We start from the raw sequence: 120,432 nt of genomic DNA, 5'->3' as shown, positions 1-120,432 counted from the left end.
TTTATGGTTGGGAAGAGTTTCGAATTCCCAGAAGAACTCATCGAGAATTTGCTTGTATTTGTCGGGTGTTTCCGGCGGATTTTCAGGTTTTTTCGCTTTACCAAACGGATATGAACCACTAATGAAAGCAAAATTTGGTGCACTAGTTGTCTTGACTCTTGAGGAAGAGAGAATTGTTGAAAGAGGCAAAGCTGATTTGAGGAACTGGGTTTTGGGGTTTCTGAAACCAGTTCTCGAACCAACCAAAATTTACAGACGCCATTGATGACTGTTACGGCTGCTCGATAGAGTTTGGAACCCTAGAAAGTGCAAACATTTGGTGTCTGGGGACCTGACAAACAAATCCAAATTGAATCGCTGACCTTGTATGCAAGAAATATCAAGGAAGGATACTGAGAAAAAAACAAGAGATTTTATTCTGTTACAAAGACGTTGAGGGTGGAATAAAGGAAGGGGAAGAAAGAAGAAAGGGTTGGGGCAAGGTTTATCCGGTGGGTGTTGTAAGAGCTACCAAAAGGAATCACGATTCTGGAAGGAATTTTTCATGGGAGAATGACTGTAGTTAAGAATTTTTTTTTTTAGGTCCACCGTACAGGGATGAATCCTGACCGTGAATTGATGCCGGGGGGCTACTAATAGACTATTGGAGGCTGTCATTTGGTATTCTGCATTGGGCGTATTTAACCCATTTTTCATCCTGTTTCCAACGAGAATCCATCATCTTTTTGAACCAAACGTGATTCTCATCCCAAGAATCAAAAGAATTGCTAGAATCACTCCCGAGGAATGATGCCAAACAGGGCCTATAGTAGTTCCAAAAGTTCCAGCCTTTTTTGTTCAAAGTTCCGGACTTCATGTGCTTTGCCTTTCCAACACACCCCAATAACGAGATCACTTGTAGCATTTTATTTATATCAAATTATACTGAATTCTAAAACATACAAAACTAGTGTATGATTAATTAATGTGATAATCCATTGAAGAAAGTCACAAAACTCAACTCTTGCTCATTTTCGGCTATTCTTTAATGAAGATTTCCCTTACCAAAAAAACAAAAGCTCTTACTCATTTTCAGGTTATCATGCCACAAAACAAGCTTCGGAAATCTGAGAAAAAATTTAAACCCAAACCTACCGGCATATCTCATAAGGCGTAACACATAAACCATCTAAGAAAAAATTAGATTAATAGCCATTTCCAAGTGCATTAAAGAAAAAGTACACTGCTACACTGGGGAGGGGAAAAGAAAAGCAAAAAGAAAAAAAACATAGCGGCATAGCCTATCCCTCTGCCGGAGTTACCGCACTAGCAACTATATAGGACTCAACGAGCTGGTCAATCACAAATCTGCCATAAGAAAAATTCTTTTAGTAAGTCCAATCTTCTATAGATTAAAAGGTCCTGTCAGAACCCAATAATAAGAGTTAACATATGTAACCTGTTACTCCTCGCTGACTTCAAGATGTTTAAGCTTTGATTCCAATTCATCCCCATTTTCATCACCCTCCTCTTTAGGATCTTCATCATTCTCTTCCTCTTCTTCATTTTCTTCTCCTTCCTCATCATTCTCATCAAGGGGCCCCAGCATTTCAGGGGATTTCTTGAATATCTCCCTTACCTCCTCAATACCTTCATCAGAAATGCAATTCCCATTGATGTTCAGCAACTTAAACTCAGGTTTATTCACCACAGCTTGTGCCAAGAGTCTGGCCCCAGCCCTTCTTATTGAATTGGTGCTGAAATCAACTTCTTTTAAGAGGCCATGGCCCTCTTCAAGCGCCTTGCCAATCACAATGGCACCCTTGTCTTTCAGTTCATTCTCAGCCAAGTTCAGCTTGGTAAGGAACTGCTTTGCTGCTATACAAGCAGCTAAGGAAGGAGCAGCTTCAGCAGTGATGTCATTTCCGGCCATCTCCAATACTTCAAGCGAAGGAGCAGATTCCTTTAAAGCATTGGCAAGGGCAGTTGCTCCTTCATCTTCCAAGTTTAGATAGCTAAGGTAAACCTCAGTAAGGCCCACATGTCTAGAAAGTGATTTACTCAAAGCAATTCCAGCATCCACACCAAACATGTTGTCCCGCAGATCAAGTTTTTTCAAATGAGTGAATGTACCTAAAGCCTCAGCCAAGGCAATCCCACCTTCAGAGTCAACTCTTGTAGAGGAGCATCTAAAATCCTCTAATGCAGGGGAATGCTTAATGACCTCGGAAATTGCAATTGCACCCTCATCTCCAGTCATATTATTATGAAAATGAAGAACCCTAAGCTTCTCTGTGGAAGGAATCAACTCGCTTACTGCTTGAGCAGCTTCCTTGGAGATGCCATCATTCATTAAATAGAGCTCTTCCAAGTAATTCTGGGATTTCAAGAGTGCCTCAAATGCCCTGACTCCCTTCTCACCCATTGCATTGTTTGAGAGGTTTAGAGACTTCAAAACACAGCCTTCCAGGGCTGATGAGAATATTTTCATCACTTCAAGGGCTTCTGCTTCTGGCCTTCCCGCAACAAAATCTGACAGGTCTACATCAGTCAATTGACCCTTGAGGGACACCAAGATGGGCTCTGCAACACGGGCTGCATCAATTCCAAAGCTCCTATTACTGAAGCATATTTTAGCGTATGCATTCCCTGGCTCTGTTAGTGGCCTTAGAAGCTCCTCGGCCTCCTCTTGCTCAATAAAGGCCCTACGACCTCCAGATATATCAAAAAATGTTTCACAAGGTCCAGCAACTTTGTCAGATATCTGCACACTTCCATCCTCCTTGAGTTGTGGACCTTTTTTAAGAACCTCCAGCATAAGCCTACTTGATTCCTTTGCATAAAGTTGCACTGCAGAACTTCCATCACCATCTGGTTCCTTTTCAAAGTGTTGGTTTGCTGTAGCAAAGGCCACTTCTTCAATTTGTTTGGCGCTCTCCTCAGCCTCTTCTTTGCTCAGGAGACCATGCTTCCTGGAAAATATGGATGGAGTTGAAAGATTCTTGGTCATTCGCTCTACAAGCATCAGCCTTGTGCTCTGGCTAGGGGGCCACAGCTTAATTGAAAATGGGCAATTTTGGAACGTCTCCATCTGACAAAAGAAATGCTGCAATGATGTGTTGGAACAACATATTAGGAAAACATAACCAAGGCAAGTAAATTTTCAGGTGAAAAAGCTCCAAAAGATATGGATGAATCACTTGTCACACCTAAGCTACATTACAGTTCCATAAAGTGACTGGTTAATTTTTAATTGTAGTACTCACAAGCAATCCATTACGACAAAATTAATGCTAGTGACGAACTTTTGTAGTTTCTAGAACCAAAATTTCAAATAACAGCTCATCCAATAAACTGATCAAATTGAAAGAATGTATTAATATCACCAGTGAATTGGCACAGTACATATGACAGGAGACAAATTCCAAGTTGCAGGACCAAAGCATCACTACTGCATTATGCAAGCATTCTTTTTTATGTTACCAGATCAAAGAACTTTGTTAATGGAAAAGATGAGAAATATACAATCATATCATCTAGCTCCTCTAGAACCAGATCAAAACAAGGCTAACTACAACATAAAATGCACAAAATACATTAACAACCTCCAAGCATCTATCAGCACTGCATTTTCTGGTACAGAGAGATTCCAATACAATTAGGATCTCCCCACACCTCTAGCTAAGTTGTCTGCTAGGGAGTTGCCCATTTCCATGCACATGTCAATGAAGTGTTCACTCTAGTATATCCGACCTAATGTTTAAACTGCCATGGCTTGTTTCTTTCTTTGAGGAATAGTTAAGTATATTAAATAATAAGAAGTTGTTTCAAAAACTGAATAGAGGAACACCAGACATGGGATTTTTGTTGTAATACTCTAAGGTAAGCTGTACTGTAAGTTCATGCTAATTGTACTCTCTTCTTTCCCTATTTTTCCCCATCCTTACGTCTATCTACAATTCTACATGCATTGATCCTTTTGTCATTGGAACAAATTGGAAATTCTAAAAGTTAAATTTCTTTGCTGGTTTAACCAATACTCTCATAAATATGATGTACCAGACTTTGAACTTTCAAGGAAAGGTGCTCAAATAAGAAACTTGATCTTTCCAAAAACTAGCAGCCTCCAAATCACCTCAGGTGGAATTAATATTTTCATGGTCGCAATTTTAGATTCCATATAACAGGGAAAAAATTATCTTCACATCTCCCACTAAATAAGAACTTATTACTCGTTTCAATAAATTGTCTACAAAATAACCAAACCTCAGTTTTCTCAGGACAAGCTGTAGCAAAATACATGACATGAGAACATAATTGCATCAAGAGGGAGCAACAACATAAAACTGCTACAACCAACATAGTAACAAACTGGCAAAAAATAATGAGAAAAGTAGCTAGAGCAAGTTTCACGAGGCAGGGTGCTCAAATAAGAAGCTCAATCTTTCCAAAAACTAGCAGCCTCCAAATCACCTCAGGTGGAATTAATATTTTCATGGTCACAATTTTAGAATCCGTATAACAGGAAAAAAAAATATTTATCTTCACATCTTCCAGTAAATAAGAACTTATTATTTGTTTCAATAAATTGTCCACAAAATAAACAAACCACAACTTTCTCAGGACAAGCTGTAGCAAAATGCATACCATAAGAACGGAATTACATCAGGGAACAATGACATAATACTGCTACAACCAACATAGTAACAACATGGAAAAGAATAATGAGCAAAGTAGCTAGAGTGGGTTGTGACCACGTTGAAACTCTTGCAAAAACTCTCGTCCCCCCACAAAAAAAAAAAAAATGTCAACACAAGTACAAATGTTGAGGCTAAAAAGGATAGGATCAAAAAACGAACGTATTCAAAGGAACATGAAATTAGCTCCTATGGGTGACAAAACTAGGGAAAGTATAGCAAGAATAAGTTTTCTGTTACAAGTTGAAATGTTTAGAATAGCTACAAACAGACCAAAAAGGAGATGGGTTGAGGTAGCGAGAAATGATTTAACAGCCATGATTTAAATAGAGTGGAACGGCTGAAGAGGATTCATTGTAGTCAACCCTACCAAAAATAAATTAATTCCATAGAAGCTACAAATCCCTAAAATAAGGTATAAAATAAATTTCCGAGCGAGTAGAGAGACGACTCATCAACATTATTCCATCAATTTATAGAAGAAATATCCAGATCCGGTCGCTAATTCCAGCAAAAAAAAAAAAAAACTATTAACCTGATTGTTTTACAATGCATTACTTAAAGTACCAAAGGATGGTTTCAACCTAAGTGCAGCGAATTCAGCGAAAAAAAAAAAAGAAACTTTGAACAGAAAACGAAGAGAAAGAACACAGCCATTACAGGCAATATTAGAAACATTTTGTAACAATAGAAACAATGGAAACAAAATGGTTCAAAACCCATAAATGGAGATAGCCGGAACAAATATATAGGAAAAACAAAAGCCCTAGCATGAGAGCAAACCTGAAAACCCTAGAAAAGCGGCAGGAAAGGGCAAAATTAACTTTCGAAAACAAAAAAGGTAAAATGAGCCCTAAAAGAGAGACTGTGAGAGCAATGTGAAGAGACGAGAAGTACCTCTCTCTCTCTGCCCCTTTCGTGTCGCCGATCTCTGCCTGCGCTCTCTTCCGCTATCTAATCAGTAATCTGTAATCATCAAAATAAGTTACGTTTACGAATATGTGTATCGGTGCGTGTGCGTGTACTGGACAAATGGAGGGAAAACAACAACTAAACTGAAAATAAAGGAGCGAACGGCAGAATTCGGAATTCATTTTTTGGAAAATTACACAAACCCCCCTGTAGTATGGGGTGCGTAACAAAGACCGACCCCTGCACTTTTTTTTCGATAAAGACCTCTTGAACTTTTTACGTTGCGACAAATACAACCTCGGTTGTGAAGTCACTCGTCAGATGACATAACAGAAGGCGTTAAATTACCGAAATATCTGACTAAACTTTCTTTATTTTCTTTTTCCTACCTATTTTCTCTTGAAACCTAACTGACCATAGATGATCCAGTTCCAGTATGTAATAACAAGTTTCTCTTCTACCCCTAATTGCAAAAGATTACTAACCAGTGAAATAGCTTGTTTGTTGTTGGCAATGCATTGGTCTCTCTTTTCAGAAGCCCAGAAAACATCTGACTTTGTTGACATGTAGAGTCCAGGATTAACAATCAATGGCATTTCTAACCAAATGCAAAGTTAATCACTCCTTAAATCTTAATTGAGGGAGAAAGTGAACAACAACAAACTAAACTCACTCTTTCCACCCTAGCTGACTTGTATGCTCTATGAAAATTCAGGTTTCTGTCCAAAGTAGAACATGTGTGCAGAATATATGCATCCCAACAAATCTGACCACCTAAAGATGCTTGAATCAGAATATTTTCTCATCCATCACCCAATAAAATAATGAGTTTGCATGCATATAGACGATAACTAAAAAGATTGAACTCAGGAAAAAAAAGCGGATCAAAAAACAAACTATCCTGTGTTACAAGAGGATAATCTGAAGCATTGAGGTTTATCGACCAATCCCATTCCTTATTTTCCTTTAGAAGAATGAAGAGTATTATCAACCATATTAGCTTTTGTAATCATGCCGATTGTGAAAGCTTTTTTTGATCCAGAGCTTCTCCAAATCACCTTTTGATCCAGAAACGAGGTAAGCTAGCCGAGGAATGGGAGGGGCAATGGGTGGGGGTGCTAATTAATTGTGAAAGCTTTGATTCAAAATAAACAGACTTTGTTTGGTTTAAAGAGATCGATGCGCAGTGGAAGGATGGAGAAGAATGAGTTGATTTTGTGTGATGAAGATATAAGACCCATGTTGAAGGATGTAGTAATGAGGAAGATGAAGATTAGAGAGGTCACAACAAGCGGGAACACCCATTTCTTCTCTGTGTAATAGGCTCCCATTACAGAACTATATCATGTGCTCTGCTCAGTACTGTTAACTTCTGAGCTGACACCTCAAGCTTCTAACAAACTATAAATCAAACCACCAAGCACCAAAATGAATCTTCAGGTCATCCAGCCACTGAGGGAAGATGATGAAACAGAAGTTAAAAACAAAAAAAGAAATGAAATTCTTAAAAGAACTCAAATAAACACTAAGAGAGTTGAAGCCTTTCTAGGTCTTTACTGTAGCGTTTTGGTGAACTTCCGTGGAAAAGACAATGAATAGTAGAAAGTGTAAAGAAAAGGGCAGTTTAGGCATTTAAAAAACTTTAAATATTCAGATGAAAACTTTTTCAAAGTTAACTGATGGAACATTAACGGAGGGGGTCTTTGTCTAATGGCCAAAGTACAAGAAAGTTTTTGTCACAAAAAAAAATGCAAGGGGTCTTTGCCATAAACCTCATAGTACAGGGAGGTCCATATAATTTACCATTCATAATCATTTTTTAACTACAAAGACTAAAAGGCCCCTCATTCTTGTAACTTGAGCCGAGTTGGCATTAGGCAATTTTGGTTGAGTTGGATCAGGTCAAATGTATATGCATGTATTTATGTATCTACGAATGAATGCAATTATGAAATGAAATCATGAATACATGCGATTAAATAAGTTTAATGACAAAGAAACCCTCGAGTTAGGTCTCATTTGTTTATTGGTATTTAACTTGGTTAAACATGCCACAATCCATGTATTAGTAAATATTGAGTCCCATAGTAATTTAAGATATTGGAGAGTATAAGTTACTACTTGATAGGGTAAGTATTGTACAAGAATGCTTGAACCTCATTTATCCAGATAAACGTATTTTTCCACATAAGTGAAAACAAATGGGACCATTATAATCATCCCATCTTGACATTTAAAATTTGTTCTTGGCTTGACAAAGCATATGTTTGATGGGGTGAATTATTTCTTTTTTTGGTAAACAATGATATTAAACTCCATAAACAAAGTAGAACCCAAGGCCAATACACCAAAGTTCATCAAACACAGGGCTAGCCAAGAGGGGGAGAACCCAAGGAGAAACCATTCCCCTCTAACACAATATTGAGACGCTGCTGAGCTATACCGTCTAACCCAAGGTTCAAAGTATCGATATGTATTAGATGATACGTATTGTTTTGGGATCTCCTCGATACACTCCTACAATGGGTGTATCGGGGTTTTGACCGGTTCAGGGGTGGAGTCTTAAATCGCCCCCCCCCCCCCCCCCCCCGGAACTGGTTTTGAAAAAAAAAAAGTAGTATTGATATCGTCCAATACGCCCCTACCAGAATATCGGGCATATCGATATTTTGAACCTTGGTTCAACCTACTTTCAACCCTTGTATTGGTTTTCCTATCTTTCCCTTCCTTTCCCTATCTTTTCCTTCAAACCAAACATAGCATAAGGGACCATTCTACAAGACGATTTTTTTTTTCTTGTTGCTATTCCAAAACTAAATAAAAAATTTCAAAACAAAAAAAAAAACATAAAAAAAATGTTCTTGGTTATATATGGAGTTTATGTTTTCAAAACTAAAACAAAAAACTTGCTCTTGAATTTCTGGTTTCAAAAAACATGTTTTCATCTAATTATTTAATATTATGTTCCACAAATATAATTTTTATACTATAAAATAGTTTTATTTTAAAAACCATTATTTTGATTGTTCAAAAAACATAATATTGTTTCTTTTAAGATAAAGCCAACTTATTTTTCTCTTTGAAAACAAAGTAATAGAATTCAGAAAACATGTTTTATGTTTTTTGCTAACATGGACATTCCAAAAACAAATAAAGCGTCTATTTGGCATCGATGTCGTTGCTCCAAAAAACGGCGAAGCATTAGCGTCATGTTGGAAAAAACAGTGCTCTAGGAAACGCTTATTTGTTTGGAACTATTTTTTTCATAAAAAATGGTGCTCCAAGCCAAGCATTGGAAATCGGGAAGGCATGACTTGGAGTAACGCTGAACTTGGCATTTCTTGGAGATGCAGCTTGTTGCTACCAATAGGGACATGAGGTGGCAGTGACAGGGACATGATGTGGCACTGGATAATAGGTATCAGTGCTGAAAACTTTTCCTGGAGCATTGGTACCAAACAGAAAACATTGCTATTGCTTCAGGAACGTCCTCCCTGGCAGTAACATTTCCAAACAAGAAGAAGACACCATTTTCTCAGAAAAATGGTACTTAAAACGGTGTTGCATCTGCAACGTCGATGCCAAACATGTGCAAAAACAAAAACATTAAAAGGCGGCCAAAATCAAGCTGAAAAATCTCAAGCACTAGACCATATTTCAGCGGGAGGAGACGAGAACTCATCAAGCACTAGACCACCGTGGAACAATCACAGTAAATCCTTAAAAGCTTTTAACTCTAATTTTCTATCTAAATGCAGGCATGCAAGCAAAGCCTCGAGAGTTCATATAAAGATGGAGGATCTCTCATGTGCAGAAATTTGAGTCATCCTTCAACCAGTCCAAAAGCAAATGAAAAGATTTTCATCAACCACTGTTGCATTCAACCCTTGCAATTGCCCAAACGTGGAGTGGAGTGTGGAGACAATCTCCCATTCTATTTTGATTTTTTGAATTCAAAGCACTAGCATTAGCATATATCTGTCACAGCTGATCACAACTTTTATGGCCAAAACAGAAAAAAAAAAAATGAAATTGCGCATCCGGGGAATCGAACCCCGGTCAGTACCGTGGGAGGGTACTATGATACCACTACACCAGATGCGCTTTTGATGTCTAAATGTACTTGTGCTGGAATTTTTACACAATTTAAGACATTAATCATTTGGAGTCGAGAAGAATTGCCACATCCACAGTAGGTCCCACATTTCCACTAGTTGCAAGTTGCAACTTAGCAATTAAGGCTAATCATGCTCTCACAAGTAGGGTAACAGATTCATGTAGAGGGTGTTTTGGTCTTTAACACCATTTGTAAAAAGAAACAAACAAACATCTCACTCACATGGGGATGGGATCTACTCGATTGTAAATTAGCATTCCTTTGGTTCCCACTTCCCATCATTCTCTTCTACTTCTCTATTGTTTGTTATTGAAGAAAGATTGGCATTTCATCAGTCTTCATGGAATATGCATGCATGTCTGGGATTTCTTTTTCTACAAGAAAGACACCATTAATTAATAATTACCCATGAGAAAAGTAAATTAATATTCCGCCTGTTAGCTGTTAGTTTAAAAATTAAGGGGAGAGCGAGCTTCTTCAATCAATCTATCAATGGTGTTGCCTAGGATCCTTAACCTTGATCTTCCAGTGCCCATCGGGGAAACTAGCATTCTTCGCCCGTTCTCTCCACTTGTTTATCCTTGCATCCATTTTCTTAGTGAGGCTGCAGTAAGGTCTCAACCTCTTCGGCATTGCGTCGAACACTTGCCACCACTTTCTGTGAGCCGAGTCACTCGCAAATATACGACGTTTCCTCATATCCCAGTTACAGTCGTAGTCCCTGTAACACATCCATGGCTTCAACCCCAAATAATGAATCGCGTACAGCGACTCCGGCAGCTTCTCTCTTTCACTACTTTTGGTCTCTTCGAAAACTTTTAGATAATTCAGAGTCGACGGCCACCGGTGCCACCACGTAAACACTTCATTCAGAAAGCCCTGGTCTCCTCCATTGTACGAAACCACATTTTGCTTCCTCTCCATCAGCTTCCTGAACGTGCACTCCGACGGCTCAATCAACATGATCCCAGAATTGAAGAGAACCTGGTCGTTTCCTACGGCCGATAACTGGGGGTACCGGAAAAATTCATCGATGTTCCTGAGTGCGACCAAATCAGAGTCTATGAAGATGATCTTGTCATACTCGGTAAGCTGCCATATCCTCAGCTTACTATAGTTCCACTCGTTGTAGGCGTTTCTCCTGGCGTTGGGGCTTCGGATGCGCTTGATTTGCTTGATCTTCCATCCGGCAGTCATGAGGGCCCGCCGGCTTGTCTTGGTTATGGTTTCATCGGCAAGTAGGACCAAATCTTTGGTGGAGTTGGACTGAATTATGCTCTGGGCCAAGATTATTGCACCACAGACGTAAGCTTCTGAAGAATGGAGGACTGTCACGTAGGCTTGTCTTGACTTGATATTTTCCTCACCTGCTCCCATTTCATTCAAACCCATTAACCATAACAAAAGAATTAACCCAACAAACAGAAAAAATCAAACATATCAATCGTGTGAAAGGTGAGCGTCAATATTATAATGCATGTGATCTTATCCAATTCACCTATAAAGTGATGACCCATGCAACAATGACAGTCTATCTAGACTCTTGCACAAAAAAATTAGAAAAAAAAAAAAAAATGATGCAATTGGAAATTGGTTGTTCGTAACCATCATACCTAAAAAGAGCTAAGAGCATGTGACTAGTAACTGAGATCATTGAATTTGTACCACACAAGCGTGCTTGAAATAATGCTATCAATAGGTAGGTCGGGTCTATCTGATAGAACCCAACCAAACTGAACTGAACCGATTATACTGGTTCTGGTTCTGTGCTTTGTGTTTCAATTATAATTGGGTTGGAACCAGGCTTTTACTATATATTCTCAACCAATTAAGACCTGAGCCGATTATGTCATTAATAATATATAAAGTTTTCTTCGTTTAATTTTCTTGTAATTTTAATTTGTTATATTTTATATTGAAAAGTGTAAATTTATAATTTTGGTTAAAAAAACACTTGTTTTATATATCAGCATACAAACAATTGGCTACTTTTGTTATATTATTTATATGTAATTTATAAATGTTAAGTATAATATAGCAGGGTCTAATTGGGTCAGACCCTATTATCCCAGCTTATAATTGGTTCTATTCTGGTTCTAAGTTTTATGTCCCAATTATATTTCGATAAGGACCGGTTCAGTTGCACCCTGTCCCGGGCCCACCTGAAAAAGAGAATACAAAAGCATCATAATGAGTCGATCTTAGAGATTTTCTAACTGGAATAACAGATAGGAAATCGCATGGGCTCCCCACATAAACATCCAGCCGTAAATTGGGAATAATATTCTTAATGCACGCTGAGATGCGCATGTGGAGCGCGCTCCGTGGGGAGCCAATCAGAAGTTGATCAGGATTCAGGAACAGCAAATTAAAACAACAGGAAATAGGGTCTCAAACATTATATTGCTTCTTCACCTGCCCTTCACAAAATCAATGCATTATTTCTTGGACCAACTTTCTAACACCCACCAATATTAATTAATTTTTGGATAATCACGCCATTAAACACCTTCAAACAAAACCAACCCCAATCAACCATGGGAACCATGCATTCAACCTCTTGAATTCCTGAGCGTCAATAGCTTAATTTCTATTCTGAAACTTCATGGTCAATCCAAGTAATTAGAGAGGTTAGTCAAGCAGCTGACCTCATAGCCAGCAAAAGGATGGGTAGACTTCAAAGTGGGTCGATCCTGAGCGTCAATAGCTTAATTTCTATTCTGAAACTTCATGGTCAATCCAAGTAATTAGAGAGGTTAATCAAGCAGCTGACCTCATAACCAGCAAAAGGATGGGTAGACTTCAAAGTGGGTCGATCCTGAGCGTCAATAGCTTAATTTCTATTCTGAAACTTCATGGTCAATCCAAGTAATTAGAGAGGTTAATCAAGCAGCTGACCTCATAGCCAGCAAAAGGATGCGTAGACTTCAAAGTGGGTCGATCCAGAGAAATGCAGTAGTTCCTTCTGATGTTGTTCTGGCTGATTATGGCACAGAATTACCAGAATACAGAAATTGACAAAATATGTGGATCCCTACTGCTTTATGTGTAATGTATCGATCAAATGGTGTTGCGAAAGAATTGGAAATGAAACAGGTATTATCACAAAGTGACAGAAACCTAAAAATATCCATGCAGTTCAAAATTTAGACGCTATAGCTTCATATTTTTGTATCTTTTGTTTCCATATTTGTAAGCCATGAAAGACAAAACAGAAACAAGGCAAGAATAAGATCACAATAAATGTATAAAGGAGAGAGAGAGAGAGAGAGAGAGACCTTGGTTGACAAGAGGCGGAGCAAGTTGGCAAGAACCAACTGGCATAAGAACGTTCTGTTTCAGTCTCCTCAAATCAGGTTTGTAAATCCAAAAGTTGTCTCCTTGCATCACGAGATCATCACACCGGAAGATCTCCAACATTGGCTCGCACGACCCAATAAACACAGCGAACACTGCCCGATCGCCGCCGTCGTCGTTATTTTTTAGACCACTCCTCACCACCAAATTAGCAACCACCAGATTGACCTGTAGCCTGAACACATCTCTGGCCCCTTCTCTGCCCATGCCGTTTCCACATGGGACGCTCGAGACCACGATATCGAACTGATCATCATACACTCCGAATACGGGCATAGGAATTTCAGGGCATGTGGGCGACCCCCATTTCTCCTTTTCATCAATCCACTCAGGGAAGAATTCTTCCCACCGCCGTTGTTCCGGCACTCGGTCGAAATATACTAAACTCGTTTCACCCAACGCTTCCCATTCTTCTCCTTCATCTGTGTTTACTAGACCGATCTTGGTCTCTATTCTTCCTTTGAATTCTTTTGCAAGGAATTCGACCGGCGTGGAGTGCCGTTTCTTTCGTCGTTCGACGGGGATTTTAATAACCCAATTCGATTTTCCTACGGGAGACGCATTCTGAATGCTGCGAGTGAAACTCGGGTGATCTTTTAGCTGGAGAGTTGAGGTTAGCACCAGGATGGATAGAGATAGAGAGAGGGAGATGAGAGCAATGGTGAAGAAAACAAGCCTGAGATCATAAAGCTTGGACGACATTTCAACTGCCCACTTCTAACGTTTCTCTCATTCTCTGATGAAGGTTATTATTTATATGGAGTAGGAGAGACTAGAGAGCGTGTGCTGTGTGCATGGGCGGGCGCACAGTCTACATTTATGCTGAGGAAGTCCAAATCCAAATGTATGCCAACCCAAACCGGGTTCAAGAACCCTAATTAAGCCAAGTCGAACCCGGCCGAAGAAGAAGAAGTTGGAGGGTCTGAAGTCTGATCTGCTAAGAACGGACCAAGCCATAGATGTTGGATTAAGATAAGCTTTAAATTAGGAATAATGCATGCAAAGCTGTCAAGTTTTAATTTATAATCGAGAAGTTTGGTGTTGAAAAATGTAAAATATAAATGGGCTCAACTGCCCAATTAAATTAGTGGGGCACCTCTTGATGAGTTGACTAATTGCAAATTCAGATGCCAATCTGATGGTTGTGATTGTATTTTGCCAGATTAACATTTCATGGTAGAGAGGAGGAAGAAGAAAACTAATGGAAGTTCAGTTCCTACTCCTTTAAAATGGCATGCATGACTTTTTTTTTGGATAGTCAAAGAAACTATTATATTAATTATGCAAAAAAAAATCATTATACACAGTTTGTAACAACCAGATAAGAGAACTTCCCTCCACAATACATTAAAAAAAAAAAAAAAAAAAAAAAAAACAAATTTGGGCGTTTGATGCGTCCAGTTCAAATGAATTAGAACAACCCATAAAATGCCAATTCACATGCTTTCCTTAATTAAAAGTTTAAAAACAATCTCTTCTTCCTTTTCTTTTTTTCTTTTTCCTTACGATATCTCTGTCTCTCTCTCTCATGCACAGTTTGGATCTTGTACATAAACTTATTCTTCATGTCCTTTCCTACCAACCCAATAACGAAACTACACCAATCTGATTTCCAAATGGTTGTAAGTTGTAAGTTGTAACATCCCTCACTCATGAGAAAATTTGTTAGTTTCATCCACCCACCAACAGCTTTCCAAAATTTGATGTTTTAATTCGTTTTAGCATTTAAATATAACAAGTGCATGTTGATGGTTAGTTTCTTCTCATGGTCAGAATTGATAAAATTGACCTTACTTAGCAGAGACACATTCTCCCACGTTGACACTTGATAGAGAGAGGATGGGCTTTCTGGTTTACTCTATTTCTTGTTTTGGGTTCGCACTGAAATATGGGATGGGGCGCTCTATGTAGTGGGTACTGGGCTTGCCGTGCATATGGGTTGGGCCTGATTTTAGACCAAGTGAACTAATCAACAGAAAATAGGAATAGCCCAGCCTTTCACTTAAAGGTGTTTATTCAGATAACTATGCGGAAAATAAGAAGAAGAAGGGAAAAAAAATACAAAAAAAAAACAAAATTAGGACTCTTTTCATGGAGGCATTAGATTCTAACCGTAAAGGAGTCCACTTGAGAAGGACAGCGGAACTGCCTGGTCACATTGATAAGATGATAAAGCAGAATAAAAACATGCGCTCAAGAAACACATACAGGTTCTAGGGAAATCATTTTGATTATTTTTTCTGTTTTTTGGTAGTAGAGATTAAGGGTGTCAATGGACCGGTTTTGGATTGGACCCCATCCAGTCTAAAATCAATTTGGATGGATTGGACGGACCAAGAAGACACATTGGATTGGACCAATAATATTTATTATATAGATTGGATTGGACCTGGTCTGTCCACAACAAATTTATATTAGATTGGGTTGGATTAAAGCAATATCTGGTCCATTGATATAAGACAAGAATATATGTGTCAATAGATCGGGTTTGGATTAAAACCAATGTAAATCAAAATGAATTTGAACAGATTGAACAATCCAGACATTGAATTGGACCGGTCCAAATTGATTCAAAACATTCATTGAATTGGATTGGACCTGGCCCATTTATAATGGACTTACATTGGATTGGATCATATCGGACCAAATCCAGTCCAATTGACACCCCTAGAATAGATCAGTAAAACCCATAAATGATTTTAGTTTTTAGGCTTTTATTCATCCATTTTCCCATGTATTTCTAATTTTGCATTGATTCTTGTTACTGTTGAGATGAGGAAATTGAAAGACGTAGGGCTCTAATAACTTATTAAGCACAAAAAACGTCAGAGGCGCCATAGTGTTAACGGGGTGGATACTTTGATGCTTACATAAAGTTAGGAGGGAAGAGCAAACTAGAAAGAGAGAATTAGACCTTCACAGTGAGAAGTTGTGAAAGTGAATTATACCTTGGGTCGAGTGCTTTTATTATATAAAGGAGTCTAAAGCAATAGATGACTATTTCAGCCCAGCAAGTTTGCTTGTGTGGGTCAGTTTCCACGACAATCAAGTAAGTGTTTGGCATCGGTGGTGGGAACATCGCGTGTACCTCTCTATTCAAAGGATGCCTGACAAGAGTTTTTTGTTCATGTAAGACAAAACCAAGCAAAATTGGGATTTTAAGAAACTTAAACCACACATGATGTCATATGCTAACAGAAATGGGGTGGGAGGTTTTTGTCTGTGTGTTGATGTCATGTAACAGCGGAGGTCTAAGTCCAATATGAAAATTTAGGAGATGTTTCGTTATTTAGGTGAAATATCAGAGGAGCTTGGTCTTGTACCCTAAAATAACAAGCAATTTTTTTTTTATTATATTTTCAATTTAAAACTCTTTGCATTTATACTTTTTGTTTATTTTTGAATCACAAAAAAAGGATAGAATCCCAAACAAAGAAACCTGAATTTGCCAACGAATTTGCATTCCTCTCCAAAAACATATATTTTGAAGTTGCCAAGAAACAACCAACTAAAAACCTTTAAGGAAGGCCACTCAATATTGATGATAGAATCATAGAATAATAGGATAAGCTCTTAATTGAGCCCTCAATTTGTTTTGGCTCAATTTAGAAGGAGCACAAATATAAATATGTATAATATAAATACATACAGAACAAATACAAAATACAAATTTTTGCACTGTGCATATAAAATAATATGTTTTAAACTATACATATTTGTATTTTGTTCTACTTTCAATTTTCAAACTGAACCTTACCAAAATCATGGTGATTATATGCACGAACAACGAGATGATTTTTCTAGTCTCACATCAAACAGTGGTCCACCACTCCACGCCACACTAAGAATTAAACTTGATCTAAACATTAAAGACTAACAGAGTCCCTAAAAAAAACCGAGGTCGGATCTCTTGCCCACAAGAACTCTGTTCATGTCTATTCACATAACATCGCGGCCATACATAGAGAATATCTTATCCTCCTGCATAATATTATGTATTGGAGATATTCGCAATGTACGGGAATAGTGTGATGTAGATAGATTTCTTGTGGGCAGGAGATCCGAAGTCAAATCAACCTAGATGTCTGCTTTAATCTTGATTTTTCTTTTTTCTTTTTTTTTTCCAAAGTTAAGTCCCATCTTAATCTTTTGATCATGGGATCATTTTATTGGTTGGTGTGAGGAAACACTCGTACAAGTGTTTCAACCGTTTGGGTCGAATAGTTTGACCCATGGCATGATAAATTAATTAAAAATAAAAAATATTTACAAATAAATTGCATTTTGAGAAGTGATTGGAATTATTAATAGGGATGCAAATGGATCAGATCGGATTTGAATCAAGATATATTCAAATCCGATCCAACATTGTTTCTGTCAGATCCGAAGATCCTATCGGATCTGATAGGACTCGATTTTAACCTATTGATAAACCGGATCTTCAGATTTGATCCAATCTAACTTGTTTTCTTTAAAAATTAATAAATTATTAAAAGAAAAATAAAATATAATAATTTAAATAAAGTAAAAAATACAAGTATTTTTTAATTATTTTCATCATATATATACATGTTTTTTCTAAAAAATAAATAATATAACAAACTTATAAAAATATAATATAAAAACTATATTTATAAATAAATAGCATATATATACATATATATGTATTATATATATATATATATTTTTATATTTATAAATATATAATATATCGGATCGGATAGGGGGTGATCTAAATCCAATCCAGTTTCTGATCAGATCCTATAATCCGATCCAAATAGGGGTGTCCGAATTCGACCAAATATGATCAGATCCTAGATCAAATCAAATCATGATCTGATCCATTTGCACCCCTATGAATTAATTTAAGCAAATCAAAGCCTATGAACTATGAAGCATTTTATACTTTCATGGTTTCATTGTGTCGGCAATGGGGGTGTGACGATGTTGGGCTCACAAAGTGGGGAAATCGCCACTGGTGGATTGTAGTTTGGTCGTTGGTGATTGCCGCTACAACTCCAATTGAGGAGCAGAAAGATAGAATTATTTGCCGCTGCAAATCCTACACCGTAGGTCACCATAGATGAAGCCTCAATCGCCACCACCGTACTTCACCATAGGTCATGGCCACCGCTAGGGGTGCAAATGGATCGCATCATGATCTGATCTGAGATCCAATCCTATTTGGTCGAATTTGGATCACCCCTTATCCAATCCGAGAAGATCCAATCCAATATATATATACTTATAAATATAAATATATATAATACATATATATGTTATTTATTTATTTATAAATATATTTTTATATTATCTTTTATAAATTTGTTATATTATTTATTTATTTTTACAAAAAACATGTATATATGATGAAAATAAGTAAAAAATATTTGTACTTTTGTTTTTACTTTATTTAAATTAGTATATTTTATTTTTCTTTTAATAATTTATTATTTTTTAAAGAAAACAAGTCAGATCGGATTAGATCCAAAGATCCAACTTACCGATAGGATTCGAATTCGATTTGAGTCCTATCAAATAGAATCGGATTGGATCTGACATGAACAGTGTTGGATTGCATTTGAATATGATCTGATCCGTTTGCATCCCTAGCAGTCACAGGTCATCGGAGGTTACCAAGTGGCTGAGAGCTAGGAAGGGAACAACAAAGACGATTTTTGTTCAAACCCTAGCCCTAATGATTTTGTTTGGGAGTCGGGACTCAGGTGGATTTTTTGTTTTTATTTTTTAAATACAAGGAAAATAAAAAAATGTAACTTGCGAACTACTGCCCATGTCGAATGGTTTAACAGTTTGACCGCCCAAGTCAATGGTTCTTTGACCTTTTCAATTGGGTTTTGAAAACTTTCGATTTACAATATAACCAGAACCAGAGACCTGACTGGTTCCTGGTTTTTTCGATCCGGCCGTTCAATCAGGTCCAGTTTTGAAAACATTGCGTGCAAGGGTAGGAACCAAAGTGAATTCATTTCAGTCGAGTGGTCTTTTTTAAGTTCCAACCAATATAATCCAATCCGATGATTGATTTGGATTATTGTAGAATCTGGACTAGTCCAATTCAACGTATAGACTGTTCAATCTGTTTAAATTGTTTTTCTTTAGATTGGGTCCAGTCTAAATCTGGTTCACTGACACTCATAATCTTACCTTCGGTCAATGGATCAAATATTGGTTCAATCTCGCCCAATCCAATATAAATTCGTTATAAATGAATAAGTCCAATCCAATCATATAAATATTTTGGACCATTAAATTAAGACTGGTTCAATTCTATATGCCTTATTGACACCCCAGGCCTAGAAGCTCAACTGAGCAATTTGTCCTATAAAAACAACCAAAATTGTAAAACAATAACCCAATGAGTTTGTCTGTCACCAGTTCACTGGTTTGACCAAAAACACTGCATTTAAACTAAGAAGAGATTGGATAGAGGTGGCAATCTAACCTGCCCAGTTGGCGGAAACCCTAAACTCTGATGACCAAGGATGGAGTAAGGGTGTTATTTGTCCACCCCGCCCCTTAACCTAGCCCTAATAACTTGCCCGATGAGTAGTATATTATTTTATATTATGTTTTATATTTTATATATAAATATTATATAATATATAGAGGTGATCCAAATACAAACCATATTGGATCAGATCTCGGATTAAATCGATCATGCCATTTGCACCCTTAACCTCTCCCTGCCGAAGTGATGATTTCCATAAAAGGTGACTACTTTTTTCATGGCCGTCTCTTTTCTTTTGGATAGAATGGACCATTTAGCATATTCGTTCAATAAACGAGCATATGATCCCAAGACATTCCGAAAATCGGGAATTAGATTCTCCTCTTTCTTCCTTTTCTCAGTATTGGGTTTGAGAATTGAGATGATAAAGGAATCTCGTAGTGCTTGAAGAAAACTTGAAATGGATCGATTGGACACGTTTTAAACCACTAAAGATCTTATAAAGGAAAATATTAAAAGTGTAAATCCTTGCTTCCTCACCGACGAAAAGGATTCCTGTAGCCATCTGATATAGGGTTCCAAATGATCAAAAAACCTTGCGTCCATGCGTGCTGGTCCGGACAGGGAGTTCCAATTGCTATCATAGTTTTGAGTTGAGCTGCTATTGCTAGGGCCAAATTCATTCAAAAGCTAATTTCTTGGATTTTGAATTTCATGGGCAAGGTATCATTTGAAACCCACGAATTTGGTCCAAATTCCTTTTCCACTTCTTGCCATTGTTATGGTCTCTATCGAAAAACCATCAGGCTTGAAACAAAGGAAAAAACAAGTGTATATAAATTTGATTGGACAATAAATATAAAATATGGAATTTAAGTGGATGGAGAGAAAGGCATTTATTTATCTGAAGATCTCTTCACAATTTATAAGTGGTCAAATTGAAACTGATTTAATTTAGTCGGATTGAAAAATGGTTAAACCAAAGTTAATAAGAAATATTAGAAAATTGACCAATTTAGGTCGAATTCGACCGAATTAATTATTAAAAATTAGAATATAAAATTATTATATATTCTTATGTATTTGTATTATTTAACTTTTACTTAACAAAACTTGTACATAGTATGGGTCCCTGCTAATAAGTTATATACTACTGATCAAGGCTTTTTTATAAGGTATATTCTCTCTCTATGGTTGGACTGGACCGAAAGTGACAAATAATGTATCATGAATAGATAGGTGGATAGCTGACATAGACATTCGCTCCTCCACTTAGTAAAGAGGCCACCACCAAGTTATGAGACCAAATCTTCTCCTCACACGCACATCCTATCATGTATTGGGAACCTCTCCCATACTTATTTATTATTATTCACGGGAGATGTTCCATGCACGGTGGATGTACATGTGAGGCGCCCATTTGTGAGGAGCAGATCCCGTCACCCAAGTTACAACAAGGCAACAGCTCTTTTGTACCCACCAATTATGAGTCCCCGACAAAATCCAAATTGCTTTATTTCCTTTTGACGTCGGTGAAGCTTCACCTGCTATCTATGTCACCAAACAAGCCGCTGAGGTACTAAGGTAGATCAACCATACATACATTAATTGTATCTCATTTTAGTATGATGATTTGTGCTCGGGCTGATTTGATTAGAAAACTTAATCTCTTTTTATAACGAGGGAAGTGATTCAATGAGATTAATGGCCCTCACTTCTGTCTGCCTACCATTGGATTAGAATCATGAAATTGAAAATTCCAATTTATCAAGAGAAATGATTTGGGCACGTTCCAACTTTGATAAAAGACACAGAGGGTTTTTCTGTCTTTTTAATTAGGATATTCCCGGAATATAAAAATGAGATGCGCCCAAATAACGCAATAGATTCTCATTGATTCTTTTAGTAGAAGGGTCCACTAGAAACATCAAATATACAAAAGGAGGCCCCTTTCACAGAATTGAGAGGATGATCTTAAGGGGGGTGGTTTCGAATAAAAAATTAAGTTCTATTTATATTCGCTTTCTTAGCTATATCATGTGCCTTAGGCTGTGTTTGGTTGCAGTGCAAATGAATTTGTAACAATACAAATAATTTGAGTATAAATTCTGATTTATTTTTGTTTCAAGTTTTAGCTTATTTTGTTTGATTGTAGTACAAATTTAATAAATCAAGACATAAAACAGAATAAAGTAAAATCCAAAACAAAATTAAATAAGAATTTGCATTCTCATGCATTTATACAAGTTCAAATAAATTTGTATTACAACCAAACACAGCCTCAGTAACATCATTCCTACAGGCATATAGCAGATTTATGTCTTAAAAAGAGGGGGGAGATAATCCATATGATCCAGGAGTGCATGGCCATTCCATCTAATGCTTCTTGTGGCTTCTTTTAACTGCATCAAAATGTCTTTAGCATAAGAAGTTAGAGTTGCTTTACGAATCCCCAAAAGAGCTAGTTTCCTTGAGCCTCTACTCTAATGATTGCCCACAGACCAGAGTTCAGCTTCTAAGGCTTCATTGGCATGACATTGTGTAGTCCTTCTGCAATGCAAACATTGTGTGTATAACATAATAGATAAAGTCCTGTAGAAACTGTGCGGGTGTCAGTGTTCCAAGAGCCATCCACTACAACTAGTGAATGAGAAGAGAAAGAAAACCAGTAATCAGAGAGAGTGAGATCAGTTGCACTCTCTAACAAAGTGACATTTAGCTGAGAAGGCTCAACTTGCAGAACATATCCATCAGCTTTTAAAATTACTGTGAGAGAATCTGGTCTTTTCCCTCTAAAGACCACATTGTTCCTAAAGTTTTTCTTAGACCAGCAGTCCAGAAAATCCAAGGATCCTGAAGAGATAAATTCATCAAGATTAAAGCCAACTTGAGCTTCTAACCAGACAACTCTTGCTAGACTACATTCAAAGAATAGGTGAGCTTGTGTTTCAGGAGCATAATTGCAAAAGGAGCAATGTATATCTCTAGTCTGTCTTGAATACCAGGTTGCTTGTTTTGTTTTTACTTTGTTCATCAGAATCTTCCACCCAAACATTTGACATTTATAAGGAGCTCTCACCATCCAAAGAATGAGGGATGTTTGAGGTTCCCTCTCCATCATCTAGATTAAAGCTTTTGTAAGTAGAACGGACTGTGTAAACTCCATTCTTTGATCCTTTCCATAGCATGGTGTCTTCGGTCTAATGAGGAGAGGTAGGGATATTGCAAATTGCTTCCACCGTACTAGGTTCAAAGAGTTGATGCAGGATTTGAGTATCCCATTCCCAATTTTCTGTAATGAGGTCTTTTACAGCCCAAGTCCGATGTTCTTGACCAGCTAGAAGAGGGGTTTTTATTTGGCAGCCATAGGATCCAAGGGTCCATAAGAGGGTTGATGTTATCTCTTTTTCCTATCTTCCAACATAGGTGCGAGGATATTTGATCTCTTTCTTTTAGGATATTTCTCCACCACCTCGAATGGAACTATTTTGCTTTAACCTCAAAAAGACTTTTGTTTTTCAAATATTTTGGTCTTAATTGTCTTTGCCAAATTGCTTTCCCTTCTTCAAACATTTTTCCAGAGCTACTTTGCAAAAAACGCTTAATTCATGGGTTCCATTAATTTCAGTCCCAAACCACCTATGTTTTTTGGCCTACAAATTTTTCTCCATGAAATGTTGTGGCCCAAACTTTTCTCTTTATCTCCTTGCCACCAAAAGTTCCTCTGCATTTCTTCAAGTTTCTGTAGAACTTTCTTAGGTAGTATACTTGTGAGCACCAAATAGGCTGGAATACTTTGAATTACTGGCTATAACATTGTGTCTGGCTAGCTTGTGATAGCACCTTGGCTTTCCAAGTTTCAAGTTTGTTCTCCACTTTTGTAAGAACTTCTTTGTAAGGCTTACTTTTGTTTCTTTCTTCATCAATCCAAGAGCCTTGTACTTTCCACTAAAGTTCATGATCTTCATGCCCATAAATCTGTAAAGAATCTTTTGGTGGGTTCTGTGAACATTCTTGCTGAAGATAAGCTAGATTTATTGTAGTTGATCTATTGACTAGCAATGTTCTTGAAAAGAGTTGGTGCCTGCTTGACTGCCTGAAGAGAATCTAGAGACACCTTGCAAACTAGGAAACAGCCATCTGCAAATAACAAGTGAGTGAGGGGCTGAGAATTTCTGGCAAGTTTAATCCCTTGAAATCTACCTTCAAATTCTTCTCTTTTAAGAAGTTTGGAGAGAACCTGCATTTCTATAATGAAAAGAGTTGCCATTTAGTTTAATTGAGAAAGAAGCTGTAGAAATACATCAACTTATTAAGTTACACCATTTTTTCAAAAAGCCCAGTTTTCTGAGAGTTTCAATTAAAAAGCTCCACCCCATCCTATTAAAGGCCATTGTCATTATCAATTTTTAACACAGTCCATTTCTGTTTCCCTTTCTGATGCTTCAATTTATGGATTAACATTATTAAAAATGTTTCCTCCTTTTTTATGTATGCTGCCCTAATTTGGAGAGATTGATTTTGGCAAGAGAGGCTTCAACTTATTTGCCAGGACTTTAGCAATTATCATGTAGATGACATTACAAAATCTAATAGGACGGTAATGATCTACAGATTCAGCTCCCACCTTTTTTAGGAGTGAATACCAAATAAGTATGATTCAATTCCTTGAGCAAGAATTCACTGTTGAAAAAGTTGTGAATTAATCTTGTACGATCTACACCAAAGATTTGCCAGTATTTCTAAAAGAAGTAAGGGGCGAATCCATCTGGTTCTAGAAATTTATGGGGGTTGGTTTCAAAGAGGGCTGCTTTCACTTCAATTTCATCAAGCACTAGCATAGATTTGCTTTTTCTTCATCAGAGATGAGGGGAGAGATTAAGCCCTCCAAGAGATTAGGGTTAAATTCCTCCTCTTGGCCATTGATTAGTAAAGTGTGATTTCTAAGGATTTGTAACCATTGTTTCATCTTTTCTGTGATTGATTTGAAGGTAAAAAATCTCGTGTTTCTATTTCCATCTTTTGACCGAAACTACTAATATGATGTGTGATCTACAATCCAGGCCGAGGATAAATCAGTAATTTCATGAGATTAAGAAGGGCATTATTGAAACCGGGAATTTTAATTAAAAATAATGAGTGAAATTCTGGCCCCCCAATCATTGTCCAACTGGAACCGAGCACCAAACAGACAATAGAGAGCACCACCCGTGAGGTGAGTATGAGGTGGCTTCCGATTTTTTGTCTTTGCACTCGTGATACGTACTTAACTTACGGCGTAGGTCGGGGGTTCTATGAGGAGCAATGCGCTAGAGTACGCCGTGAGTGCTCAGTCTACGAAGTACACCTGAGTCTGAGGCGCAAAATCAGTGAGGTCTGTGAAGCTGAGTAGTTGAGTATGCACTCTCTCTCTCTCTCTGTGCAGCAGCAGCTGTGTAGGTCCCGCCTTCTCCGAAAGATGAAAAGGTTTGTTTAATTGCTTCACCTATTTTAACAAACAGATGGATGGAACCGCCGACACCAGCTTCCGTGTGAAACAAATCAACCCTCTTCTAACCAGAGTTTTTAACTTTTTAAAAACGCAGAAACGAATAAAGTGAGATGTTGAGAACTCTGTGTTTTTTTGTGGGTCAAAAGCTCTCTCCCCCCTTTCTCTCTTCTTTGTCTCTGACCCTCATGTAGAGAAACAGAGGTTTTAGAGATCTCTCAAGAAGCTGTAAGACCTTCTCTTTCACGTTTTCTTTGCAATGCGGTTGAAATCTTTGGATTTGATATCTTTTTGGTATTAGGGGTTTTGGATTTGTTTCCTAATTTGATAATTTCCCACCTCTGGACTGTGGTTATGTTCTGTTCCATGTGTGGGCTGTGCTCTGATCTGTTTTTCTTCTTCCTTTTACATTGATGTGCTTGCGTTGAGATTGGAGTTGCCTTTTGTTAGCTGAAATGCTTGCTGTTTATATGTTTCAGTGGACTTTTATTATTTGCTCATTTCTATATCCTTTCCTACCATCGTATTTTTTCTGGGCGATTCTGTTTTTCCATTGTTCTTAATTGTTTATTTGTTTAATTACCTTGTTTAGCGCTGGAGCTTAAACTGTCATTGCTCCACGTTTTTTACTTATGGAAACTTGTTGCAATAGTATGTTTTCTTTCTGGAAATTGTCTTTTAGGCTTTAATGGATATGCAGGATTTCTTGGAACGACCATGAATTAGCTTCAATTTGGAAATAAGTTTATTAGCAAAAAGTTCAACAGTCCGCACATGGAATTGTGCGGTTGGTTTATAGATTTTCTTTTTTCACTTTTTTCCGTTTCTAAGAAGTAAAGCAAGTAGCATCAGATCAGAATTGAACAGAAGTACAAATAACAGAGCTGAAGAAATGTATAAACAACCAATTAATGAAAGTAAGGATGGGAAAAGAAAAGATTTGTGGTGCCAATGGTAAAACAAGCCTTCCAAATTTCCAACGCTAGGAAGTTTGGTTTCTCTGCCGAACGTTCAAGATTCTGCTACTCCCTGTTGTTTTACTTCACTAAACATAGACTACCCAGTAGATGTTCTTTTACTCGTAATTTCCATCTGGTGCTTCTATCCTTGCTAGTTTAGTGAATACCATGCAAGATTAAATTGAAAAGGGGATCTTCTTCGGGTCTCCAATTATCCCAGAGAATTTTTCTGTCAATGTATCTGTGTGCTTGCTAAATAACCACCAAAAGTCACATGAGCCATTTGGCCCATGGCCTATAGGAGGCGTCTCTGCCTTGCATATTACAGCTATCTTGAGATAAAGAAAATTCCTTTTAACCTGTAACATTTGCTGCTTTAGATTTCAAGCTCTCTTAACCTTCTTTTTGGTTGAACTTACCACAAATACTTCTTTTTTCATGTTATCAAAACATCAGAATGCTATCTGAATTACTACTGTATAATGAGGAATATCTCATCACATCTTTCTTGTCTCCTTTCTTTCTAACATTTCTTCCTCAAACCCATTGTTTTCTCTCAAGTAACAACTGCTTGCCCCCGGCGACAATGTGTGGTTCTGCTTCCAGAATAATTTATAGATTTTTTTAGGGCAGGCCAGGGTCTCCTGCCAATGTGGGGTCTGGGGAGGCTGTTTCCAAGTCTAGAATAAGTTATAGATGGAGATAAAAAAAAAAAGAGAAAATCCTAAAAAACAAAACAAAAGGTTTTGGAAATTCTAGTCTTCTGTACTTCTAGTGGATGGACATTGCGACCAGACTGGATTTTCATTTTGTTAATGTTTTCTACATATTATAAAAGATTCCCTTTTCTCCTTGATATTATCAATATAATTTTTTATTAGTTCTTTTATTCATAATTATCTTTCTTTTTTATCTTATACACTTAGCTTTTGTCTTTGTCAATGCAATATGAAACTCCAGGAGGGCTTTGTTCAGTGACAACTCATAAACCAATAAATTATAGCAAGCAAATAAATATTCATGCCCTATCTAGACAGAGTTCTGTTTCACTCTAAAATTACATGTGCAAGATCCATGGTTAAATTATCTGAAAGAAAGAGTAGAGTTGATTGTTACTTTCCCTTATAATAATAATTAAAAAATAAAGTAAATCCATGGTTGTAACTGAAATTGAGTGAAGTAGGAGACATTATTTTGACTTCAAACCTGAAATCATCATCATTACTCTTTCATGATAGGTTTTAATACTCAAGTAGTTTCAATGGGATTTATTCTAATGTTGTCTTTTTTTCATGAATAATTCAATATAATCAGCAGTTTATTTCTTTGTATCTATTGCGGTGCAGTTTTGACATGGAAAAGTTAACACTTGGTTCTGAGACTGTAGACTCAGAGCTCTATTTAGCTCTGGGTGTGACTGAATCGGGCAAAGGAGTTACAGGAACCCACCGATTATTGTCTCTCCTGTCTTCACTTCTTGAGAGATCCGTTCAAAAGAATGAAAAGTTATTGGATTCCATGAAAAAGAAAGATGTGGTTACAGTTTTTCATGGCTTAAGAGCACCCACCCTGAGTATTCATCAATACATTGATCGCATCTTCAAGTACTCAAGCTGCAGCCCATCCTGTTTTGTTGTTGCATATATATACATGGATAGATTTCTCCAACGCACAGATATTTATCTCACTTCCCTCAATGTTCACCGGCTTCTAATCACTAGTGTAATGGTGGCAGCAAAATTCCTTGATGATGCGTAAGTAGTAATGCTCTCACTAGACAGACAGATACCCCCTCCCCCACCAGCTAACTATTTTGTAGTTGAATTGTCATACACATGGACCAAATAGGGGAAAAGAAAAACAAATGATGTGACACATGCATATTTGTCCTCGAAGGATCCTACTGTAATATGTAGAAACTTTCTGGAGGACTTTAATTGGATATAACCCAAAAAATGGGTTATGGGTTGAAGGACCACAGAGTTCATAATCTTGGGATCTATTAAGGCCTATGATTAAGAACTTGGTGACTGGAAGAAAATAAAGTTTCACTCTCGGCCTGTGCCCCAATAAAGCAGTGATAGATGATTTAATTTGTCTGTATCATAAGATTCATAACTGGAGTTAGTGATCCTATAAAATACAGAGGTGTCCAGAAATCAGTGTCATACATGGGTAGAGGTGTCAGGAACCTGGAAAACCAATGTGGTTGTACTGTTTGATTCGACATGTCAGCAAATATGTAATTCTGTCTCAGTTTGGAGGCAGTACAAATACAAACTTGTAGAGTGCAAAACCTTGTATTTTGTATTATTTTGTATGTATTTACACTGTACGCATTAGTATTTGTACTCCTTCCAAACTAAGCTTCTAGAAATAGATATGATAGGGTTATGTAGTAAAGCTGAATACTAAATATATGATACCATCATCTGTGTTATCACTTATCAGTGCAACTCAATATACAGAGAGTACAAGTTAATACCTTCTCCTACTTAGTTTGTTGACAATGTGCCATTTTTCCCTTGTATTAGAGTTGCTTTGCTTCATGGTCACAGCCCATAAATGTGATAGTCAGCTTCATTGAGTATTATAGGTCTATAAATTCCCATTGGACCTTATGAAATTTGTGCCATTGTTTGTGGTTGGTTAAAATTTTTCAAATACCCATTGCATCAGCTCAAGATAATTTGTACAAGGGAAGACAAATTGAAAGGTTTTTTCATTTTGATGCTGTTGATTCCTTAAAGTGGCATGTAAAATCATTGCCATGACTTCAATTAGGATGCATTCCGAGGGTCTCCAGCAATTTTAAATTCTAAGTAGCTTTGATTTTCTATTGCATTTGTATGGCACTCATTTAATTTTTAATTGGTTTTGGATGGGTAAACTAATTTGTTCGTTCATAAAAGGTGTTGATCAGTAGTATAATATCTGCTATTCAGCATATGTAGGATAGATTCTGTTAAAAACAAACTTTTGGAATGTTAAAACCTTAAAATTCTGTCATTAGTATGGCAGTGAATGCTAATAGAGAATAATACTCATAAAAAAAAATGCTAATAGAGAATACTTAAATGTCTCTTGGAGATACAGGTTAGCCATTCAATTAAAATTTATCCAAAATGCATCATCCATTCCAGAGCCTAAGCTTCAAAAATATGTCTCCAATTTGTGGAATGAGAAATCAGTGAAATTTCTCGATAGGTTCTCATCAAGACACTTTTGGGATCAAATAGTATGAATTTCAGACCAGATGCAACTGTCTTCTCATCCAGAAATTAAATTTATAGATGTTAAAACTCTATATCCTTCTTTGTATTTCCAAGTAATATAATATACATCATGGGCATTACATTGCAGAACACAGAATTCTCAAATATTGCAAATGGTCGAGAAAAGAAGACCTTGATCAGGAAGAATAAGCTTCAACCTCGAAAATATTCTGTTCATTGGTTGTCTATACTGTACTGCATAGAATATTTTATTAGGGATAGCCGGATAGGAGGTTTTCTGTGGTTAGCTGATATATGGCATCAGTAGGGTTTTTACTTCTGAAGCAGTGGTTAATCTGTAAAAGGCCTCTTGTCCTGGGATTTAGTGGGACAATGTTTGCAAATTTAAAGTATCAGAATCTAGTTTTGTAAAACTACTTGTTAGAGAGTCCTTTATGTTGGTTTTGGTTTTCCTTTGGTCTGAACCATAGCATACCATTGCGGAAACTGCAGATTCTTCAACAATGCCTATTATGCCAAAGTGGGAGGAGTAAGTCTTGCAGAGATGAACAGGTTGGAGATGAAGTTCCTATTTACTTTGGATTTCAGACTCCACGTTACAGTGGAGACTTTCAAGTCTTACTGTTTGTTATTGGAGAAAGAAGCTGCTGGAGGGTATAAGATCGAGCGGCCGATCCAGGTCTGCAGGTTGAAGGAAAGCTGGCCAAAGAAGGATGAGCCGAAACATGCAACCACGATTGCGAGATACAGTTGTTAGTCATATGTAATACAGATTCTGTATGTCAACTTTATTTTGTTTATCATTTGTGTTAGAAGTCAAGTAACGATGTCAAATATGCTTACATTTGTAGTCATATGTAACAGGTTACTACAGTCAGAGCAATTGACTGCAGACTTGATTGCATCTTTTGGTGCGCTCTCTCTCTCTCTCTCTCTGTTAACCTGACCTCATTGGTCATGTCCGACTTCGAGTGGGTCATAGACATGGTTTAATACAAGGTTTTAAACCGAACCAGACAGGGAACCATTCTGGGTCCGGCTCCTGGGTTAAACGGTCCAATCATCCTGTCCGAATGGGTGACCTGCTCTGACAAAAAAATAAAGAAAAAAAAAGAAAAATGGCCAAAAACTGTTCCCAGGTCGAACAGTTTGATGGTTCAACCACCTGGGTCAGTGGTTTACTGACTTAAATCAACAGTTTTTTGCTAAATAGCAGTTTTAGGGTAAAACAGAACCGGTCAGGTGATTGGTTCCCGGTACAGCAACAGGAGCCACAAAACTCTTTGATGAATTCAGATATGGGATGTGTAATTTATTTTTACAGCTAATTATACACATCCTGCATAAAGGCTTAAACCGTGCAAGTTGCAATTCTGTGGAAACGGAACCTTGCTTCCTCAAAACTTGCCACTCGGCTGTGGCAAATTATCGGAGCTGGAGGTGCCGGTGTCAAAACCAAATTTGAAGTTCGATGGTATACGAGTTTCATGAATGGGATAATTGGTTTGATTCAGGTCATTTGGCTCCCTCCCGTATGCCCGCTTTGGTTGCAGCTTGCTAAAGCACAGGAGGACAAAGTTGCTTGTTTCTTCAAGTTCACTCTCGGAGTCTCGGGTGGATTGGTGGAGGTCAGAGTCAGACGATTGTCAAAACCACATCTCCGACACCACTTGGCCCGAATTGTTTACAACTTTGGTGTCGTCTCCTCTCTGGGACTTGGGACTTGGTCTTTGGGAGGCCTTTGTTCGAATTCACCATCCAAACAGCAAGAATTTCCCAATGGCAGGAAAATAATTAAATAATAACATTTATATGTGTTTGATTCCATTTATATTTATTGAATAAACATTTATAAAATCGAGAAATGCAATAATTATAATCATTTATGACAACTAAATACCACTAGACACCATTAGGTGCCACATCATCATAACAGTGAATAAACGCCTGGCTGTTTGTGAAAGCTTTAAAAAATAACTTTCACAAACGACTGGTATGCATAAAAACCAAAATTCACTTTTTACATCTTAGATGCATGCAGAAGAGCAAAAGAAAAAATGCTGAAATGGCACCAATGTGGCACCACCAATAAACATTTACTGAACAAATGTAACGGAAACCAAACACCCTCCTTATTAAGGATAAACTCCATAAATCCCCTCGGACCAGAAAAATGGAGATTCGGCAGTTAGGTGAAACGCCCCCCATAGGTCATAATTTACCTTGTTATTAAACGATACATTTGTGGGTACAATTATACAAATGATACTCTGAAGTCTAAATTTATATCTTTGAATTATTTCTGCCGATTTTTATTTGGGTTTTTGGTTCCTAACTTGGTAACTTCCTATGTATCCCCATGCCCATCTGAAATTTCAACCAACAAGCCAATAAGAAAATAGCATCATTTCAAGAGATGATGGTTGTTAAAGAATACATAAATGAAATCATTCCAGAATTCCAAAAATCATACCCACTTATCAAAAAATCCAGTTTCAACTTTCTAAGCTCGAACTCGAACGGGTCATTTTTGCCAAACTGCCATTATGATCTAATTTGAACCTTACGGACAAGAATCCATCCGACAATCTCTACCCTTTCTTCATCAATTGACGCATAATTAGACTTTCTAAAGGATATGATCTGGAGTGACTACATTGAAGAATGTCATTTTAAGGCAGATGTATTCTCTATTTCTCATTGCCGAGGGGACTGGAATATATTTACAAATATGAAAGCTGATTTGTTGAACATCATTAACATCAAAATAATGATCTCACAAAAACAACGGATACAAGAAAAATCCCATGTTGTATAGTCAGAACAATCAGAAAAACAAAATGAAACGTACATTCACGATGTGATTTAGCAAACATGAGAGCATTTTCTTGAAAAAACAGGAATAATTCGTCCCAATAATCGATTACAAACGACAAGCAACAGATACATAGAAAGGGGCAAGGACGAAAGATACAACATCTCATGCCAAAGAGCAATGGTTTGGGGAATGGGGCAACCAAAGCCATTCTCAAAATGAACAAAGCTCAAAGACACTATTAGGCGGTAGCTGATTTACAGCTTATAGATAAAAATCATTCAAGACACTATATGCTAAATATATCATCACTCAGGTAGGTAGTTCCAACCAGGGACTCAGAGTCTCAAATCAAAAGGAGAGGAGAACAAGAATGTGGTGAAGTTTTCCATTGCTTTGGTGGGGGTGTAGCTCATGGTTTTGGGTAATGACTAATGAGAAATCGAGGAGATAGACAACTAGAAACAAAGAAGGGTCGTGATATCCAGGAAACGAAATAATCCTGTAGATTGGACCTAGCAGTCTGCAAATCAATTCAATTCTTAGAGAGGTTGGTCAATCACATAGATGGTTGTCTTTCATAATCAGATACCTTGATTTCCAAAGGAATAAAAGAATCTAGGTCGTTCGATCCAATATAGACGCATTCAAGCGTTGATTGTTACGCGTATAGTCAAGCTAGGATTTTACTTGTCCCAAAACTAGTGAGCTCGATAGTAGAAATTCTAAACCTAATCATTTCTTTTAGATTCTAAACCCTAAACTCTCAGAAACTCAAGAACCAGATCAGATTTAATCCAGAGGACATAATATATCTGCAATTTCCCTAAATCATACTTATACTCATTCGATCTAATGTAGATGCATTATAGGGTTGATAGCTACCGTACAGTCAAGATATGAATTTCCATGTCTCAAAACTAGTGACCTCGAAAGCAGAAACCCTAAACTAATCATTTACGGTTAGATTCTAAACCCTAAAGTCTCAGAAACACAAAACCACCAGATCAGGCTTAACCAAAACAGGAGGATATCACATATCTGCAACTTCCTCTAATCACAATGATACTCATCCACGAGAAACATTCAGAGAAGAATTAGTAGAATACTCAACTACCACTGCAAGTAAACATAAATAGCAATGAAACAAAACATCACTTTGATACGGAATTCTAAACTCTAACATTGCATAATTAAAGTACTATACCATCCAATGTTCAAAAATTTCAAACTCAAACAAACTCCATAGCATAATGTCACTGGATCGTTCCTTAAAGAAGCCCTAACCGATACGAACCAAAAAGAGTGAACCAACGATTCGACTCCAGTAAAGTCTCAGAAACACAAAACCCCCAGATCAGGCTTAACCAAAACAGGAGGATATCACATATCTGCAACTTCCTTTAATCACAATGATACTCATCCACGAGAAACATTCAGATAAGAGTTAGTAGAATACTCAACTACAACTGCAAGTAAACATAAATAGCAATGAAACAAAACATCACTTTGATACGGAATTCTAAACTCTAACATTGCATAATTAAAGCACTATACCATCCAATGTTCAAAAATTTCAAACTCAAACAAACTCCATAGCATAATGTCACTGGATCGCTCCTTAAAGAAGCCCTAACCGATACGAACCAAAAAGAGTGAGCCAACGATTCGACTCCAGAAAGAGAAGTCTCTCCAACAGCAAACCTCGTTCCTCAACGGTATGATTTCTGGAACCTCGCACGAGCACCCCGCCCACCGAATTTCTTGGGCTCGCAACGCCGAGGATCCGCAACAAGCAGTGTTCGGTCGTACCTCACCAGAATGTCTTTGATCTCCTTCTTCGACTGTTCGTCTACGTACTTCTGGTAGTACGCAACCAACGCCTTGGCGATGCTCTGTCGAATTGCATATATCTGCGAGGTGTGCCCACCACCTCTTACTCGGATTCGCATATCGACGCCGGAGAACCGGTGCCTACCGAGCAGAAGAATAGGCTCGAAAGCTTTATAACGGAGGATCTCCGGCTCCACCAACTCGATCGGACAGCCGTTAATCTTGATCAGACCCCTCCCGCGCTTGCAGTAGGTAACGGCGACGGCCGTTTTCTTTCGACCAAAACATTGAACGGACTCTATCGGCGTCGCCATGGATGTACTCCTTCCCTCTTCTCCGCCTCTCTCTCTTAGCTATGCTCCTTCCCTCTTCTCCGCCTCTCTCTCTTAGCTATGCTCCTTCCTCTCCTTTCTAAACCCTAACCCTAAAATACAACAATCATGAGTGATGATATATATAGTATCCGAACTGGGATTTGCTCCTTACAGAGCGCTCTGCATATCGACATCACAGCCACATGTTACCGTCTATTGGTAACATCTTCGATATTTAATAAAATACAAATACGAAGATGTTCTCGATGTGCGGTTGGAACATGTTCTGAAATCGGTGTGAGTAGATCTGGATTCATAGTATCCGACTCTTACAAGCGAGATTTCGATTTACAGGATTTGGTTATTTTTTTGGATAGGGGGCGGCCAGGCGGGTTCAGACTTGGTTTACAAAATTTGGAATGAAAACGGATCGGATCGGATTCAATACTGTTTATGATGGATCCGATTGGATCTGATATGACTCAATCTGAATTCGAAACCTATTGGATTGATTTGATTCAATTTGTTTTTTTAATTAATAAACTATTAAAAATAAAATAAAGTATACTAATTTAAATAAAGAAAAAACAAAAGATACAAGTATTTTTTAATTATTTTCACCATATATATATGTTTTTTATAAAAAAATAAATAATATAACAAATTTATAAAAATACAATATAAATAATATATTTATAAATAAATAAATAACATATATATATATATGTATATATATATATTTATAAATATATAACACATCAGATTGGATAAGGCATAGGGGTGATCCGAATCTGACCCTTAGGATTTGATCCAATCCAAAGATTCAACCGGGGGGATCTGAATTCAACCATATATATTTATATATATATTCTCCATTTTTATGCCATATCGGTTTGAAGGAAATGGTAAAAAAAGGTGGGGAAATCTATATAAAATAGGGCTGCAACGGATGGGGACGAATGGGATCATATCTACCAAATATCTAGTGGATTCAAATTGAATTCTGATTATAATCGAATATTAAATAGTACAAATAAATTAGACTAAAAATGACCAAAATATTATATATTATTAATAAGATGAGTAAAAATGACTTTAATAATATATTTTATGAACAAAATGAATTAAAAATTACTTGTATAAAACTTTAACATTTAGTGAAAAATATAACATTAAGCCCAACTTCAATGATATAATATAATTTTTAAGTATATATAAGTGAATATATTTAAATCAAATCGAATCGAATTATATCAGATCAGGTAGAGATATATCCAAAGGGAGCGTTTGGAAATGCTGAGTTAAAGATTCAGCTAAGCTGATTTTATTGTTTTTTTTTTTTTTTTATAATCCAAAGTTGATTTATCTGCTTTAAAACGCTCCCAATAAATTATTTAAAAAAGTTGAAGAAGACAACCTTCAAATAACCAACTGATAATTGATTTGGGCTCTTCCGAATTTTCACTTATTAGATGTCAGGTTTTGGCTTTGTTTGATGAAAAGTCTAAAAAACCCAAAAGAGTACAGGCTCAAATAAAAATTCGCAAATATTATAATTCATGTGAATTGAGCATGTCCAAATGCTCAAAATAATAATTCATGCAATTTCAATTCATAACTCCCCTCCCTTCAATTACAACAATCCAATACACCTAAGGTTGTGTTTGGTTTGATAGAAAATAAAAGAGAAATAAAAAATTAAGAATTTTGTGAATTTACTTTTAAAAAGAAAAACTTTCCTTCATATTTTTGTTATTTTATATCAAACCAAACATAGCTTAAAAGGATTCTAGTTTTCAGTTATGATGTACTCCAAATTATGGGATTACTTTTTGGTGTAATGGTAAAATCTCATGGCTGACAGGCTTGAGAATGTATGTCATACAAACACCGAGTCCCATTGCTGTGTTGTAATGAAGGCTGCAACTTTGGCGGGTCTGGAATGAACATTCATCAAAATCTTTGATGGGCCAAATTGGGTGCCCAATTTGTTTCTATTTTCCATAATTTAAACATTTTTTTTATAGATGGAGAAATCAATTAAAAAGGGGAATGATGCTTGGAGAAAGAAAAAAAGAAACAAAACAAACTAGAGTTAGAAACATCCATCACATGACCCAAGCTTGCCAACCTGCCTGCTACGGAGTTCCCTTCTTTGAATGCATCCACAGAGGCTGTTGATGATGATATTTGAAATTTTGAATCGCCCTCTATGATGACAATGCTTCCAACACGACCCATGCTTCAGCTTCATTTATCGAACATTCGCCCAACCCATGAGAGGGCCTATCACATTTCAGATCACACTAATTGGATAGAAATTCTTAGATTTAATTTCCACTCCTTGAGAGTTCTGGCTATGGAAGACCAGAGTTGGTGCTAATACATGCAATACTAATCAAAGGATATTGGAGTTCCACAGTGAGCAGTCAACATCAATTTTTGAAGTGCACAAACAGTTCAATATCAGGTCTCCTCATTTGGGGAGATTGATGATATATTTTCCTTCTTTTTGAGAAAAGAGTTTATATTTGATTAATTAGTTTCAATTACGAGGAAAAAAAAAATAGAATGGGTCCAGCTCCCTCAGAGATTTCAGATGCCATTTGATGAAGGTAGATTTGGCCCGACCCCTTGGCTGTGCGACACATGAAAGTAACCGGGTATGACCTAATAGGAGCGTTAGCTCGACACAGCGACATAGCCATATCCCAAGAAGAGGCCCGAGCTCCCCAAGGAGAGGCCCCGAGCTCCCCAAAAGGAACCCACACTTCCCAAGAGGTAGAACCCGAGCTTTCCCTAGAAATCCCGAGCCTTACAAGGAACCCCGCGAAAGGCGAAGCTCGAGGTGACCCACCTCGGGTCAGTCCGGGCCACACCCCGGCACCTCGGGTCAGTCCGAACCCATCTCCTACCCGAACTCAAGACTTCACCTCGTGCACCACCCCAACACTTCGGCTCCAGGTCGCAAGACTGAATAACTGTACCTGACAAAGAAGTTCGTAATCTGAGGCGGTGCACCTGACTGATCAGGGATTTAACAAATGACAACCGCACTCCAACGGCCACCTGCTACCGCCATCTCAATTGTTACAGAGACGGCCCTAACAAAGAAGATAGTGGCGGTTATGCCTGCCCCTCCCACAAAGACAGTTACACCTGATCTAGCAGAGGCTTGGGAGTGAGTGCACTAGGGTAGTTATACCTTTTGATGAATTAGGACAGGCGTGGGTCTTTCCGTGTCCAGATATGCTTTCGGTTGTTGGCCCGAACCATTTTTTTCAAATTTCAATAGCCAATGGCCCAATGGGTGACTCTAAATTTCTATGGAAGGGCATTAACTAATTTGTACCCTTGGTAGGTTTATCAACCCGTGCCTGGGCTCAACCCATATCCAAATGACCAAACTCTATAGAAACATTGTTTGCTTTAATTGGGTGTGTCAATGGGTTCGGGTCCTTTGGGTCAGGTAACTGAACCATCGCATCAAATGACCGGTGGAAATCTGTTAATGAAAAGGAGAAAGAACAGATCTGTAGATAGACATACTATAGAGGAGAGGGTATACAAGTATGCAACGAATATAACTAACTACTAAAACCCACATACTAATCAGAATAGCTCGATTGGCATGTTAGCTGGGTAGTCCTAGCAGAGACGTGGATTAGGGTTTAGTCTGTAGGCCTAAAAGCCAGGATGCCCAGCATGGGCTTATTTAAGAACGGGCCTACGCCTGCAATTTCAGTTCCAACAAGTGCATCGGGCCAAAACTGAATTTACACAGATGTCCTAAACCATGTGCTATGCCCAAAAAGCAAAAAAACATTTGAAGTAGCATTTTTCAGATAAACGTTTATCTAAAAAAACACCTCTCAGGAAAATCCCACGGAACCAAACATACGCTAAATGTGTATGGATTTTAATTTCCATTGAAATATGTATAGGAGATGAAGAGTTTTTGGATGGGCGGCAAACCACTAAGGAGTCATTTTACAACACGAATTGTTTTTCTTGTTACTGGTTCTAAAATCAAGTCAAAACAATTTCATTTGAAAAGATATTGTTTCTTAAAATAAAAACACAAAAAACATGTTCTTGGTTGTGTATATTTTTTGTTTTTAAAACTAAATTCAAAAACATGTTCTTGAATCTGGCTTCAAATACATGTTTTGATCTGATTATTCAATACCATGTTACAAATGCAAATATGTACAGTATAAATACAAATGCAAATAATACAAAATAATACAAATGCAAACAAAATAATACAAACAATTTGCATTTGTACAAATGCTAGTTGCATTTTTGAACCAAAGGCTTAGTTGCATTTTTTGAACCAAATGCAAATATGTACAGTATAAATACAATGCAAATAATACAAATGCAAACAAAATAATACAAACAATTTGCATTTGTACAAATGCTACCGAACACCCCCTCCCCTTAAAGGAGCAATTTTTGAACCAAAGGCTTAGTTTGGAAGGAGTACAAATGCAAATATGTACAGTATAAATACAAACAAAATAATACAAAATACAAGGTTTTGCACTCTACATATTCGCATTTGCACTCCTTCCAAACTGAGCCAAAGAGACAGGAAAACAAAAAAGAGTCTCATGACAAGAGTAGGTTAGAGTATCCGATTAACAACTACACTGCATAACAAGAATTACAACAGTTAAGCATGGGCCTGTCTTGAACAGCCAGCCCTGCAACCGAACATGATCTATACGGAGATAAAAGTTAAATATGGCATTTTCCTTTCACCAAAGTTGAATTTGGTGTTTTCCAAAGAACACATGAACCATAACATGCTAGTTGTTGGTGGCATAATAAACAGATTAAAAATCTTGTAACTGTCCACAACTTTCCACCTCTTTGTAATTTTCAGAGTAAAAGTAAAAGAACATGCCAATTATCATACTTTAAAAGCTACGTTTTTTTTTTTTTTGGTAGTGGAAAGTTCAACACTAAAGGTAATAAAGAGTATATGGAAATTACAAAAAATAGGTATTTTAGCATATTTCATATGAGTAATTTACAGAGGCATTTCCTTGAATTTCTTGGAAAATTTGGTAAAAATCTCAGGCTGAAGCATGAGAACATAGGTTGGAGTATAAAAGTGGCCACTTTGTGTGGAGGACAAAAAAAAAGGTCAGGTCAATATGTAGTCCATACCCCAGATAACTGGGAACAACATTGGATAATGCCCTTATTTCTTTCAATTTCTATTTGTATTTTCGAGCATCACCAAGTGTTTTTCCTTTTCCTAACCAGCAAAAAATCTTGTGAAGATGTCAACACATGCATTAGGAAACAAGAAAAGGAATCAATTCCTGGAACCAAAGCCAGAGTAAGAAAAGGGGCATAGGTACCACACCTTACCATTAGGTCCATTACCATTGAATTTGTCCAAGGCAACATTAGGTAGTTAGCATCTATCTATACTCCATCTAGATTGTGGTATCACTAGCTAAAGAACAACTTCAAATATATACCAGGAAATGACCGTTGACAATTAATCATCAAAACCAATCTACATGTTGTGTGGAAGCTTTTGGTTGCTTCTTGGGTTTCTGATACCTGTTGTTCTCAAATTGAGCTTTAGTAATGAGAGAATAAAGCAAGTCTGCCTCCGCCGAACTGTTATAAGTCATGCACAAGATACTGCAACAATGAAAATAAACAAAGAAAATGAGAACAAGAATTTTAAAACAATATACATCATAAGTTGAAATGCTCAAGAATTCATAAAAAAGTGTGGCAAAAATAAAATACAACCTTTCAAGTAGCTCCTCAAGAATAATTCTTTGAGAAGGTGTGACATAATGAATACAACTTCTTGGGCACTGGCTAACTGCAACCTGGACTTGGTAATCTTCATCATGACCTGCTAAAAATATAAATTGTTGTTACTGAAATGAAACAACTGCTGGAGGAAGGTAACTATGAGTTAAAATAAAATACAACTGCAACCCTGAAATAGAAAATCATGTATTTCAATTCAAGATAGTGAGCCTGTCCAAGCTAGAGGGTTCCACCACATTTCCCTTACCTCTTCCAAATTAATTAGCATACAGGATGGCCACCCTCATCATATGTATGCTCATCGGCTCATCCTTGATAACTTAATATAGTTCAATGCAGTTCTCATGAGTCTAAGGCAGTAGTGTGGCCATTTTTCTGAAGATAGATGCCTGACTTTCTATCCTGCTTTCCTCGTTAGGGCATCTTTGAGATCTTCAAATGGGTAATTCTAACATTCAGGTGTTAAATATCTTCACATAACCTTTTCCAGCATAAAGGGGGATTATCCCCTTTGTAATTCAACTTGATTTAAACTACCCCTTCATGCTTGTTCCTTGACATAGTGCAAAGCATGTATTCTACAGGCATACATGAAGAACACTATATAGTGCACGTGTAAAGAGCTATCCATGAAATAGAAACTTAGAAAGGATGAAGTCCGACCTTGAGAAGTTACACGTGCAGTACCAGTTGAAGACATGAATGAGAAGGCATGAGGTGCTGTTTTTACGCAAGAATAAGGGCATCCTGCAAAAAGTAGATAAAAGGGAAGAGTGAAAATATTTAAGCACCAAGCAATGGATGTGATTAACTTTTTAACCAATAATGTCAGCCCTCTATGTAGACAAAGAATCAACCAATGGAAATGATTCTTCACTATGTGAGATGTACTGCAGTTATTCCTTCAAAGTTGTATGAAGGAGCTGTATGACAAATTAAACAGGAAAAAACAGAAATAGAATGAAGCATTTGATACCTTTCCCAAGACAAATAGACTCATTGACAAATAGATCCAATGCCTCACATTCTGGCTCATCAAAAGGATCCAAACTCTCCCTGCATGTGCATCCAGTGGTCAGAGCAATGTATAAACTGACTCAAAATGAAACAACGAAAACTAATCCAAAATTCTATATTGAATGGTTGAAAGGATTAGATAAGAAAAAGAAATCTCGATGAGCATAAAAATGGACCAAGCATAACAGAACAATATTAGTAGACCTTAACATACAATCACAGAAACCACCAACTTTTCCTTTGCAATGCGGTGGGGAAATGGTTAAAAACAATTCAGGAAGGCCGAAAACCTGTTAGTAGAACTCGGGCACTGATCCTGAGCCGACATTATAAAGAGGCCTCCCCTTGCCACTCATCCAATGAGAGCGTTTGGATATAAAAGAAAGAACCCAAAGCAGAATCGTGTATATAGCACGAAAGATTCAAAAATTTAAGCACAATCAACAGTTATTTGCTAAAATCAAGGATCAAAAGGAGGTTTAACATTCGCACATTCTCCAATTTACTAATCAAACTCGATACCCAATTTACCTCAAAGTAGTCTCAGATTGGTGGTATTTCGACAACATCTGCACCCATAATTAAACAGTAGTATTTTGTGAATCATTTCAATCACTTTGCTTTTAATAGAAGAGTACTGAAACCTACCAAGGAAACAACTAGAAATCAAGCAAAACATTTGAGACCCATCCATCTTGTTCTAAACAACGCTTGATGTGTTGTTACAATCAGTAATCAGCAATACCTCGTATGCCTGAATCACCCGTCGGATCATTGTATCCGAGTCCCTAGCATCTTTGCAAACGTCGGGATGAAACTGCTTTACCTGAGTTTTACCAATAATAATAGAAACCAATCATGGAAACTTGCTTTCTAGCTTTTCAAAAACTGAAAGGAAAGGGAGGGGATTAAGGAATTATTAGAATAGTACACGTACTTTGGTTCGGAAAGCAGCTTTGATGTCAGCCGGCGAGCAGTCTCGGTCGACCCCGAGAACGTCGTAGGGGGAGGTGGTAGAGAGCCAATCATCTTCACCTACACTCGCTTTGCAGTTGACAGTGAATCGAGATATTGAAGAAGAAGGGAAGAAAGTTGGTTTTTGGGCTCCCTGTGCAGGGCAAGGAAACTGAAAAAGAGAAGGGAAACGAAGGCCGTGTCTGGTGCTGGTAACGGCTTTTGAGAAGGGAACTAGCTGAGCGCTTGTACCTGAGAGGAACATCCCCTTCTCTCTCTCTTTCTCTCTCTCTCGCTCTCGGCTCGCCCGCCCTTGTATGGTTGGTGGCATATGTGTAAATGAGCAGACAGCCAAAAAAAGTATGTGGTCTACGTGCGTGCATCAAAAAATACAGACCACATTCGAATCCTCTACTGGCCCACTGAGGCTTTGCCGATTCAACTGGCTCATAGAATATCATAAATCCTCAGAAAACAGAATATATTACATCTACATAATAACAGTTAACAGAGCTCGCTCGTGTTCTATGAACCCTGAATCCTCTTCAGAATATATTCACCCTCTTCAACAAGCATCCCACCGGAATCAAGGTAGCGCTGCTGCAATTCCCCTCCCTCTCTCTCCTTTTTATTCTTCATTTCTTTCGGTCTTCTCGCTCTTTGGTCTCCCCTGCTACAACGGAGACGGAGTCTTTCCCAAATCACCATTGGCTGTGCATCCCCTTCCTCTCTCTTCTTGCCCTTCTAATCATTAACCACTTCCCACTAGTCATTCCCTCTTCTCTTCATAATCATAACCACACAGAAATCTCAAGTCAATCATGCGCATCTTAATTTTCGTAATGACAAAATAAGCACTAAGAAAACGCAAAACAATCTATTTAACCTTTCCTATTACGGTTGGTTTGTTGCTGTTAAAATCTCCTTTCATATCTTCAACACCTTCACCCACCACAAAACGATTAAGAACGCAATGTCTAGTCTATAAAACAAACAGAGCATATTCTCAAATTCTGAGTTGAAAACCCCAATAGTCTAAGCAGGGTTGGAAAGACGAAACCCAAATAACCGAATTCAATCGATAAAATCAAAGGAAATTTTGCATTAAACCTGAGAGGGATGGGGAAGAGCCATGTAAAATCCACAATTAAACAAAAAAAAAAACAATTAAAAATGACGAATCAGACTGCTGCTTTTTTCTTTTTCTTTTCTTTTTTCACAGTAGAATGATATGCTGGAATGACTTTACCCTTACGAGCAAAGCAAGCAAAAAGATGGGCCATTGGATTTAAATGTCTATTTACATCAATAAGCAAGAAGGATTGAAAACTAAGCAGCAGCCTCCGGATGTGAGCCCAATGCATCTGTTCTACCCATGAACTTGGTTTGGTGTGAATTGTGAAGAGATTAACTAGTTTTTGACAATCAGAATATATTGTTATATCAACTATATTGGCTGTTGAAGCTGCTTCTAGACCACTAGCTAAGGCACGAAGCTCTGCATCATAACTTTCTACGGCCCAACAACTTCTTCCTTCAGCTATTGTGAAGTTTCTATTGGTGTCTTCTTGTCCTGCAGCACCTGTGTTTGGGTTAAATGAGCCATCTATGTGAAGAGTAGCACAATCCCCTACACTGATCATGTTAATGCATTGTTCTTGCACACCCCTTGCCAATAGATTGCTATCACCAGAGATGTAGTATTTGGCTTTGCTTATTATATCAAAAGGCACCATCTCAAATCCATCAAATATTTTCTTGTTGTGTGCTTGCCATATTAGATATACCATCACACAAAATTTCCCAAAGTAAGAAGAGATTTCTTGCTTGGTCATTTGAAGTTGCAAAGACCTAAGCCACTCTTCAACTAAGAGTTGCAGAGGTTGCATCACCATTGCGTCTGGATTAATCCCAATCTATGCTTCACACCAAATAGCCCTAGCATAAGAGCACGTGAAGAAGAGATGATGAAAAGTTTCTTGTTGTTGTAAACAAAAACAACAAATTTGATCATGTGGAGATAGCCATTTAGCACACTTGTCCTTTGTTAATACACCATCCCATAACGCTTTCCAGACAAAACCTTGGCATCTATAAGAGATCTTAAGCTTCCAAAGCAGATTCCAATTGAAGTGAGGGGCTGAAGGAGAAGGCAATAATGAGAGAAAACTTTTATACACAGATTTAACTGCAAAAACCCCAGAATTGGTTCTTTTCCAAATCATTTGGTCCCTTACTAGATCTGTCTGAGGTCTTATTCGTGTGATGTGACTCATTGTAGCCTCATCAAAGAAATGTTGTAGCACTCTTAGATCCCATGTATATTCCCCACTTAAAAGGTCTGCTACCTTCGGCTTCAAGGTGTGTGACTCACATGTAGGACTTGCTATCGGTACTCCACTTGGAATAGTTGGTACCCAAGGATCATCAAAAGCTGATATAGATGAGCCATCTTTTACAATCCATAGTAGATTTGGCTTTAAATCAACTAATCAACTATGAGCTTGTTTCCACCATTTAGAGCTTTGCTGCCCTTTCTTTGCCATGAAGGGATTACATTTAGGAAAATATTTTTCCTTAACTAGTCGGCGCCATATACTGCTCTGTTGTGTAAACAACCTCCATATCTGTTTGTTGAACATAGTTTTATTCATTAATAGGCTCTTCTTGAATCCTAATCCTCCGGCTGCTTTAGGAAGACATAATTTTTGCCATGAGATTGTGTGCTTAACACTATGTGATTCAGCTTGCCACCAAAAGTCCCTTGTGAGCTTATCATATTGGGTATGAAATGTATTAGGAAGAATCATAAATGCCATTGAATAATTTGGAATGGATTGTATGACTGACTTCACTAATGTGGTTCTTCCCGGTTGAGAAAGTAACTTTGAGCTCCATGAATTAATTCTAGAGTGTATGCGGTCCAACAATTCTTTATTGGAAATCTGATTTTTGGCATTTATTTCCACTCTAGAACCTAGATATTTAGTGCCCCACATGCATTTACTCACCTTGATAACTTTGGAGAAGAACTTTTGATGCTGACGTGGTACATTTCTGCTAAACATCAAGTTTGGTTTCCCATAATTGATTCTCTGGCCTGATGTCTTCTCAAAGTTGTGAAGTATTTGTCTGAGGGCCTTGATTTGCGGTAGATCAGCTTTACAAAAAAGCATGCTGTCAAGAAAAGAGGGAGAAGTACCAATCAGCCCAGATCAAAATTTATTAGGCCCAAAGTACAGGGAGAATGCATCTGACTGTGAAGGCAGGATGTGGTTTATAGGGGGGAGAGGGCTAGTTGTAGGGGGGGGCGGCTGGAATTCAGAATTCTGCATTGTGTGCTTCCGTACTTTTCCCAAGAAAAGATGTGTGATAGGTGTGCCATCATGACATAATTTGGTACCTTCTATGAGACCTGAATTAGGCGCATTGTTTAGAAATTAGGTGAGAACCTCCATGCCAATAATAAATAAATAAGGCAAGAATAGGTCTCCTTGATGAAGGCCTCCTTTTGAGATGAAAGTAGCCATGGGCTTCCCCTCCTAATTTGATGGGAAAAGAGGGAGTGGAGATGCACTGATGTATTAGATTGTACCATTTACTGGGAAAATTCATTTTATGTAGAGTCTCTTGTAAAAATTCCCACTCCAGTCTATCAAATGCTTTCAACATGTCAAATTTGAGGGCTATGTATCCCTTACCTCTTTTCTGAGCTTTCATCATATGTGCAACTTCCCTTCCCTTACTAGAAGATTGTTGTCAACAATTTGCCTCTCCTTTAAAAACTTGTCTTAAATGGTGAGATAATCTCCTGCAGCATTGGTTGTAATCTCATGACTAGCCATTTGGAAATGATCTTGTAGAGCACGTTGCAAACGCTAATTGGCCTGTAACTGGCTGCATCCATTGGTTGGTTGTTCTTTGGAACAAAAACCAAATTAGTATTATTTATCTCCTTAGGTAAAAGCTCAAAATTGAAGAAATGACCACCATGTTATAGATATCGTTTCCTATTGTATTCCAGTATTGTTGGTAGAAGAAAGCTATAAATCCATCTGGGCCTAGGGCTTTACGAGGGTGCAGCTACCGAGACTTCTTCATAAGTTGGTGGTTGCATCAATGAGATCACATGGTTGTTTTGAAGCTGAGGGAGAGAGAGTGTCTAATGATGAGGGATCAAAATTTTCATCCACTCCTCCAACTTCCAAAATGATATTCTTGAAGATTTTTGCTATTTCAACCTTGTTGGAAGTCCAGGTATCGTATGCTTTTTTTTATCCATTCTATATTATTTTTTATATTCTTGCTGAAAGAATTTGATGTTCTTGCCTCCATCCCTTAGCCAGAGAGCTCCCTTGAGTTCAACCTCTATAATTGCTCATCTTTTCCTAAGCTAGTAGTAGTATTCTTGTACAAGGAGGTTTAATTGGTTTGAGTCTGCGTCGGAGCCTATGCTCATTTGGAGACTAGAGATGTGACTTGAGAGCCTTTGGAGTTGGTCTTGTGTGAGACCAAATTTTTTTTGTTGTTTACATTGTTTCAATTTTGAAATGATTTGAAAAGCTGGGGTACCACTCATATAATTTTCCCATATGTCAGAGATGGTCTTTAAACAATCTGGATGCTCAGACCAAAAGGGGAGGAAATGAAATTGAGACCTAGTCGATGGACATATGTCTGTGGAGAACTGGTTGAGGGAAAAGGTGTGTCCAGCTTGTGGTTGCTAGAGCTCAGTCTAATCTCTTCCATTAAATGATTTTGGATAATCTTGGAGTTGAATGACGAAATTTTTTTTTTGATCATGATGAAGATAAATGCCACTCATGCCACCCAAAAAAGCCACGGAAGAGTATTGCAAGTGCAATAAATATTTTCATATTTCTTTCCGCTGCTATGTTTGTGGATGGCCATAGAACAAGAGTAACTGGCAAGGGTGATGAGGGGAGTTTTCAACCTGTATTGTTATAAGGTTTATTTGCACTTACAGTGCTGTTGTTCTAGCAACATAACAGTCCACCTAATAGACCTTCTGCTTCTTTACAAATATGTCTATCGAACCTCAACCTCTTCGTAAGCTTAAGACAGTATAATCATAGTTGTGAACAGACACCAGTATATGATGTACATAATGAATTAAGAGGGAATGAGTGACCTGTCAACAAATTAAAGAAACTGCTGCCACCTAGAGTAATAAATGTTAGACAGACACGTGTTGTGTTATGTTGTGTTGTGGCGTGTAATGCATACTAGATACGTGGATTATAAGATGTCAGTACCCGAGTTAGATGAGTCAACTCGCTCGTACCTTGTTGGATTATAATCTCTGTCCCATGGCGTCCATGTTGCTGCTGTTAACCCAAACTCAGAGTCTTAAGACTTTTGTCTTGTTGCGCAGAAGGTTGAAATACAGGCTTGATGGCGACAAGTTTAAGTATAATGGATTCCAAAACAGGGAACCAAATTCAGAAATTAAAAAATCGATGCCGGAAAAAACCTTACTTGGATGATGACGATGACATTAATTCTACCCGTGAAATCTTAAGTGTAAAAAGATGGAGAAATTTACAGGCTTGATGCCGGAAACCTTACCTGAAAATTATCGAAATCAGAATCCATTGGCGCCTCCCAGACCGCACAGGAGTACTCGTATGAATATGTTGCAGCGGCGACCAAAGCAACTGAATCTTCTTACGTCCATGCCGATTTGGTTGGATGTAGGAGAAAGTCATTCCTCTCTGCTTAACATTAATATCTATAGTTAAAAATTTGAAGAAATTCCCAGAAACATTGTGAAAAAAGTTGCAAATGCCACATTTAACATTAATCAGAATAAGACAAAAGAGATTTTCTATGAATATTGCTCTCACTAGTGAAGAACCATTCTATTTGGCATCGGAAACATGCTCCACCAACAGTTTGCAGGAAATGGGTGGGGTGAGACTTGAGAGAGGGAGAGAAAGGATTCTAGAATGCGAGGGATGAGCGAGAAGGGTTTTTGGAGAGTCATTATTATTATTGGATGGATTTTTTAGAAAAGATAATTTTATTTTACTTTTTGTTTTTTCACAACCAAAAAGTCATATTAAACTTTTTTCAAGGGAAAATTCCCGATATTGAGGTCGGGTGCCGATTTAGCACCCAAACTTTAAAATTACCCTAAGATCAGGTTCCGAGAACCCAAATCTCTTTATGGAGGTGAAGCCTCCATCCACTATCAACCAGACGTTCTTTGTCGCATCGAAGAATGCTTGCAGTAATGGCTGAGTGTGCAGGTGGTTCCCTGTTGCCTTAGCAACTTACACCATATACTTTGACATCGATCTCAACCACACTGACATTGCTAGGTACCCAAGCTTGGCCTCTCAATGGATCTGGCTGACTAGCTCTTTTCCACCTCAACTCCAACCGTTTCTGCAGCATCTTCCCATATACCATTTTTGCGGATCTGGCTCTTTGATAAGGACTTGAACAACTGCTTCCAATTTGGCATTTTGAACAACCTCGGAAACTCCCCCATCTCCGTCATCGTGTTGTCCAACAACAACCTCGGCGGTTACATCCCCAAGGCCTACTTCTGCCCACCTATGGGTAGATGAAGAGCTTGGAGCAGTTCGACGTGGCTTACAATATGTTTATTGGGGTTGTACTGGCGGTAGTGTTTTAGCTATCGAGATTGGGATTAAGATGATAGTGATCGACAAGGGTGGTGGTGGTGGAGGAGCAGTGGACAACATAGGGGAGGGGATGCAATGCAGCGACCATCCTTACAGAAAGAATCCAGGTGGCATCTGCGGCTTCTACTTACAAGAGAAGCTGGGTGAGCTACTGTCCTCAATCCGCTGTAGAGGCTTGTTCTCTCCGATAACAAACAAATTCAACACATCGATCCCAGCTGATCTCAGCGATTTGAAATCACTTCCAAATTCCTACTTACTCCCATGTTCATTGGTTACATAAGGCAACTTGGACCAGGCTTCTGGTGGTGGTGATGGTGGTTGGGAAGCATGACTTGGTGGCAAAGGAGGTGATTCTATGACGCACCCAAATGGAGGTGAGAGAGAGATAGAAACATGTGGTGGCATAGCACTGGTTGGAGGTGGGTAGAATTCTTCTGCGAGTGGAGGCGTTGTATAATGATGGATTGGTGGCGGCACCCCAATATGTGGTGGAGGTGGCAATGGTTGTGTATAAAGGTGATGGGTTCGAGGAGAAGGAAGATAGGGAGGAGGTGAGGTGAGGCATAACCAGAATAATGAGTTGGTGGTGGTGGTGATGCGTAAGGATAATGATGGATTGGTGGTGATGGCAGGTAATTTCTAATAGGAGGTTTCTGCTTAGTCTGGTTAGTTGGATGCAGAGATGGAGGTTGTGGTATAATAGGCTGCTTTGTCTTCAGTGGTGCTTCTTTCAACATGGTTGACTATGGCGGAGGAGGCTTGAAGAATCTGGGCGAGTGGACCGAACTTGGCAGTGGGGGTTGCAGCATGGGAATCATTGCTCCCAGTGCAGAGAAAGAAGTAGCACCACCCTTGCTGCCACTACCACCGCCAGAGATCAGCGTAGTACACTCCAGTGCTTCATTGGTGAAGTAGTTAAACAAGTATGTAATTGTGGAAGGTTGGGAGTTTACACTTGAAGGGTATTTTTGTCTTTTTGCATGCTATTTGACGGTTAATTAACATAGCGTACTAGATTGCCGCAAAATGAAAGTTCGGGTACTAGATTGTCGCGTTTTAAAGTTCAGGTACTAAATTGGCACTCGGCCTAAAGTACAAGGTACTTATCAGGAATTTTCCGCCAACTTTACTCCAACGTTTGGCAGTGAATACATGTCACACATAAAGAGATAAATCAAAAAGCCTAGGCTGTTTTCTGCAAACAGCCAAAGTATTCCCTGGATGGTGAGTTTTGGAAAACAAAATCTCCCTCACATTAACATGGGTTTCCGAGATGTTTTGAAATGTTGGGTGCTCAAAAACTCATGACGAGTTTTAGACAATTTCCCTTACAATACAATTAAACGCTTGTCTTGACCTCTACCCCAAATTGGTTAGAGACAAAATCATGCACCTTGGGGTGGGCAACTTATCACAAGTGAACACGTTAGAGTACAAAGCACTACCGTGTTCACTTGTGATAAGTTGCCCAGCCCGCTATGCACTATGTGCAGTTTTTAGCCTCACATCCAAATCATAGTTTTTACTTTGGGAAAATTATAGTATGTGCCAACTCAACATTTAAAATTATGCTGCAAGTTGGTTCAAAAATCAATAAAGCTTTGACAATCAGCTCTATATTTCAAATTATAAAATCCCCTGTCATATCATTGAAGGCTTATCTTGTTGTTTCCAACATGGAACTCTCAACTCTTGTTGGACACAGTAAAAAGCATATACCTGATGAGGGCAGATTTGGTCATCTAATGTAATTGTGACACATGGCATCCCTAAACAGTTGGACGCCACCTAGGTGATAATTTGGAGTCCCAAATCGTAGTTCGTCTTCGCCCCCACCTAGCGACCTGCCTTTACCGCCAACCTAGAGACTTCGACCACAACTTAGGCCGGCTAGGAGCACCTCGTCTAGGGCCGACCTGTAGCATCTCGTCACTGGCCGATGTGACCTCGACGTGAGGAGCGACCTCCCTCGAGGGCTTACCAACCTGACTGAGGTCCAAGAGGCAACTTATGAGTTGTGCTCGCCAACAAATTCGGTATGCATATCCCGACACTCCCAAGTTTCTCAGAAGTTGGTCCACGTACCGAGTGTTCCGAGAGGATGACCAATGTGTGTGGCGATTACCTCCGGAAATATCAGACCAGTTAGGCAACCTCCCGAAAATCTCAGATGCGGTGCGTGAAGCCCACGCCAAACAAAGCCTATATATGGGCACTAACCCCAATGACACGAAGGGGTACGCGCGGTTACTTACATCCAAGCTCTCTAGGATACAAACTTTTAGCTCGCACAACCCAGTACTGACTTAAGCATCGGAGCGACCGTGCCGAGAAATTCACCCCGGGTCCTCTAACATTGTTTCCTTGCAGGTCTCTTCGAAGAGCTACCCATCTCGGCACCCAAGTAGCCTCTTAATTCAATCCAGTCAGTTCAACATCCAAGCCTTTATCCAGCAGAAATACTCCAGCTCGACCTCTGAGTCATCAGACACCGGGAAGTAGTCAGAACAACAAGGTGTTGCCAAAAAACCCTTCATCAATTGGTGCCATCTGTGGGAAATGCTACAAGAAGCTAAGTTCTCACCTTCTAAAAGGCTAAGTTCTCATCTTCTAGAAAACTAAAGATCTCACCTTTTAGAAATTAAAGTTTTCACTTTCTAATTTCCATTTTTATGAACTCAAAGGCACTTTTGAGCAGCATCAACACCCATAACGAATACCGATTACTAGGGGGCAAAAACATTTATGATGAACCTAGAGAACCCCCCTGTGACAATAAACAAGTGCAAACCGAACTCAGCATCCCTAGTACCCCAGATAAATACCCTGCTACCGCATGTGAACGCCCATCTCCCCGCGGTAGAGCCATCAGCAGTTCCCACTGGGATTGAAGCACGGCAATTCCATGAGATGAAGCATGAATTTCCAGATGTGAGCACGGGAGCAGCTCGACGTATTCATGTTGATGCAAAATAGGCAATAGCAGAACAACCTTAACAACTAGCAGTCTAGCAACAGGCACCTCGGAGTAAGGCTGCCCCTACAAGTCAAGCCAATCATGGTTCCTGTAGGAAGTTGATGGCCAACAGAATAAGCAACTCTACCGACTTTATTTCAGCCCGAATAAGCCTCATTAGTCCTCTCCGCGAGGTCTCCCCTACAGATTGAACCCTTCGCGGCTCCTGCGTGAGTTAGCGGCTTATGAACTATGTGAATGCCCTTACGGGTCAAGCCCCTCAAGGCTCCCGAGCAAGTCGGCGACCTACAGTCAGTAGAGCTGCCTCCGCAGGTCAAGCTCCCTATGGTTTCTCGTAGGAGTGGACGACCGGTGTCATTACGAGGCTGATGCAGCACAGCCATGGCCCTGAACTGCTGATTCGCACCAACAACAACATTATGCCCTCACAAGGGGGGGGGGGGGGGCAGAACATGTACGTCGTGGTCTCGCAAGCACTCACCTAGGAAGATAATCCCACGGGATGATGTAGAAGCATCCATATGAGAACCACGTAGGCGGAAATGTCAGGCCGCACATCTGCCAAATAATATTAAGGAGAGTGGACTACAAAGTCGCTCTTAGAGCCAAGGGTTAAAGTGTCGAGCTGATAAAAGACCTTGGCACCACATGAGACCCAATTGCCTCTTCGGCATGGGCAAAGATCAAGGATAAGGAGAGTGGACCGCGAGTCGCTCCCAGAGCCTAAGGGCTAAGGTGCCGAGTTGATAAAAGACCTTGACACCACATAAGACCCAATCGCCTCTTTTTCATGGGCAAAATAAAAAGCAGTTCGCATTCAATACAAGAAAGAGAACAAAGAAAAGACTAGTTCGCTTTCAACACCATGATAGATGTAAACTTAGTCGATCTCTTCACAATAGACCTCCACCTCGGTTTCAGGCTCCACATCGAACTCACTGGCTACTCTTTTGAGAACCAATTCGAAGGACGCTACGTCGAAGTCTACCTATGTGGAGCGACCTAATAAAGCAGTCACATAGAATCCCCTCTTGAGGATGGCATGATAAACTTCACTCTTGAGGTAATAGTCGGATTGTAGAACCCCTTGACGGTTCCATCCCTAATAAGGTAAATGTCCTCAGGGTATCTGCTCCACCTCTCCTCGAATAGATGAATTCGCTCTCGTGCCCCGATAACCAAGACGACAAGGTCCTGCATAAGGCTACAAACACTTGGACTCTTCTAACTTGAGAAGCAAATTGGACCGACACTTACGACTACGAGCTTATCGAATTAGTCATTCCATGCCAAAAGGAGAGATCTACTCCCTTTGCCGATCTACTTTCAGCTCGGGAGTGGGGGGCATTTGATGAGGGCGGATTTGTCCCTCCAATGACATTGTGACACACATCCCGAAACAACTAGACGACACCCAGACACCACCTAGGCAATAATTTGGAGTCCCAGATCGTAGTTCGTCTTCGCCCCCACCTGGCGACTTGCCTTTACCGCCAACCTAGCGACTTCGACCACAACTTAGGCCGACTAGGAGCACCTCGTCTAGGGCTGACCTGTAGCATCTCGTCACTGACCGATGTGGCCTCGACACGAGAAGCAACCTCCCTCGAGGGCTTGCCGACCTGATTAAGGTCCAAGAAGTGACATGCGAGTTGTGCTTGCCGACAAATTCGGTATGCATATCCTGACACTCCCAAGTTTCTCGAAAGTTAGCCCACGTACCGAGTGTTCCGAGATGATGGCCAATGTGCGTGACGATTACCTCCAGGTATATCGGACCGGTTAGGCAACCTCCCGAAAATCTCAGATGCAGTGCATGAAGCCCTCACCAAACAAAGCCTATATAAGGGCACAAACCCCAATGACACGAAGGAGTACACACGATTACTTACATCCAAGCTCTCTAACATACAAACATTTAGCTCGCACAACCCAATACCGACTTAAGCATCGGAACGATCTTATCGGATTAACCACCCTAGGTTCTCTAATCCTCTGTCTTATAGCTTGGTCCAACTTGCTACACAATTAAAGTACAGGTCATCTTCCAGCTAGGAGCTTCCAGATTGCGCATCATCAATACTGAAATTGCCTTAATGTTGAACTGGCTAAGAGTATAATTTTCTCTTTTACTTTTTATTGCTCTGTTTTTGTGTTTAGTCTTGTCTTCACTCTTAGATGTTGTCGTTGTTATTGGTTTGGTTAGTGTCATCTGTAATTCATTTGTTTTTACCATAAACAAAAACCTCACAACTTACGATACCAAGTTGGCAAGTATAATTCCTTTGTTTTCTCCTATAGGAGGGGAAAATGTATAATGCATGAACAGCACAATTAAACAAGAACACTTTGATCCATTGATAAAGCAACACAAACAGTTGAATTTTAATTTCCAAGTTTAAGTCTTTAATGGCTTGTACACCTTGTAAAACTTAACCAATGAATGAAAAATGAATAGGAGGTCATAACTGGATAACTGAAACTCTTTATAGGAGGTCAAACGAGATTGTAATCGAATCTGGAAAGTGATTCAAACGAGAGCACTTCTCAAATGCCGCACTCATTTACCAATTATCCCAAGCGATATCCGCTTCCCCAACCCCCAAGGCCAAGGGCATGAGAACAGCTGGTAGTCTAGCAAAAGTAGGAATGACAATTACACTTGATAATAAAACTACAGAAAAATGTTAACAGGGGAAGGCACTCTGAATCAAAGAGACGGTGCACTACATTCTGTCAACATTTTGCTCAACACAATAATTCCATTGAAGACAACGAAAAGATTCTCCACTGTACAATCTTCAGCATCCATCTCTGCCTTGTTAGTTGACATTGGTCAGCAATGAACCTCTACTCGGATGTTATGTTGTTGGTTAGGCTCGGTAAGTGCTCTGGAAAAGTAGTTGCGGATCTCTGGAATTATGCGCTGTATCAGTTCAGAATACCTGCCAGTTTACCCACCAATAAATCCATCACTACGGTAAGAAATATCTTGAGAGACTAGAAACCGTCCAAACCATGAGCATGAAAAACATGGTTCTATTACAGAGTTTGAACTTATTATGAAAAAAAAATGGAAGTATAATAACAATTATTGACTCTTAATCTTTTATACGTGTTTCACTTTTATATGAACTGTGTACACATCATAAAATTATAATTCGATCATGAACTCAGCTAGTGTCAAGACTTTCACTATTCAGTTGTTTGCTGGTATTCGGTAATGTTACAATGGAAAGGGTTACCAAATGGCACCTTTGGGCTCCTTTTCTACACAGCTAACCTACTACCATGTGAACAAATGATGTGGCAAATCCTGCATCAGAAAGGAGACGCATAGGTATAGGATTGACCAGGGTTCCACTCCCCCAGTCTGCATATGCTCTGGTTCAGTGTCAAAAATAGAATATCGTATCAAAGATGCAGAGGCCACTAAAATTTCTCCAAATGAATTGACTGGAGAACCTGGCCATATTTTAGACTACTCGAACAAAGCATCAAAAAAGGTGACTATTTTTCCCCAATTCTCTCAATTCAATAAAAGACTTGGCCCAACTATATGAGATTGGTTACATGCATCAATTCTATCATTCCGATCTGCTCAGTGTCGTGTCTTTTGTTAAATTATAAGCCCTCAAACCATTTTTGACTACTTGGACATGTGCCCATTTTGGTCAGCCACTACTTCTAGATCTTCAAATTTGCAACATATCACTTGGCAGTTTTGTAGATATTACTTGTAGTAACAAAACCATCTTAGCCCATTCCCTCAGTTCATTACCTATCAGGGTTACACTCATATGCCCCCATAAATATACTCATTTATAATCCTATCTTTTCTAATTTTACTATTAATCTATCTCAACATCCACATCTCTACCATCTCATTTGTTTTGGACAAGTTAATTATTGACTGCCCAACGCCCTGCTCCATATGACATTACTTGCTTAATAGCTATTTTATAAAAGTTTCCTTTTAGCCTGAGTGCCACTCTCATCACACAAACTCCATATGCACCCCTCCATTTCTCCCCTCTCTATATTTCTTTATTTATTAAATGTAACTTCCTGATGAAAATTAAAGTCATGTTTAAGGTATTTGAACATCCTTGTAGAATAATTATTAGTATATTGCCCCTTCGTGACAGATCATTATAATGTTCCCCGGCTTCTTCTCATTTAGTACTCACCATAAAAATAACCAAATTATCCTTCCAAGGAGAAGCTAGGATTGAACTTGCAACCTCATGGCTGCCATTATGTCAAAAATCATATAATGAGTTCAAGGCCATTGTGTTCTGCTTGACCAGATCAACTTTAATCACTGGTCATGTCTACTAAAAATTTTGAAAGGTTTTGGAATTTTGAGAAACTACTCAACAAAAGATGCAAAATTGTTATAGTTGCAGCTCATCTCGGGTGATTTCAGTACTGTCAGACCCAAACCAGACTGAATAATCAAACCAGTGAGATGGTGACCAATTCAGCTTTCCCATTCCCAGTTTTTGACAATTTTTATGGGCTGAACAATTCAATCACCAGTTAAACCAGTGACCAGATGAGATCTGAACACTGGATGGCATTCATCACATGGTTGAGAGAGAGAGGTATAATGAACGTACCCTGGCCTAGCACTCAATTTATCAAACTGCTCCAAAATAAACAAGATGCATGTATGCCTTAATGAAATAGCATGAAAAGCCTCTGAAAGTTCATACATGCTTGAAACATTCTCCAAAGATACATCCTGAATCAGAAGTGAGGAAAACACAAGAAAAGAGGTCATACAGAAATCTAACCTCAACTAAAGAAAATACAGAAAAATAAAGTGAAAACTGAAAACTAAGCCTTTTTTGAGGATAGAAATTTGGTAAAAACTATCAATAGAGAAACTACCAAGATTTTCTGACTTACCTGTGCAATTGCATACTCACATAGACGCTTGAGTCCCTCCAGGAGATACTGATCTGCAGCTCTAAGGAGATCCTGTGCAATGTCTAATGTAACATCCACTGATCCCGTGTATATAAATCTGTTTATTACCCCACCCCCCATTATGAAATAGAAACAGAAGATTACATCAAACATTACTTACTGCAAGTGTCCAAAAAAGCAGGGGAAACATGAGATAAAACAACCAACCTCATCATCAATTCAAAAACATCCCATCGTATATTAGGGATCTCTATATCTCTTGCATCCTTCTCCTGCAGGCCACAGATGTAAGTTTGCCTTCTAGAACAAGCCATCCACATGTACCAACTTAAGTTCCATAGAAATACACATTTGAAGCAAGAGACGGAGCATTAAGTATATACTAAAAAAAGAAAAGAGAGAGAGAGAGAGAGAGAGAGAGAGAACTTCTAAGGTTAACCATTCTCAATTTCTCACCCTATAGCCACCATCAAACATCGCACGGAATGCATCCGAAGAAGCAAGTAGAGCAATTCTGTGAGCATAAAACCGTCTCCCTGAGAAGAAACGGACAGAGAACAGTTTAGCCCATAACTACCTTCATTACAAAAATGGAAAATCTAAGACCTTTTATTCCTTGAAATAACACACTTTGAGCTTCATCTTAAACACACAAGATATGGAATCACAGTATCACACACACAAACAAAAATTAAATACAAAAAAGAATTGAACTTATCCAGGCAAAGAATGATTAACCTTCAACTAGAAAGGTGACATCGGAAAGTGTAGCATTATTTACATATTGCTCACCCAAATAGACCTGCAACAAGAATTACTTGTAGTCTTAGGCACCCAATATTCAGATTGGAAAAAGGTTTTTTATGGAAGAGTGAGTAAAATAAACCAAAATGAAAGAGAACAATGATGGACAGTGATGACATTTCAAAAACCAAAGCTTAAAATGAAAGAAAATAAACCTACAAGTCATTTAAAGCACAAAGTTTTAGACTAAATGAAAGAAGTATGAAAACATACTAGTGCCAGACAGTCCCAGTTTTCCAACCACCATAGAGGAAATGAAACAGCAACATACTAGTGCTTCCATGTATCCTATTCAGGTATAATGCCCATCTCTCCAAGCAAATATGGTTGGGTAGACCAACAATCTAGGTTGTTACCGAACTAACAATGCCTAAGGGCACTTATAAGAAGCAGCATTCAGTGATGGATTTGCTCAACACAAAAGACCATACAGTTTAGAAAACTAGCATCTTCACCTAATCAGTTAATCTCATCCAATCCCCTAGTTTTCTACCAATAACATAGTAAATTTTTTTTCCAGAAACACTGATACAAATGAACCTAGGATTTTTTTAGTTCCATATCCTGGCAAGCGATCATAACCCACCACCAAAGGAGTGGAAAATGCAGGGGTGTCAACATGAAGAATAAGAGTAAACTGGCAAAGGTTCCCACTAAGTTTTTTCCATACTGTCCATTACATATATCATTAATTTTATGTTTCATTACCACTGAATGCTACAGGGTAAAATGACAATGGGGATTTCCTAATTTAAGCTACTGAGATAAAGTATATTACTAGCAATCAATGTTTTTTAAATCGTATGACTTGCAATTCAAATCGTATGATTGATATTGAATCGTCTATAGAATGATATGAATCGCATAGATAAATCGTTTTTCACAAAAATCGTATGGCTTGTATATGAATCATTAATTTGAATTGTGAATTGTGATTTATATGAGAATCAAATTATTAATCTTTAACATTGATTTTGAGAGAAAATAGACCATTTAGTCCTCACGTTAAATTTTCATGTATATAAAGGGTATTTATGTCATTTTCAAATATAAAACTTAAATAACACTACTAGACTCGAGTGTCAATCAAACGAAAAGGTTTACTGTGGGAGAAAAACCCTTTCCATGCATGAAAAACTCCAAAGTTGGTCTGCATGAAAGGTATGTTTTTCTATTTTTTTTTCAATTGTTTTTGATTGCCGGTCTGCTGGTCTGCGAGCAAAACCCCTCTTCTGGTATGTTTTGGACACAAAATATGTGTTCTGCCCCATTCTTCCTCTGATACTGAAACCAAAACAGGGTCTCCGCCCCTTTTTTCTTTCTTCCACCTTCTGTTTCTGATGCAAAAACAGGGGCTCCACCTCTAATTTTGACACCAAACAGGGTTTCTGCCCCATTTTTCTTTGTTCCCCTTATGTTTCTAATGCAATTCATCTTCTTCTTTCCCCTCAGTCTTTGATGCCAAAATAGGGGTTCTGCCCCACTTCTTCTTGGCACCCTCTTTTTTTACTTTATTATATGGGTTTGGTAGTTGAGGAAGACCTAATTACAATTTATATTATTTGTTATTGTGTTAATTCTGAATTTGGTAGTTGAGTAGTACTGGTGGACCTTGACTGCTCCATGCATACAATGAATTCCTTTCATTTTTGTTTTCTATATAGGTTATTTGGTTTAGACTTTAGTTTCTTACATTGTATATAAAATTTATTTGAATGTCTCAATATGCAACTTGAAAATTGAATTATTTCATTCTTGATTTTTGAATGATGAAATTGAGTATGTATAGACCTATGGCTTATGCAACCTAGCAGTTGTGTTATGCATGTCTCTTATTTTAGTATTTTTTCTTGAATCATTAATATGCATGTCTAAGTTTGGCTTTAACAAGTGAACAAAGAAATAGAGACTATAAAACTTTGTAATTCTTTTTTTTAACTTGGGGATAAGGATAACTAAAGGAAAATGGTCCTTGTCCTTTTCTTTCTAGGATATGATAATAGCCAGAACTGACCACCTTAATTCCTTAATTCAACAAGGAAAAAAAAAACTAAAGCATATGTTTTTTTTCATCAATAAGCATATATTTTGGTATACCAATATGTCCAATTATTAAGGGACTACACGTTAAAAATTTTAAGCCTAATCACCCATTCTGAAGCCCTAAAAATACAAAAATTCCAATGTATATGTATGTACACTACATTATCCTTTTTGTTATAATTGAGCACTACATTATCCAAATTATATAGTAATAATTTGCTTAAGGCCAACTAGATCAAGTTAGAATCGGAAATTTTGAATGCATTGCATCCTGAAGTCATAATTGATAAATCTTTGACTAAATCATTTCTCCACAAGAGGCTTGGGGTAAAGGGGATTATCTCTTGAAGAACCAAGATAGCCAAAAAGGAATCATGCCTGTGGTGTTGGAGATGGAGGAGCTGCATCCATAGGGCAGAGAGTTGCAGCTTTTTTGGCTAACTTGTAGAGGGCCACCGAACTATCTTGTTGTTGCTTTGGGCTTGTAGACCCAAGAAGCTCCAAAAGCAACTCCAAACCTACATCCATTTAACATGGCTTAGACAAACTCAAATGCAGTTAAAAATGGTAAAAGCATTTCTGAAACAAAGAAATGAAGAAGCAGAATTGTCTTGAAAACAAGGTCATACCATTATTATCAATGAATATTGTTCTTTGATCATCAGGGGAACAAAGATGAGCAAGAGATAAAGCAACTCGTCTCTGAAAAACCTTTTCTCCCACGCGCATCAGATATAATAGATGGTTCAATACCTATCACAAGAAAATCATTTTGTAAGTATAATGGGGTAGAAAGAGAAAAGGGGGAAGGAGAAGCAGAGAGAAAACTAACTCGTCCGTGGATCTTCTCCTCTAATCTTTTCAAAGTCTTTGCTATACAATCTTTGGTAGCCTGTAAGTACATTACAACATCCAAGTTGCATAAATTTACCAAATTGCTAATGATATTTCTGATCATTAACAAAATCAAACCCAATGCTATACCGCTTAAACTCTAAGAAATACCAGCTACTTATTTTATTTCTTTAATTAATAATTAAAGAAAATTCATACTTGGACAATAAACTCTCCATCTTGCAGCTTTTGAACACCTCCAATCTTGATAAAATCAGAAACATTGTCCTACATGAAGGAAAAGGTTTAGGTTCTAAGAGTTCTATTAAGTTTATAATAAAATCTTAGATAAGTAAATGAAGGATTGCAATCATGCACAATGATATACACTTGAAAAGATTTGACAAACCATACCTCATTGTCTGCAAGGCCATAAAGAGCAAAAGCAGCATTATGTTGCAGAGATCCATTCCTTGAGTCTAGAAGCTTCAGCAATGGCACAAGACCACCATTATGAGCTATACCAGCTTGATTGTGTGTATCCTGGAAAAAACAGAGAAATGCATGCACCAACTATAATTCAGTGCCAAGCATACATACCAACTAGAAGGAACTGTACAATTGACTAACTTGAAGTGGCTAGAAGTACTACGATACTACCCACTACCCAGACAAAACAAAGATTTACTACAGAAAACCAAATAAGCTTGCCAAAAGTACAACTATTAAGAAAAAGAAAACCAATCTATGAGTAGAAAACAGGCACTAAATGCTGGGCCCAAGCCCAATGTATTTAAAATTCTTCAAAGTGGGTTACCCAATCACCCCTACTGCCAATGGCCTTGCCAGCTCTTTAGCAAGGGCAAGGGTAACAAAAGAACAGTTGGAATGGTGGATGCCGGGCTCTGAGGTAATTGAGTAGTTAATTCCATTTTAAAAGGAGTATGTCATTCTTCAGGTTGTGCATCTCTCTTTAATCTCATCTTTTGAAAATCCTTGGAGAGTTGGGATTTTCCTTTATTACTGAAATCTTATTTTACAGTTACTGATCAAAATCATAAAGCTTCCTTTTTCCTGACGTGTGAAGTTATTTATCAAACAAAACATCATAGACAAGATGCATTAAGAATACAAAAAGCTGGAAATATACATCCATGGAGCATAAATCAAACTCAAGGACCCACAACTAGAATCAACCAATAATGTGTTTAGGCCAAGTTTGGGAGTGCTTAAAAAATTAGTGCTTATTCGAATAAACACTTATTTTAGGCCGGGACCACACCATTAAGCACTTATAGGTGTTTGGAAAATAAGCCCAAAATAAGTGCTTATTGGAGAAGCCCAAAATTCCAGCTTTTTTTAAATTCAAGTTTTTTCTTTCAAAATTTTACCCATTTAGTTTTTGAAATTCCATTTATGCCCTTCAGATGTAAAAAAGTAGGGTTTGTCCAATCAATCCTTTCTTCTCTACTGTCTTCTCCAACCAGCGGCGGAACTTTTTCCACAGAACAATCAGAACCGAACCTAGGATTTGTAACCCAGTTGGTTCTACATGACTACCTACGAATATTCAACATATGGTAAGATGGTTGCCGAGAGGTTTGCCTTGGAGCTGGCACTCTACAGCAATGAAAGATCTAAGGGAGAAAGCAGGTCATCCTTCACTTGAATGAAATCAGGTTTCAGCGAGCCAAGAAGTGTTGCTCAGGCCGGAGTTGCTAACCTTCCCCCATGGAGGATAACCAATCTGATGAAAGAAGAACAGGGAACCACTGTTGCTGGAAAGCCATCTAGTATGAGTTGACACAGGTGAAATCGAGCTGCCAATAATGGGAGCAATGGGAATTTGTATTATCTTGAAGCTAGTCACATTGGCAAACACCAGAAGCCGTCACAACCTTAGATTCCTGCCGGTTATAGAAGTTAACAAGCAACAAGGGAGAGCCACTGGTTCTAAGTGCAGAGACAATGAAATAGTGAAGCCCTCCTCTGTTCAGCATCACTGATGGGATTGCTATGACGAGTTCGGAGCCGGGGTGGAGAAGACAACAATTGGTCTTTGTCTGCAGCTCTCAGAGATGATACAAAATAGAGGTGTGCCTCTCACAGGATTATAAGGAGAAGATGCCGGTGCTGGTATATAAAACGATGCCGCAGGCTGAACAGGTGATGTGCCAATGAAGGAAGATGCTGAAACAGGGGCATAGTGATCGGTGAAGGTAGGCAGTTCGGTGGTGTTAAGAAGAAAACAGGAGAGTGGGGAAACAAGATGGAAGTGGAAGAGAGGGATCCAGGAGAGAGAGAGAGAGAGAGGATACAGGAAGAGAGAAATAGAAGGAGATTGCCAGCACTGTGGGTTGGGGAGCTCTGTTTGCCACCGCTGGTTCTCCAATGAAAAAGGCGATGAATAGCATTTTTTCAATCTTCTGGTTTGGTGGCAAAACAGGGAGGTCAGAGATGAGAATGGGCTAAGGTTGTCTTTTTGAAAAAATAGGTGCTTATTGGATAAAAAGACCACCAAATGCCCCATATGAAAAAGAGCTTATCTTTTAAAATAAGCACTTGAAAAAGCTAGGTGCCAAATGTAAATAAGTGCTTATTTGAATAAACACTTTTAAGCACTTATTTTTAAAATAAGCACTCCCAAACTTGACCTTAATGCCACTAAACCAACAAAAAACCTATCAAAAAAGTACGAGATTGAATACGCATAAATCGCAATTACAAGATTTAAAAGATAAATTTGCTGACAAAAAAAAAGGATTTAAAAGGTAAATAACAAGAGAGCATGCATTAATTTTGTTGAAAAAAGAAATAGGATACACTGATACGCACAAAAGCCAAGGCATAAAATATGCAAGAACGGATGCACAAACATTAACATAGAATCTTCAGGAGTATATCACAAAACACAAAAGGAAATTTAACACTCCCCCCAATCCCTAAATATTTCTCTTTTCTGGTAACAAAAAGAAACTGTATAAATGTAACAAAAAGAGCCAATGGAAACTGATCCTTCCCATGCATAAAATGCAGTAACACCATTACATTGACATTTTACTATCCTTCCCATGCATAAAAAGTATCATCCATATATACTACATTTCATTTAATCCACCTTTGACAGCTTATAATCAAAATGCAGTAACAAGACCTTTGACAAGGAGTAAGTTCTTCTGGACATGAAACCACAAATTGCATGAGCATGCATCGGAAAATAATGAGATGAGAAAAGCCATATTTAACTGATCAAGATGTCCAAGCAAAAGTAAATGATTCAACTTAGACATCTCCATGCCCTTGTACTCAAATAAATATCCAGAATAAAAATCTGCTTTCTTTCCAGTTTCCATTATCTAGTTGGTAACAGGCTGCATGTTTGTTAATGCATACTTTTTTCATGTGGAAACATGTAGACTTCAAGTCAAATAGCTACCAGCTCCAATGAGACCTATTCAATATCATGATATCAATATGTAAACATGTCAGACAACATTATCTATTGATGTCACAGAAAGATGGTAGACAACAGAATAAAAAGTAACATTGATTATTCTTCATTTTTATAAGTATACTAAGCAATCATCATCCTTCATGACAATGTACCAGGAACTGAGGAACCAAGATACTAGAAAGATATAAACAGGTTCCCATGTTCCAAGTTTTAAAATCATTTTGAAGGGGTAAACTAGTATCACAACCCAAATTTTAGATACGATGCCAAGAATTCAACAATAAATTAATATGGGAATGATCTTTCCTCAAAAAAAGTATGAATAATCATGCCTTAAAAATGAAATCATTCACCGATATGATTGATGCAAAATTTAAAGAAAAAAAAAAACAAACAAACAACTTTCAAATTCTAGCTACAATCACCTGATTAGAATAGATCCAAGAATACTAGAGAAGTAAATAACCTGTGCCAACCTCCCCAGTGCAAAGGCTGACATTTCCCTAAGCTGTATATCAGGGGACTGAAGCATCTCAATTAAAGGACGAACAGCACCCCTTTGTACAATGTGAACCTGCAAGAACATAGATTTTGAGAAAATAACATACAAAATGATATTCATGCTTTAAAGGTGGACAGAATCAAGACAAAAAAGGGAATTTTTTTTGGAGGGGGGAGGCATTTTTGACATGGGAAATTAGAGCCATGTTTGGTTTTCTGCTCTGGGCCTCATTCTTTTAATTCTTGCTCAATCTAGGCAAGAATGGGCAAGAATGAATATCATTAGAGTGTTTGTTACAAAATTCTTGCCATGATCCTCATTCATTTCAGAATGAAAAATCAGCCCATAGCACAAATATTGAGGAAGCCTGCAACATGAAAAATAATCATGCCCCATCTTGCTCATTTTCATTCTTTAAGAAACTCTATGTCGGCAGTCATAAACAGCTGACCTAGATCTACAAAACCACTGCCATGGATGTTTACTACCGGATTGTCGTGGAAAGTGGAAACTTATTATGCCGACAGACATTGACTGCTGCCCATCCGCCAATAAACATCTATGCCAATGGTTTTGGAGACTTGGGCTGGCAGTTTATGACCACCAGCACAAAGTTTGTTTTTTTTTTTTTTTGAAGAATGAAAATGAGAAACATAAGGCACTTACAATTTGAAAAGAATTCATATTTTTTTTGGAAAAAAGAATTTGGTTCATAGCAATATTTTCTCATTCTGCCCATCTTCCCCATTCTTGTCCATTTTAGAATTCCATCTTGGGTAAGAATGAGAGTTAAACCAAACATAGCCTAGGAATCCCAGGACAAGTTCCTCACTTCAATTCAAAAAGAATAAAAGAGGCCACTGGAAACCAACCTTGCAATCTGAATCTGTTGCAGCAAATTGCCCAAGTAATAAAGCCGCCTCTCTTTGGCTCTCCGAACAGCACGAACTGAAATTCAACATATTGACTTTCAATATGCCCAAAAACTAATGTCTATTTTCAATGTCAAAATAGCTAAACATCAAAAAACATCAGAACAAAGTTTTCACTTAAACAAAAGGGAGAGAGAAAAAAGAGTTGCAAGGATGATTATATAGGAGTCCAAATCTTGGTGATACCTGAGTAATCCAATAACAGGTTGTAAAGCTCCAGCAAGGAGAACCTCCTTCTTTATGTTTGGGGATGAGTGCACCAAATTTCCAATGACACCAACCTGATAGATACATGAAAAGTCAACAAGTGCTAAGATGCAATCATGTGATATGAAGTATAAATACCAGATTTATTAGCTAACCACAAAGTGTCAGATAAGAACCTACCGCCTCATAATGTATAGCAGCATCCTCAGACCGAAGCATTAGAATGAGGGTTGGAAGAGCATTGCACTCTACAATCTGAAAGAGTACAGAACTATTGACATCAAAATAACTGCATAGCGGATCTTTCTCAGAGAACTTTCTTTTTTTTTCTAACTGAAAACTACCTGATTCTTGTTCTCATCATTTTTAAATGCTAGGGTTCGTAGTGCTCCAGCTGCCGCTCTTTGCACCTTTGTATCCGTAAACTCAAGAAGCTCAACAAGAGGTGGAATTCCCCCTTCAATTCTGATAATACATTCTAAAGTATGAAAAATAGATATAATTGTTAAACTCAAAACATGAGGCAAAAGAAATAAGCAAGCAAGTAGACCTGACACGGGTTTTAATGCTGCTATTTTCATGAGCAAGGTTAGTGATTGCATCAGCAGCCCTGCGAATAACACTGTTGACTGCTCGAGAGCTACAACCATCCCTGTGCCTCTTTAACAGGTCCACAAGATGAGACAAAGCACCAGCATCAACTATGAGCTGTTGGTGCTCAGGCTGTTAAAAGGAGAAATAACAAGAACATGGGTAACATTAGAAACAAATTTTGCAATCCCTACCCACAATTTCCCATTTAAGCAGTCCTAGAGTATCTGTCAAAAGAAGTCTAAAACATATAGCAAACATTGGCAATGCACCACCAGAGCATCCAAACCATCAATATTTTAGTTTTTTTTTTATCAACAACACTTTCATTAATTCATCAATAGAAAATTTACAAGTGGAAGACAAACGCACTTATCTTCCAAGAGTCACAAAGAGATTCAAGAAAGGAAAAAAGAAAAAGACAAAGACACTAACGTTACAGCTTAGCCCAAAACAGTGAATCCCTTTCTGCCCCTTGTTTAGCTAAACCGTCAACTAGGGAATTAGCCGATCTTTTAATCCAACATGTCTTAACTTCCATCTTCCGCACCAGCCACTTGAATTTCCTCTTCTCATTATTGTACTTCCATAAATCATTTTGATCTTTAGTCAGCCACCCTATCACCACCTCTGAATCCCCTTCAATTATGAGTTTCTTGATGTTCAATTCCTTAGCTTTCCGGACTCCTTCCAAAACTGAATCCCCTTCAATTTTGATCTTTAGTCTGCTGCTCCTCTCTGAGTTTCTAAGAATATCCTGGAGTTTCTTTCTTCCCACAGTGTCCAACATATTGCAGCCCTTAGTCCTCTCCACATTGTCCTTCCCACAGTGTCCAACAAACCATCAATTTTGGAGAATATTCACAAAAAAAGTGCAAACTTTGTACAATAAATAGAAAATTAAGGATGTGTTTGATAACATGGTTGGTTTTGTCTTTGAAAATAAAAACAACTGCCACATCAGCAAAAGCAATGTAATTTTGCTATTGGGGCAGTTTTTGTTTTCAAAAACAAAATCAACCATGTTGTTGAACACCCAGTAATCTATTTTGACCATATAAAAATTAGAAAAAAGGAATAATACCAAAAATTTCAAACTCTTTTCCTATTCTTTTCAGGTTGAGTGATGTGGGCATAATCCCATATTTATGAAAGGAATGCTAACATTATGTGTAATAAATGAACATAGTACACACGCATACATCTCCAATACTGGGTTTTTTGATCAATTTCTCCAACATCTAGAATATTGTGAGGCTCCAACATGGTCCAATGTGACTCATTGATTGCTGTAATTAACCACAGTATGCCATATGAATCAGTGAAAAAGCACCCATGGATGCTATATGCATTTGTTATACAAAGCAACAGCATTCCAACTTTGATGAAGAGGGCACACCTGACACCCCTAATCATCATTAATTGGGCTGTAGGTGGGACTCAGCTACATTCGATTCAGATCCAATTATTGAAATTTCAAACCCAATCCTATCAAAATTGAATATTTCAGGTTTCAGATTGGATCTGGATTTGATACGACTCTGCTGAATTAACATTAAAATAAAGAAAATTTACAAAAAAAAAATTAACATATACATATACAAAAATGTATATAAATATAGAATATTATATAATATCCATCTATATAATACATTATTATATTACATATAGCTTGGATTTTTATCAGATCAGATGGGGTCAAATCCAATTACCAAACAGATGCAGGTTTTAACATCCAAATCTGAGTAAACGGATCGGATGTTGGGTCAGGTCTCAGATTTTAAGAGCCCGTTGACAACCCTAATCATTATTTAAAAACTAAAATTTATAAAAGACGAATACAACCCAATGTGTTCCTTGCTATCATTAGAGGGGTTACATCCTAATTTCAATAAGGATGTGCTTGGCAGCTTAAAATAACAGGATTTGCCCAAATCAGTCCTCTTTTGAATTTGTAAAGTGAAACAGAAAAATGTAAGAGTATTGGAAAGCAGAATATTTAATTAAACAGGGATATGCTCAGTTTATCAACAATGACCAATGGGTTGTGCCCAATCAATCACCTTTTGAATTTGTAAGGTCAAACAAAAGAAACAAAAGTTTGGGAAACATAACATTCTTTATTAAATTCTATTCCAAATTTAGAAGAATCTCTTCTTACAAATGACTAAACAATAAATACACAAAATGAGTATACTATTTCTTTTCTTTATAACTAAGCCAACAAAAGGATTTATTCATAATTTCAATGGTAAAACACCCCTGAAGAACAGATCAAGGGAGACCAGTACAAACAACAGAATAAAAACATAGAGAGCAGAAACAAGGAGTAATGCAGAAATCAGCCCTAGGGCCCGGAACCCTCCAAAGAGAGCAGACCTTAGGATCCCATCCCAGCTAGAGCATCAACTTGCTCATCGACAAATCTAGGCAACCATCTAAATGAACCGTTCAACTTAGATACCAGAGCCTTGTATTCTCTAATAAAGTGTCAAAGGAGCCAAGGGGACTATGAAGATCTGGTCAGCCATCCAAACACCAATTAACACACACCCTCCACCTGAATATCAGACCAACCATAGGAACAGGTCAGTTTAAGTCCTTGTAAAAGTAACAACAGCTTATATCTCAAAGAAATCCATTCTACCTTAGGGCCCAAAATGAATAGCTTAGAATGATGTTTCCATAGAAATCCCTTAAGATACCCCTGCACCTTAAGGCCCTGGGCTTCCAATTGAGAAGCCATTGGAATTGGCTAATTATTTTTGTCATTAATTGTTAGTTATCTTTTTTTCTGTATGTAATTCTTGGCTACCACACTAAGGTGGTGTTTGGTAAATCTGAAGTCTGAAAAACCAAAAAAAAAAAAAACCTCTGAAAAACCTCTAAAAGCATTCAGTGAAAATTTTACTTTTCTGATTTTGCAGATATCTTAATGTGTCGAGTTGTTCAGTAATCTGAATGTTGTGACGTCTGAAAAATGTGAATTTTACACATTTATCCCTCAAATTATTATTTAAATAACAATAAATTAAAATGATTAAAATACTATGCTATTATAGTAAATATTATAACATAATAAAAAATACTATAAAATATAAACAATTTTAAAAATCAATAAAAAATAAAAAATAATATTAATAAAAAAATTTAAAAATATAGTTAAAATGATCATATAAAAATATTAAAAATAATATAAAAATCTATAAACAGATTAAAAATATCATATAATTATCTGTGTGACTATTATATAAAAACAAATTATATAATCTATTATATATCCCCCACTCTTTTAACATGGAAATAGATTTTAAAGCTCAAGAGATGACTCGTATAAACTCAAACCCAAAAACGAAAATGGTAACCTTCCCCAATTACTTGTCAAATGCATAAACACAGTGAAGACATCTATTAGGAAGAAAAATTTGAAAAGAAAATAAAAAAAATACAAATACAATAATGTACTTTTAAAGATGGGTTCGTTTTAGGTGATTAATCTTGTCGGACCACCAAACATAGTGAAGTTGTAGAGCTTGAGACCACCAATGTGCCGTCAAACAAGGAGAAGATGGAAAACAGGTCTAGATTTGGTGATTGAGGCTTTATGAGTGTGGGGCATTTATGGGAATATAAAAACTTTTGAAGGGACATACTTGGCATAGAAAGGTCATCTGCTACCCCTGAGCGCATTCAAAGGTAGCTTGAGCACTGGAAACTTCAGAGGCAATTTCAACGTTCAGATGGTTGATTTGGGGATGCAACTGAACGACCACCAGGCGCTGAGAAATCAACTTTTTCAGCATTCGGTGGTTGATTTGGTGCTACCAAATGCCACCTAAGACAATTCATTAATAAAAAACCATGCCAAGACAATTTTACTAAATTAGCCATTATATATGTTAATTTTCAACTTTATACTTGATATAATAAAAATATCACATATATTTTATGATGAATGAACTAGCACCTCACAACTGCCGGTTTGGAGTATGAATTGCAGTTTACAAAGAAAATGAACTCAAAAAATCATTTAAGCCTAATCACTTGTGCAGATTCTGAATTCACTCTTAGTGGTTCAACCGCTCGTCACAGTATCTTATTTTTATTAGGCTAAAATATAAAAACCTCCCCTGACTTTTATGACAATCGTATAAACCTTCCCTGGATTTTGATTTTAATAAAAACCTTCCTTCACTTTTGAAAGAAATATGTAAAGAGCTCCCTTCTCTTACTTTTTCTGACAGAAAACGTTGACATGCCGCATTTAATTTTTAAAATGGCACTTATGCCTATGATTAACTTTGTTGGGATGCACCTTTAATTTATTAAATTACCTTAAATAAAATCTCAATATTACTTCAACCTCAATACCGAAAGATGTAGAACCTCTGTAGAAACTTCATCAGGCAATGTTGGACCAAATCAGCTGTAAAACATCCGTACTTCCGTAGAATACTATGATAAATAGGTCGACCCGGCTTCACGCCAAGAAGACTGAGAACAAAGCATTTTTGAACCTCATCCCCTTGTTGGTGGGAAATGGGGTCTTATTTTCACGAAGGGAGATTTGAAGGAAGCGTTTGAGAAAGTGGCTAAATACAAGGTTGGAGCTCCTATCCATGTTGGTTTGATTGCTCCAATTGATGTTGTTGTGCCTCCTAGAAATATTGGATTGGACCCATCTCAAACTTCCTTCTTCCAGGTTCTCAACATTCCCACCAAGAAGGATAAACAGGCGATCAGATGCTGGAAAAGTTAACTAAAAAAATGAGATAGCTTAAAAACAGATGCCCATGATTAACTTTGTTGCTTTGCCAATTCACAACTCTCACACATCTGTTGGAGCTTTTTCCATCTAATACATACCCAGGAAGCCATCTAAGTTGACTGAAAGAGATTAGAAAGAAGAGACAGATGGATCTAGGGTGGCCGTGAAGTATTTTACAATATCTTTAGTGGCAGCCATATATCCAAGCAGCAAAGAATAATGAGATGGCTTAAAAAGACAATGGCGTTTTTCATTGTAAACTGAAAAAAGAAAGAAAGATAGTGTATGATGTGTGTGACGCGGGAGGTGAATAAGACAGTGAATAAAACATTGGATCTAAGTAATGTTTTAAAACGCGGAGGTGTGGCGCGAGGCATTCCACTACCTAGAGGCATGAGGCGTAGTTCAGAACACAAGAGGCGTAAGCCTCCCGAACACAAGGAAGCGTAAGCCTCCTTAAGAGCAGGGGGATTAGGAAGAGGAAGGGGGGATCTCAGTTTTTCTTTATTTTTAATAAAAATCATTTATATTAAGAAGAATAAAGATGTATAACATTAATTGAAGGGGGGGTCTTGTCGAAGGGGTAGGGGCAAACCACTTTCTTTCCCCTTGTCCTTTCTTCCCTTCCCTTTCCTTTTATCTTTTTTTCTTCTCTTTCTTTTGCTTTCCCTTTCTTTTCCTGTCCTTTCCTTTCCTTTTTTTTTCTTTTTTCTTTTTTTTTCTGTCTTTTTATATAAGATGTGCATGAGGCACATGAGGCATATGCCTCTTGTACCTGATGCGTACGCCTCAAAGGTAACAGCACCTCTGGCATACGCCTCGGCGTTTTGGGAGCGCCTCACCTGGAGGCACGCCTCCAGGCATACGCCTCCCACGCCTTTTAAAACACTGGATCCAACAGCAAAAAGAACATTGACAAAGTGCAAATTGTAGTCAAAATGTTTGAGGCATATGCAAATGACTAAAAAATGTCCACTCTTAACCTAATCTTGACTGACAATGCAGAAGCTCTCTGCAAACTTTCTCCGTCTCCATTTCTTGCCATCTTAGACAGGAATCTTCGTTTGGAAGAAGACATTAGAATACTATAAGAATATAGGAAAATCTATTATAAGCATTTCTCATTGAAGTTTCTGTGGAGATTTAAGTTTACCACAAATTTTGGCTGGCATTCGCTCAATGAGGTTGAAGTATATTGGAAATTTCTTTAAAAAAATTTAAGTACTATATTGAAAATTTTATTTTTCAAGGTAATTCAATCTTTGGGCAAAAGTGGCATTTAAAAAAGAATGCTTCTCGTAAGCCGTTTTTGTCAGAAAAAAGTGGAAAAGGGATGCCTTTGTATATATCTTTGGAAAGTGAAGGGAGGTTTTTTTTATAATTAGTGAAGGAGGTTATTGTTAGAATCAGAACTCAGGGAAGGGTTTTATGTTTCACCCTTAATATTGGTACGTCTATAGTGATGTTACATACTAAGTTCATTATTATTCTGTAATTTGTACACTGTAGCATTCCAGAACATAACTAAAGTTTGGAAGTTCAACAAATTCTTCACCAGAAGTTCTGCTAGTCTAGTAAACAATTGAACAGGAAAGTGTAATCAAAGATTTTCCTAAGACATTAAATCATACTTACACAAATAGGGGTACGCAGATCCCACACAAATCAGATGTCAAAGAAAGAAAGAACTTGGAACAAGAACAAATTGATTAGTAAAAGACACAAGAGAGGCATGTAGTATAACCTTCACAGCGAGGAAGCCAAGAGCGAAAGCACTCCCCTTCTCCACCTCGTGTTCGAACGGCTTCGGACCTGCGTCACCTTCTATCGAATGTGGTGGCGACTGAAGATGCTTCACCAGAGCCGGGACCGCACCACCATCGACAATAACATTCACAACTTCCTCTGCAGAAATCCAACAGATCAACAGAGAAAACCTTAATTCTTGGGTAAACAAGATATTCAAAGATAAAAAGAGTGCATAAACCCTATTTGTGTAACTATGAAGATCAATATGAATGCTGGTTTTTTTTCTCCTAATAAGGGCTCTTTTGTCGTCATTGCGAGAGATAACGGAGGTATTTTCTGGTGGGCTGGGTTTGGCTGTTTTGAAGCTTCCTCTCCCCTTGTTGCAGAGGCTCTCGCTCTTTTTGAATCACTAAATTGGATAAAAAAGAAAGGGATGCCCAATGTTTTGATTGAGCTTGACTGTCTGCATTTGATCAAGCTCATAACTGATCCGAGTAATTTCTGCCACCAAGATATCCTTTTTCTCAGAGATGACATTCTGAAGTTGAATGAAGAAATCTCAGCTAGTTTCAGCTGGATCCCTCGAGAGGCTAATTCGGCAGCTCATAACCTGGCCAAGTTGGGCTTTTCTACAAGCAGCTGGTTTGAGTCTTCTTTTTTCCTTTTTGGTTTTCTGCTCTAGTGTTAGGTGGTTAAGTCTGTGTGCCCTTCAGTTTGGGTTTGAGTCTTTTTTTCCTTTCTTTTCTGTTTCTGTTGCTCTGTCCTTCAGTCTTGGATGTTTCGTGTCCTGGGCTTTGCCCTTGTTTCACTTAAATTGAATTTCTGGATTACCAAAAAAAAAACGAAAGAAAGAAAGAAACGACGACGCACAGAAATCAAAAACAAACAAATCGTCACAAAACTAATGGAGACGATGAAAATGAAAGAGAAAAAAAAATTAAAATGGAACATCGATGTGGTCTGTCTGTGTCTAAATTACCATTCTTGGCGAGCTCAGCGAGGATGTGAGTGGCACGCTTAGCGGCGGCTCGATCGGCTTCCTTCCAAGAGAAGGTGGTGTTAAGGATATTAACCTGCGCACTCACCTCGGCCGCCAACGCCTGGTGAGCGTCGGGAGAGATGAGAGAGATCTCTCGTTCTTCTTCGATTTCTTCCTCCAGCTTGCGCTTCTGCCCTTTCCTCTCGGGGAGCTTCTGCTGTTGTTCTTGGTGCTTCTGCTGCTCCATGGAGAGACACACAGGAGAGGAGCGAGAGGAAGGAGTTGGAGAGAGATGGGTTTTGAAGACCTGAGAAAGGGCATATTGGGAAATTAAAAAATGGCGTTAATATTTTCTTTCTCTTTTTTTTTAATGTTTGTTTTCTTTTCAGTAACGAGGAGGGGGGCTTTTGCCTTTCGGCTTTCGTGAGATGCGTCTGTGGTTTTGTACCGGCCGTATAATTTTCCGGTCATAAATTCCCCGCCCTTTTTCTCATCCCAAACGAAATTACTAACCTGCGCTCCCGCCTGATCTAACTTGCGCCCACTGAGATGGACTGAACTCCTTTGATCAGATGGTTGCGATTATTTCAATCGCGTGGGCCCATGAACTGGTTTGACTTCTCTTGTTGCGGACTTTTGATGTCATCAGCATGATAAAGAGATAAGGACGTGGGGTGGGGACCTGTGTGGCCCTGGCCCACCAAAGGTGAAGAGGATAACCTTGCTAAAAATAAATGGATGACGGATACAGATGGACCCAGAAAAATTTGACTCTACCAGGTACCAACCAAGAGAGAAGCACCACCGTGCACGATGCCACGATGAACATCTCTTGATTCTTTTGTTGGACACGTGTCCAAATAATAGGCGATCGAGGGGAATCATCAGCAAGGTGTACGGAACTGATGAACTGAAACCGTCCGATCAATTACAGATGCTTCAAGAAGCACGCAACCGATCGCTTCAAGTTGTGCACTTGTGCCAAGGAAACAGCTTCGGCCTTCAGTCACGGCTTCACCGAGTTCACATCTGCGCCCCATTAGGGGACGCCCCACATCTTTAGTACTTGTTATCGAGAAATGTTTCGAATAGAAGATGGGGATGTGCTGTGGGGCATTGTGCGACGCTCCTTCCCGCAGATGTGAATTCGGCTTCATACAGGAGCTGGACTAGAACTAAAAGTCCTAAATCTACTGCTAATTACCAACTTTATAATAAAACAAGAATTATCACAAAAATATAAAAGATAAAGAAAAAAGGTAGTGTTGATAAAGTATAAATACATATAAAATAATACAAAATATAAGGTTTTACATTTTATATAATTGTATTTGTACATCTTCCAAACTGAATCTTAAGAATACGGGAAACGGGACAGTAGTTTCAATCAGCAATGTATCATTGTTTGTTTCTTTTTGCAAACTTTGATTATTTTTGCTTTGGGGTTTACTTTATTTTACTTTGTTTGCACAATAAGAATTTAAGAAATCGAACAAAGTAAAACGTGTACACAATTTGGATTCAATTCATTTGCACCAATGCAGAATGAAAATGCACTACAAATAAACAAAGCCTAAGGTAAGGATGCTGGCTGCCTTTGCCTCTCAGTAAAATTTTCGGAGAAGTAAGGAAAGGCCTGATGCAGAATTCTGAATTCCAGCCCCCCCCCCCCCTTCTATTAGCCTTTTCCCCCTATAAATCACATCCTATCCGTGAATTCGGTATCAATTCACAGTTAGAATTTATTCCCCCTGTACTATGGGGCTATAAAATTCTGATATGCGCTGATTGATCATTCTTCCTAAAATTTTTCACATCATGATATTTTCAATCATTATTTTCTGCTTTTATGATGAATTTTTTACATCCCTTCTAATTTGTTTGCAGTGCAGTTTTTTTATGAGAATTTTCAGAAGAAGATTCTCCAATATCATGCTAAAAATGATGAGAATCATTTTTCCTTTTTGATTTGTGTTTTATTTTACTTTACTTCAGGTTTTATTTTACTTCATTTGCAATGCAAACAATCAAAATAAGGCAACAATTGAAGCAACAAAAAAAACATTAAAATTTGCACTCCACTCTTTTCCAATAATGCATATGAGATTTGTATTGCAAACAAACCAAATAACATGAAATCATAAAAATGGTTTTTAGCGTGGAAACAATTTTAATTTTTCTGTTTGAAAATAAATAAGGCATCTTGTAAGTAAGTGGATGTTTGGAACCATGGCCATTTTTCAAAAAAATGGTGCTACATCGGATTCACATAGTCGTTTCAACAAATGCCTATGTATCTCATTGTTTGGTTCAGCCAATTATTAAAAAATTGGGCATACCTCGAAAATTGGGACTCATCGATGCATGAAACGCATCGGTGAACCGTTTCCCCCAACGGTTAACGGATGTATATCCTATGTGGTGTTTACCTGTTAGCACATACATGAAAAATGGTGATGAAAATCACATCTTACTAACCAGCATAATATTTGTTCACCGACTACGTGACAAACATTTTTTTATGAAAAATGGGTCTTAAAAGTATGGACGTTTTTTTCTTGAAAATCATTCCCAAAAAATGATCACGCTTCCAAACACCATCTAAGTTTTGCTTAGTATTTGGCCCTATTCCATTTACTGTTGGGATCGCAGTTGGCTAGCCACGTGACTACTTATTGTGATTAAAGGACCAACAGTACAAAGGTTTCAGAGTTGGAACAAAGCAGCGCCAGTGGACAGTGCGAGTTGATCAGTTGAATTTCAAAATAGCATCACCAAAAGGGTATTTCTGTAAATGTCGCGTGATAAATTCCAGATTTTTCCTGTTCTTTTTATTTAAAGAAAACAAGATCACATCACACATTTAATTGCCAACGGACTAGTGCATTTAAGAACAGGTGCCGTTAGACATCTCTCAGCTTGTGATTCCAGGATCAGCGCCACACAAAAACACATGACTCTCACATCTCACCTAGTGCAGTCAATAGGCCGGTTTTACCGGTTTTGGGTTGGATCTCTCTAAATCAAAATTAATTTGGTCGGTATATAAATATATATAAACCATTAATTTGGTTCATTAATAGAAAATAAGAATAAAGTGTCAATAGATCAGGTTCGGTTAGAACCAATCTAAATTAAAATCACTTTGAACAAACTGGACAGTTTATACCATGGTTTTCAAAATCAGATCGCATCGGATGGTCGTACTAGAAAAGCCGGTGAGTGGTTCCATTTTACCCCACTGTTATTTCCTCAAAAACCATTGATTTAGTCAGTAAATTGTTGACCCAAGCATTTGAACCGTTTAATGATTTGACTGATTTTTTTGTTAGAATGGGCCATTTGTTTGGTTTGAACAATTAGACTGTTTAACCCAAGAATCGGACCCCTAACCAGTTCATTGTCTGGGTTCGGTTTTAAAAATCTTGGTTTATACATTGAACTGGACCGGTCTAAAATGGTCCAAAGTATTCATATGATTGGATTGACACTCCTACTCACATCAATCCAAGCTCTTACTTGATTAGAGGACATGTTTTTCACTAAAGCCATTTTATACTTAATTTTAGGATTTAAGATTTGAGTTTCAAGGGCCAGGTTTAGGTTTTAGGGTTTAGATATAAAAGCAATAAGTGGTCCGAAACTTTCATTTGACCATAGTATAACAATCAAGTATTATTGTCCATCCGATGTCGAATTGGTTGTAAGCATGGTTTTGAAAACCATATTGTACTAATTAACCTGGGAACTCGCCAGACAATTGGTTTCATTTAGAGGTGTAAATCGGGTCATGCTACCCGTAGCCCGGCCTGACATGGTACGACAGTCCATGGGCCGTGCCAGGCCCGGCACGACCCATATATACTATTTATATATATACATATACATACATAATATTTATATATATAATATATAATATATAATAATATATAGTATATAATACATTAATAAAATAAACATTTTTTTTCAATTTTATTATATTAATTTATTTAATTATTGTATATATAAACAATTGTATACATCAAAATTCATTTAAAATTTAAATTTTAAGTTTTTTTTTTCAAAATTTTTAAATAAATAGGCAAAAATAGCTTTGGCCAGGTCCATGGCCCGATTTGAGCCAAGGCTTGGCCCATGGACCAACCTGGCCCACGGCACGGCGGCGGGCCTAGGTCGTGGGCTGTGGGCCGTGTCGGGCAGACCCCCAAAATTTCCGCCTGTGAGTCGTGCCATACCGGCCCGTCATGGCCCACTTTACACCTCTAGTTCCATTTTACCTTTAAACTGCTCCTAAGCCAAAAACCGGTGATTTGGTCAATGACCCACTGACCTGGCTAATTGATCCAACAACCTATTAACCCAACACTAGTTTTTGGCCTTTTTATTTTAATTATTTTTTAAACTTTTTATTTAAAAAAAATCATAATGAACCATCCATTTGAACCGAATGATCGGATTGTTCGACTCAATAACAAGTCTCTAAAACGGTTCCGTGTCCGGTATGATTTTTCAAAACCTCGGTCGTAAGGCATCTCTCCTAACGATAAGCTTGGGTTTAAACTTTAAACTGTATAAAGTAGACTCTCCACCTCACTTGCCAAATTGGCACAGTATTACACCTGCATCACTAACGCCCAAAAAACAAAACAAGAAAGAAAAAGAAACTAACTTACGAATGTGGACATGTCAGCTTGCTTAGGCCAAAAATTAAGCCATCAGAAGTTGCTGCATAAATAGAGAAATGCTGGTAAACAAGAAGTTAAAGCAACTCTTTGGATACCTCTCGGTGGCCCCCATGAAAATACACATTCAAAAAATAATAATAGACATTGATTTCATCACGTCATAAGGTGAGGTATCCAAGAATTGCATGAACTAGTTGTTTACTAGTATTATATGACTAGAAGTATGTGATAATGTCACACAACTTGATCTGCCCTTGAATTGGTAGGTTTCAATCCTCGTGGGGCCCAGTTTTCTGGACCCATCTGATCGGCTGGTCCAACTACCTCAGAGACAACACAAAGAAAAATAAGAATTGAGGGATTGAATATCGTTAATGTATCATTTTCTGTCTTAATCAAGGAAGCTTTTCATTTTTATATAAACTTAGAAGAGACCCATACAGTGTGTATACTGGTGCACTAACGAATACGGGTGCCAATTGGATCAGATTTGCACCGATATGAGTTCAATATAAATGGATTATGTTCAATCCAATCCAATAAATATTTTGGAGTGGTCAAATTCTATTGGTTTTAATCTAGATTTTTGTTTCGATCCAAACCTAGTTCATAGACACCTATATATATTCTTATCTTTTCATCTATGGACTGGATATTGGTTCAATCTGACTGAATCCAAATATAAATCTATTATAGGTGGATCAGGTCTAATTCAATTCAATAAATACTTTGGACCATTAAGTCTAGACTGGTTCAGTTCAATATATTTTGTTGATCCATTCAATCCATTCAAATTGATTTTGATTTGAATGGGTCCAATCCAGAACAGTCCATTGACAACCCTACTAACGGTAAGGGTGCAATTTGTGTTGGCACAAGTTACCATTTTACACTGTTTTGAATTTAGGTTTCAGGCTAAGATCATTTAAATTTTGACCAAAAAAAAAAAAAAAGCCAAATTTGATATAGCTCAAGTTTAACCCTTAGCTAACCAGAGCCATTATTTTCCAGTTTTTGCGAGAAAAAAAAAAAAGTGAGATTGAATTGGTGGTTGAGCTTAAATAGTCCAATGTTTAATGTTTTTTAAGATAAAAACCAATTTTAATTTATAAGTATCAACATATATAGAGCTTAAAGGAGTTGTGTGTGTAGCAACAATTCTAAGCAACAACAACCTTGGGAAATGGTACTGTTATTTTGCAATAAAATTTGAAAACTTCATTATTTTTTATGAATGCTAGTGTAAGAGCATGTGCAAATAAGTGTAAACCATATACATATATATATGATATGTGGTGTTTGGAATTACCTTTTATTACCGCACACAATACAAAGCAAGTATCTAAAGCTTTGATAATCTTCATTCTCCCAAATCCATAGTCTTTTGTGTAGCACTGACCTTTGAAATTTGATATATATCATATTTGATATTTTGATAATTTCTATTAATAAAACATTCATCCTTGTGGATTTTTGTATACATCAAATTAAGTTAACACCCTATCATGAGTGAATCTAGCATGTGCCAGTGATATTAACAGACGTTTCAAACAAAAAACATTAGATTTTAAATCAAACAAAAAACATGGATTAAAGGTTTATTCTTCTCCTCTTTTGTCAAATCTTTCTCCAACTAACTAAATGGACCATGACCATTGAGACATCAGCTGGTTCACTAATGGCGAGTGATTGCAAGTTAAACTCAATTAGTCGTCAAGCGTCTTAATAAAACATAGTACAAGAGAGATAGAAAAAGATTAGAGCCTAGAATAAAATTTAATCTAGTGAGAAAAAGAGCACTCACAGTGAATTGCATTGCTAAGGTTTAAATACAAGAAAGAGGAAGAGTTTGAATGAAACTCTCCTTATTTAGGATAAAGGCAAAAATAGAGGAATATCGGAAAACTAATTTTAATACAATTCAAATTCTACCCAACCTAGATTTTAGGTAAGCCTTATCTTTCCTTATCTAATATCACCCCTCAAATCATATATGGACATTGCACGTTTAACTTGGACCGAAGAAAGGAGAAACGATTGAAGGTAAGAAAGAGCCTTGGTAAGGCCATCTGCAATCTGATCGGCAGGTGAAACATGCTAAACAATGAGCTACTTTTTGGCAACAAAATCACACACAAAATAATGTTGAAGCTGACTGAAGAGAAAATCCAATTTCGTGTAGTAAAGAGCAAATCTATAAAGTTTTAGCAGCAGCAAAAGCGAGGCTCCTATATTCATTCTCAGTATTGGATATGGAAACAATTGTTTGTTTCTTAGAGGACCAAGAAACCAATTTGCTACCTAGGTAGATACAGAACCCACTTTGGGACTTGCGATCCACTGAATCTCCTGCCTAATCAACATCCGAAAAAGGTGAATACAACACCAATTAATGATGGAGTTACACAGAACCCATAATGCATGGTGGCCTTTAGATAGCGAAGGAGGCGTTTTCGCATCAGTCCAATGAGCAATGGTGGGGTTATGAATATGTTGACAGAGAAAGCTATGCCTGGTCTGGTCAATGAGAGATACTAAAAAGCTCCCACAATTTGTCAATACTGAGTGACATAAAAAAAATGGTTCATTGGTCTTAGTACACAACATAGAAGCGGAGGAGAATGATGTACGAGCTGGTTTGGCATCAAACATGCTAGCACTTGTGAGCAAAACAATAATGTATTTATGTTGTGTAAGAAAAAGACCACTTGGAAGATGAGTTGCTTTTACACCCAAAAAATAATGAATGTCACCAAGATCTTTGACAACAAATTGAGGGATCAAGGAGGAAATAAAAGATGAGACAAGAGCAATGTTAGTCCCTATGATGAGAATGTCATCAACGTAAACAAGTATAAAAAGAGAGTTGTAATCAGCATGTTTATAAAACAATGAGTGATCAGCTCGAGAGTAGGCGAATCCACATGTGTGTAAAAAATCTGCAAGCTTGTTGTACCAAAGCCCGTGGGGCTTGTTTCAATCCATAGAGAAAACACTTTAACAAGCAAATATGGTTGGGATTTGCAGCATCTTTAAAGCCTAAAGGTTGTTCCATATAGATAGTTTCAATTAGATCTCCATGTAAAAATGCATTTTGCACATCAACTTGATGGATGGGCCAACCTTTGGAGACAACAATAGAAAGTAAGAGTCTAATTGTGGGGGGCTTAACAACAGGACTAAATGTCTCATAATAATCTACTCCTTCTTGTCGTGAAAACCCCTTGGCTACAAGATGAGCTTTGTACCGTTGTATGTTGCCATCAGGACCACGTTTCAAATGGAAAACTCATTTGGATCCAATGACATTATGGTTAGTGGGATGATTTAAAAGAATCCAAGTGTGGCTACATTGCAAAGCTTCAAATTATTCTTTCATGACCAAGCACCAATTCTAGTCTTGGAGGGCTTGTTTGACGGTGGAAGGTTCAAAAATGGGCTTAATAGGTGGGTATGTGGGGGCAAGATATAGTTTAGGCTTGAAGATACCACTTTTAGCACGATTGGTTATAGGATGAACATTGGTTAGTGGTGGCTCTGTATGAATGGTTGAAGAGGAAGATGGTTGGTGATGGAGGGAGATTTGGCCCGACCCCTTGGCCGCGCGACACGTGGAAGCAACCGGGTATGACTTGGCAAAAGCGTCAGCTCGGCACAGCGACATAGCCATAGCCCAAGAAGAGGCCCGAGATCTCCAAAAGAGAACCCACGCTTCCTGGGAGGTAGAACCCGAGCTTTCCTTAGAAATCCCGAGCCCTGTAAGGAACACCACGAAAGGCAAAGCCCAGACTAATCCACCTCGGGTAAGTTCGGGCCACGCTCTTGTCCAAGCTCAAGACTTCACCTCGTGCACCACTCCGGTACCTCACCACCAAGTCGCATGACTGAACGACCGTACCTGACACAAAAGAAGTCCGTACTCTGAGGCGGTGCACTTGACTGATCAGGGATCTGACACATGATAGCCGCACTCCAACGGCCACCTGCTACCGCCATCTCAGTCGTTGTAGAGACGGCTCCGACAGGGAAGGCAGTGGCAGTTATGTCTGCCCCCCACAGAGGAGGTTACACTTGATCTGGCAGAGCCTTGGGAGTGAGTGCACCAGGGCAGTTATAAAAGGCCCTCTTCCCCCCAAAGTAAAAGTAAGTGATACTTTGCGCCTTCTGGTCTAAGAGAATTTTCCATCTTCCTTGCTTTCTCAAGAGTGCTAACTTGAGTGTCGGAGCATTCCCATCGGGTTCCTCCCCCGGGAATCTCTTGTTTCCTCCCTATTTCAGGCATCTTCGGCTCCGTCAGAGGCAAGGTTACCGTCAACTAGGACCAACTAGATCGTGCATCATCATTTGGCGCCATCTGTGGGAAACGCTTCAAAAATCCTCCCTCAACCTCTAGCTCTTTCCTAAAGAAAGAAAACATAGCATTCATGGCTTCCTCCGGCAGTGATAGACGTAATGCCGACCTGAATGCCGTCGGGGAACACCCTCAACCCCCCACTGTCTACATCGGGTAGTTCACCATCCCCCTCTCGGTGGACGGAGTCCCTAGCCTGAATGTGCCACGAATAGTGGCGCCTGTGAATGTTCCCCTTCCCCTCTCTGTTGAGACAACCATCGCTGAACCAACCGTTGTCCCTCTGGCGACCAGCCAGAACCAACTCGATGATTTGATGCAATGCATGCAGGCCATGCAAGCCCAAATGCAGCAACTTCAGCAACACCAACTCTACCAGCAGCAGGTGCTACATCATGTCTCTCAGTACCACTACCAACAGCAGTTCCCCCAACTACCTCAGAGCCAACCACAACTCACACCTCGGCACCCTGTTGTCAAGCCCTCTCCTCAGGGCGGGCGCCCTCACCGGGGAGAAGCTTCCCATGCTCAGAACCCCTCCAGAAGCCAAGCCTCAACCCCTGGCAGGAGGGAGAGACCAACTACCCCCACTTCGCAGCACACTGGTAGATCGGGGACCTCCCAGCCTATGAAGTCAGCATCACCTCGGCGCTCTCAATTCGGGCTCCCGCTCGCGGAAAACCAGTTTGGCACCTTAGCCGCGGACTACCACCAGTAGTCCAGGCCCATTGAGCTCGGCAACACTGAAGCGAGCAGTGCCAACACTGGGCCTTCCAAGCAGTCGCGGAGGCACCGACGAGCTCGCCGAACTACCACCCACGTCCTACCCGAGCTCAAAGGTAAAGAGGAAGCGAGCTCGGACGAGGTAAAGGTTACTCCTATTCTTTCAGTCCCTTCCCCCCTGTCATCAAAACTCCTCGTTGTCCCCATGCAAAAGGATTTCAAACTCCCTCCGCTAGACAAATATGATGGTTCCTTTGACCCGAGTGATCATGTTGATGCTTTTCAGTCCCAGATGCACCTGTCGAGGGCCAACGAATCCTGCATGTGTGTGGCCTTCACTACCACCTTTAGGGGAGTGGCCCGCACCTGGTATAGGAACCTGGCCCCCGGGTCGATAAGGAGCTGGACCCAGTTCGTGCAAGTCTTCACTGCCCACTTCGTCACCAGCAAGCGGTTCCCCCGAACTAAGGAGAGCCTCCTCAGTATAGTCTAGAAGGAAGGGGAGTGCATCCGGAGCTATATCAAGTGATTCAACGACGCGTGCTTACAGATACCACGCCTAGACCTCGCAGTACAGCTCGCAGCGGCCAAGAGGGGTGTGACGCACAAGGAATTCAAATGGCACATGGTGGTCAACCAGCCCGCAACCATAGCTGAGTTCCTCAAGCTCGTAGACAGGTTCAAAAGAACGGAGGAGGAGATCAATCAAAGAGTTGAGGGCGGGTTTGAAAAAAGAAAGAGGGAAAGTGAACCTTCCAACCAAGAGGACAGGAGGAAAAAAGACTCAGCACGGGGGGCAAAGCCAAGTCAGCTGTTTCGAGCTCCCGCGGCAGATCGGGCAGACTACACACCCTTGAACGCGAAGCGGGCTGAGATCCTGATGGTGATCAAAGATGCCCCGTACATAAAGTGGCCACCCCGTCTGAGAGGGAACCCGAATGAAAGGAATAAAAATTTATATTGCAGCTTTCACAGAGACCACAGTCATAATATCGAGCACTGTAAGAATCTCCACGACGAGATAGATGAACTCATTCGTCGCGGATACCTAAGGAATTTTGTAAAGAATAATGGTAATAATAATAACAATAAGGCAGGCCGGTAGGGGGAGCACAGTAGGGATGCCCCCGAATCCAGCAACAGGCCAGCAGAGCAGTCGCAAAAGCAACCCCCGGACGAAAGGCTAGTTCGGGGAACGATTCATGTGATCGTTGGAGGGTCAATTTTAGCAGGTTGCACCTCGGCAGCAGCTCGGGCATCAACCCGTGAGGCCGCCAAAGAAGAGTAGAATCCCCCGAAGCGGCCAAGGACAGAAGACCTCATACTCTTCACTGAGAACGACGTGCACGGTGTTCACTACCCCCACGATGACGCGCTCATCATAAAGGTAAAGATCAATGATTTTGAAGTCCGGCGCGTCCTCGTCGATTCAGGCAGTTTGGCAGATATCCTTTTCAAAGCGGCTTTCGACCAACTCCAGGTTCCAAGAGAGTGACTTGAAGCCCGTGAACACCCTACTGGTCGGCTTCAACGGAGAGGAAGTAAGGCCCCTGGGAAAGGTTACAGTACCTGTGGAAGTCGGCACGTGGCCTAGCACGGTGAGGCTCAAACACGACTTCTTGGTGGTTGCGACCCCCTCCTCATACAATGCCATAGTAGGTCGGCCAATCACCCACGCTTTAAGAGTTGTGGTGTCCACCTACTATTTAGCCATGAAGTTCCCCACGGACTTTGGCATTGGGGTAGAGCGGGGCGACCAACTTGAGTCCCGCAAATGCTACGTCGCCGCCCTCAAGGGAAAAGCGAAGGTGGCCACGGAGGAGACTGTTCCCATCCTTGTCTCGACAGAGGATCCAGCCCGAACACTTTAGATCGGCGCTTCCCTAGAGGAGCCCTTGCGATCCGAACTGGTATGCTTCTTACTCAGTAACTTAGATGTTTTTGCTTGGTCCACGGCAGAAATGCCCGACATAGACCCTAACCTCATAACTCACAAACTCAATACTGACCCGATAGTTAGGCCCATTAGATAGAAGAAACGCAGCATAGCCCCAGAGCGATGGAGGACAGTCGACGAGGAGGTCGGGAAGCTCCTCGCAGCAGACTTCATAAGGGAAGTTCATTACCCGAGCTGGGTGGCCAACCCCGTTCTGGTGAAAAATGCTAACGGCAAGTGGCGCATGTGCGTCGACTACACTAACCTGAACCAAACTTGCCCGAGAGATTGCTTCCCCCTCCCCAGGATCGACCGCCTAGTGGACGCGACCTTGGGGCGTGAGTTGCTAAGCTTCCTGGATGCCTACTCGGGTTATAATCCGATCAAGATCGACCCGGTCGACGAGAAAAATATCGCCTTCATAACCGAGTTCGGCCTGTACTGCTACAAGGTTATGCCCTTCGGACTGAAAAATGCTGGGGCAACCTTTCAAAGGCTTGTGAATAAGCTATTTAAACCCTTAATTGGCACTAAGATAGAATGTTATGTAGACAACATGGTCGTCAAAACCCAATTTTCACATGAGTTAATACAAGATTTACATTCTGTCTTTCAAATTCTGCGCCAATTTAACATAAAGTTAAACCCAAACAAGTGTGTCTTCGGTGTCACCTCGGGTAAATTCCTAGGGTACATCGTCAACCGGCGCGGTATTGAGGCCAACCCGAACAAAATAAAGGCCATCCTAGATATGAGACCACCCCGAAAAGTAAAAGAGATTCAGAGGTTGAACGACAGAATAGCCGCTCTGAGTCATTTTATGTCCAAGTCGGCAGACCGCGGCCTGCATTTCTTTAAGGCAATGAAAAGCAAAGGGTATGGACCCCAGGTTGCCAGTTCGCGTTTGACGAGATCAAAAGATACCTCGCCAGTATCCCAGTTTTGACCCGGCCCGAAGAGGGCGATGTCCTAGAGCTGTATCTCTCAGCAAGTGACGAATTGGTCAGCTCGGTACTAATAAAGGTAGTAGATCGGGTCCAACGACCCATCTACTAATAAAGGTAGTATCTCTCAGCAAGTAGCCTACGCATTGGTCATTGCAGCCTGCAAGCTCCGCCTGTACTTCCAAGCCCATACCATTATCGTCCTCACTGACAAACCTCTAAGGCAAGTGCTACTCAGGCCTGAGATTTCTGGTCTGACGAAGTGGGCCATCGAGCTCAGTGAGTACGACCTCCAGTACAAGCCGCGAACTGCTATCAAGGCCCAAGCCTTGGCGGATTTTGTTGCAGAGTGCACATTCATCTCCGAAGTCCCTAGCCCGATTGAGTCCGAAGCCCCCAGTTTGGGCGAGCTCGGTGCTCTCAGGCCGGTTGAGTTCGAGCACCGTGGGGTCGCACCCAGTTCGGTATCTCTCTTGGTTAGGCCAAGCGCGAACTGGGATGAAGAGCCCTGGATCCTTCACGTAGATGGCTCCTCGAATCAGTAGGGCAGTGGAGCTGGAATAGTTATGCACAGTCCGAGTGGCACAGAACTGGAGTACGCACTACGCTTCGAGTTCGCAGCATCCAACAACGAGGCGGAGTACGAAGCGTTGATAGCCGGGCTAGCTCTGGCCCAACAAGTAAGAGATAAACACATCGTCGTCTGTAGCGACTCCTAGCTCGTGGTCAATTAGGTTACAGACGAATACGAAGCCCGCAAACCGACTATGATCGCCAGTTAGCCAAAGTAAAGGAGGCTCTGCTTAACTTCCAGTCACACTTCATCTGGCAAATCCCGAGGTCGGAGAATGCTGAGGCCGATGCCCTATCCCGGTTAGCCAGCACCAGTGATAACACCCTGAGGACCGTGTACATAGAAGATTTACCTCGGCCTAGAATTCTCGGGGGGGCAGAGGAGGTAGCTCCTGTCGTCCAACCAGAGCCGAGCTGGATCGATCCACTCGCGAGCTTCCTGCTACATGGGACCCTCCCCGTAGACCGCCAGGTAGCCAAATACGTAATAATACACAGGCGATTGTACCAAAGATCCTAAATGCTCCCCTACCTGCGCTGCTTGCGGCCTCCCGAAGCCGAGCTTGTACTCCACGACATTCATGAGGGCCTGTGCGGCGGATACCTGGGGGCAGGGCCCTCGCTCAAAAAGCACTACGACAAGGGTACTATTGGCCAACAATGAAAGCATACGCCGTTGAGTTAGTCAGAAAATGCGATAAGTGTCAGAAGCATGCCAATATCCACCATCAGCCCACCGCTGATCTCAAGTATCTCACCAGTCCATGGCCCTTTGCGCAATGGGGCATCGACCTACTTGGGCCATTACCGTCAGCAACAGGTGGGAGGAAGTTCCTAGTAGTGGCGGTAGATTACTTCACAAAGTGGGTAGAAGCTGAACCTCTCGTGACAATCACAGCTCGAAACGTCTAGAACTTCTTTTGGAAGAACATAGTGTGCCGCTTCGGGTTACCTCGGGTACTGATTTCCGACAATGGCAAGCAGTTCGAGGATATCAAATTCCTGAAAATGGTGCCAAGACATGGGGATTCGGTAGAACTTCACGTCGGTCGCGTACCCGCAAGAAAACGGTCAAGCAGAAGTCACGAACAGAGCTATCCTCCGCGGACTGAAGGCCAGGCTAGACCGAGCTAAAGGACTATGGGCGGACAAGCTACCCAGCATCCTATGGGCCTACTGAACTATAGAGAAGACCGCCACCGAGGAAACTCCCTTCAACCTCACCTACGGCACGGAGGCAGTCATCCCAGCCGAAATCGAAATCCCCTCATTACGACTGGAAGCGTACGGTGACAAGACCAATGAAAATGAGCTGTGTACCAACCTCGACCTACTCGATGAGGTGAGGGACTGCGCCTACATCAGGACCGCAACGTACCAACAAAGGGTAGATCGGTACTACAATGCCAGAGTCAAGAAGCGAAACTTCCGAGTCGGCGACCTGGTTCTCTGTAATGTCATGGTACCTGAGCCCGGCGTTGGCAAATTCGGACCGGACTGGGAAGGACCCTACCGAGTAAAGAGAGCGCTCGGAGGAGCGTACGAGCTCGAAACCCTGGAGGGTAAACAAATACCCCGGGCATGGAAAACTTAAGGCGATATTACCTGTAAATTACTAAACTGAGTGGACTATGAGTCGCTCCCAGAGCTTAAGGACCAAAATGCCAAGCTAACAAGGACCTCGGCACCGTAAGACCTAGTCGCCTCTTCGGCATGGACAAACCCTAGGAAAGTATTATAGCCAAAGGGCTAAAGCGACGAGCTAATGATGACCTCGGCACCTCATCAATGCAGACCAAGTGTTAGTGCCGAAAGAGCAGGCCACACGGGTATGAAGCCCAAGGTGCATAGCCTGCTCCGAGTCAGGCTTGTTAAAGAACCGATATCAACTTTGACCCAGGCGGAGAACAGATCGAGCGTATAGCCTTACTATGTTAACTTGCCTCGAGAAACCCCCTCACTTTGGGGACCTAATTCTAACAGTTCGGCAAAATAGTCACTTCGACAAAAAGAAAGAATGACAGTGCACAACACTTAACCAAAAAGGGTATTTCATTACCAATGTTTCATTTACAATCGATTTAATGCAAAGACAAAAAGAAAAAATGAGCTCACAGGCTCGGTACATATCACTTTGGAGGCACACCTCCCTCGCCCAAGACATCAGAAGGAACTTCGGCGGCACTCGGGGCGTCTGCTTCTTCTTCGGAGTCTGGGTCATCGTCAGCCGCGAGAGCCATCTCCGGAGTGATGTGCGAGGTGGTTATGGCACAGGTATCGAGTCCGGGGTACGTATGCCTTATCATCCACCTGCTCAACTTGAAACCCCTCCGATACGAGCCCACCATCAGGTCGTCAAAGCGCTCTGACGCGATATAGTCTTCGACGGCCTTCACTTTAGTGTCTTCAATGGCTTGGAAGAAGATCTCAGACTTTTCCTTGATATTGGCCTTAAGGTATTCCACCTCGTGCTCCAAGACCCCTTTTGAATTCGCGAGGTGCTTTACAACAAGCCTCAAGGCCCCGTTCTCCCTCCGAAGCCTCTTTAACTCGCGGTCCATTGCGATCTTCTCCGACATCAAGGTCTCGATGGCATTCTTCTGAGCCGAAGTGTCACCCTCGAGATGATAGATCTGCTCCCGAGCTACCCTCAGCTCGGTTTGCGCTGCATGGGAAGCCTCTTCAGCAGCTTGAGCCCGCTTCAGGTTCCTCTCCGATTGAATAAATAGGGCGTGGATGGAGGAGTTCACCTGCCAAGTGAGAAACAAGTCAGCCCGACAAGGAGAGAATAATAAAGCATAGGAAAAACACCAAGGGAAACCACTTTGACTTACCACCATGGCGTGAGACGCAGCACGTGCGCCGATGTGACATGGGGGATGGTCAGCCCATTCCGAAACCTCCCCAGGGTAGACAACCTTTTTTCTCTTACGAAGAGCACAGCTTGGCGTCAGCACACTACCGACCCCCTCCTGGCTCCCCGAACTGGAAAATACTATCTGAGTATGGGAAGCTTCCGTAGTGTTGACATCCCGAGCCTCTGCGACCTCTGGCTCTGCTGCAACCTCTGGAGCAGGCCTGGTCACCTCGGGCTCCCTGGAAGAATCCAGGTTGATGATTGGAGGATGGCTTGGGACTTCGGGCTCCACAGCCCGAGGAGACTTAACGCGAACCGACTTAATAACCCACTTTCTTCTCTTCATCCCATCGAGAAAGTTGTTGCCACGAGTCTTCTCTGCCTCCATGACACCTACAAAAAAAGATCGATATCAGTAAAAAAAAATCTGAGTAAGAAACCTACCCGGACTCAGACTGGCCTAGACAAGCTTAGCCTCCATAAGGTAATCTTTGTACTCGAACTCGAGCTGGGCACAAGACTGGAAGGTCTCCGCCATGTCCTTGTCTAACATGGCACCGGAGTCGTGAATAGCCGCCCTCCAATGGGTGGGGAACGACCACCCCATAGCACTTTGACGATAAGGGAATGAAGAGGAAGGCGCAACCTAACGATCTCATCCGAACTGTGATCCCAAGGGAAGTCGCCCGTAGGTAAACTATAGGTGTACTCCCCGGGCAGATTGAACTGACGAACCAGAGACCGAAGTCTCTGAGACGTCATAGTGGAAGGTCTGAACTTATCTGGCATCCGAACTCGATGAGAAGTGGATGTCGGGTAGACCTGTTCATTGGCCAGGCCGGGCCGGGCTTTGACTCTTTTTTAATAGAAAAATGTTAGGCCCGAGCCCGAGCCCGAAGCCCAACCTAATAAAAAAAATTCAAAATTTTCCCTATTCAAATAGACATTATCTATTTTAATTCTGATGTTCTTTCCCCAATTCAAATGAACAATGGGCCTACAAGTGAATCGACAACCTTCTCAAATCAAAAAATTTATTCAAATGGACATCACATAGGGTTTTTACTTAGGTTTAACTATAGGTCGGGTCGGGCTATTTTGGCAAAGCCCGAGCCCGGCTCGAATTTTATGCGGGCCGGGCTTTTTGGCCCGAGGTTAAGCCCGCAGGCCAAAAAGCCTGTTCAAGCCCATCCGGGGGTCGGGCCGGGCCGGGCTGGCTCATCGGGCCACCCGGCCCATGAACAGGTCTAATGTCGGGCTGCCAGAGGTGACCCGGACTGAAGGCCCTACCTCCGGCTCATCCAGAAGGCTGTCGAAAGAAGCAACCCGAGCTGAGGTCCCCACCTCAGGCTCTCCCAAAAGACTAAGCTACCCGAACTAGACATCGAAAGGAAAAGAATTGAAAGAAGCTAAGGGGATTCACCAAGGAAAAGCTACCGGACTAGGAAAAGTGACGCGAGCTGAAGACCTTGGACGCGAGCTCAAAGAATAAGTGCTGAAGACTATGGCGAGGGAAAAGTGACCAGGACCCCCACTATTTATGCCGCTATACCCGTGCATCAACGACCAAGATCAAAGCCATCCAACGGCTCTCAGAAAAATAGGCTGCACGACCCTCGAGGTGAAATCAGTTTAGCGCGATTTTTTGACGTCCAAAAACTAATAATCGTTTGACGTCCGCGCGTGAGCTGTACGCGACCCGGGTTGACCCTTGGTCGAGCCGAGCTAACCCTGATCGAGCCAAAGGCATAGGCGGGTTAGACCGGAGGATCACTGAGCTGGACGAAGCGTGCCACGAGGCAAATCCACCCATCATCCCGTGAACTCCCCGCGCCGGGTCAAGACCCCGGGCACGGGGAGTGGGGGGAAATTGATGGAGGGAGATTTGGCCCGACCCCTTGGCCGCGCGACACATGGAGGCAACCGGGTATGACCTGGCAAGAGCGTAAGCTCGGCACAGCGACATAGCCATAGCCCAAGAAGAGGCCCAAGCTCCACAAGGAGAGGCCCCGAGCTCTCTAAAAGAGAACCCGAGCTTTCCTTAGAAATCCCGAGCCTTGCAAGGAACACCACGAAAGGCAAAGCCCGCACTAATCCACCTTGTGTAAGTCCGGGCCACGCTCCTGCCCGAGCTCAAGACTTCACCTCGTCCACCACTCTGGTACCTCGCCTTTAGGTCGCACGACCGAACGACCGTACCTGACACCAAAGAAGTCCGTACTCTGAGGCGGCGCGCCTGACTGATCAGGGATCTGACACATGACAACCGCACTCCAATAGCCACCTGCTACCGCCATCTCAGTCGTTGTAGAGATGGCTCCGACAGGGAAGACAGTGGCAGTTATGTCTGCCCCCCGCAGAGGCGGTTACACCTGATCTGGCAGAGGCTTGGGAGTGAGTGCACCCGGGCAGTTTTAAAAGGCCCTCTTCCCCCCAGAGTAAAAGTAAGTGATACTTTGCGCCTTCTGGTCTAAGTGAATTTCCCATCTTCCTTGCTTTCTCAAGAGTGCTAACTTGAGCGTCGGAGCATTCCCATCGGGTTCTTCCCCCGGGAATCTCTTGTTTCCTCCCTATTTCAGGCATCTCCCGCTCCGTCAGAGGCAAGGTTACCGTCAACTAGGACCGACCGGATCATGCATCTTCAGTTGGTGATGAGAAGTGCACATTTCAATGAAAGGTGAATGAGTAGGAGATGGGCTTAGGTGTGTTTGTAAGGTTACAGGTTTAGTGGAAATAGATGGGATTAATTGAATTGGGGAAGGTGTTGTAAGTGGTTCTATAGAAGGCGAGGATATAGGTACAGGTGGTGTAATGTGGCTAAGTGGTTTGGGTAAAATGATTGATTGAATGGGAAGTGCAGGGGTAGTAGGAGTAGCGAAAGGTTCATTACATTGTGAAGTCCTTTCTTTGAAGGGAAAGTGATGTTCATTGAATAGCACATGACGAGAAACATACCAGCCCATTGGAAGGATCATAACACTTGTAACTGTGATGATTTGTGCTATAGCCCAAGAAGATGCAAGGTGTGGATCTGAAACCTAATTTATTTTTGTTGTATGGCCTTAAATAAGGGAAGCATTAACAACCAAACATTTTGAGGAAGTTGTAATTTGGTTTTTCATGAAACAATTTCTCATATGGAGACTTGTAACCAAGAATTCGTGTAGGCATCCAGTTGTAATGATAAGCATCGCTAGAGAAAGCATCCCACCAGTAAATCATTGGAATAGAAGCTCAAGCAAGAAGAGTCAAACCATATTCCACAACAATACGATGTCATCATTCAACACAACCATTTTGCTCAGATGTGTGTGGACAACTAAGACGATGTGTTATCCCATATTGCTCTAAGACGGGCCAAATCTTGTGAAATTCACTACCACCATCAGTTGGCAATGCATTTATTTTGGTGCTAAGAATATTCTCAACATTAGCCTTGAAATTTAAGAAAACATTGAGAACATCTGATTTTTGCTTTAAGGGAAAAATCCACAAATATTTGGTGAAGTCATCAATAAAACTTATATAGTATTTATAACCATCATGAGAGGTAACAGGGGCTGGTCCCCAAAGATTAATAAATACTAACTGTAAAGGAGAAGATATAGAAGAACCACTAAAAACAAAGGGAAACTTATGACTTTTTCCCATGAGACAGGATGGGCAGAACAACATTGACTTATTCGAACTAACTAGTAATCTATTTTTAGTAATCACTTGTCGTACTATACTTGGAACAAAATGTCCTAATCGTTGATGCCATATATCAAAGGTTGCACATTCCTCAACAAAGGCAAAATTCTCCTTTGATTTTCCTAGCTGCAACTGATAAAGTCCATTATTATTTGGCCCTTGTAGAAGAATTTTCTTCGTTTCCCGGTCCTTCACAACAAAGAAATGAGGATGAAATTCAGAAAACACATTGTTATTTGTTGAAAATTGCGCTACAAATAAGAGATTCTTTGTAACTTCTGGAACATGTAAAACATATTGAGAACAAGAGAACGTGAAAAGGTTTGTAAAGTAGATGAACCAATATTCTTAATTTGCAAACCTGTCCCATTTGCAATGCGAATTTGATATACTCCAGTATATTCATAACGAAGCTTTAGATTGGAAAGATCTTATGTAAGATGGTTTTGTAGCTCCTAAGTTCGGATACCAACTTCCATCATTAATAGAAGGGGTCAAGTTGACATAATTTGTAGCTTTCTCTCCATCTCTGTGATACCTGAAGTAATAGTTCCTTGTAGTGTGGTTTTTCTTCTTACAGATTTGGCAAATCACAGGAGATGATCCCATGTTTCCATCATCAAATTGAGGCTTCTTGTTATTGAAATTCTGTTGTTGTGCTTTATTTGCTTGCTTTTTATTTTTATTATATCATGAATTTTCTTGTTGTTGTCCATGCTGGGCAACATTGGATATCGGAGATGCTGGTTTCAGGGTGAATCTTCAAAGCTTCCAACCTAATCTCATGATTATATAACATATCTTGTAAATCATCAAAAGAAATTTATTTAGGTGGAGTACTTATAGATGTGATAAAAGATCCATAGTCTGAACCTAGTCCGGTAACATTGCAAATCACAAGATCATAATCTGAAACCGTTTGACCAGCCATTGTTAATCTGTTTGAAATAGCTTTAGCTTTATGGAGAAATTCATTCATACTGAGATTGCCTTTCATAAGACTCATCAATTCAGTGTGTAATTGCATGATTCTACTCTAGAATGAGAGGCAAATAGTTTTTCTAGAGTATGCCAAACAGTTTAAGTGGTGGTGCATCCAATTACTTGCCCAATAATGCTTTTATGAGATCAGTGAGAGCATCAAACTCTATAAGAGTTGATTTTATTTTCTCCATTGTATGTAGGCAAGATTTGGAATAGCTTTTTCATCTTCTTGAATGGTCTGAGATGGATAAGGAAAAGTACCATCTACATAACAAAGTAATTCAGACCCAAAGAGAGCAGGAAGAACCTGTGATCTCCAAATCAAATAATTATATCATTCCAACTTGCCCAAAATTCAATGTTGAAGATGGTACACGAATAGAGAGAGTTTCTCCATTTGTCATAGCTATGGCAGCAGAAGAGGATGAATTGTTGCTATTACAGGACACCATTTGGTGCTCTGATACCATAAAATAAAATTTAATCTAGTGAGAAAAAGAACACTCACAATGAATTGCATTGCTAAGGTTTAAATACAAGAAAGAGGAAGAGTTTAAATGAAACTCTCCTTATTCAAGATAAAGGCAAAAGTAGAGCAATATAGGAAAACTAATTCTAATACAATTCAAATTAGATCACAATCCATATTCTAGGAAAGATTAGATGAATAATAAATTAGTAATTAGCCATGAAAACACACCACACCCCAACAGGATAGTTGTTCTGCACCATGGACAAAAATGTGTGTACTCATCCATACCACACCTTAATGGGCATACTACAAAGTGTGACACATTTCTGTCAACATCATGTGTTTGATTCCATGCATCTCAACTACAACATGTGAGATTATCTATGCTGTTAATCATTAAAATACAATATTTTATTTTTTAGTAATATATATAATAGAAAAAACATTAATAAATTACAAAAAATTAATAATTAATAAAAATAATATTAATAATACTAAAAATAATATTAATAATATTTAATAACAAACAATGATATTAATATTAACTAAAATTAGTAAAAATAATAATTAAAAAATAATTATTAATATTAATAATTAATGATTAATAAAATAATGTTAGCAATAATTAACAATGTTAATAATAATATTTATACTATTTGATAATAATTAATAATATTGTTACTAATTACTAATAATAAATAATGATTAATAATATTAATAAAAATAATATTCAAAACTTATTAATTAATAAAAATATTATTACTAATATTGTTTTATGAAGGTATTGACAATTTAACATTACTACTATTTATTTATGTACAATAACATGGTTTTCAAAATTGGACCAGATCGGACGGTCGAACTAGAAAAACCAGTCACCTCCGTTTTTTTCCCAAAACCAGATTTTGGCCAAAAAACGTTGATTTGGTCAGCAAATCGCTGACTTGGGTGGTTGAACCATTTGAATCATTCAATGGTTTTGATCATTTTTGTTTTTTTTTTTTTATTTTTTTTATTTTTCTGTTAGAACGGGCCGACCGTTTGACCCGAGAACCAAAGCCCTGATTGGTTTGTTTTCCGGGTCGGTTTTAAAAACCTTGTAAAATAATAAACAATAAAATATACATTTATCCAATTAAATGTTATTACTTTTTCCATGGTTTTCAAAACCGAACCGGACTGGAAAAACTGGGAACCAGTTAGGTGACCGGTTCCGTTTTTTTGCCAAAACCGAATTTTGGCAAAAAAATGTTGATTTGATCAGAAAACTGTTCAACGGTTTTGATCATTTTTTATTATTTTTATTTTTTCTATCAAAATGGGCCAACCGTTTGACCGGGAACCGGACTCATGAACGATTCATTCTCTGGGTTGATTTTATAAACCTTTTAAAATAATAAATAATAAAATACCATTTATCCAATTAAATGTTATTACTTTTTCCATGGTTTTCAAAGCCAAACCGGATTGATAGTTCCTAGGTTCCCAGGTTGATGGTTTGACCATCTAGTTCGAAACAACAACCCGTTCTGATAACAAAATTAAATTATAAAAAAACTAATTAAAATAATAATAACAGTAAAAAACTATTGAACGGGTTAAATGGGTCGACGGTTCAATTGCCTGGTTCAATAGGTCATTGACCAATAAAACGGTTTTGGCTAGGGCCCAAGTTTGGGGTAAAACAAAACTGATTGCCTGGACAGTTCCCAAGCCAAACGTTTTGGCCATCCGAATCAACGACAGTTCGAAAACATTAATAAAAATGTAAGATAAATTGAATAAAACATACTATGTAAAGCATGGGGTCATTATTGATAAACAATTTCACAGTGGCGTGATTCAATCCACGATAAAAACATGTGGATGAGAAATTGACTTGTGGTATGGACTCATCCACGAGATAGTGTGTATGAATCCACACCACAGGATAAGAGAACACCTTAATTTAGTGTAGTGCATTTCAAAACGTAATATATCGTGGTCTGACCACGGTACTGAACACCCACTAATATGTCAAAAATGTTTTTTATGACATCCTTCTTATATCATGAGAAGAGCACATTATGTACCCATTTTTTGGATACAAACTTGTGCTCTTCTTATAAATAGTGTGTGATAAAAAAATATAAGGCATTTAATGATAAAGTCCACGTTTTGCACATATTTCAAACAAACCCTTTTTATTGTGAAAATCATTAGTTGTTGAGCCTGATTAATAAAAAAAATTATGTCTATTAATATCACTTGCACATGCTAGATTTGCTAGATTCACACATGAGAGGTATTGACATGGCACCCTCTAAGGGAGGAATGTGCAGGAGATCTGGATTCACCTAATTATAGAAGTTTCAGGAACAGTATTTGTAATTTTGTGCAATGATGAAACTTTCATAATAAACAAAGTTTTAGGTTAGATGATTAACACATGTCACAACATCACAAACTATTTTTATTTCATATATCTTAAAGAGCAACCATTTACATGACACAACGTCACCAAAATATCTCCATGTCTCTCTATAAGTAATCTTAATAAGTAAACTGGTAACATCACAACACCCAAAATAGGGTGGAAAGGGAAACAAAACTGACTTAAAAGGGAGTTTGGTATGAGTTTGCTTTAACCCGAAGACTTAGAGGGTGTTCTTCATGTGAATTGTTTTCTTTTTCTTTGATTGCAAGTTCCAAAAATAAATCAAAATCATCGGATTTGAAAAGAGTCTGATTCTGAAAAAAGAAACACATACCGGGTATATTTTTTAGGGTAAATTATATGGACCCCCTGAAATTAGTGAAATATGGGGTTCGTGGCAAAAACTTTACATTTTTTTCGACAAAACCCTTTAAACTTTTACATTGTGACAAATACCCCTTGGTTGTAAAACAAAAAGCGTTAAATTACAAAAATACTCCACTAAACTTACTCTATTTTCTTTTTACTTGTCGATCTCTCTTAAAACCTAATTGAACCCAAACTCTGTTTTTAGGGACTGGGGATTGTGTGAAGCTCTGCCAAACGAAAGTTCGAAACGGACCAGAAGTCAATGGGGTTCGCTAGATTTGAGTGGGAATGAGGGGGGAATCTGCTACTGCAACTCCCCTGTTTTCGCCGGTCGGAGGGGACAATGACAGCTGAGAGAAACTAGAAAAACAATGGAAGGTTAGGAGAGAACGATGAGGGAATAGGACGAGGTCGAATATTCGATGGATTTATGCCTGGGAATGGGTTAATCGAACAAGAGCAACTGAGGAGTTTCACCGCTGCAACTCCTCTGATGTTCGTCGGAAGTGGTGATAACAACGAAGAAAAAGAAAGAAAACGATGGAAATGGGACGAATACAGGCGAGGCCAGCCTGTATTTGGAAAACCGGGACGAAGTATCCCGGTCTGTGTTCGGTCAAACTCGTCCAGAAGTCATGAGACGGAACTTTGGGGGCTAGAGTGTTCGATGCTCATGAAGACTTAAGAGGGAGCAGACATAACTGGAATGAGTCCTCTTCCCCTTCCGACCCAATCAACTAACCCTTGTCCCATCTCATAAATCAAGAAGCCTATAATTCGTTCTTCCTTTCACCTGTTCACGGGTCGATTGGGTCAGTTTATTGACGTTTTTTCAACCCGATCTGATTGGTTTATTTAGAAATAAAACCAAAACCGATTCAGTATTAAGTAAAATCGATTTGATTGATTTAGGTCGGTTTTGTGAATGATTTTTTTGATATAAACGATAAAGAATTCAAGTCTAAGAAAGTAAATGCTGAATATTTAAAAATTAAAAATAATTTGATGGATTAAAACTGATGTTTTATATATCAAAAATTTTATATATAATATGTATATTTTTGAAATAAAACTAAAATATATATTAAAATTAAAATATATATAGTAAAACTGAAATATATCAGATATATATATATATAATATTTAAAACACGATCCGACCCGAATCGCGGACCGATAAGGCACAGTCCACACTTTGCCCGATTTTCACCTGTACAGTGAGTTAACCCTAGGTACGTCGATTACTGAATCGTCTGATTTTAAAATTTGGGAATCAAATTGTCACTCGAGCCAAAGGTAACATAATTGTTAACATTTAAAACTACACCTAACAACTGCTGCAGTTATTGACTTCATTCCAACCCGCCATTGAAAATGCTCTCTGTCTTGTTTCATGCTTTCATTTCTCCCTCGAACCTGGTTCAAAGCCTAGCTTCTCTCTTTCTATCTGTAAATCTTTCTTTCCGTTTCTCAATGTCATATGCTTTCACATAAGCAACCATGTCGTTTCTCTATCTATTCTTCTGCTCTCTCTTCATTGCAGTACATTCTCAACCCCCACCTCCTACAGGTAGTAGCCATTGAAACACAACCCCTTCATCTCACAGAACTTAAATTTCAGCTCTGAAAATTCTTTGTTTCTTCCTTTCAGGTTTCTTCATCGACTGTGGCGCCAACAAATCCTCCGTGATCGACGGCCTAACATGGTCGCCCGACAGCGAATACGTGTTTTCTGGAGTACCCAGATCAGTAATCATCCCCGAAAGCCCTTACTTTGTCAAGACGCTCTCCACCCTCCGGTCTTTCCCTCTCGAAGGCCGTACTCAACGGAAATTCTGCTATGTTCTTCCGGTGACCCGCAATGTCACATACCTCGTCCGAACCACATACTTCTACGGGGGAGTCAACGGCAGAGATTCACCCCCGGTCTTTGATCAGGTTGTCGATGGGACCTTCTGGAGCATTGTGAACACGAAGGAGGATTACGCCAGAGGGAAGTGGTCTTACTATGAAGGGGTGTTTGCTGCTACTGGGAAGACGATGAGTGTTTGTGTTGCTACAAACACGTATACAGATTCAGATCCGTTTCTTTCAGCTTTGGAAGTAGTGTATTTGGACAATTCACTTTATAATTCGACCGATTTCAAGAAACATGGTTTGAATTTGATTGCAAGAAGCAGTTTTGGATATAGAGGACCAACTATCAAGTAAGTTGTGGGAAAGATTTGGCATTATTTATTCTGGTTATGGAGCTGCATGTATGCTTCTTTTTATTCATCTTTTAATTTCTGAGTTAGTGATTGTGCTATATCTCTCTATCTTCATTCAAAAGGTATACTGGAATTTGGTTTGTGTAGTCCTCAGTTTTAATTTCGCGCTTTATGTGCTCGCTCCTTTATAGGACATAGTTTGTTCTATCTGTTTTTTTTTTTTTTTGGATGAGTATAATTTGTTCAATCTTGTTATGCTTTCTATGGTTTTCTTTTCTCCTTTTACGTTGTTATGGAAGAAAAGAGTATACAAGGAAACAAGCTAGAATCCAAAAAGGGAAAAATATTTTAAACAGGGTGGTGTTAAGATTTGTCCTTTATGATTAGTAAATAAGGCTCAGCTCAGTTTGGGAAGAGTACAGTTACAATTATGCACAGTGCAAAACCTTGTATACTTTATTTGTAAACCCTAGAAAGACCAGTAATCTATAAATAAATTGTAGTTTAAATGACCAACTCCAAATGCATTGTACTACTCTTCTCCATAACAAAAAGAAATAAGAAAAGGAAAAGAAAATGAAAGGAAAAAAAATACTTAGCTGAGGTAAAATAAAATCCTGTAGTTTATGATTGATACTTGGTTTGAAATCCCCGTATTATGTTTATGTTGTAACTTGCAATTAATTTAGATTTCATCCCCATAGGAATCTGTATATAAGGTATTGTCTTTTCCTTTTACTCATTTCTAGAATTATCTAAAATTTTTGCTTGAGATCTTGAAACTCCAGATTCCCTGATGACAAATTTGATCGATACTGGGAACCATTTGGAGAGATTAGTCCTCCATTTCAAAGCTTAAGGGAGCTCTCAGTTTCTGGTATTTGGAACCTTCCACCCTCAAAGGTATTTAACACAAAGCTGACATTTGACCAAGGAAACCACAGTGAACTGCAATGGCCTCCAAGATCACTTCCCGCCTCCAACTATTATATTGCCCTGTACTTTGCGGATGATCATAATGGTTCACTGGGGAACCCGAGAATATTGAACGTCGCCATAAATGGAATAGAATACTACAGCAACCTAAATGTGATTTCAACTGGTGTTGTTGTTTTTGCAACCAAATGGCCTCTCTCTGGCCTTACGAAGATAACTCTGGCTCCTTCCTCTGGATCGGTTCTAGGTCCCGTGATCAATGCTGGAGAAAATTTTGATGTATTGCCCCTTGGAAGAAGAACTGTTACTCGAGATGGTATGAAAAAGTGTCATTACTCTTTGTTCCGGAAACCTGGTTTCTTTTCCGAGAAGGATTTCCAAACTTCTCCAGGAGACCATGAATACATGATTAGTAGTTTCTTAGATGGAGAATGTAGCTTGAAGTCATACCAATTTGGCATACCTAACCATTTTGTCTAGAGCTAACATGACTGGCTGGACAAAGTATAGACGAAAATAAGGTGCATAGTTAGGAAAAAGATTGTATACTGTGATACAAGGGTTCAATGTTGTACCACACTGGGCTGTTAGTTGCTTACCACTGCAATTCTTAGGCCATGGCCCATACAAGAAGTGGCATATCAACTAGGCAATCAGGATAAATTGGCAGACATATTATGTATATGTGCATGGCTCCCCTAAGTATGGGGATGAAGTCCTGGAAAAAAGTACTTCTGACTACCAAATCATGAAACACAAGTTTTTCTAACATGACATTCCATTGCCTATTGCAGTAGTTTCTTTGGTAGAGGTAAAAAGAAGTCTACTGAATCCTCCACTTGATTGGAATGGTGATCCTTGTTTTCCTCAGCAATACTCATGGACTGGAGTAATTTGCGCTGAAGGAAACCGGAATCAGACTCGTGTGGTTGCTTTGTAAGTTGGGATTTACAATCATGATTTCTTTTCTATGGCTCATTTCAATCCTTTAATTGTTGTTAAAGGACTTTTAGGGTATTTTTCTCAGAAACCTCACAAGCATGAGCCTTCAAGGATCTCTATCACCTAAAATTGCCAATTTGACTGCGTTGACTGACATGTAAGTTCTTGAAACTTAATTACTTTGGGAAGAGATGATTTGGTATTCCAGACTTTTCTTATTAATGTCCTTATGTTTTCTGGACAGCTGGCTTGGGAACAATTCTTTGTCGGGGCCAATACCTGATTTGAGCCAATTAAAGATGCTGAAAACATTGTATGTCACGGTTTCTCTTTCATTGCTTTTAATGCCTGGCTTATATTTTATGTAACAACATAAAGTATGTTTGTTTGTAAGGCTCTGTTTGCTTGTGATACAAACGCTGAACCGGGGTATTTATGTACTCTGGTTCATGTTTGTGAGCATTTGTTTGATATGTAAAAAAGTAATGATTATCAGCTCAAAAATGTATTTTCTGATACTTTTGTACTCTGAGAAGAGAGCATTACTGTACCTATTTTTTGGATACAATTTTGTGTTCCTTTTGATAATTAACTTTTTGACCAAAGTTAAGCCATTGGAGCATAAGATAGTTGCAGCATTTAATGATGGGCCCACATTTTGCACCAATTTCAAACAAACAAGATGAGTGCAAAAATGGTTTAAAATGTGAACCTGTGTTTGCATTCATGAACCGAGAAAAGGGTAAATATGCAGTGTACATATTTGCGTTTGCATTGCAACCAAACACAGCCTAAGGCACCATATTAGTTTAGATGGTCATGGGCTGTTAAATTCTAGAGGCCTAGCCCATTTACTATTAGACTGTGATGATGTAATTTTCATACTTGTTTCTTTATTTCTTCACCCTTCTATCTGTGGGTTTGCATGATCCACATTTGTCGGAAGTCTTGGAAACTGTCAAACAACATCTTCACTCTTTATAATTTATTGTCATCACTCACTGAAGGCATTTGGAGGACAATCAGTTCAGTGGAGAGATTCCTACATTGCTGGGGGACATTGCTTATTTGCATGAACTGTAAGTTCTATTCTCTAAAGATTAAATGCATGCCTTTTGGACTGCAAAGTTGTTTCATTGCATGAATATTTGTTGCTATTTCTTTATGTTATTTTTCACTTTTTTTCCCTGGATGGTCTATACATCCAAATCCCTTATATTGTAACCCATCTACCATTAACTGATTGATTTGTTCACCTAGTGTTCACTTTTTGGGTACTTCCATAAAAATTGCTATCTAGGCAGCAGTTCTGGTGATGAACTTCTCAAACATTGGGTACTATGACTTGAAAACCATGAATCTGGTACATCATATGGGATCTGATGTATTTGTCAGTCAGTTTAGGACTCCACATGAAACAGTGTCCTACATGATGTACCGGATACATGGTTTTTCAAAGCAATGGTAACCCCTATGAGAAGCTTACTATGGCCTTATCATTCCTCTTAATAGGAATTCCAAATTATGCTGCTGCTTTGGTTGGCAAACCAGGAGGAGAAATAAAGGTTCTGGTTGATATACCTTGGTGGTTAGAAGTCAGGACGAGGATTGTGCCTTTTACTGGATTTGTTGACAACCTGAGATTAGCAGTCACAAGTACATACTACATAGTCCTTTCCCCCTAGGAGTATGCATATTTATATGCATTTTACAATTTATATTTTCCTCTCTTTTCTATCTCTCTCCTTCCTCTTGTGAGAAAGTGGTAGTTGAATGGCCAGAGATCTGGTTTAAGAAGCATCTAGAGTCAACCACATGGACTTAAATCTCCATATCACTATATTTTCTTCCTCTTATCTGAAGTGATACTCTTACCTTATCCTTAGTCATACCTGCTAGCTAAATTTGACTCGATGCCCTTCCATGTGCAATATAATCAATTTGTCAACTGTTTGGGTATAGTTTCTTGGTGCTGCATTATTTATTTTATTTATTGAAGATTTTGACTTAAAGGCTTATTTGAGACTCAATGTGTTTACACTTACAGTTGTCATTTCTTTTGCCTTTCAGTTTCATCCAAAACAATAATCTAACTGGTGAAGTTCCACACAGCCTTTTAGTAAAATCTGGATTGAACCTTAAGTGAGTCTGAACACCTTCAAGTTATCTCTGGCATTTATTTTCTACAACTCAATCAAATATTTGATCTATTTTTTTTCTTAGGACTTTTGGAAACCAACATTTAGTGCAACCACCGCCTCCAATGACTTAAATTTGTGCATGAAGGTAAAATATGGCAGTGTTTTGACTGCTAAAACCTTGAGATCATTGTAATAGTAAACTATTGTTATCATTAACAGATTAAATCCAGTTCTTCTTCTTATAAATCCAGAATCAGCTCTACTACATGTTGTGGATGGGTGCTTAGAGAATTGCATATTCACAATACGAGAACTGAAAGTTAACCTGGTTTAGCACACTTGCCAAATGTAAACTGATGGAATAAAAGCTAGTAGTGCAGTTTGAAGTGACTAGTTTTACATGCAAAATGGTGCCATGTATACAATCAATTTGATTCTTTTCCTGCTTGGCAGATTTCAAAAGATTCTCTCACAAATATTCATCATCAACAGTAGAAAATCTTAATCATTGTCAGATGCAAGTATTCCTTTTGCCTTTGCTGTACATTTTAGATGTGTTTAAGGTGTCACTGATCTTGGATTTTTTCTTTCTTTGTTTCTTTTTCTTTTTTTTTTGGGGGGGGGGGGTTGGTAATGAACTGCAATTGTAAGTTGAGGTGGCTGAATTTTGTACTATAGCAATGGTTATTTGTTTTCTAGATTCGATTGCACAGACATCATTCAATGAATTTGCCTCTTTTTACAAATGCAAATACTGCAAATGTATGGCAGCGTGCAAGGCATATTACTGGCCACAAGGGAAGGCTAATGAATAATTGCTTTCAAGTCAGCTTCAAGGAAAGTCTCAGAATAATTAATATCACTACCTATTGATTTTAGATAAATGCAGTTACAAGGAGTAGATAGTGAATTAGTGATCCTTCTCATCTCCACCAAGAATTATCCAACACCTTATGAGGGCTCTATGCTGCAGCTCAGTTCCTGCAGTCTGAACCCAAGGAGCATTGCCAGACTTGGACCTGAGCCTGATCTGATGGTCGGACTGTCGGAATGTGAACTAGTAGCCAAAACAGTTTTTAGGCAGCCTAGTTCTTAAAAACGTTGACATAGTCAAATTTACCACAAAAACATGTATAAATACCTTGGGACAAAATCTAGTGCAAGTTATGTGCTTATATAGACCCATTGGCAACTCTTGAGAAAGTATATGTTTACACTTCCTATTTGGGTTCGGGGTTCCCATACAGAAAAAACCAACTCATAGTAATTAGCTCAAAAAACTTCTTCTCGTAACTATTTCATGTGGAATTATATAAAAACTACTAGAGTCAAAAGAATTTAAGAAATGGAGGGAGGCTCAAATTTTAAGTAGGGGTTTGTTTATTGGATTTTGAGATGGGGAAGTTGGTTAATGGGATTTTGGTTCCCATTGACCAAGATACTCATTTTTTTAGATTTATGTGGGGTCTATGGAAAATTTATTTTTCCTGGGTTTCACTTATATGGGTAAATGATACCCATTTCCTAGATTCCCAGGCTGATGAGTAATGGGGAAAGTTGTCAATACTCGGATGTGACAAAATTGCCCATTTTAATAATGGATTTTTTTTATGGCTAAAATAGTCATCGTCTTATTTGCCTAGAAAATCAACAAACATGGGTAAATACACCTACCCGAGCCGGGATAAGTAACTTCTTGAAAAGCAAATGGAGCCTAAAAGAACGAGAGTACTAGTGTTGGCAAAGTGTAGACATATGTGAAAGAAAAAAATGATCTTAATAAAACTCTTGAATCACACTTAAAGGACACTGAAAACACAACAAACTTGAAGTCCACCGACCTTACCATAGAGAGCCTATGTTTTTGGATTTGATCCCTCTCCTCCAATGTCCAGTTTTGGAGAGATGCCAACCAAGGTTTTTAAAACCAAACTGGACAACGAACCAGTCAGGAGTCTGATTCTCGGGTCAAATGGTTCAAATGATTGAATCGAACGAATGGCCTGCTCTGACAAAAAATTTTAAAAGTGGTTAGACCATTGGTAGGTTCAAACGGTTTGACCGCCCATGTCAGAGGTTTGTTGACCAATCAACATTTTTTTTGGCAAAATAATGGTTTTGGATAAAATGGAACCGATCACCTAATCGATTCCTAATTTTTCTGGTCCAATCATCCCGCACGTCCGGTTTTGAAAACCATGACGCCAACTTGCCTTAATTGGTGTCTCAAGGCACACATCAATATGACACTTATATATATATATATACTACATTACTACATTCACCAAAAAAGTCTCAGAAATAAACATCAGGCCTGATGAAATGACCGTCATTAGCCCAACACGTAGCAGCAAGAGTGTGGGCTAACACATTCGAAGAAATAGAGGAAAACGAAGAAGAGAAGAATATCATGAAATGGCAGTTTGAGAAGCCCACGAACAAGCTCGGGACCCTCCCCAAAGCACACGAATGATATTTAAATTTATCAGAGAGCACCAGGAGCTTCGATGGAGCAAACTCAGGAGAAAGAAGTAAGGGCTTTAAGATCGCTTCAGCTTCAACCACCTTAGTGTCCCAAAAAGTGGAAGACGAGACTCCAGCCTTGAGAAACCGGATTTGTCCTTGCCCAACACAATTAATCCATGCAGCAACGTAACACTTCAATTAAACATCATTCACAGATGCATCAGTGTAGATAACAACCTCGGCTTCAGAAAAATCACCTGAGAGCCAAGCACCATCATGGATCGGACGAAATCCACGTAAGGCCACACTTTGACCACTCAGTCACAAAATGACAAGCCATCTGTAGCACCTCACCCGGCTGCAAAACATTTAATTTGTTTCTTTCTTCCCAGATTTTCCACAGAACAAAAGACACCATCAGAAATTGTCGGAGGGAACGACTCAGTCCTTCTTTTTCTGCAATTCTCAGTTTCTAGATTCTGTAATAATAAATTTTTGCAAGTTCTGATTTAGAAATTGATTACTGATAAGTTCCATTCTACCTTTTCTATTATTTTATAACAGAAATTCAAATCAAGAATTGTCATTCAACGGACTTGCATTCAAAACTCTTTCTACAACCCAGTCTTTCATTGAAACTCCTGTAATTCGATCTGGCCTACAACCCAGGGTTGAGCTGAACCAAATAGCTCTACTGAAATATAACACTTTAAAATAATCTAGGTTATTCTTCATCAGCTTGCAATAAGTCAATAATCAATATGGATTAAGTGTAATCAAAGAGAGCGTGAGAGACTCGTTGGCAAGCTTCAAGCCTTGCCTCATAGCCACACACTTCAAAAGATACAAGAGTAGGGGAAGCTTTAGTAATTTTGTGTTGTGTAATATTTGGGGTTGGTCAATACAAATTTGTGAAAAGATATCTTTTTTTTCTTTTACCACATTTTTTAATTGATCAATGCAAATTCCATTCAAACATTTTTTCTAGTTGAAATGTCATAACATATTTCTCAAAAATTTGTATCCATTACCACCAAACACTTCAAGTAGTGGTACAAATACAACCAGTAAATTCCGTAAAGGCTCAGTTTGGAAAGAGTGTAAAGATAAATATTTTCAGTGCAAAACCTTGTATACTTCATTTCCAAATGTTGTATTTGCACTCTTTGCAAACTAAGCCCAAAGAAAAGCATGTAACTAATAGTCCTTCAAAGGTTCCAAGTCACAGTGAGAGTGGGTGAAGCCATCTACAATTATGGCCTTATGGGAGACAATTTAATACCCCATATCATGTAGGGGGCGTTCTGTTTTTTTTAGATTTTGAAAGGGGGGGAGTTGGTCAATAAGATTTTTCCATGTTCTTTTTTCAGATTTATGTGGGGAATAGGAAAAGTTAATTTTCTTGTGTAAGTGATATCCATCTCCTAGAAAAGTTGCCAACACTTAATGGAACAAAAATGTCCCTTTTAATAATGGATTTTTATGATTAAAATGGTCATTACCTTATTTATATAGGAAATAAAAGAATATGAGTAAATGCACTTACTCGGGTAAGTCTTTCCTGAGAAACACTTACCCGGGTAAATAGTTATTGAAAAACGAAAAGAACCTTAAGATGAAATCCAAATAAATGGAAACATCAAGGTCCAGGCCTGATATTACACGTGATCGTTGCATTTAACTCCACTTATTTGCACTTTGCAATGCAATTCCACTTGCACTATTACAAATGCATGGAAATTCTAATGAGAGAGTGCAACTTCTGATTCAGTTTTGCTCTGGGTTTTATTCTACTTTGCTTCAGATTTTATCATTTGCACTTCAAACAAACAAAATGAGGTAAACGTTAAAACAAAAACAAAGGGCAACACCAATATACACTCAATTCATTTACACTAAATACTCCTTTTAACAACTTTCCAATCCAGTGCAAATGCAACCCAACTTTACTGTTTTTCTTTTTATTTATTTATTTATTTTTTGTGTGTGAGAGAAGTGACTATTTATCATTTAATAGGTTCTATTTGGTAATCTATCGATACAAATTGGTAAGAGATTTATATTATCACGTCATATATGAGAATAACTTCAGCTACAATAATCAATTTGATACTTTACAAATCTACGCATTTTGAAAGGTATGCCCGTTTCAATTATGAACGGCCTCAAATAATAATTGTATCTCAATTCTTCTTGCTCAGCTCAAAACGTTTAGGCTCACTTTGGAAAGAGTATAAATGTAAATATATAGAGTGCAAAATGTATAAGCATTTGTACTCTTTCCAAATTGAGCCTTAAGGTGGAAACAGGGTTTGTACAAAAACAACCCTATGGTTGATTTGTCATTTGGTTGCATGGCATGATTAGAAAAGAATTCGGGTTAGTCCATGAATTTATTACAGGCATGGAAGTGGAAAGGGTGTTAATGGATCGGTTTTGGATTAGACCCTGTCGAGTCCAAAATCAATTTGGACGGACCAACAAGACATATTGGATTGGACCAATCTGGTTGGTCCAAAATGTTTATTAGATTATATTGGACCTGGTCCTAGGGGTGAACATAATTCGGTTAAAACTGATCCTAAGGGTGAGCATATTTGCATTTGTACTCTTTCCAAACTGAGCCTTAAGGTGGAAACAGGGTTTGTACAAAAACAACCCTATGGCTGATTGGTCATTTGGTTGCATGGCATGATTAGAAAAGAATTTGGGTTAGCTCATGAATTTATTACATGCATGGAAGTGGAAAGGGTGTCAATAGACCGGTTTTGGATTGAATCCTGTTCAGTCCAAAATCAATTTGGATGGATTGGACAGACCAACAAGACATATTGGATTAGACCAATCTGTCCAAAATATTTATTAGATTGGATTGGACATGGTCCTAGGGGTGAGCATAATTCGGTTAAAACTGAGAAACCGAACTGATACTTTAGTTTTGGTTTAATTGGTTCGGCCTAATCGCTTTTTCGGTCAGGTCCAGTTTTGCTATTCGGTTTATTTGTTTTTTGGTTTTCAGTTTCGGTTATCATATTTAGTAAATTGATTAACCGAAAAAATCGATTTAATTTTATAATTATATATTTTTAATATTATTTATATTATATTTATAATTTTATATTAATATTTAATAAATTAATACGTATTTGATTTGACTATTTGCCAAATTTCCAAAATAAGCATAACGTATTACGGAAGTAAAAGTCTAAAAGAGTGAAAGTCTGAAAGAGTTTCACACTTTCACTATTCGACTCTTCGTCTTCCTTCCTCAATGCGAAAGATTGAAAGCCTGCGCGGGTGTCAAAGAGACAAAGACTAAGCCGCTAAGTCTTCTAGACTCTAGACTCCAGAGACCATCAAACCAGAGTCCCAGACCCAGACGGCCAGACTTTCGCTCTTCCTTCCTCAGACCTCAATCGTTCTTCTTCACCTCCAGTTGCCGTCGACGTCGCCCGTCGTTCTTCTTCTTCTTCTTGCCGTCATTCTCAAACTGTGCCTGTGCCGCCGTGCCTGCTGCCGTCGAGTGTCGAGTCTGTATTGCCGACTTGCCGTCGTTCCCAAACTCCTCCTTCTTTCGAAACCTTTTTTTTTTCTTATTCAAAATTTTCCCATAAAAAAATCTAAAACCTTTTCCATGAATTTTTTCATAAAAAAATCACAAAATCTGCCTCCTTCGCTCAGGTTAAATGATATTCGGTTTTAACTAAAATAATCGAAAAAAATTTTGGTTCGATTTATTGAATTTTCAAATATTTCGGTTTCGGTTTGATTTATCATATAGTTAGATCGGTTTTTTAAATTTTGATTTTTTGATTCGATTTTAAACAAAAAAAACCCAATACTCACCCTTACTTGGTTCATCTGTAATAAATTTATATTAGATTGGGTTGGATTAAGCTAATATCTAATCCATTAATATAAGATAAGAATACAAGTGTCAATGGATAAAATCAATCTAAATCAAAATGAATTTGAACAAATTAAATGATACAGATATTAAATTGGACCAGTCTAAATTGGTCCAAAACATTTATTAGAATTAGACCTGAACCATTTATAATAAATTCACATTGGATCGGACTGGATTAGACTAGTCCAATTGACACCCCAGGAATCATATCATTGTTTCCACAGCGCGCTGAACAGCTAAATCGTTCAGCTAAAATATTGGTGGATATTGGGTGAGCCATACGATGTGTATTGTATTACTATAGCCTTATAAGCCATGGCCCATGACATGATTAACCTGTGTCCAGCTCATTGATTCAGCATAGTCATGGGTCCGGCTTAGCACGTGGACCCGATATTGTACTTGTATAAAGTTTTACTGTTTCGTCGTTTTCTCAGCGTATGTGCGACGCGTCTGCTGGCAGCATTTCTAATTTGACTCAAACTGACGCAAAACTACTTTACTTGAAATTATCCAAACTTACGCCAAACGAATCACAAACAAACCAGTAACAACGTCTTACCTCTTACGTGTATCTTTCCTGCGTTTTTTCAACTCTGTATATCTGCCTGAAAGAAATTCCTTTCCTTCTCCAAACTTCATCTCTCTCTCGTTCGATATTCCTTTCTTCCTTAGCTCATTAACACCTCGTTCAAACCCAAACTATATTTTTCCAAATCTTTCTTTGTCATCCTCTCTCGTGTGTTCTCACATTTGTAGTTATGCCGTTTCTCTATCCACTCTTTTTCTGCTCTCTCTTCATCGTCGTATATTCTCAGCCCTCGCATCCTAAAGGTAGTATTTCAATTATGACTTCTTCTATGTCTGAATTTCAATTTCGGTTTCTTAACCAGTTTTTTTTTTTTTTTTCAGGCTACTTCATCGATTGTGGTGCCACAGAACTCTCTGTGATCGACGGCCGAGAATGGCTCCCAGACACCAATTATGTATCTGCTGGTGTTCCGAAATCAATAAACATCCCCGACATTGTCCCAACTCTCTCCACCGTTCGGTCTTTCCCTCTCGATGGCAATACCCGTCGGAAATTCTGCTACGTTGTTCCGGTGTACCGCAGTGCCAAGTACCTCGTCCGAACCATATACTTCTATGGGGGAGTCAATGGTAAAGACTCACCGCCGGTTTTTGATCAGATTGTCGATGGGACATTCTGGAGTGTTGTGAATACGACGGAGGATTACGCGAGGAATATGTCATCTTACTACGAGGGGGTGTTTCTTGCTGCTGGGAAGACATTGAGTGTTTGTATTGCTTCAAACACGTATACGAATTCTGACCCATTCATTTCTGCATTAGAAGTTGTGCTTCTGGGCAATTCACTGTACAACTCTACAGATTTCGGTAAATATGGCCTGGCCTTGGTTGCAAGGAACAATTTTGGTTATGGAGGACCCATCATCAAGTAAGTTATAGGGAACTTAAGTTTAGGATTTCTATTTTCTAGTCGTGGAGCTGGTGTTAATTTATTTTCCATCTTTTAATTTTTTAGTAATGGGTTGTGCTATGTCTCTGTAATGCCATGTGAAAATTAGTAGTTTTGATTTTTGAATAATTTAGATTTAGCCATTGTGATCACAATTTATCATTTCCATCTTCTAACAATTCATTGCAGTTTCATGTTTTAATTTTTGTCTAATTGTTGGTTATGATCAGTTGTGGGGCTATTGCTTTTTTTCCCCTTTTGTCCCTTTGATTTTACTATTTATCCACTTTATGGAAACTTGATTTATTGCCAGGTCTATAATAAAAATTTTGAAACTGAACAAGAAGAAAATAAAGAACTCAGATAAAGAAATATAAACACTGCTTATCTTTACAAAGATCAGTATAGAAAAGCACTATAATCTAGACAAGCTCTCAGGAAAGAGAAAAATCCTAGCTTGTTTATGAGTGAGTCTTAGTTTGAGAACGTGGTAAGGGTTGTCTTGTAACTAATTTGGATTTCAAACCTCTGGAAATCTTTATAAGATTTTTTTTGTTTGTTTATCTCTATCAATTTATGCACTTTTCATTGGAATTATCTGAACATTGTTTTATTAGAAATATCTCAATATTGTTTTCTTTCTTCAGATTTCCTGATGATCAGTTTGATCGCTACTGGGAGCCATTTGGAGACAGTAATCCTACAATACAGAGCATCAGAAATGTCTCGGTTTCTGGCTTTTGGAATCTTCCACCCTCAAAGGTGTTTGACACTGAGCTAATATCTGACCAAGGAAAACCCATGAAGTTGCACTGGCCTCCAGGACCTCTTCCTAACTCCAGCTACTACATTGCTCTATACTTCGCTGACAACCGTGATACCTCCACGGGGAATTCAAGGGTTTTGAACATCAGTATAAATGGAATAGAGTTTTACAGAAATCTGAATGTCACTCAAGCTGGTGTTGTTGTTTTTGCAACCCACTGGCCTCTCTCTGGTCTTACAGAGATAAAATTGACTCCTGTGATTGGATCAGATGTGAGTCCCTTAATCAATGCTGGAGAAGTCTTTGATCTGCTGCTCCTTGGAGGAAGAACTGTTACACGAGATGGTTTGGCTACTGAAACCTATACTTTATGTTGAGAAATCTAGTGTCTTTTCAAAGGGCTCCTAGAGTTCTGGAAGCTGTCAAGGTGGTTGGGCCACTTCTTGGATGGAATATATATATTGAACCATACGTATTTGATAGTTGCATACCTAAGCATCTTATATGATTCTATAATATTGCAGGCTGAAGAAGGTAATTAAGAATGGGGTGAATAATGGTCCGGCAATATCCTGTACAATGAGATACCCTGACTATAAATTTCATCACATTGGGCAGTTGAATGTCCAATCATTGCAATTCCTGTGCCAGGGCCCATCCAAGAAGCGGTTGACTAACTAGACAGTCTAGATAAATGACATGTTTATGTATGCAGCTCCCATAAATTGGAATGGGACTGCAGTAAAAGGAGCATTTTTTTCTTCCATTTCTATCAATCTTTTTCCTCATTGGTAATATCTTTTGCTAAAATTATTATGTTTCCATTGCCTATTGCAGTAGTTGCTTTGGAGAAAATGAAGAATAGTCTAGAAAATCCTCCACTTGATTGGAATGGTGATCCCTGTTTACCACGCCAATACTCATGGACAGGAGTTACATGTTCTGAAGGAACCCGGATTCGTGTTGTAGCATTGTGAGTTGGGAATTGCTATTGACGTTCATGTACGTTTCTTGTCTATGGTTCAACTTCAGTCCTTGTATTGTTGTTAAATAATTTTTATTTTTCTCCAGAAACCTGTCAAGCTTGGGCCTCCAAGGATCTCTATCACCTAATATTGCCAAGTTAACTGCATTGACTGATATGTAAGTTCTCCAAAGTTTGTTACTTCGTATAAAACAGTATCTGGTGATGAAAATGTTATCTTATTAATGTTCTTATGTTTTTGTTTGACAGATGGCTCGGGAATAACACTTTGACCGGGTCTATTCCTGATCTTAGCCAACTAAAGAGGCTGAAGACACTGTAAGTTATAGCCTATGGGCTTCTCTGTTATTTATGTACATGTTGCACTTGTTTTTTGAAGCTGAACATGGTGGTTCATGAAGTCTCATATTAAATGATCTCATGGGCTTTTAGGCCCTAGACCCACAGCTTTTAAACTGAACTGTAGTCAATACACTTTATCTTTGTTTATTTTTCTCTTTTCAAACTGTGGGTTGCAACTAGCACGATCTACAGAACCAGAACCTGTTCTGCCACAGCTATGTGGTTGCTTTCCATTACTTAATATTACAGTGCCTAATTTTTTTGTCATACTTTACCTAAGGCATTTGGAGGACAATGTATTCAGTGGAGAGGTTTCTCCATCACTGGGGGACATTGACAGTTTACGAGAACTGTAAGTTCTACTCTCTTAAGCTAAAACACACAGATTTAGGCTGCCATACACCATCTAATGCAAATTTATTTATTGTTGTCTTATTTGTCATATTCTTTTATACTACTATTTTTCTTCAAAATCTTAAATCTCTTTATTGCAATCAATTTATCACTGGGTGATTCATTTGTTCTATGCCATGCTTATATGTAATGACCATTAAAAAAGCAGTTTTTCCTAAACATTTTTTTAGAGTTTTACTTCTTAGATTGGAGTCCTTATAAACCTAACCAAAGGCTCAATGCTTGTTGTTTCAAAGGTTTTCTCTCATATGTTTGAGAGAACCTGCAGTGAATACTTCGCTGGAATTGTACAAGTGTCATATTCGTGTTTTGGCAATCCTGGAACTTGCTATCTGTCTCTCCCACCCTTTTTGGAATATGAAGAACTCATCTTAATGTTTCAATAATGCTCAAAAACTGCTGAAACTTATCTCCACAAGTTCTTGCAACCTGTTGAGGTTTGAACCTACTGTCTTGCTCCCTAACCAAAAGCAATTTAAAGCTAGAGAAAGAGGATGAAGAAATCTGATAACCAGGCTTTTCTATGATATTTAATTAAACAGTTAGAAACCCAAAGGAGAAGTGTGCTAATGTATGGAGGGAATGAAAAAGAACAAAGGCCCCCTTTCAACACGATAAGTAATACAAGGCAGCTTTTGGTCCAAAAACTTGGGGGTGATGCTAATCTCCTTGGAGCTGGGTGATTAGATTCCCCCCACAACATCCATTTTTTTTTGGAAAAAGTTAATGTAATTTATTCAACAAAGAAAAAGAGAATTAATACAGCAAAACCCAGACCACTAAGACTGCCCGGGTATAAATCAAGTTACAAACTCATCCAGGACTGAGAACTAAACAAAATAGCCAAATTCTGATGTTTGAACTCCTCAGTAACTGACACCCAAGAGATTAACTTGCCCACAGCTCTCTGCACTACTTCATCCAGACTTTTATATTAACTACAGAAATTCTGTTGTTTTTCTCAGCCCAAATGGACCACAACACAGCTGCAGGAATGGAACTCCATACAAGCTTTCCTTTCTTGCTGAGGCCCTCAATTCTCCAACAGCCCAACAGCTCTTTCACTGATCTTGGCATAACCCAACTAATATCAAAGCCTTTAGGAAGTGCCCCCAAACCATGAAGGAAATTGAGCAATGAATACACAAATGTTCTGTAGTTTCTGCAAGAGATCCACACAAACCACAAGAAGGATCCAGAATCTGAATGCCACGCCTCTCCAGATTAGCTTTAGCCAGACATTTATCAAGAGCCATTGTCCAAACCAGAAAATTAACCTTGGAGGGACTGATTGGGTTCCAAACCTGATTGGCAGGGAAGTCCAACTGACCTGAACTGTCCAGCTTGAGGACCAGGGACTTTACAGAGAACCAGCCATCTGAATTCCATTTCCAGCTCCATTCATCCTCTAGACTCATATCTATCTTCTGATTTTGAAGTAGCCCCAACAGCTCCACATACTCATCCAACTCTCAGTCAAACAAACTTTTCCTACAAAGAGGGGTCCAAACAATGGAACCACCAGAAGGATTAAAATTCTCAGCTACTGAAGATTCTTGATTCACAGAAATTTGGGAAGGGAGCCCTCCAAACACCAGGGATCCTTCCAAAACTTAATTCTATCCCCTTTTCCCACCTTAAGTTTGATCCCATCCAAGAGGATAGGAAGATTCTTTAATATGCCTGCCCAAAGAGATCTGCCCCAGCCTGGATGAGGTTCCCTAGATCTCCAATCACCTCACTCCACCCCATACTTCGCAGCAACAAGGTTTCTCCACCAAGCATTTCTTTCATTAGCAAATCTCCATAACCATTTGTTGAGAAGGGCTGAGTTAAATTTCTTCAGATTTCTTATTCCCAGCCCACCAACTTCCTTAGGGAGACACACTTGCTCCCACTTTACAAGGTGAATCTTCTTTTCATCTTCCCATCCCCTCCATAAAAAGTTCCTCTGAATTTGCTCCAGCCTATTTGCTATTTTGTTTGGGATGGGGAAATGAGAGAGAAAATAAGTGGGGAGGTTAGAAAGGGTACTCTTAATCAACGCCACTCTACCCCCAAATGACAGATATTTTGCCTTCCAAGAAGCCAATTTTTTCTCCATTTTCTCAATAATTGAAACCTAGGTCGAGGAGGAAGAGCATTTTGCCCCGAGAGGCAGCCCCAAATACTTTACCGGGAGGAATTCGATTTGACAAGCCATCACTTATTTACATTCTTTTAAATTTGAGACTTGGCCCATTGGGATAATATGACTTTTACTCAGATTGACTTTGAGATCAGACGCCACTTCAAACCAGCTCAGAATTCCAAGCACTGTTTCCAACTAAATTGGAGATGCATCAACAAAACATAGGGTATCATCTGCAAATTGGAGGATATTGGCCTTTTCCTTATCAGGGGAGATTGCAAATCCTTCCCAATAACCAGAATTTGCAGCCTTCTTACTAAAAAGAGTGAGGATTTCCATAACACAGATGAACAACAAAGGGGAGAGGGGATCGCCCTGTCTCAAGCAACTGGAACTACCAAAAGACCCCGTAGATTTCCCATTAATTAGGATTGAAAATTTAGGGGACTTATACAAACTCTGATCCAGTTTCTCCATTGCTGCCCAAATTTCATTTTTTCCAACACAAGATCCATGCAATTCCAGTTGACATGGTCATAGGCTTTCTCAATATCAAGTTTACAAATCACACATGGAGTTCCCTCTCTTCTTCTGGAATCTATCAGTGCATTAGCAATGAGAATTGTGTCTACCATCTGCCTCCCCCCACAACATCCATCAAAAGTCGCTTTTATTCCTCTTCACTGGCATGGTGGCAGTTGAATGTCTTCTGGCTGGAGATCCGGTTATAAGCACCTGCATCTAAAGCCAAGATTAAGAGAGTTTGCTTTCATAGCCAACAAGTACAAGGTGTGGATGCAAGCTCCTATCCACCTCCTTCCCTCAATCTGAATTTTATTGAACTTCTAAAAAAGTGGTACATTATTAGGGTTGTACATAAACCTACCCCTAAAGAACATACCTAAGCATGATATGCCGTAGGGAAAGTATGAAACAAGAAAAGAATACCCTAAATTGCACTAATAGATAAGATCCACTCTTAGCTGATTCGAATTTGAAGGTGGCTATTCAAGTATTCTCTCAAGATTTGTAGACTCCCATAAAAGTTCTTTTCTAAACCAAGATAGGATCTTTCCTTGCAAAAGGCAGGTGAGGTTATCCTTGGGTGTAGCTATTAGCTACATTATCTTTCTTTACTTACATGAACAATGTCATCAATAAGTTGAGCCTTTGTGGATTTTAATTTGAATTGAGACTGAACATACTTACATTTCTACTTTTCATTGGATTGGCAGTTTGTTTTGAGACTGGACATATTTACATTTCTACTTTTCATTGTCCTTCAGCTTCATTCAGAACAACAATCTGACTGGTGAAGTTCCAAACAGCCTTAAAGTGAAACCTGGATTGAACCTTAAGTGAGTCTGGAACCATCGTGTCACACCTTCATCCTATTTAATTCCATTTCAACCTATTAACTGATTTGAGTGCTTCTTAGGACTTCTGGAAACCATTTTATAGTGCCATGACCTTCACTAGTAGCATGGTTTGCAACTTGGAGGTAAAGCATATCAGTGTTATAATTAAAAAATCTTTATGCCATTGCTAGATTGGATTTATTTTTCTTTTGGTTGAATTTCAGAACTATCTTTAATACATGTTTTTGGTGGGTGCTTTTCAGGGATAAATTTGTAGACATATTTTCATTTCTTTTCCTTCTCAACATATTCTGGATGCTCTGACAAACATTCGTTAGTGAGGAGTGAAAGTCCTGTAGACATCTGTAAATGTTTCATTTACATTTTCCATGTACTTAAATGTGCTCTGGGTGTATCTAAACATGGAAATTGATGTTGGCATTTTTTCATTAGGTATGGTTGTACAACATATGTATCATTGAGCTTTTACACAATGTCATGTAACATAGAAGTGAAGAAAGCACATTGCTGGCCAAAGAAAGGTCAAATGAATTTATTGCCATATTATTGAAACTGTTGCAATAGGGGTTATTATCCTAACTCATGTTTAGTATGATTGGCTTATCTGAACTTCTTTTAAGTGGACAGAAACATAAAGGGCAGCCAAGATGAGGTTCCCAACAATGTGGTCTGGGGAGGAACTGATATGCAGCCTTATCCCTATACATACAGGGAGGTTGTTTCCAAGATTTGAGCCATGGTCACCCTGGTCAAAATGGAGCAACCCTACCATTGTGCCAAGGCCCACCCTTAAGTGGACAGAAATATGCCAGGGGTAAAATAGGAGCCCCTATTTTGTTCAATGTTTGCTACTTTGTCTAAACTGTTTGAAGATTTCATCTTGCTTTTTCATTCTTAAATATCAAACCAATTTATATGCAACAGAAAATTGAGAATTAGGAATAAAAGGTGAAACTCAGTAGGCTAATAATGATTTAAAACTAAGATTTTTATCAATAAGAAATTAAGCAAATGCAAATCTTATGTATTTGGGACATCTAGGCACCAAATGTTTTGGGCAAAATTATAAAATTATAAATTTATCCTTGGGATGGAGAAAGTTCCCACCTTATTGTAATACTTGAGGTTAAATTTAATAAAATCTCCTATTATTGATAAAAAAAAATCTTGTGTATTTGGGTGCTTGTAATATCTGAACCAGATGTGCTAAAATCCTCTCTTTGAATTAATAAAACTTTCTTCTTTACTGATCAAAAAAGGGAGAAGAAAGCAAAGCCTGAAGTTAGAGAGATAGAACAGACCAATTCTAAGAAAATATAGAGAATGAGGAATAAAAGGTGAAATGTAGTATGGAGGGAGGGCGGGAGGGAATAATGCCAATAGGAAAAGGGAAATAAATCATGGAAGAAATCAAGTTTCTTCAAATTCCTAAACCAATTGCAATTAAGTTGTTTTTGGTTATTGGTTGATTTGTAATAGGGTTAATCATTTTTTGGGGGGTCATAATAACAGTTCAAACCAAAACTCCAGTAAACCCATTTATAATTTATAAGGACAGATAAATATGGTCTTTAACTCTTAAAATAACTTTACAATGCCAACTAACAATCTAAGTCAAAATTAAATGAACCAAAATCATAAGCAATTCCAAAATGGACAATAAAATAGAAAGGTTGCAGTCCTGTCAATGATCGGCACTCCATTAGTAAAATGACTTTGATCCTCTCAAATCTCATTGGATTCCGATATCTTCATCTTATCGGATAGACAACTGAAATACACATATAATATCAAAATCAACTGAAATGATAAGTTTTGACATTCTAAACTTAGACAACAAGAAAGGTGATAGGATTGCAACTTCTGTTTCTCTATATTCTGTAAACAATCTAACAACTCTTAAAATAGCTATTACTAAACATAATTATTGTACTATAAATTAATAATCTAAAAATAACTTTAAAAAGTGACCCAGATTAGAGAAACAAAAGAAATCTACAAAGCTGCTGCTAGAGAGATTTAGAGAAACTTAGGGAGTATTCAATGATGTTCCAAGGGAATAGTCTGGTGTTTTCTGTTCCTGAAACATCAGAAACATTCCTTGGGATCATTACCAATTGCTGCCTTGATTTCTTTCTTTATGGTATCTTTCCCTTTCTTTTTTGTACGTTTTGCATCAATTTTGTTTTCAATCTCCATTCTTTCTGAACTTTGTCTAGTGTGCTTGTGTGCAGCAGAGGAGATTGTGGAACCCTCCTTTGGATTCTCTTCTGTGCATACCAATCCTAGATCAAGAAAGTGGATACAGAAATCCTGTGTCATTTTTTCAGCATTTGTTGCCATCTTCCTTATATGCTTCCTTCTTGAGTGAAATGTCCATTACATTCTAGACTTGATTAGGAAATGCAGAATTAATCCAATTCAATTGGGTAATTTTGATGTCATATTTTCCATTCAATTGAAACAAGCAATATAATCATGTATTGAAACTACAGGTGTGCAGACAAGATGGAAACAAGTGGAATATTCTAGCAAAGAATTAGTGATTGTTCAGTCACTGGAGAGAGATATTATCAAAAAGGCCATTATACCCAATAAGAGTCCTAGCTATCTAGGTAGTGGGAGAGGACTGGATAATGGATATGGACCCAACTTTTATCGTTTTAGCACAAAGTTGAGATTCTGTTTGCTTATTCTAATAATTTTCATAACGACTTTTCTTTTGAATCTGATCAACAATCCGCTGAAGGGTTTCTCTGGATCCTAAACATAATGTTTGATGAAGAATACTCAAGCTTCATTACCATCCACCATTGGTGGAGTCCATGACCATAAGAGCATATTAGAGTGCTAAAGCTTCCACTTATGAAATACCACGTGGAAAGTATGGCTTGCTTTACTCACATTTGAAGCAAGAA

The 120,432-nt window shown here is 38.8% G+C and overlaps 8 protein-coding genes and 1 non-coding gene across 28 annotated transcripts; 3 read left to right on the top strand and 6 right to left on the bottom strand.

Annotated features, from left to right (window-relative positions):
- Window positions 1-1,160: 1,160 nt before the first annotated feature.
- RANGAP2 (RAN GTPase activating protein 2) lies at window positions 1,161-5,730 on the bottom strand. Of its 4 annotated transcripts, none has more exons than XM_010257656.3 (3): window positions 5,574-5,730; window positions 1,439-3,085; window positions 1,161-1,347 (listed from the first exon to the last, which is right to left on the bottom strand). In XM_010257656.3, exon 2 carries the CDS (start codon window positions 3,068-3,070, stop codon window positions 1,442-1,444), a length of 1,629 nt encoding a protein of 542 aa, XP_010255958.1. In that variant the 5' UTR covers window positions 3,071-3,085; window positions 5,574-5,730; the 3' UTR covers window positions 1,161-1,347; window positions 1,439-1,441. The 4 variants fall into 4 exon arrangements, with proteins under 4 accessions (XP_010255958.1, XP_088751371.1, XP_010255957.1 ...); XM_088895245.1 differs by having other exon boundaries at window positions 5,460-5,585; XM_010257655.3 differs by having other exon boundaries at window positions 1,161-3,085.
- A 3,891-nt stretch (window positions 5,731-9,621) lies between these two features.
- Window positions 9,622-9,692, bottom strand: TRNAG-CCC (transfer RNA glycine (anticodon CCC)). The gene has a single exon. It is a non-coding gene; the product is annotated as a tRNA-Gly (tRNA).
- On the bottom strand, window positions 9,664-13,811 carry LOC104596481 (putative UDP-glucuronate:xylan alpha-glucuronosyltransferase 5). Its single transcript, XM_010257658.2, has 2 exons — window positions 12,984-13,811; window positions 9,664-11,072 (listed from the first exon to the last, which is right to left on the bottom strand). Exons 1-2 carry the CDS (start codon window positions 13,762-13,764, stop codon window positions 10,195-10,197), a joined length of 1,659 nt encoding a protein of 552 aa, XP_010255960.1. The 5' UTR covers window positions 13,765-13,811; the 3' UTR covers window positions 9,664-10,194.
- An 11,050-nt stretch (window positions 13,812-24,861) lies between these two features.
- Window positions 24,862-30,121, top strand: LOC104596482 (cyclin-P3-1-like). 3 transcript variants are annotated; one of them, XM_010257663.3, is made up of 4 exons: window positions 24,982-25,000; window positions 25,120-25,250; window positions 27,328-27,735; window positions 29,710-30,121. In XM_010257663.3, the coding sequence occupies exons 3-4, from the start codon at window positions 27,335-27,337 to the stop codon at window positions 29,972-29,974; spliced, it is 666 nt and encodes a 221-aa protein (XP_010255965.1). In that variant the 5' UTR covers window positions 24,982-25,000; window positions 25,120-25,250; window positions 27,328-27,334; the 3' UTR covers window positions 29,975-30,121. The 3 variants fall into 3 exon arrangements, with proteins under 3 accessions (XP_010255963.1, XP_010255965.1, XP_010255964.1); XM_010257661.3 differs by lacking the exon at window positions 25,120-25,250 and having other exon boundaries at window positions 24,862-25,000; XM_010257662.3 differs by lacking the exon at window positions 24,982-25,000 and having other exon boundaries at window positions 25,038-25,250.
- A 3,403-nt stretch (window positions 30,122-33,524) lies between these two features.
- On the bottom strand, window positions 33,525-34,308 carry LOC104596484 (small ribosomal subunit protein uS9-like). The gene has a single exon (XM_010257664.3). The coding sequence runs from the start codon at window positions 34,177-34,179 to the stop codon at window positions 33,745-33,747; it is 435 nt and encodes a 144-aa protein (XP_010255966.1). The 5' UTR covers window positions 34,180-34,308; the 3' UTR covers window positions 33,525-33,744.
- On the bottom strand, window positions 33,525-49,478 carry LOC104596485 (Chaperone DnaJ-domain superfamily protein). Of its 11 annotated transcripts, none has more exons than XM_088895240.1 (12): window positions 47,826-48,053; window positions 47,548-47,693; window positions 47,264-47,369; window positions 45,660-45,877; window positions 41,942-45,135; window positions 41,750-41,830; window positions 41,536-41,573; window positions 40,964-41,043; window positions 40,651-40,734; window positions 39,961-40,069; window positions 39,763-39,846; window positions 33,525-36,465 (listed from the first exon to the last, which is right to left on the bottom strand). In XM_088895240.1, the coding sequence occupies exons 5-12, from the start codon at window positions 42,287-42,289 to the stop codon at window positions 36,390-36,392; spliced, it is 900 nt and encodes a 299-aa protein (XP_088751366.1). In that variant the 5' UTR covers window positions 42,290-45,135; window positions 45,660-45,877; window positions 47,264-47,369; window positions 47,548-47,693; window positions 47,826-48,053; the 3' UTR covers window positions 33,525-36,389. The 11 variants fall into 11 exon arrangements, with proteins under 11 accessions (XP_088751366.1, XP_088751369.1, XP_088751361.1 ...); XM_088895243.1 differs by having other exon boundaries at window positions 45,660-45,769; XM_088895235.1 differs by having other exon boundaries at window positions 41,942-42,741; window positions 42,845-45,135; window positions 45,660-47,693.
- A 4,468-nt stretch (window positions 49,479-53,946) lies between these two features.
- On the bottom strand, window positions 53,947-73,693 carry LOC104596487 (ARM REPEAT PROTEIN INTERACTING WITH ABF2-like). 2 transcript variants are annotated; one of them, XM_010257670.3, is made up of 19 exons: window positions 73,411-73,692; window positions 72,427-72,587; window positions 65,874-66,046; window positions 65,668-65,788; window positions 65,504-65,578; window positions 65,303-65,397; window positions 65,057-65,132; window positions 64,149-64,256; window positions 60,643-60,771; window positions 60,448-60,516; window positions 60,227-60,286; window positions 60,024-60,147; window positions 59,773-59,912; window positions 57,286-57,349; window positions 57,004-57,083; window positions 56,755-56,819; window positions 56,527-56,644; window positions 56,235-56,359; window positions 53,947-54,557 (listed from the first exon to the last, which is right to left on the bottom strand). In XM_010257670.3, the coding sequence occupies exons 1-19, from the start codon at window positions 73,655-73,657 to the stop codon at window positions 54,449-54,451; spliced, it is 2,139 nt and encodes a 712-aa protein (XP_010255972.1). In that variant the 5' UTR covers window positions 73,658-73,692; the 3' UTR covers window positions 53,947-54,448. The 2 variants fall into 2 exon arrangements, with proteins under 2 accessions (XP_010255972.1, XP_010255973.1); XM_010257671.3 differs by lacking the exon at window positions 56,235-56,359 and having other exon boundaries at window positions 73,411-73,693.
- A 25,058-nt stretch (window positions 73,694-98,751) lies between these two features.
- Window positions 98,752-104,159, top strand: LOC148804154 (putative LRR receptor-like serine/threonine-protein kinase At1g67720). 3 transcript variants are annotated; one of them, XM_088895234.1, is made up of 10 exons: window positions 98,752-98,982; window positions 99,064-99,619; window positions 100,411-100,874; window positions 101,353-101,494; window positions 101,586-101,657; window positions 101,745-101,813; window positions 102,508-102,579; window positions 103,571-103,642; window positions 103,724-103,786; window positions 104,095-104,159. In XM_088895234.1, the coding sequence occupies exons 1-9, from the start codon at window positions 98,913-98,915 to the stop codon at window positions 103,770-103,772; spliced, it is 1,566 nt and encodes a 521-aa protein (XP_088751360.1). In that variant the 5' UTR covers window positions 98,752-98,912; the 3' UTR covers window positions 103,773-103,786; window positions 104,095-104,159. The 3 variants fall into 3 exon arrangements, 2 of the variants coding, with proteins under 2 accessions (XP_088751360.1, XP_088751359.1); XM_088895233.1 differs by having other exon boundaries at window positions 103,893-104,103; XR_016080639.1 differs by lacking the exons at window positions 103,571-103,642; window positions 103,724-103,786; window positions 104,095-104,159 and having other exon boundaries at window positions 98,758-98,982; window positions 101,572-101,657.
- Window positions 104,160-110,543: 6,384 nt separating this feature from the next.
- LOC104596489 (Leucine-rich repeat (LRR) family protein) lies at window positions 110,544-118,066 on the top strand. 2 transcript variants are annotated; one of them, XM_010257675.3, is made up of 10 exons: window positions 110,544-110,851; window positions 110,930-111,476; window positions 112,145-112,608; window positions 113,101-113,236; window positions 113,335-113,406; window positions 113,498-113,566; window positions 113,871-113,942; window positions 117,422-117,493; window positions 117,574-117,636; window positions 117,757-118,066. In XM_010257675.3, the coding sequence occupies exons 1-9, from the start codon at window positions 110,779-110,781 to the stop codon at window positions 117,602-117,604; spliced, it is 1,536 nt and encodes a 511-aa protein (XP_010255977.3). In that variant the 5' UTR covers window positions 110,544-110,778; the 3' UTR covers window positions 117,605-117,636; window positions 117,757-118,066. The 2 variants fall into 2 exon arrangements, with proteins under 2 accessions (XP_010255977.3, XP_088751358.1); XM_088895232.1 differs by lacking the exons at window positions 117,422-117,493; window positions 117,574-117,636.
- The last annotated feature ends 2,366 nt before the right edge of the window (window positions 118,067-120,432 follow it).

This window comes from Nelumbo nucifera, chromosome 1 (genome assembly GCF_055504915.1).
Source record: "Nelumbo nucifera cultivar China Antique chromosome 1, China Antique-T2T, whole genome shotgun sequence".
NCBI lineage: Eukaryota > Viridiplantae > Streptophyta > Magnoliopsida > Proteales > Nelumbonaceae > Nelumbo > Nelumbo nucifera.
This window is presented reverse-complemented; position numbering and strand designations above follow the sequence as displayed.

Bases quoted from the DNA above. Each gene is read 5' to 3' on its own strand.
- RANGAP2 (XM_010257655.3), bottom strand. From the start codon at position 3,070: ATGGAGACGTTCCAAAATTGCCCATTTTCAATTAAGCTGTGGCCCCCT.
- LOC104596481 (XM_010257658.2), bottom strand. From the start codon at position 13,764: ATGTCGTCCAAGCTTTATGATCTCAGGCTTGTTTTCTTCACCATTGCT. The intron at 11,073-12,983 runs GTCTCTCTCTCT...AAATGGGAGCAG, and splicing joins TCCGCCTCTTGTCAACCAAG to GTGAGGAAAATATCAAGTCA.
- LOC104596482 (XM_010257661.3), top strand. From the start codon at position 24,933: ATGCACTCTCTCTCTCTCTCTGTGCAGCAGCAGCTGTGTAGGTCCCGC. The intron at 25,001-27,327 runs GTTTGTTTAATT...ATTGCGGTGCAG, and splicing joins CTTCTCCGAAAGATGAAAAG to TTTTGACATGGAAAAGTTAA. The intron at 27,736-29,709 runs GTAAGTAGTAAT...CGGAAACTGCAG, and splicing joins GCAAAATTCCTTGATGATGC to ATTCTTCAACAATGCCTATT.
- LOC104596484 (XM_010257664.3), bottom strand. From the start codon at position 34,179: ATGGCGACGCCGATAGAGTCCGTTCAATGTTTTGGTCGAAAGAAAACG.
- LOC104596485 (XM_088895237.1), bottom strand. From the start codon at position 42,289: ATGCCACCAACCATACAAGGGCGGGCGAGCCGAGAGCGAGAGAGAGAG. The intron at 41,831-41,941 runs GTACGTGTACTA...GGTAAAACTCAG, and splicing joins AAGCTGCTTTCCGAACCAAA to GTAAAGCAGTTTCATCCCGA. The intron at 41,574-41,749 runs GTATTGCTGATT...TTATGGGTGCAG, and splicing joins GGGTGATTCAGGCATACGAG to ATGTTGTCGAAATACCACCA.
- LOC104596487 (XM_010257670.3), bottom strand. From the start codon at position 73,657: ATGGAGCAGCAGAAGCACCAAGAACAACAGCAGAAGCTCCCCGAGAGG. The intron at 59,913-60,023 runs GTATGACCTTGT...AAATGGATGTAG, and splicing joins AATATTCATTGATAATAATG to GTTTGGAGTTGCTTTTGGAG. The intron at 57,084-57,285 runs GTTAATCATTCT...GTTTCTTCTCAG, and splicing joins TGTCACCTTTCTAGTTGAAG to GGAGACGGTTTTATGCTCAC.
- LOC148804154 (XM_088895234.1), top strand. From the start codon at position 98,913: ATGTCGTTTCTCTATCTATTCTTCTGCTCTCTCTTCATTGCAGTACAT. The intron at 101,495-101,585 runs GTAAGTTGGGAT...TATTTTTCTCAG, and splicing joins CAGACTCGTGTGGTTGCTTT to AAACCTCACAAGCATGAGCC. The intron at 101,814-102,507 runs GTATGTCACGGT...CACTCACTGAAG, and splicing joins TTAAAGATGCTGAAAACATT to GCATTTGGAGGACAATCAGT.
- LOC104596489 (XM_010257675.3), top strand. From the start codon at position 110,779: ATGCCGTTTCTCTATCCACTCTTTTTCTGCTCTCTCTTCATCGTCGTA. The intron at 111,477-112,144 runs GTAAGTTATAGG...TTCTTTCTTCAG, and splicing joins TATGGAGGACCCATCATCAA to ATTTCCTGATGATCAGTTTG. The intron at 113,407-113,497 runs GTAAGTTCTCCA...TTTGTTTGACAG, and splicing joins TTAACTGCATTGACTGATAT to ATGGCTCGGGAATAACACTT.